Source organism: Nuphar pumila, chromosome 17 (genome assembly GCF_984573655.1).
Source record: "Nuphar pumila chromosome 17, dmNupPumi1.hap1.1, whole genome shotgun sequence".
Lineage (NCBI taxonomy): Eukaryota > Viridiplantae > Streptophyta > Magnoliopsida > Nymphaeales > Nymphaeaceae > Nuphar > Nuphar pumila.
In genome coordinates, this window is record NC_143265.1 from 14,762,977 (window position 1) to 14,886,647 (window position 123,671).

The 123,671-nt window shown below is 35.2% G+C and overlaps 1 protein-coding gene and 2 non-coding genes across 3 annotated transcripts; 2 read left to right on the forward strand and 1 right to left on the reverse strand.

The window, feature by feature from the left end:
- Positions 1 to 6,686: 6,686 nt before the first annotated feature.
- On the reverse strand, positions 6,687 to 6,772 carry TRNAM-CAU (transfer RNA methionine (anticodon CAU)). Its single transcript is given in 2 exon segments — positions 6,687 to 6,722; positions 6,735 to 6,772. It is a non-coding gene; the product is annotated as a tRNA-Met (tRNA).
- Positions 6,773 to 44,281: 37,509 nt separating this feature from the next.
- Positions 44,282 to 101,999, forward strand: LOC149811696 (uncharacterized). Its single transcript, XM_089992899.1, has 12 exons — positions 44,282 to 44,317; positions 44,469 to 44,554; positions 44,651 to 44,831; positions 44,912 to 45,105; positions 70,302 to 70,495; positions 70,587 to 70,682; positions 71,390 to 71,511; positions 72,463 to 72,564; positions 99,371 to 99,480; positions 99,758 to 99,845; positions 100,050 to 100,240; positions 101,522 to 101,999. The coding sequence occupies exons 1-12, from the start codon at positions 44,282 to 44,284 to the stop codon at positions 101,721 to 101,723; spliced, it is 1,602 nt and encodes a 533-aa protein (XP_089849025.1). The 3' UTR covers positions 101,724 to 101,999.
- On the forward strand, positions 97,509 to 97,582 carry TRNAP-UGG (transfer RNA proline (anticodon UGG)). Its single transcript has one exon. It is a non-coding gene; the product is annotated as a tRNA-Pro (tRNA).
- Positions 102,000 to 123,671: the final 21,672 nt, after the last annotated feature.

Below are 123,671 nucleotides of genomic sequence, written 5' to 3' on the forward strand. Positions count from 1 at the left end.
CCAATTGGTGAATTTTATAAATTCATAGTATTTCGAGATCCAACCCAAATTTGAGATCTGTTAGAAAATTCATATGTATATAAATAAATTAATGTAGGCATAATTGCAATGAAAAATAAAGTGGTATTGTAGAGAGGTTCCTTGCCTCTTTGAAAAATGATGTGAGTTCAAATCCCACCACACACATGGTTTTGGTAAGAAAATGCTACATTTCTTTTCCGACAAAAAGACTATATCTTCTATATACATGCAAATAAATTAATGGAAACTCTAATTCCAACAAAAAGAGCAATAGTGTTGTGGATAGGTTTGTTGCCTCTTTGGAGAGTGACCTGAGTTTAAATCCCATCACACACACAGTTTTTGTTATGGTGTATTATATTTCTTTTTTATAAAACCTTGACTAAAATTTTATAATATATGTTTTTTTTATGAAGATAAAGCCAATCAAGAATTCCAAATTGAGAAACACAATTAGGGTTTTGGTATTCAAATTTGTTTTTTAAAGACATGAAGAAATTTCTTCATATAGCACACGTTTTCTATAGTTATTGGTGAAGATAGAATTTAAAAGGGAAATAGAAGTTTGAAAACTCATTTTTTGTAAGCTAGTAATGCTCTCTTTCATTTCATGATTTTCTTTGGATTGGTTCAAGGTGGCTGCCATATAGGTAGGATGAAAGAAAGAGGTAAGTATGGAGAAAAGAGGGGGCAGTTTTTAAAGAGATTTGATTTTGGCAATTAACCAAAAGAAATAAAAAGGAAACAATTATGGAGATTTGCCAAAATATACTTTTATCAATTTTTTTTAGTGAACTCTCTCTCTCTCTCTCTCTCTCTCTCTCTCTCTCACACACACACACACACACACACACACATTTCTCTCAACTTTCCTCTCTCTCAAACCCTTCTCTTTTTCTCCTCTCAAAACACCTCCTTTTCACACGGTTTTGGGTGTGGAGGCAGTAGTGGAAGAGATATGTTTTGGTGAAAAAGCATTTTTGAAGTGGGGAGAACCAGTTGATAGATGCGAAGAGGAAGCGGTCTGGGCAATCTTTTGTTCGAGCTCGAAAGGTAGGTACCACAATCTGTATGCCTATGCTACATGTTGGTTGTTCTCGGATACCATTTGTTGTATAACTATATGTATTTGATGCATATACTTGGTCACCGATATTGATCGGGACTTGTTGCAGGTTTGTCCAACCCCAACAGAATGAAAAAAAAAAGAGAAAGAGAAAACCCGATTCACGTTGGTGGGATTAATTTCATGAAAACTATTCATATATGTTTTAGTGATTATTCAATCCATGAAACTGAACTAACGCATGGTGTAGTATTGTATTGATTGTTCATAGCTGAAAAAAAACATTATCTTGATTGACCATATGATTGATCGTATATCATCTTTTCATATAGTTAATTTCATTGTGTTCTTTTTTTGAAACAAATCAGATTTCACGCATATGGTTATTCTATATTTATTGCATTTAGCTGAGAAAAAAATTATATATTCTAGATTGATCATATGATTATTCATACATAATTGGTTCATGTAGTTAATTTCCTTGTGTTCTTTTTATGAAGCAAATCTGATTTCACACATATGGCTATTCTGTATTTATTGCATACAGTTGAGAAAAAAATATATATTCTTGTTTGATCATATGATTATTCATACATAATCAGTTCATGTAGTTAATTTTGCTTTGTTCTTTTTATTAAACAAATCAGATTTCACGCATATGGCTATTTTGTATTTATTGCATATAGCTGAAAATATATATATATATATATATATATATATATATATATATATTCTTGATTGATCATATGATTATTCATACATAACTGGTTCATATAATTAATCTCGCTTTGTTCTTTTTATGAATCAAATCAGATTTCACAGATATGGCTAACCTGTATTTATCACATATAGCTGAGAAAAAAAATAGTCTTGATTTGAGCATGTTGAAAGTTTCCAAATGGTTACTATAAATTCTAGCCATTGTATAAATAGTCATTTTGATCCGTTAGTTGTATAATATGACGTGGTCTTGTGATAGCATATTGATTTTTGGTTATAAGCACACAACACAATCTTGAGACTGCATATTAAATTTTGGTTTGAAAGACAATGGGATCTTACGTAAGTACATCATTTTCTGTTATAAAAATTACTACTTGATCTTAGTAGATAGCATGAGTATGATCTGAATATTGTAGTTGTGTTACCATGCATGAGTTTGGTTTAACTGTTTGAACATATGACGTCGGTTATGCAATATTGGACATGGTGGTATAGATCCAAAAATAAAAAATAAATCATATTGTTGGTCGGCTGGGCATGTTTGGTACGACTGATTGGGGTTCGTAGCAGCCGGCTAAGTGCAGCTGCTGTGCACTGTAGCAGGCCAACAAGCTGGGCCTGGCTGGGTGCAGTTATTGTACACTGCAGCTTGGTAACGGGCTGGGGGACAAGGTTCATCCCCAGACCGCAGCAGAGGTCGTCACCTGTGCACACAGCAGTTTGGCCTGTTGTGTTGAACAGGGAGGACCGTGGCTGCTGCACCTACTTAGGTGCAGCAGGTGGATTCACATGGAACCCTCCGACTGTAGTGTAATAAGAAAAAAATGATTGGGAAGGCATGATTCAAAACAAACAGTATATATATATATATATATATATATATATATATATATATATATATATATATATATATATATATATATATATATATATATATATATATATATATATATATAAAATAAAGAACATGAGCAAAAGACCAAATAAGGTATTTGGATATGATGTCCAAAGAAGTAGAATATACTTAGGATTTTGGTGGATGTCAGAAATGGTTTGGCACCCTAATAAAAGATGTGGTGTTGGGCATTGTATACGCCATGGTGACACAACTTGAATCTTGTGTGACCGTTCACCAAGACATGCTTGCTTGTGAATCATATGCTTGCACAGATGCTTGGCTCATGATGGAGCTTATGTGTTAAAAAGAAAAAAAATAGTGGTGTCTTATGTACACTGGGACAACTTATGTGACATGTCAAACAAGAGTGTTATAAAATATTGAACAAAAATGATACACTCGTTTTACCTAGGTATGGGTTTGGGGGTTCAAAAATCTCTCAGGGTACTATGATTTGCACCAAGAAAATAACCAGAATAATACATGATCGCATAACTTAAGATGTTTGGGATATGGGTATATCTAAAAGATGGTATATGTTACCAGTTTTTCCTTGAGTTATCGGTACTTGAAAGATGGTATATGTTATCAGACTCATGGTCTACCTTGTACATGGTAGATGATATAAACTCTATGGGACATCTTTGGTTTTTTTGTGAGAGTTAGGTGGCTCACTCGGTCCCTAGTCCTCGGAGTTAGGAATATCAATGTATCCTAGATGGCATATCCAAGTCTTCTGCAAAAATTGCGGGATGCATCATATTTTTTTGTTGTGCCTTTGGAGAGTACTCTCTCGGTCACGGGCCATCCCCTTAGGGTATCTATATAGCTAATCACACGGGATAGAAAAGATAAATGATATTGCATAATAAACTCTCGTGTGGTCTCGGTCAACTACGATGTCTTATCTTGTGCATACCCACAAGAATGGTTAATAAAGATAACAAAATAGTTCTTAGTGAAATTAAATATCCTGGATGTTAACAATTATTTCTCAAATGCAAACAGGAGAAATGCATAGTTAAAAGAAAGAATGATTCTACTCGTATGTCTTATAGAATAACTTTTGATTCAGATAAGAATTTTATACGCCATGAATTAGAATGTTATTTATTTCATATCTGAATAATGATTGTGTTGATTATACGTAACATGATGGATATGCATATTGTTGTGTGCTGCTTACTCAGACCGGTTGTAGTCTAACCCCTTTATCTTTCTTATTTTTTTCAAAGAGCCAGTGATTTTCACAAAGCGTATTGCGGGCACCGTTGTGAGCAGAACCATGTGATCAAACTTTTTTTTAGTCCTATGGATCTCTGAGAAACTTATGGCACATGATTTGTTTTACTATTCATGTAATAATGTTAGACTATCGTTTTTAATGGAATAATATAGAATGATGTTGAAATGGCATGAAATTCTCTGTTATTACCTATAACTCGTCCAACTATTTGACCGAAGGGTTAATCAAATATTCTGTCGTGATTTAAAAAAAAATATTCCAAAATTTTTGAGTTAAATAATTAGGGTGTAATAGCTTCATTAATGATTTGAAGCATAACATAACCAATGGGCCAATACAACATTATTGTGATAATCAGATTGCCATCTTTCTTATGAAAAGTGAAGTGGATAGTTCTAAAAGTAAACATATAATGTTAAAATATTATTATATTCATGACACGATTGAAAATAATGAAATTATAGTTACTTACCTACATCTGATATGATTGTTGATCCCTTAACAAAAGGCATATCAGAAAAGATGTTCTCAAAACATGTATCATGTATGGAATTAAGATATGTCTAATGAGATATATAGCTGGAACCTTGATGCAAGTAAAACACTCTAATAGTGGGAGGTAAAATTCTGCATCGTGATGCTATTAACATGTCCAAGTGGGAGATGTTGGACACACAAGTTTTTACCGACACCAAACTGGTTTGATCAAACTCAGTCCCTAACTCAGCCCGAGTATGTCTAATAAAAAAATGGTAAATTTTTAAAAACTTAGTTAAATCATGGATGATAACAAAAAACATATGTAAGTTCTAAATATTGTTAAAAATACTTATAAATTTTTCATGGTTAATAAAAAAACCAAGGTTTTTACTTCTGTCAATGTTGTCATTATATGTGTGCTGTAATTACAAAAAGTTAGATTGCTTTATATTAATTTCAAAATTGTTGGTGTATTTTTGAAAAATTCCACTGCTTAAACACCCTCCCCCTCAAAAAAAAGCAAAGAATTGTTTTTAGGGTAAATCGATGTTGGGGAACAATACAACATACTATCCATAGATCACACTATTGATAGATCTACAAGCAAGAAAAAGAGGAGAAAAAAAAACAATCGCACACATTTTACGTGGTTCGGTAAGAGTTGTCTATGTCCACAATTGTACTGAGATTCTTTATTCATATTGAAAAAAAACCACACATTACAAAAGACGGATTGTCTCCTTTAAATAGGAGTTTAGAGAGACTTATTTAAAGTAAAACTCTTTTGGATAATTTTTAGGATAAAATTATAAAACCACCCTTCAAAATTTTTACCTTGAGAGCTAATACCCCAAACCCTTCAACCCTCCGCCAACTACCATGAACTTGGATCGACGAAAATTAGGGATTTATATTAGGCTCCACCTTCCTCCAATAATTGATAACTTTATCCTATCTCGAGTTATTCACTTGTCACCAAGTTGACAAGTTTGAAACCCATGGGTGACATCCCTTGCTGCAAGGCCGAAGCTAGGTGTATTCCCCGGTAGGTAGGGGGACTTCAAGGGTTTTACCAACTGGAGGCTAGCCAATGTACGATCGGTGATGGAGCGGTTTTTTCCTTGGATTATCCAAAAAAAAAACTCAATAGGCATTTGGATCGTACTTGGATTGGCTTCATCCAATTATTTTTGTATTCAGATTCGATTCCGATCAGCATTTTAGGTCTGATCTCATTCAGATCAATCAAAATCCAATCCAATTACATTTTTTTACATGCAGTATTATTACATATGGTTCGGATCTGGATTCAATCTTACGTCATTGGCTCTCTTTTTTAGTTCAGATCAAGTTCACAAAATTTGGATCAGGCATGAAACAGCCGGTATTTAACCATTTTGCAGCCCTAGTCTAGTTGCCCTTTTACAAGCCATGGCAAAGTACTGTCCCTTGGTCCATTGATCCAAGCTAAATCATATAAGAAATTCAGATATCATAGAGTGCAGGTGGATGAAGTGTTTGGCATGTAAGCGATAAGTTTAGTGTTCAAATCATATTGCTTATAACTTTGAAACAATGTATTTATTTTGTAATGAGACAGTTTGAGCTTCGCTCAATAAGTTTAGAGTTCAATTTTTATTGCTTGCAATTTTAAAATTTATATTTTTTAATTAACAAGCCAGGTTAAACTCGGCTCAGTAGTTTTGACATGTGCTCGAGCTCACCTCGGCCTTGCCATAAGTATGAGCCAAACCTAAAAGCCCTCTGTTTGTTTAGTTCGGCTTGTTTACTACCCAAAATTGATCGGTCACCATCTGCTGAAACAATGGTGAGTCCAATAAAGATGTTATATGCACATAAAAGGTGCAGATTAAAAATTATCACAAGTTTCCTTTTTTTTTTTGAAAGGCAATCTGGGGTTAGGCAGACCCTCACCAGTTATTCAACTGTACCACTGGGTTTTGAACCTGGAACGTCTCACCATAAGGATACTTACACTGACAGCTCCTACCAACCACACGGAGCCCCCGTTGGTAATTATCACATGTTTCTTATCATTAGACATTTAATCATTGACCAAAGCTCAACAAAAAAATGTTAGCTGTGGGTGATTTTATGTAAATAGGTGGCAGGTCAGGCCTTTTTGTAATTTATTCAAATAATAAATAAACAAGTAACAAGGGCTTTATCATGTAGGGTAGTACTTTAGGGTTCCACTGACTCGAACCATTAAAAAAAAAGTAAAAGGAATCTGGGGTGAGAGAGGCTCGAACTCTCGACCTCAGGATCACTCGTATAGCTATGAGACCTACGCGCTAACCAACTGCGCCACCACCCCATGTTGATAAGGACTTGAAATTTAAATATTCTACTTGCTGGGGCATGATGCCAACTTGGCCCTTTCGTAGAGCTCCAAAAGTCCAAATTTCACTCTTGAGTTCCAAATATCGCATCCATTCTTTCTGAAAACTGCAAATATTTCCATGACCACTTTAAATGTTGAATATATCGTGATATTATTAATTTTTAGATAAAATTTGATATATTTTTAAAAAACTCACGTATTCCAGCATTTTTTTTAAACTAAGGTTTTCTCATAAGTTATTTTATTTTGTTTTGTTATTTATTTTCTTCCCAATCCAAGAACAAAAATATAAACTATTCTGACACGTTGCTGAATTATGAATATATGTTTTTCTTTTTCCTTAATTTTATTGATAGCCAACCCCGTGGGTTCAAAACCATATGTACGCACAAATCTTGTTTTGCGAAAATCACGTGATATTTTAGAAAAGGTGACTTTCATGGAAATATCTTAAGAAAATATTGGTACATCAATATAAATAAATAAATAATAAATATATATATATATATATTACTCACTCATGGGTTCCAAACCCGAACGTTGAAAACAATAAAAATTTTTATTTTTTTATTGGTTTAGTAGAACCAGGATCTTGAATCATATTTTTTCAATGTGTGTTGGATTTTTTAGTAGTTAAAAATTCAACGGCTTACAACGTATCAAATTTTTACTCCTAAAAAACTCACATTTTTATATCCAAATAATATTCTCCAAGAGTCGATTTGCTGCTTTGACCATGCTAAACACATTGCCCTTCATGATTTTGAACGGGGGAGTCCAAAAACAATATTTTTTCATATATATATATATATATATATATATATATATATATATATATATATAACGATCTTTTAAGGGTTGAAAATCATCGCTTTAGAATTTTCATAAATATTCAAGCATAAAATATTTTATTTCTTGATCCGATTACGATGATCCAACAATCAATTCCTAGCAAATGGACCACGCTGAATGCAACTGCAGGGTTAGATTTGCAAAAAAAAAACTATGAAAATCTTGATTCATACCAGCAAACATATTTGGTTGGTAAACATATTTCAGTTTTCCTATATATATATATATATATATATGTGTGTGTGTGTGTGTGTGTGTGTGTGTGAAAAAAAAGAAGAGAACACTCTAGAAAAACAAAAGGTGTTGGAGCCATATGCAGTGTCATGGTCGATATTGCATCCAGCCAATTCTATAGCACCGTTGCATAATCACAATCGTTGTTGCAATACTGTTGCAGTATCACCTTGATACTGCAGCGGCGTTGCAGTATTGCACCAAATACTGCAGCATTCTTTGACGACTAGTTTTTGGAAAATTTATCTGATGCTACATGCTTGCTCTCCGTCACATGGCGGCACTTCATCGATGACTTTTTTAGCGTTCATTACATCAATTATTTTTTTAACAAGATATTATGGTAAGCACATCTTTAATGGCTGAATAAGTTATTTTTTGAAATTTTTGGCATGAATTAGTTATTTTAATTGAACATTGGCATGAATCAGTTAATTTGTAAAAGAATTGCATGGTTCTCAAGTTATCTTTGCATGTTCAATAACATTTTTTTTGTTCAATTCACTTTTATGTGTATGTTTCTTGCTTTGTTTTCTTAATTTGGTATGCCTTCATTTTTATGTGGTTGTTTATATGATATAATCATGAGCTTTACACTAAAAAAAATCTATATTTAGTGCATTGTTTACCCTTGAATATTAAATTTGCTAAATATAGTTGTTTTTTATAAGTGATTGATGGATTCAGAACATCTTCATGCTTATGAACCTGTACTTTTTCATAGAGCCCCTTATGAAAAAATTTACATGAGGAAGAGTTTTTTTAAGTTGGCAAAAGTTTCTTGGTTCTATCTTGTTTACATAATTGAAACCATAGTAAACCAATCAATGCTATGGTCTTTTTTGTTTTTCATTATTTTTTTGTTTAGTATAAATTATTTTTTTATCCCTATTGTTTCATGATCATCAAATGTTACACATATTGCTATTAACGCATATCGCCTGTTTAGATAATTGTATTATATCCTAAAAGAAAATGCAAAAATATATATATATAAGTGAACATTTTGTTTTCATTTTAATGAATATTTGTTGTCTACCTCATCTTTCTTATGAGATTTTGTTTTCAGGCATTTTCATCTTGCAAACAAAAGAGAAAAAATAAATTAAAAAGACATCTTCTTGTAATGCATATGATTAGGCATCTATAATATTTGATCTTATTTTTAATGTAAAGAGATGATGCTTACTTTTGTTAGTTGCTATGAAAATAAATTTTCAATCACTAGTTTGTCCATCTTTTTGCATAGAAATTTCTTCATTCATTGATTATAAAATGACAATTGAAGATACTATCATGGAGGCAACAATACTTGCATCAACACCTATTGATAGAACAGAGCAAACAGAGGAATAGAGAAATTACCCACTGGTTGATATTTTCTAATATGGAGTATGACGGAGGCTTGACACATGGATAGAGAAGAAACTTGATTCATGGCCAAAAGTATGGGTGTTCAACATATAACACAATAAATGCAGCATGAGTATGACAAAGCTCAGAAATATACGCTCAAATAAGAAGCAACCAACACCTTAAATGACAACAAAAGAAAAGGTTGAAAAGCTTGTGGTCAAAATCATGTCTCTCATCCCAAAAGCATCTAAGGAGAGAGATTCATATGTGCATTCAGTAGTGAAGAAGTTAAATGAGCTATTGATTGAGTTTGAGGTTGTTGCTAATATCAATACCATGTTAGAGGAAGAGAGAGATGTGGCCACCTGCAATGGCAGTTGTAAGATAAAGAGGGAGAGTTGGATACAGTGAGGGTGGAAAGAGGGCAGGAGGTACCTCTACAATGGAAAGATGTCATAGTTGAGGTGGAGAAGATAGAAGGTAGAGATGCTGAAGTGGAGAATGATGTTGATGGTTATCAGTCAAAATAGAAGAATATTGAGGGTCCTTTTGTAGAAAAGGTACCTCAACAAAAAGAAAAGGTTGGGGTAGAGAGGGCGTAGGAAGATGCTCAGAAGTCTAAGGAGGTGGAAGATCAGTCCCTAGATAAGCAAGTGCATGCTCCGAGAAAGAAGTCACAACGACAAAAAAAATCCAGTGCTTGTAAACATATACTTTCTTTATTAGTTATTGTGTGCAATATGTTTATAAGATGTTTGCAATCAATTTCAATATTACATTCAGTCATTCAGTCATTCATTAAATTATCATATATATATATATATATGTTTGTATTGATTCTTGTAATTCAATCTTTAAAATGTTATATATGTGTGTGTAAAGCATGTATGTAAGATCATTATTTTGAATAAGAAAATCATTGATTAATTTGTCATATATGTGAAACATATTTTTAAGATAACTAGTCTTAGTATAGACATATATTCATTAAATTGTTATATGTGTGTGAAGCATCTTTATAAGATAACTAGTTTGATTCTTGCAATTCAATATTTAAAATATTATATATGTATGTGTGAAACATATTTGTAAGATAACCAGTTTGAATATTGCAATTCATTGATTAATTTGGGTATGAATTTGGGTTTGAACTTGAATTTTAAATGAATTTTACATTGTGAATATTAAGAATATTTTAATTATGAGTTTAGATTTTCATATAAAACTTGAATTTAAAGTTTTATTTTAATTTTAATTTTTAATTTTAATTTTGAAACTAAGTCTAAATTTCAAATTAAATTTTTTGCTTAGATTATAATTTGAATTGTAAGTTTTGATTTTAATTTTAAATTTGTATTTAAAATTGAATTATGACTTTAAATTTGAATTTTCTTTTTGCTTTTAAATTAAGAATTTGAGTTTGAACTTAAGTTTCAATTGGGATTATGAGTTTGAATTTAAATTTTAATTATGAGTTTTGATTTAAATTTGAATACTAAATTTTAAAATATAAATTTAAATTTAAGTTGAGTGGGTTTATGTTTGATTTCTTAATTTTAATTTTTATATCAAAATTTTACTTTTAAGATGTATGTTATCCTATGAATTTGAATGTATTTATAATTTGAATTAAGAGTTTGGATTGAAATTGAATTCTAACTTTAGATTTTTAATTTCAATCATAAATTTAAGTTTGAATTTGATTTTTAAGGTTTGTAATATTAGAATTGATTTTGGGTTTTTCTATGAATTTAAGTTTGAATTATTTTTTAACTTAATTGTAAAGCATGTTTGTAATATTGAAATTCAATGGTTAATTTATTATATATGTGTGTGAATTGAATTTGAATATTATATTCAATAATTAAATTATAATATTTCATTGATTCCATGTAAATTTTATTATGATTACAGGATTCATAGGCTAAAGAGTTGGATGATCCAACAGACCTTATGCACCTATTCTACTGGTTTCAAGCACATGAGTGATTCTTAACACTATTAGAGGAAGTGAATGATTGGTTTGATCAAATGCTTTTTCAAAAATTCTTAGAGCTTATACCATGACAAATTGGTCATAGTCTCATAGATTTCATGGTATAGTTTTGAAATCTAGCAACCAACACATTTAAGTTCTCTTATTTTAAGATAACCATTACCTTGAAAAACATGGCATGCATCACCAGCTTAAAGTGTCATGGACAGCCAGTAAATGTACCTCAGTTTGAAAATTTCAAGCACTAATGTCAAGTTTTATTGGAAGCACTTGCTAATGCATTCAAAAGCAAAAAACTAAAGTTGTCATGGTTAATAAACAAATATGACAACAACAAGATGAGAAGAATGAAGAATAAGTTAGCTTGTGTTGGAGAAATCTGGTTATAGTGTAGACAAGTAGTTAAGGGCATTCTTGCTCTACTTCATGGACACTCTCTAACCTAAAGTCAAAAAAAAACTATAAAAGAGGACCCATAGGAGGGTCGACCCTCATGCTTTTTCATTCTCTCTCTGTCCCTAAAGCTCTCAAATCCAGCAGGCTCCATTGAAGCAGCCCAAGGTGAGTTCCCTCTTCTTCTTCCTCTTTTGTTTATTTTATTATTATTTCCACCATTGTCGCCCCCTCCTATGCATGTTTTTCTTTATTTTTCATCCAAGAACCATATTCATGATTCAAGAAGATGATCAGCTAAGTGATTAATGTGTTTTACATATTTTTGATCCATGAATAATGTTTGCAATTCGTTTATTTTGTTAATGCCCTAAAAAAAGATGAGATTTGATCCCTCTATGGATTGAATCGCGCTTTTAATGGCTAAATCAAATTCATGACCATGCTTCCCTGATTTTTCATTTTTGTTTCATCATTGTTTATGTTTATTTTCAGTTTTTATGCATTTAATCATGATCCATAGCATTAGTTATACGGTTTTAGTGTTTTTAGCATGCTTAATTAGTCTTATTTTGTTCTAGGGTTTTAGATTCCATATTTTGAATTTTAACTGTCTGTTAATGTTATTATTTGACTAGTTTATATTCGTTAATTAAATCTAAAAATTTTATTGTAGAATTATGCATGTGCCCACGGTTTTCAATAAAAAATTTATATTTTTTTGAGTTCTGTAACCCTATTTTCAAAAATCAAAGTCGAAACCTATTTTTTGAATCAATAAAACGTTGTGAAAATCCAAGAGCATCTTTCTGAGGTCATATCTCTCTCATCAAAGATTGTATTGACAATTCATAAAAAGCAATGTGTTCGTCAGAGTGTCTACTTCAATCTGTAAATTGTTTATAAATTTCTATGGTTGATTATTATTTTTATTTAACCCAACATCAGAACCTGTATTTCTTAAACCAACATGCACGGTTCAGAGCCAGGCCCATCATGCCAGAGCGATTTCTCTCTAACCGGAGATTGTATAGACAATTCGTAAAAAGTTACTAATTTGTCTGTATGTCTATTTTCTGTGGTGTGATTTTTATAAATTTTCACCATTGATTTCTATTTTTCTTAAAGCCCAAAATCAGAATTTGTATTTCTTGATTGTCAGTCTTGATTCAAACCTTAGTTTATATTGCCAGAACGATTTCTCCCTCACCAGAGATTGTATTTTCAATCTGTAAACAGTGTTGTTCTCATCATTATATTTAGTTTGTCTCTGAAAATTTTTATGAATTTTGATGGTTGTTTGCTATATTTCCTTGAACCTAAAACTGGATCTTTCTTTCTTACATCGTTATACATAGGCCAGAATCAGGTACGTGTTGCCAGGATGATTTCTCCCTAACCGAAGATTGTATTTCTGATCTATAGAAAGGGTTATCTTCATTAATCTATCTGATTCTGGTCTGATACCATGATAGGTTATCTTTCATGAATTTTAATTGCTATTTGATATCCGATTCTGGTCTAATACCATGATAGGTACGAAACCATAGGTAAAATAGCATAGTTTTTTCCTTTTTATTCAATATTTATATTTAAAATAATCATAAAATATATATTTTTTTATTGTGTTTTATTTATAGGGTTATTATCAGTGTTCATGTTGATTTTTATGATTTTTGAAATTTATTTTATATGTTATTTAGTTATTTCACAAAAACAGGATGCTCGTGGAGTCCTGATTCAACTGAAATACGGGCAAAAATTATTATTTTTCTATTATTTCATCTTTTTCATGATAAGTTTTATATTTTTTAGGGTTTGATCATGTTCATAATCATATCAGAGTGCTCTTCACCCGATTTGACATTGTTTTGAATCCGTTTGATCTTTGGATTAAATATATTATCAAAATCTTTTCTGAAAAAATCTTGTTTTTAACCCTATTTTACAAATAATATCAATTTTCAAGGATATTTTTGTCATTTTTCTCTCAATTTTGATTTTTTTATTTATTTACTTTTATTATTTATTTAGTTAGACATCATCTATTATGTTGTTTAATGATTTTTATTTCAGGAAAGCATGAAAAAGGCTTATATCCAGATAAATCCCTCAATTTTAAGATATTGTTGGATAAATCTTGAAAAACAGACATTTTTGCTATTAACATGTTTGTTAATTTTGCAGGAAAGCTCAAGATTAGATTTTCTTTTATTTCTCTTTTTCTTTTTTCTTATTTTATTTCAATTATTGATGTAAATTATAAATTGTAATATTGAAATAAGAGTTTTCCTTTCGGCATAGATTAGAATGCATTTGCATATAGTTTATTTTCAATATTAATTGTGATGGATAATGATTTATGCATATTTCAAATTTATAATGGTCAACATGAATGACACATGCACCTGCTTCTAGGAAGTTGATAAACTCAGTGAAATTCGTATTTGTGGTCATAGTCAGAATATGAATGAAACTCAGATTTATCATCTTTTTTTAAGTTACAAACAACCTACACTCTTAGGCTATCTTCAGAAATCATTGCATATTTTCAAAAGTTTTTTCAAGTACTTTCCCCTTTTATAACCAAATGAAGTACATTTAAAATATATTTATGGCCATAGTCATGGATATATGATGAATTTATTTCATCTAAATTTTATGAGGCACAAAAAGTCCTTTTACCAATGATTTTATCAAAATCTTTAGAAAATATATTTTATAAATTGCATCCATACATCATCTAGGCTTAGATTGCATCATAAAATGAGTTCACAGGGCCACATGCCCATCCCTTTTGATCTATTTTAGAATTCCATCTCAGAAAAAACGATTTTCTCAAAGTTACCCGAGTTTTCTTCAAAAATAGATCTTCAAGGTTTTCCCTTTTCCAAATATTTTTCTAAAGTCCAATTCACGATTTTTCAAGTTTCCGTTTCTTCAAAGTTGTTTTCCCAAGTGTAAAAATGATTTTCAAAGCATCTCTTTTTCCAGATATTTTCAAACATTTGAAGCATACATCATGTTTTCAGTCTACATTTTTCATAGTTCATAGAACATGCCTGCTTCTTTATGCATTTAGAAATAGAATAACGATTTAGACAGTTGAGTAAAGTGAAGCATTAGATTGATTCTTGGTTTGATTACCCCTGGTTATGGCGCTAGGAACGGTTGAACCTCGTACCGACAGGCGAGTCCCATTCTACAAAATTTTCCCATATTTTAAAATGGAGGCGAGTTATTTTAAAAAAAAATCAATTTTTTTTCAAAAGGTCAGTTTGACTTGCAAAAGTAAAATTTTGCAATGATAACAGAGAGAAACTTTACTTGCACACTTATATATAAGTTTGAGTCATGTAAAACATGAAAAAAAACTTTGTCAGCACATTGGTGTTGTTGGAGGTATAAATATTGATTTGATTTGTTTAATATGAAAACATGATTTTGTTGTCTTTATGTACTAATTTGTGTATTGATCCTTGCAAGTTTGGATATGAGTGTATATATTCATTGAAAGACTCTTAAACGTGATCTAGTTCATCAATTTACATGTATTGTTATGTGGAGTAGGTCATGCGCTGGAGGCAACCTAGACTTCAAGGAAGAAGAGGGGAATGATGGAAGATGGATGGGTCCTCAGTTGGGAAGGGCCCAATGCACTGTAAAGTTGTGTGTGTTGACCAAAACATATATAAGAATACATGAAAGAAGTGATTATATTCTTATAACTAATGTAATATAGGACTCTGGCCATGAATAAAGCTTCATTATGTTGATAACATGGTACCCCTATGAAGACTCTCATATAAAGGAGGATGTGGTTCTCCAAGCAATGTGTCTTACTAGGAAGGACATTTGTTTGCACAACATGAATGAAGTTGAATGCCAAATGGGCAGCTGAGTGGCTCAGTAGTTTGGATATGCTCAGTAACAACCTCGTCACCCTCCCGTAGTTAGCAGAAGCATGTCAGCCAATTTGAAGGATTGGTAGAAAGATTACTCAATATTGTTTTCCTTCAAACGAAAAGTGGCACGATGGCAACAATGACATCAGCTTGTATTTCATGATAGAAGCTAATTAGGAGAACATAGCTATTAACAACCAGAAGTTGCCAAGCAATTCCAACGCAAAGAGGGGCATTGAGATCGTAATGAATTTATACATATATTAACTATGTTTACTGTAATACTCATAAAATTTTTATGATTTATTTAAATCAATAAAGATAAATTTTTATGATTTATTTAAATCAATAAAGATAAATTTTTATGTGTATTTATGGCTTGAATTTAGTTCTTGATTAATTTATATTTAATGCTAAAGTTAATCCAATAATATTGTTTAATTTAATATTCAATTTGAGGTTGAATTTATACCTAAGTCAAATTTAAAGTGAAAGTGAAGTTCGATTTGATTGTGAATGTGTACTCTAATTTTAATTTTAAAATGAATTTAACTTGAGTTAGAATTTAATTAGTACCCAATTTAGTTGGGTTTAGATCTAAATTGGATATTGAATGGATTCAATTGAGATTTGGAGTCCATAGGGTGGGACGCCCCTCTATTGGGCCCCACTTGGATCAAATGCCTACGTGGCATTAAGTAAATTAAATAATATTAATTTCAGAAGGATGGGACATCCCCCACTCTCTCTCATGTGTGGTAATTAGTTTTAACTCGGGTAATTAGGTGGTTAGTTGCTTAATTACCAAGCAAGGTGGTTAGAAAGTTTTTATATTGGTTAGCTTATTGGTTAAATAAATTAAAACTAACCTAATGTGATTAAGAATCCAAGTTGAGAAGTTTGTTTGGACTCTCTTTCCCTTCTACATGATTTTGGAGAAGAGGAGTCTCAACCACTTGGCAAAACAATGTGGGGATGCCAAGTGGAATTCCCTTTATTTTGAAAATGTTACATTTGAAAAATAGTTAGGTAGTTGGGTTGTTGTGGACTTATCAAAAGGAGTTTGGATAGACTCTAAACCCTCCACACAGTTTTGGAGAAGGGACTCACATTTGGGCGTAGGACTCAATGTGGCACCTCCCTAAAATTATTTATTTTATTTATTAGTTAATATACCTAATTATGAGGTGGCGTTAGATTAAAGATCATCTCAGAGATGGACGGTAGAGATTGAAGTTGTAACACCCCCAAAATCTAACCTTTTAAAACTTTTACATTTTGAGAATTTTGAGAGAATATTTTTTATAGTGATTGGTTAAAACTTCTCAAAAGTAATTAATCAACGAGTTTAATAACGGATATGTTCCAACTGTACCAAATGCTAGAGGCATTGCATGAGTACCAACACGGGCGTATTATTATGCTACTAGCACCTGGTCCAGTGCAGAACCACCCGTAATTCAACCTGGTTGGATTTTATTACACAAGGAAAGTCATAACAAAAACAGAGTCCTAAATATAATGCAAAAATGAGTTTTTCTCAAAATGATTAAAAACTTTGGGCAGGGTCAGACAAGAAACAAATAAGGAAACATAACCATATGGGATATTTTTAAACCACATACATAAACAAGGTTTAATGTTCACAATATACTCTCATTCCAAAATATAAAGACAAGTTTATCGGTCTTTACAAGTCCTTGAAATAAAATATGTCTCAAAATAACACAATAACTGATCTCCCCATAAGATTGAAGAAGGTAACAATGTAGCCCCCATGATTCAGCTCGATCCACTCTTCACATCAATCGTCAAAGATGATATTTGTAATATTTTTAGGCATCAATACAACTTACCCAGTATTATACACCAATACCCAACTTGAAGAAAACAGACCGGGTATTTAAAAGCATAAACAAAATGTTTCATTCATCATTAATCAAGTGATGGACAAGAACAAATGTTTATCAAATCATTCATCCAAGCAAACATACATAATACTCACAAGCAATATTTAATCACAAGCATGTCATTCAACATCTCAATTACTCACCATAGGCTAATTCAACAATCTTCATAAAGCATATCTCATATGCATTCAAAATATAAGCATAATTCTTACGCATTCATAACACAAGCATAACTCATATGCATTGAAAACATAAGCATAATCATTTCTCAATACAACATATGACATGTAGTTATCTTGTATGCACCTACACATCCCACATTATGTCATCATGTGACATTCCACTGGCATTTTCTCTTATGCAGTTGCCCACATATAGATAACATTTATCAATAGTGTTGTGCTCATATACACTTTCATTCTTTGAGTTATGATTTAACATACATGTATGCATTAGCATTCATCAACAACATTATGCTCACACACACTAGCATACATCAATTACATCATGCTTATATGCACTAGCATGTATTCTAACTAAACTACATGCTTCAATAATGCTATCAATGCATATGAGATATAAAAAGAATAAGATATATGTTTCTAAGTGGTTAACACATTGTTTCTCTTGAAATTGTTAAACCCATTCGGTACAAAAGAAGGTATAGTCATACAAAAACAATCATCGGGGTGTTCATTATGCTATGCATTTTAGTATTTTCCCTGAAGGCTTAATTGGGTCTATCTCGAGCGATCAACCTTGCAGTGTAGTGGTTGTGGAATGGACTTGTGGTCCTCTTATCGGCCTTAACCTGATACATCGTCAGGCTAAGATCAAGCATGCATCCCTAACTCTGAAAAGTTGTGGTATTATCGCCTAGGACTCGTAGGTAGACTTGTTCTTTGACCTTCGTAGGATGGGAACAAGAGGCGTCTCTAACCCTCTATAAAATTTTAATGTCTCACGAGGCTTGTACCACCTATCTTCTTCTAGGTAAAACTCGAGACACTAATGTCTCATGAGATTGAGACAAACCCAGCCATCTCAAGAGCCAGGATCATCGATGCCTCATAATGGACCAATTGTTCAGTGCTATCTTTCATTAAGGTCATAGGTCACATTTTTAGTTTCATTAATTCTTTTGATGACCATTTATTTTTTGCATTCATAGATAGCTTAAGCTCACATACTTTTCACACACAACATGCTCTTATGCATGATTCATTTCACAATTTATCTAAGATCGTATGCATGATATATGACACAACTTATTCATGCTCTTATTCATGATTCATTATACAATATATTCATGCTTTTATGCATGATACATGATACAATTTATCCATGCTCTTATGCATGATTCATGTTATCATTTATTCATACTCTTATGCGGTTCATTCATACCATGCTCACTTTATATGTCATGCTCTAATGCATGATATACTCGTTTCATACAAAAATTATATGGTATGCATATCATGTTTTCACTCATAACCTGCTTCAACATTCACTTATTTCATTCGAGCATCATAAAATCATGAGTTTATCCCAAGCACAAACATAACCCATGACTTATGCATAATTTTAAATGTACCTGCAAAAACACTTCATATTTTCACTACACTATATCATGACCCCAAGCTTCAACACGCAAAACACTTCTATTCTCATTCATTCATGAAGTGTCATAACTCCAAACTTCACAATTATAAATATGAAATCAAAGCACTTCATATGGCCATACATTCCATTTATGCATTGCATAGCTCCAAACTCTATTCATATTGCATGATTCTTTTATCATGCTACTTACCCTTGCACCACATTCATTTTGACATCCTTTCAATGTTATGCATATTTTTCCTAAGCATTGCATTTTTCAATGCCCTATAGCTTATATGATCAATCGTACATCAATGAATTCATTTGTGTCAATCAATAACACGTCTAAGCATACATAATCAATATCATTTCATAAATTTTAATCTTATTCTCAAATCTTATTTTCAGTTGTGAGCCCTCATGCACTCAAATATGAATTTCAGAGTTACATCAGCACATACTAAAATCTGATTTTATGTAGTGCAGAATAATACATTCGAATCTGGAATTTAAATGTGCATCTTAACATATTAGAAACTAATATTTAGATGTGCATATTAACATACACAAATCTAAATTTCAAATATGCCAATTTGCATATTCAAAACTGAAATTTAGTTGTGCACTTTAATATATTCAAAAATGAAAATTAAATGTGTACATTAACACATTTCAAAACTGAATTTTATAGATGCACATGAACACATTCTAAACCAAATTCTTGATGTGCATAATTATATTTAAAACTGAAAATAAACACATACATATATCCTAGTAAAAACATTTTTCCAATGTATGCATGTGTTCCAAAATCACTATTTCATAACATGGTTTACCAAGCTAGAAACCACTATTGCATATGCATTCAAACTTCTTCAAAGTATTGTATAACATATTCATAAACATAATTAAAATTTCAATTTACATGCATGAAAATATCCAAAAACATTTTTCAAAGATCACATTTAAAATCTGAAATTATTTTCTTGTAGACATATCATCAAGGGCTTCATGTGTAGGCACAAATCCAATGCAAGCAACTAATTTCCAACACCACTTACCATAACAGAATTTTAAATCAATAATTAAACATCCTATAATATTAAATTAAACATCTAATTAGGCAAATAACAATTTACCTAATCATATAGCATGTAAATAATCTAATTAGGCTAAAAAATCCAAATCAAAACCATAAAAAACCTAATTAGAATAAAACTAAGTATATTTATACTCAAAGAATCCTTAAAAATGAATTCTACAAGTATGATAGAGGGTTCCTACCTCGAGAACACCAAAATCAATAAAAATTTGGATGAAATTGGTAGAAAATCCACCCAAATCATGGTTTGAGGATGCAAACCACCAAAAATGAACTCCAAGGGTGCTAGTTTATCCACCAAGATCGTCCAAGAGGGAAGGGGTGAACAGTTTCCCCAAAAAATGATGAGAGATATAAGAGAAAAGAGTGTTAAAGGGTTCAGTTCCTCCTCAAAACTGCCCAAGAGGGAGGGTTTAAGCTCCCACAAATGGTGAGAGAGGAAAGGGAGATGTGAAAGAGGGAAGATGGAGGAAAATAATGGGTGAGAGAGAGGTGAGCTAGTAGGGATGAGAGAGATGCAAGGTTAAGGTTTTCTCTCAAAAACTCAAAAAAAGAATAGGAGGAGGGGTTGTCGGTTGTGGAGAATGATAAAGAAAGGGAAGAGAGGGGGTCAGATACCCTAGTGGGACCCACCCAACTCCTCTTTTTTCCTTCTCATGTGCGTCCAAGCCATTGGGTTCAGATCGGGCCTTGACCCAAGTGGATAGGTTCCCATTCAACTCTCACCATACAAGGGAAAAGAATGAAAAATGTTTAAAATAAAAATAAAAATAAAAATGAAAGAAATAAATCAAATAAAATAATTTCCTAAAGCAATTAAAATTAATTAAAATAGTGAGCATTCACTCGATTGGGTCAATCAATTGGGTCCAAACCCATTCAGACTTCAAGTCCACTACAAGATCCATTTGTATTTAAAATCCTCTAAAATGTGCTTAAAACTCTAAAATTCCCTATTTTATTCATAAAAATTCATAAAATTAAATATTTGGCTCGTGCCAATGCTTGCATAGGTAAAATGCACCATTGTATAAAGTTTTAAACCGCATCAATTTTCGTGGGTCTTACAGAAGTAGAGGTAGGGTTTAGGGTTTTGAAACTCTATAAAATAGAGCTTGAGAATTCCTTACATGGTTTTCAAGACCCTCGTTATCTCTCCTCTTGGCCGACTCTCTCTCTATTCTCTTCTTTCTCACATGCCCTAGGTAGTGATCCGTTGCTGATTGTTTGTAGTTGAAGCTAAACTTTTGTTCGTTGTGCAGTGAGGACAATTTGTACCCTTTGAAGATGAAGGATACATAGACCCGACTTGATGTAGTAGGGTTTCACTATCCTTTGATACGTGTAAGAACTAGGGTACACGATCCATGCATGAGGACGAGTTTCCTACATATTCTCTGGACAATATTTTGGTCTAGATCTGAATATGACTGTTCTTGATGTATTTTTATTGTTTCAAAACCAGAAATAGGTTTTCGGGAGATCGCTTTTGAAAAAACCTATGTTCTTTATGGTTTCTTGATGTGTTTTATGTATGAAAGCATGATTCAATTTGTAGATCTGTATGTATATCATAGCATATTTAGATGATATTTTAATGGATCAAATTCATTTTTAGAGGATTTCTATGGTGGATCTTTATATATACTTTAATTTTTGATGTGATTCTTGAATAACATGTTGTTTATGTAAATTTTGTTTTAACCAGTGTTGGTGTAAATTTGATCTCTCTAAATCTAACCGTTAGAAAAAATTGAATTTTTGTGGATACCTTCTACTCACATAGTTGAAAACAATCGTCTAAACCTTGCATTCATCTGACTTTGGATGAGGAAGTTATGACTTTAGCAAGGTGAAACAAAAAATCTGTCCAGGAGGACAATGACCCTATTTTGATAGATTTTTATTAAAAAAATTATAGCCCTCCAATTCAGTATTATTTTGATTCAATCTTTTTATGGTTGATTCTTGATACATATATGAACCTGCAATAAAAACCTTGTATTATAGTTCAATGTATTTTTAGAATTAAAAATCTGGCAAGATAACCTAGATTTTGTGTTTGTCTATGCTCTGTCATGTCCAAAAACATAAATCACAGATTGTATAGAATTTCTAATTAAATTTTGGTAATGTATTTGACCTAAATTTTGGTGAGATCATTGTAGACATGACAACAACACATAAAAAAAATCAAAATTTATTTTGCTATTTTTGGTACCTCGATTGAGCTTGCACGGGCGAACATGACCAGACAGACATGTCTTGTAAAAAAAAAATAGACCTCCATTCAAGAATTTTAATTCATTCAAAATGGTTTTGATGTCAAGTTTTTGCATATATTCAGGTGAATCATATGTGAATACACTAATTTAATTTGAGGGTCAAATATGCATGTATGAATTGTTGACAGATTTTACAAGTTAGGTAAAATTCTATCCACATCATTTCGAGTGTGGAACATGTGTTTATTAGTTGTTCTTGTTCCAAAAGTGGACCCTATTGACATGTAGTAGTTCCAAAGTTGAACCTTATTCGAAATTGACTTGTTTATGCATTGTATATAGATCTAGTATGGTGTTTAATTGTACTTTGGCTTTTGTGCATGACTTGTATACTTTTATGCATGTATGGCTAGTGATTAGTTTTCATAGCATGGAAATGAACTTGTGCATGATGCTTTAATATATTGCATGATATGATTATGTGCAACATTCTATGTAGTATGAATCATGACATGCTCAAATGATATGTTTGTGCTGCAAGTCTTGAAAAAATGCATGCACATTGGAAGGCTTGAAAAGTAGACTGTAGTTTGTTGATAACCAATATTTAGCCCTAATAGAGGCAATGCTCGAGCCCAAGTGGGAGGCTCTTAACCCTGTGTGTTGTTATATATGTTGAATGGCATAAATGAACAAGAAAATTAATAATAAAATGTGAATATAAATTAATTCTCTTGTACTTACAAGGAGAGTGTAAGTGGTATAAGGTTGCTCTTGGGGTTACTTTAAGTTCAAAAAGTGGCTCTCTCCAGCCCCAGAGTTGAGAGCAAATGCCTCACTTAGTATCACAGAGTGTTGGCAAACTAACTTCAACTGAATGAGTATTGATATATCAAGGATTTGCATTTTGGGATTCTCTATCAACATTGGATAGCCAACTTTTGTGGTCAAACAATATGCAATGTCAAGTTAATAAAACACAAATTGTTTAATGTACACCCAGGCCTCTTGCCACTGTACGGTGTTCGAGTTGTACCCACAACCTATTCAAGAAGAAAACAAAACTTGTGTTGTGCATATAAGTTAGAACATTGCATGCATCATTTAAAGAAAGAAAAGTTAATTAAAGATAAGAAGCTACCCATGCATACAAGGGTGGTTTGGTTTATTGAGTAAATTTAGACATTGATTAACTGTTTATGCATTGATTAATTTCTTATGTACAACTAATTGTGTATATTTGATTTTGTATGTATCTGCATGTGGATTGCAAACATATCCTAAATAATTGAATGTTAAGCACAAGTATATTTTGATTTGATATTCTATGCAGAAATGCGTTTATAATATCTCTATGCTTAAGCTTTAACATGATTATTGTTTTAAATGCATGTTTCTAGTATGCTTAGTTCTGTATGTGATCCATTGGTAGTGTTATCCTACTCAAAACTCAGTTAAAGTTTGACCTCTATGTTATATAACTACACAAGTGAAGAGTAGACATGTTGGAGCGATGGCGGGATGTTGCGGGAAGAGCCAAGGGGCCAACTATTTTAGTTCTTGATTTGTTTGGACACCTATTATTATTTGAGTTGTGTAAATTGTTTAAACTCTAATTTATAAACTTGTGGATGATAATTTTAAATTAATAGATACATGTTATGGTTTAGTTTTTGTTGCATACGTGTAACCCGCTCGAGATTGTTAGCCAAATGAGATTTGTGTTGTATTTTCATTTTTTACAGCAAAGGATTGATTTTGAAAAAAAATCTATGTTTTTGGGTTGGAATTTTGGGGTGTTACATTTACAAATTTATTACCTTGTACACTTATATATATATATAAACTTTGATTACAAATGAAAGGAGGAGGAGCAAATTGGAGTGAGAAGATAGAAGCAACCTGAACCTTTTGTTTAGCCCGTGCCTTTGCTTTCTTTTGTTTGTAGTTGTTTGCCTTTTGTTTAGCCTCTGGAATTTTTGTGGTAGTTGGCTTCACTTTCCTTTTCTTTCTTTTGTGTTGCAATCATTTTTGCTTTGCTGCCTCCATTGCCTTCTTTTGGGTTTCTTTCTTTTGCTTATTTTTCTTCTTCCTCAATTTTTCATAGTATTTGACTATATGCTGCATACACTTTGTTGTATCAGCCTGAAAAAAGTTATTAGCAAACAACTAATTAGTTTACATCTAAAAAACATAATAAAACATAACATTTAAATATGTACCTATATGAAGTCGAGTTTCATGTTTTTGCTCAAGCATTGTATGTATATTAGGACAAATATACCATAATCTTTCCTATAACAATCATATACAAAGTCAACAACATGTAGATGTATGTATTGAGTTTAAACAAATATGCAAAGTAATTATATTTCTCTTGTTAAGGAATACCATCCGCGAGATATAAAATCCAATCAGAGTAAGTATTGTACTCAAAGCACTCTACAAAAAAACAAACCTAGAACCTAACATGAGACTAAGCCTCTCAAGAAGATACACTAGGGGCTTGTCACGTACGATGAGAATCCAAAAATTAAAGCACTCTGCTATATTAGATGTCAAGCAAAACTGCGGTTTCATGTTGGTAAAAATATAATCATATGCAGTTGTAGTTTGCCCCCAGATTTTATCAAGAAAATATGTGATTGAAATCAATTGATGGTGTCTCAGATAGATGCACATTCTCCATAGGACTCCCATCGTTTTCATCATCAACTGCTTCTTGTATATCACTTTCAACAACTTATTGTTTGATTACTCCTTGTTTAACTTTATGAGCATTTATGAGCATCCAAGTAAATATCATCACTAAATAAACATCAATTCTACATCATCATTGTCCAAAATATCTATTCATATTTGTTGACTATTTATATTTAAAGAATAATTATACCAGAGGCTGAATAACTTTTTCGTATATCTAATTTTATAAGAGATCAAAGCTATACATTCCTTAAAGCTACTATTTTTAGAGACCACTATAGATATCCAATTAGGGTAATCAGATCTACGATAATGTACTTTAGTCATTTTAAATGTCATCATTAACCACCTATACTAACACATATTATATCATCAATCTAATGAAAATAAAATGTGACAAAAATGTCATTAATATATCCTTCATACATTAAATTAACAAAGCTACCTACAACAACCACTCTAAACATCAGCTAGCTACAAAAATCCTAACCCTTATTGAATGCTTGTGAAGAGTCAACCCCAATACCATCATACTAATTAAATACTTGTGCACAGTCAACTCTAACCCCAAGACAAAACCACCAAATATTAAAAAAGATAAAAAAACAAATATAAATCATCTATAATACCAATATATATATATATATATATATATATATATATATAAACATAAAAATAGTAAACCTTAAAAAAAAATCCGATGTCAAATATTAAATAAAACAATGCAAACATACATAAATCTTTCACGGCAACAACCAAGTATAAATACTATAAGTACACATTAAATAAATAAATACATATACTTAAAAAAAATAGAACTTACTTAAAGACCTAACTAAAAAATAAATAAGTTGACCAAAAGGATGACACAACCTCATTGAATTGCTGCAAGATGATTTTATAGGAATCACCACAATAGGGAGAGTGCGATAAAGAAAAGGGTTAGGGTTCTAAAAAAGAAAGGGTTAGAGTTTTAACGAGAAAAAAAAACAGAATAACTTTATATATGAATCAACAAGCATGCAAAGGTACAAATATTCACATCTGGTATTTGTGAATGTCTGACCATATTTGCAGACCTCCTTGAGGAGTATTTAGTTAAAGGTGGTTCACAAGTTATATTCATGAAGGTTATACTATATTTGTGAAGGCCGTATCGTATTTGCGTAGGTCTCATCAGAGTATGAAATTTAGGGACATTCACATGTATTTGTGAATATCACACACATTTGCGAAGCTCCTTGAGGAATATTTTCTTAAGTGATGTTCGTAAGTTATATTTGCAAAGGCTATATTTACAAAGATCGTATTGTATTTGTGAATGTTCGCATAATCTCCTTTTTATTAAAAGGTTGTGAACTTGATATAGCATAGGTTCACATGTGCGAAAGGCAAAAATGTTTTAAAAAAGTAAGAAATCTACAATTTTGGATATGCAAAGAATTTTGTCAAATATGATGCAATTTAATCTTTTCACACTCCTTACATGATCCAGACAAAGTGCGTTTGACCTAATGCAAACAGGTCTGACACATGCTCAATCATGTAGATTTGAATCCAAACACTAGACAGGATCATGGGAAGATTGTTGCTAGACACACGAATTGTGCATATGTTCAATACAATTCTACCAAAAAGAGGGAGGTGCCTTCTGAATTGGGGATAAGTTGGCATTTGATCCCGCCAACAGGTCTGTTTGTGGGGTGTGGAGCCCATGCACCCTTGCAAACACGGGACGCATGGGACATGAAGGACACCACGTCCTGCCTGGGCACAAGTAGACACCAAAAAATGAGCTTCAGGCGCTCTGGCAACAGTGGAGAAATGACTGGCCGTCACTTTAGCTGCCGGCTTGGAGACGTGCTTGAGGGTTTTGTAAAAGATGGCAATAGAGAAGGGAGGGGCAAAATAGTAATTCATCAGTTATAGGTAAACCCACTCAAGCTAGAGTATGCGAGAGTTACTTTCTTAACTCAGGCGCCCATTTGTAATAATTGAAGTGTTTAGAGGTATTCGTAATTAGTTTAAAAATTAGGTGTATTTTTGTAAATGTTTCAAAAAAGAGAAAAGGGGAGCCCGACGCCTCCCAGAGTCCCACCTCCCACTCCCACTCCCACTCCCACTCCCACTCCCACGACCCGATCTCTTTCTTCACTCCACCACACTCCCTCTCCCCCACTTCGCTCCTCTCTCCCCCAGCGTCTGCTACCTCTCTCCGGCGACTGCGCCGGTTGCCGTTTTCTGGCCACCGGAGGTCCCCTTTTCCGGTCTCTCTCTCTCTCGGCTGGTTTAGGTCTCCCAAAAGAGAAGACTCCAACGAATGTGAGGTAGGTCTCCGAGTTATCTCTTGCATTTTTTCCTATTCTTCAATTTCCTTAATCTTATCATTCATCCAAATTTTGAGTTTCTTTCCTCTTAATCTCCTCCATTCTTTGCTTTCTCTACTTTTTGGAGTTATCATTACTCTTGGTTTCAAAGAATTTGGGTTTTTCTTAGATTGCACTTAAATTGTTTGAGGAAAAAACTCGACCAACTTCTATGAGTGTTTTGCAGGTTTTCTCAACGGTTTTTACTTCTCCCCTTGAATATTTTGTTACCCAAATGACAGTTCTCATTCTTCTCAAAGATTTTCTAAGAAACATATTTCATTCTTTATCATTCATTTTGTGCATTTACTCGAAGATTTTCTAAAATAAAAAAATCAATCTTTATCATTCATTTTATCCATTTACGGTTATACATAGTGATCAAACACCTATCGTCACTCTTGTTTATTTCTTCAACAACAACAACAACAACAACAACTACACCTTCATCCCAAAACAATTGGGGTTGGCGATATGAACCAAAAAAGAAAATCATTCCGGGTCTTCCACATGAATCCTTCTCCTCCAATCATTTCTATCCAATGCCATGTCCTCGGTGAGGTTCAAAGCATTCATATCCTTTCCTATCATCTCCATCCAAGTCTTCCTAGGCCTACCCCGACCTCTTTTAACTAATATATTTTCCCATTTCTCCATCCTTCTAATTGGAGCATCATTAGGCCTTCGCCGAATATGTCCAAACCACCGTAAACGATTCTCTTTCATCTTATTTTCAATGGGTGCAACGCCTACCTTCTTACGTATCTCCTCGTTCCGAATCTTATCTTTTATTGTATTTCCACACATCCATCTAAGCATACGCATCTCAGTTACACTCATTTTTTGAATATGATGTCTCTTGGCAGCCCAACATTCCGTACCCTATAGTACAACGGGCCTAATAGTTGTCCTATAAAACTTTCCCTTCAACCGCAATGGCATTCTACGATCGCATAACACTCCAGTTGCACTTTTCTATTTCATCCACCCAACCTTTATCCTATGATTTACATCTCTATCAATTTCTCCATACTTTTGAATGATAGATCCTAAATATTTGAAACAATCATCCACCGGTATTTCTTGCTCACCATGCTTCACTACACTCTCATCATTACTTCGTTGCTTACTAAACCGACATTCCATATATTCTGTCTTACTCTTACTCAACTTAAAACATCTTGCTTCCAATGTCTGTCTCCATAATTCTAACTTAGCATTAACCCCAGCTCTAGACTCATCAATCAAAACAATATCATCAGCAAACAACATGCACCACAACACATTTTCTTGAATTGATCTCGTAAGCTCATCCATCACTATAGCAAATAGGAAAGGGCTTAAAGCAGATCCTTGATGTAACCCAACCGTTATAGGAAAATTGGTTGTAACCCCTCCACAAGTGCGGACATTGGTTACTACTCCTTCATACATATCTTTAATTATACTAATGTACTTGAGAGAAACACCTTTCTTCATCATTGTCCACCAGAGAACGTCTCTAGGTACTCTATTATATGCCTTCTCCAAATCAATAAAAACCATATGCAAATCTTTGTTCTTCTTTCTATATCTCTCAATAAGTTGTCTAAGAAGATATATAGCTTCCATAGTTGATCTTTCAGGCATAAAACCAAATTGATTCTCCGATATCATGACAACCTTCCTCAACCTAGACTCAATCACCCTTTCCCAAAGTTTCATAGTATGACTCATGAGTTTTATATCACGATAGTTTGTGCAATCTTGTATATCACCCTTATTCTTATATAGAGGCACCAAAGTACTCTTCCTCCACTCATTAGGCATCTTATTTGCCCGCCAAATCTTGTTAAAAAGATTTGTCAACCATTCTAAACCTTTCTTTCCCAAGCATTTCCAAGCCTCGATAGGTATGCTATCTGGGCCAACTGCCCTTCTTCATTTCATTTTCTTTAAAGCCTTTGCAATTTCTTTCTTTTGAATCTTGCGCATGAAGTCATGATTCATCTCATGAAAAGGAATGGAGAAGTCTCCAAGATCCTGAGCATGACTTTAATTAAATAGCTTATCAAAATAATTTTTCCATCTCTCTTTAATCTCCTCATCTTTAACTAAAACCCTTTGCATTTCATCTTTGATACATCTAACCATACCCAGATCCCTCGATTTTCTATCTCTCATCTTTGCAAGCTTATAAATATCCTTCTCGCCCTCTTTGATATCCAACTTGTCATAAACCTCCCTATATACCTTATCCCTCGCGTTTCGAACTACTTTTTTAGCTTCCTTCTTGGTATCATATACTTCTCCAAATTCTCATTATCACGACTCTTACTTAGATTTCTATAACACTCTCTTTTAACCTTAATAGCTAATTTGACATCCTCGTTCCACCATGATGTATTCTTACCTAGCGGTGCACCGCCTTTAGACTCACCCAATACCTCCTTAGCCACCTTTCTCATGCCACCCGCTATCTTATTCCACATTGATTCTGAATCCTCCTCGAGACACCAATCAACTTCCTTAACTACCTTCTCTACAAACATTCATTGTTTAGCTCCTTTCAGTCACCACCACTTAATTCTAGGATCTATCCTATGTCTATCCCTTTTGCGGCATTGTCTAATTCTAAGATCTAAAATTAAGACTCTATGTTGTGTAGCTACACTTTCTCTCGGTATAACCTTACAATCGATGCAACAACCCCTATCTCTCTTTCTAAGTAAGAAAAAATCTATCTAACTCGTATTAACCCCACTTTTAAATGTTACTAGGTGAGACTCCCTTTTCCTAAACCAAGTGTTTGCTAAGATCATATCATAGGACAAACCAAAATCTAAAATCCTTTCTCCACTTTCATTTCTTTCTCCTATACCATAGCCTCCATGGATACTCTCAAATCCATCCCTATTAATGCCTACATGTCCATTAAGGTCACCGCTGATGAAAAGCTTTTCTCCATAAGATATCCTTTGTACTACTCCATCTAAATCTTCCCAAAATTGACGCTTAATGGAATTATCTAAATCTACTTGAGGTGCATAAATACTAATAATATTAATAATATCCATACCTAATACTAATTTAATAAGTAAAATCCTATCACCCTTCCTACGGACCTCAACTACATTATCTATAAACTCACGATTCATAACAATCCTTACTCCATTCCTATTCTTATTTATTCCTGTATACCAAATCTTATATCCCCAAGGTTCTATCACTTCTGCTTTCTCACCTACCCATTTGGTCTCTTGTAGACATAAAATATCAAACTTTCTCCTACACATAACATCTACTAACTCTACCAACTTACCAGTTAAAGACCCTATGTTCCAAGTGGCTAACCTAATTTTATGGTCTTGGACTAACTTCTTTACCCCCACCCGTCCAACAAAGTGAGGGAACCCTTGCCTATTTGACACCACACCCGGGCGTCGGTGTGACGCGTCGCTTCTGGGCGACGACCTAGCAACCCTTGCCCATTTATCACTGCCTCCGGGCCTATAGAGTACATCGCGTCGCTTAGTAGGGAACGCCCCAACGAAATTCTCATATTGGTTCATATTCATAGGGTATGACTAAGTTTTTATGCTAGCTGTCACTGGCCTACCGCAACCCTCCTCCTTTATTCGGGCTTGGGACCGGCAGTGTATAACTAAACAGTTATACACAGGCGGAGTTACGCTTGTTTATTTCTGATTTTTCAAAATCATCCTTAACATCCTTTGCTTGTTTCTTCTAAATATCACAGAGATTTACTTCCAGATTTGTTTTTAAGCTCATTTCGAATGTTTTCCCATCTCTTTTCTCAAGAAAATTCAGTTTGCCCTACTATGCACCACTTTGCATTTGTTTATTTATGATTTTCAAGAATCATTAATGGCGTCCTTTACTTACATCTTCACAACCTCATATGAATTTATTACCAGAAAAATCTTTAGGGCTTCATTCAAATGAATTCCTTCTGCTTTCGCTCCTTATTTTTCAAGAAAATTCAGTCTTGCACTTCTATGTGTAGTGCTATAGACTTTGATTGATTGAACCAAACCACTAGGGATGCTTCTACCAATTTCTCAAAACTTGCACCCTGACTTTGCCTCCTCATTCGTCACTTCACTTTACACAAAAACATCTTTTCCTTGTCTCTTTTTATCTCTATTTAATGAATGTATGTGCAGCTATATTTTGAATGAATTTATATTTTTTTGGGTCAAAATACATAATCTTCAAACCTTTTTTAGTATTTGGATCCAGTACAATACCTATATTTGCAGCTAAAATACACAATTTTTAAACATATTTTCATAATTCGATCCAATAAGATACCCTTTTGCATGTGTAAATCCAACGAATATGATTTTCTATTTTTTGTCAAAATGCATATTTTTTAAACCTTTTTTAGTATTTGGAATCTTGGATCCGGTATGATGCCTATATTCGAGGTTAAAATGCACAATTTTTAAATAAAATTTTCATAATTGGATCCAATATGATACCCTTTTTGCATGTGTATATTCAAAGAATATGAATTTTTCTTTTGTCAAAATACACAAATTTTAATCGTTTTTTGGTATTTGGATCTATTACAAGATCCATATACTGTGTTAAAATCCAATTCAAGCTTGTCCAAACACTAATTTGGTGGAGCGGATTGGGTCGTATGATCCAAAGTGAAGCTATCAGATCCATATTATATGTGTCCAAGTTGTCCACGATGATGAATCTGTTAGGTTTTAATCCACTCGTGAGAGCTGAGAGACAGAGAAAGAGAGAGAGAGAGAGAGATAGCAGAGAATGAAAAGAAGCCAATAGCCCCAATACACAGGGTCGGCTGCTGTATGATCTCATTTATAATAACATACAAAGTATGAGACTAGGGTACAAAAGTACCCTTTTTATAAGAGTATAAATTACACACAGTGCTATTAATGACACGTTAATGATCACGGGTCTGGAGAGTCTGGATCTCCAGACCCGTGACCCGTAACAGGAGAATACACTTCTTTTCACCCTCCCTCAAGTTGTGCATGATCTTGGACCATGAACAACTTGCCTTTTAACATCCAAAATCTGTCTTTCGTCAATCCTTTTGTAAATATATCTGCCACCTGATCTGTGGTTCGTATAAATTCAGGCTCAATCTCTTTCTCTTCTACCTTTTGTCTCACAAAATGCTGATCTATTTCAATATGTTTGGCACGACTGTGATGGATTGGATTAAAAGACATTCTAATGGCACTCTGGTTGTCACACAAAAGAAGTGATCGAGAGATCGATTCCCCTACTTCTGTCAGTAAATGTCTAATCCAAGTAGCTTTAGCAGTGGCAGCTGCCATTGACCTGTATTCAGCCTCTGTACTGGATCTGACAACAACCTTTTGTTTCTTACTACTCCAAGAAACTAAATTCATCCCAACAAACACACAATAGCCGGATACCGATATGCGTTCATCTGGATCTCCTGCCCAGTCCGCATCAGAATAAACAGTGATCTCATGTGCATTTTGCCCATTTGTCTTTCTCTGATATATGAGGCCATCCCCAACAGTTCCCTTTAGGTATCAAAGTATCCGTTTAACTGCTTCCATATGCCCTTCACATGGTGCATGCATAAACTGAGAGACTTGATTCACCGAGTAGACTATATCTGGACGAGTAAAGGTGAGATATTGTAACATACCTACTATGCTACGATACTGTGTGGGATTATCAAATGGATCCCCATTTTGAGACCTAAGCTTTTGATGAAGGACACTAGGAGTGCCCAAGGGCTTGCAGTCTTTCATACCCGCTTTATTTAGAACATCAATGGTATACTTATGTTGGGTGAGAGTCATCTCTTCAGAAGTACTGTCGACTTCAACTCCAAGAAAGTATCGTAGCTTGCCAAGATCCTTCATTTTGAACCTTTGATTCAAGAGATGTTTCACTTCTTTAATGTGCTCATTGGAATTACCAGTGATGATGATATCATCTACATATATCAACAACAGAGTAATTGTGTCTTGGTTCTTAAAGATAAATAAGGAGTGGTCAAGAAGAGATTTCTTAAAACCATATTTTTGAATTTCAACAGAGAAACTGTCGAACCAAGATCGAGATGCCTACTTCAATCCATATATCGCCCTTTTTAGTCTGCATACATATTTTGTAGGCTCACCTTCTGCATAGCTAGTGGGTTGTTCCATGTATACTTCTCTCAAATTTCCATGAAGCAAGACATTCTTCACATCAAGTTGGCTAATAGTCCATTGATGTTCAATAGCTAAAGAAAGTATAATCCGGATTGTTCCCATCTTCACCACTGGACTAAAGGTTTCATCATAGTCCTATCCTTGCTCCTGTGTAAAACCTTTGGCTACAAGTCTCGCCTTGTATCGCTCTATAAACCCATCTGGTTTATGCTTTATTTTGTACACCCATTTCGAACCAACAACATTCTGTCAGGTGGTCTTGATACGACATCCCACGTACCACATTCATGTAGAGCTTCCATCTCCTCATTAATTGCTTCAATCTATCTTCTGGAATTTGATGCTTGAGAGAACGTTGTGGGTTCATCTTCTTTATTCAAGGCTGTTAAAAAGAGTTGAAAATCCAATGAGAAATTTTCATAACTGACCCATCTTTCAATTGGATGACGAGTACGGGTGGATCTTCTATTATCAACAATGTTGGATGTAGAGGATGTGTCCATGTCTGAATTAACTATGGTGGGCGGCTCTCTTTCTCGTCGAGCATAGACAAGACCTTTATACCTTTGTGGATTTGAAGTTAGGTCTGTATTTTCATGAGCAACCACTTCATCAACAGACATAGATTCCTTATTCTTTTGAGTACAGTTCGAGCAAACCTCACTAGTTCCGGGGAGAAGTTCATAATTCAACCAAGGATGATAAGCCTCAACTTCAGGTTTTGATTCTAAAGAACTAGTATATCGACAATCAAAATTCAATTCATCGAATATGACATTTCTTGATATTTTGATGCGCTTGCTCACTGGATCATAGCACCTGTACCCTTTATAGTCATCGGCATAACCCACAAACCTGCACTTAAGAGCCTTGTCCTGAAACTTATGTCTCATTGAACTATCAACATGAACATAGCATAAACAACCAAACACATGCAAATCATGATAGTTGGGATGTACACCAAAAAGACACAAGTGAGGAGACTTGTTTTCCAAAATAGTCATGGGCAAACGATTTATCACTTGAACTGCAGAATGAAAAGCCTCTGTCCATAAGGTGATCGGGAGACTGCTGTCATACATCATGCTCATCGCACTCTCAACAATATGGCGATGCTTTCTTTCAGCAATCCCATTCTGCTGAGGTGTGTGTGGGCAAGACACCTTTTTCCTTATCCCGTTACTTTGGAGAAAGTAAAGTCAATGAAAGAAAATTCACCTCCTCCGTCACATTGGAAACTAAGGATGTTTTCAGAAAATTGGTTTTTGACAAAGGAATGGAAGTTTCGGAACAACTTGAAAGTCTCAAATTTGTGTTTCATGAAAAATATCCAAGAATAACGAGAATAACTGTCAACAAACAAAAGGTAATATCTTGTTCCAGATATGGAAGCAACTGGAGCAGGCCCCCAAACATCAGAACAAATAGTCTCAAAAGGTCTTGAAGCTCTTTTATTAATAGAATGAAACGGTAAGACATGACTCTTACATAAGAGACAACTGGAACATTTGTTGTCATCGACATTTATTCTTAAACTTGACTTGGGAATGAGGTTATTTGAAACAAGTTTTTCAATGAAACTACTACTGCAATGACCTAGACGACCATGCCAAAGATTTGGCTTATTGATTTCAGAGACACTGAAGACACAAGTAGAATTTTCAGAAGGCAAAGATGATTGGAGCTTCAAGTTTGGATCTGCAGAGCAAATATGTGCTGAAGGATCTTCTTGAAAGACATACATATTGCCTTGTCGTTTTTCTCTAGCGAACGTCTCCTTCGTGCAGAGATCCTTGACAAGAACAAAAGAGGGAGTAAATTCAACTGTGGCTTTGATATCATCAACAAGTTTAGAAACTGAAACAATGTTTTTCTTGATTTCAGGAATGTTGAGAATAGGTGGTTCTTTGTTTTAAGTTCTTTTATATTAGAGGTTTTCTGAAATTTTGTCCTCATAAGGACTTAGATGTAATTTCTCTTTTTGCCTCTCTTTATTTAATATAGAGAGAAGCCCTAATCAATTGAGTTAACGAGTTCTATTGTGCAACCGTCTTTCTCTCTCTCTCTCTACGCACACAGGTGGCTGTACATCCCATCTTATTCTACATGGTATCAGAGCCCTCGATCGTGGGAGCGTGATCAACAAGGACTGATTTTCATCAACGAGGAGCAATAACCCTACGACTTCTTAAAATCAGGTTTGGTGGTGGTTGATTGGGGAAGATCTGATAACAGATCTGGGATGTTACCCAGATCTGTCGTCAGATCTAAGGAGAAGATCTAGATCTGTTCTCCTCATCTGGATCTCCTGCTGCGACCTAGTGTTGCCGAGTCCTGTTTCTGCTATGACGTGATTTTTTTTTGGGTTCGTGAGTTGTCGAGGTGTGTTCCTGATGTTTGGGAGCAGCAAAAATCTTCTTTTTTTTCTGTGTTGCCGTCATTGCTGAGTTCTTGACGAGGTGTGTTCCTGCTGTTTGGGAGCAGCAGAATTTTTTTTTCTGTGTTGCCGTGATTGCTGAGTTCTCTCCTGTGCTGATTGCGTGTGATCAGAATTTTGCTGAGTTCTTTCCTGTGCTGATTGCGTGTGATCAGAATTCTGCCGTGAATGCAGATTTCTTTTCTGTGCTGATTGCTTGTGATCGAAATATAATTGATCTGTCTAACTGTGCCCTGAAGACTTACTGGATGTCGTGCCTTATATGTTGGAGAACAGCAGGTGTAGTGAATATTTTGTTTTGCGACTGCATTCTATCATTGGTCGTGATGTGTTTGGGTGCAGCAATGTTCGTGATTTCTGTGGTATCAACAGCAACTGAACTTTAGTTGTTTTTAGTGGGTTGGTTTATTTCAGAATGTGGTTTTCAGCAGTTGTGACTCCCTGCTGTGTCGAGTTTTTTTTAAGGAAGCATGGTAGCTTAAGTTACTCTTCTGTCGTGGAAAATAGCAGGTGTGATTTCCTGCTGTGTTGATTTTTGTTTTGTGTGTGGGCTGCTGTTTGTTGTGGAAACAACATGTGTGATTTCCTGTTAAGTTGAAAATTCCTCTTGAACACTTGCTGTTCAAGTGAGGTAATTTCTTTTATTTTTTGGATCACATCTTCAGTATGGCTGAAACTTCAAAATGTGATTCCAAAATGGAACATATTGGGGAGTATAAGGCTTTTGCCAACCCCTTCTCGTATGGCTCTTCCGTAAGGTTGAATGGAACCAACTATGTTAGGTGGTCCAGAACTTTTATGATGTCGGTATCTGGACATCGTCGAAAACATATTTTGTTGGAAGGCGAACCCACTGAGAAATTGAGAAAATATGTTACTTGGGATGAAGATAATGACATAGTTATGTCATGGATCATGAATAGTGTCGAACCCCATATTGCAGATGGATTGATCTACTATAATACAGCCAAACTAATGTGGGACAATTTTCGTGATACATACTCACAAGAAACGAATGTGAGTCGTATCCTGCAAGTCGAACAAGAAATATATAACTTGCAACAGGGAGATCAGACCTTGGCCCAGTACTATGCCTCTGTCAAAGCTGCGTTTGAAAGACTTAATGCTCACAGGCCTCTTTGTTGCTCGAAGCAAAAGGATCATCAAGAACAAACCATGGTTGCTCGTTTTCTTACAGGTCTTTCTTCAGATTTTTCTGTTGCAAAAGTTCAAATGTTGACTGGATCAGATGTTCCCACTCTTGCTGATGCTTACAATCGTCTGAATAGACTTGCGATCTCTCTGTTACAATCTCAGCCTGTGACTCAGTCATCTGCTCTTGTTGTCCTATCTAGTTATGGGCGTGAAAATATTCAGAATATCAGAGGACGAGGATGTGGACGTGGACGTGGTATGGGAGGCAGAGGAAAGCTTCAATGTACATTCTGTGGAAAATCTGGACATTTAGAAGATCGTTGCTGGGATAAGCATGGTCGGCCAACCTCTTCTTCATCAAAGTCATATACTCCTAAGGCAAATGTTACTACTATTGAGGCAACAAATGCACAAGAGAATATCACTGCAAATGAAAGTAGTATCACCCTTAGTCGTGCGGAATATGATGAGTTGATCGCTCTTCGACCTTTGAGTTCCACCCCTCCTGTAGCTGGTGTTGCCTATTCAACCGGAAATCATCTCCATCCGATTAATAGTAAGTGGGTTATTGACTCTGGTGCATCCAGACATTTGTGTGAAAATTCACGTGTTTTTTCAGATCTAAAGGATATTAAGGCTCAACTTGGAGTCTCATTAGCCGATGGGAGTTCCTCTCCGGTTGTTGGTTAGGGAAATATTTCTATATCCTCCTCATTACAGTTGAAAAATGCTCTTCATGCTCCAAACTTTCCTCAAAGTTTACTTTCCGTTAGTTGCCTTATAAAAGAACAAAACTGTAGAGTAATATTTGATCCAATGGGTTGTCATTTTCAGGATTTGCTGACGGGGAAGAAGATTGGTGGAGGCTATGAAGAAAATGGAACTTACTACCTACATCATCCAATGGGTTCTGTTCATGCTGCAGTGGAACATTCATTCAGTCCTGTTCAGTGGCATCGTCGTCTTGGTCATCCTTCATTGTCAAAGCTTCGGTCGGTCTTTCCTCAGATTCCTTCCACCACATCATTTCAGTGTGAAGCATGTCAGTTGGGCAAGCATCATCGAAGTTCGTTCCCTTTGAGTCAGAGTCAGTTTAGTAATAAAGTTTTTGAACTTCTTCATGCAGATGTATGGGGTCCTAGTAAGATTCCTACTAGGACTCAGTGTCGTTATTATCTTGTTATTGTTGATGATTTCTCTAAGTTATCATGGGTATTTTTAATAAAAGAACGATTTGAAGTTCCAAGTCTTATCAAATCCCTAATTCTTGAAATAAAAACTCAGTTTGAATCTATTGTCAAGATTGTTCGCACTGATAATGCTCTCGAGTTGAAATCAAAAGGTCTGTTACAATTTTACCAAGATCATGGCATCCAACCCCAAACTTCCTATGCCTATTCATCTCAACAAAATGGGGTGGCTGAGCGAAAACATCGACACCTCCTTGATGTTGCCAGGACCATTATGATTCAATCCAATGTTCCTGCGTTATACTGGGGTGATGCGATTACCACTGCTTGCTATCTGATCAACCGCATGCCTTCGTCTTCTGTGGGTGATCAAATTCCATTACATATCGTAAAACCTAATGCCCCACTTTTTTCTTTCTCACCAAAAATATTTGGATGTGTTTGTTTTGTACACAAACTTGGCCCTGACCGTGATAAATTAACCGCTCAAGCTACAAAATGCATATTTATCAGTTATCCAAAAAATCAAAAGGGCTATCGATGTTATGATCCTATTTCTCGTCGAGAGTATGTCAGTGCAGATGTATCTTTCCTGGAATCCTCTCCATATTACTCTAGTTCCGGTTCCCCGCTGCAGGTTGATCCAGCTGAGTCTTTTCCATTACCTATACCTCCTTTTCCTTTGGAATCTGTGCCCTCATTACCGAACCAAACTTCATCCTCTTCCAGATTTAATAATCCTCCATTGGTATATGTGCGTAGAGCTCCACTTCCGCAAGAGCCTTCATCTTCTTCTTCTCCTTAGGTAAGTTCTACTGACAATAGTGATCTTCAGGATGATGATAACAGGCCTATTGCTCTACGAAAGGGGACAAGACAATGTACCTTATATCCCATATCTCATTTTGTCTCCCATGCCAGAATTGGAAATCAGATGAAGTCTTTTATTTAAGCCTTATCTGCTGAAACTATTCCTTTGAACTATCAACAGGCAGAACTTGATAATCGTTGGAAGCTGGCTATGCAAGAAGAAATGAATGCTTTAGTATCTCAGCATACATGGGATCTAGTTGATTCCCCAGCAGATGCTGACATTGTTGGATGTAAATGGGTATATACAATAAAGTACAAATCTGATGGTTCTATTGAAAGGTACAAGGCCCGATTAGTAGCGAAAGGGTATACTCAAACATATGGTATTGACTTTGAAACTTTTTCTCCTGTTGCACGGATGGGTACCATCCGTCTTGTTCTCTCAGTTGCTGTTCAGCATGGTTGGAGCTTGTGCCAATTAGATGTGAAAAATGCATTTCTATATGGGGATCTATCTGAGACCGTTTACATGCAACAACCTCCAGGATTCGAGGTTGAGGGGGAGTGTCAGAAGGTGTGTAGATTGAGAAAGGCGATTTATGGCTTGAAACAAAGTCCTCGTGCATGGTTTCAAAAGTTGTTTGAAGTGATGTCAAGCTTTGGCTTTAATAGATCAGCAGCAGATCATACACTATTTATAAAGAAAACTAGCTCTGGCATAGTTGTTATGGTGGTATATGTGGATGACATCATTCTTACAGGAGATGATGTGAAAGCTATTGAAGCCACAAAGGCTCATCTTCAAAAACACTTTGTTACAAAAGACCTTGGTTCACTCAGGTATTTTCTGGGTATAGAAGTTGCTAGGAGCCGTGAAGGGATGGTTTTGTCTCAACGGAAGTATGTTCTTGACTTATTAAAGGAAACAGGCATGTTGGGAGCTAAACCAACAAATATTCCCATGGACCATAAAGTTCAGTTGTTTGAAGAAGGGTCAAAACCAGTTGATAGCAAAAGCTATCGCTCCCTAGTAGGGAAGTTATTATATGTAACTGTGACCAAGTCGGATATTGCTTTAGCAGTAAGCAAAGTTAGCCCGTTTATGGACAAACCAACTGAGGTACACTGGAATGCAGCCATAATGATTCTCAGATATCTAAAATCATCTCCTGGAAAAGGGTTATTGTTCAGGAAAGGTGGAACTCTGGAGATAGTAGCCTATTCTGATGCTGACTATGCTGGATCTGTAGTAGATAGAAAATCTACCACAGGATTCTGTGTGTTTTTGGGAGACAACTTGATTTCATGGAGAAGTAAGAAACAAAATGTGGTTTCCAGGTCGAGTGCAGAATCAGAATATCGGGCTATGGCCCAAACAGCTGCTGAATTGATATAGGTTTGCACTGTTCTTCATGATCTCCAGGTGAAGGTTCCCTCTCCAATGACCATGATGTGCGATAACAAAGTGACAACATATATAGCAAACAATCCTGTCTTTCATGAGAGAACAAAGCACATTGAGGTTGATTGCCACTATGTAAGAGATATGATTCAAGCTGGTCATATCACTACCAAATACCTAAAGTCGGAAGACCAAGTTGCAGATATGTTTACAAAGCCTCTTGCTAGGCCAAATTTTTCAAAATGTTGTGACAAGCTGAGCATGATTGATATCTATGCTCCAGCTTGAGGGGGAGTGTTGAGAATAGGTGGTTCTTTGTTTTAAGTTCTTTTATATTAGAGGTTTTCTGAAATTTTGTCCTCATAAGGACTTAGATGTAATTTCTCTTTTTGCCTCTCTCTATTTAATATAGAGAGAAGCCCAAATCAATTGAGTTAACGAGTTCTATTGTGCAACCGTCTCTCTCTCTCTCTCTCTTCCTCTCTCTCTCTCTCTCTACCCACACAGGTGGCTGTACATCCATCTTATTCTACAAGGAACATAAAGGACTTTTGAAAGATTGATAGAAGATTCAGATAGGGGTATAATGGAGTTTCCAATATGAGAGACAGAGTGGTGTGATCCATCTCCAGTAACTATACTGCTTTTACCAATGTAAGGAACAAGTTTTAGGAGCTTACCTGCATCACCAGTAACGTGAGTCGCCGCGCCAGAGTCCACGTACCAAGTACCTTGCTCATTTTGTTTTAGATTCAATTCTGCTAAAGCTGACAACAATAACTCCTTTACTTCTCCGTTGGTCCTTGTACTGTCTGTGCCTCTTTTCGCTTCAGTTTGTGTTGATTTTCCTTTATTTAGGGGATTGAACCAACAATTAGCTTTGATATGCCCCTTTTTATTACACAGAAAGCAGGTAGGAATTGACCTCTGTCTTTGTGGATTGGTATATGTGTTGGGTGTAGGCAATAATCCACGACCTCCTTGACCACTTCTCCCTTGTGCTCCCTTTCCCTTGATATCATAGCTTCCTCGTCCTCGTGCATAAGTAACCCCTGTAGCAAGAACTTCTTGTGCCCCAGTATGCATAGATGATTCTTCAGAAAACCCCTTTAGGTTCATCTCATATTGTAACAATTTTGCACACAGATTTTCAAAGTTGGGGAGCTCAGGTAAACATAACAATGAAGTAACAATCATATGATAGTCATGTCCCAATCCACTGAGAGTTTGCTCTATCAAATCCTTATCAGTTACTGTACTTCCAACAACTGCAAGTTGATCTGTGATAACCTTCATTTTGTTCAAGTATTCCATGATGGTCATAGAATCCTTTCTTAACATTTGAAATTCTTTTTTAAGAAACATAATCCTGGCCTGAGAAACCTGTGAGTATGTCTGAACAAGTCTGTTCCAAAGTTGCATGGCAGTACAGTCATCTGGAATTGCTACAAGTACCTCTTGTGACAGTGTAGATGTGATATAAGCAACAAGCGCTTGGTCTCTTTTCATCCAAGCCACAAATTCAGGATTTCTAACATATACTGTAGTAGGTTCCCCTTTATTGTCCCTTTCTTCTTGTGATATGAATTCAGGAGGAATTGAAATAGATCCATCCAGATGTCCAGAAAGATCCTGACTCCTAATAAAAGGTATGATTTGTCTCTTCGAAGTCGAGAAGTTACCATTGTTTAATTTTTCAGATACGAGTTGACTGAGGAAACTTGAAGAAAGAACCGACTGACTAGGAAATGAATCCATGGTTTACAATGTTAAGAATGTGTTTAGCACAGTCTGTTTACAGTTTCTGTAACCTTTTTTTTTTTTCAGAAACTAATTCAGATCAATGGCCGACGACAGTGGCTGAATTTGAAGCAGAAATTAAAAATCTGTCAGATTTCTGATTTTCATAAGTGATTGAATATTGGATTGTGAAACGAAAAGCAGAAATTAAAAAATCGTGAATATGAATTCACACTGTGAAACGAAAGGCAGGTGGCTGAATACAACTAGCAAAATATAAAAGCCCGATTGTGTGACCTATATTTAGCCGCTGTGATCAAAGACAACTAGCAAAATATATGAAAGGCAGAATGAAGAGATATTCAACTGGGTAACTCAAACAAGAGGAGAAGAAATGAAGTTTATTCTGTGGCACAACAAGCAATATCCAGTCAACCTTGTACTCTTGCACAAATAGAGGCAACAAAAGTGATATAAGGGTACTAACTGAACTAACACGTGCTCAGGATAAAAAAAAATTGGGGAAACCTGGAGATGGAACAGGTGCAGATGATATTGGGCAAATGGACAAACCACGAGATTGGGAAAGAGGGGAAAACACGAGATTGGGGAAACCAGAAAAGAAAAGAGGTGATCAAAACCACGAGATCGGGAAAGACGAGATGCAGACGAGATTGGGGAAAACAAAGGTATTTTTCTTGACTTAAGAAGAAAAAAAAAATATCGAGGAGAAAGGGATCTTTCAAACGTACCTTTTTGGATCGATTTCAGCTTCAGCTGTAGCGATGCTCTAATACCATGTTAGGTTTTAATCCACTCGTGAGAGCTGAGAGACAAGGAAAGAGAGAGAGAGAGAGAGATAGCAGATAATGAAAAGAAGCCAATAACCCCAATACACAGGGTCGGCTGCTGTATGATCTCATTTATAATAACATACAAAGTATAAGACTAGGGTACAAAAGTACCCTTTTTACAAGAGTATAAATTACACACAGTGCCATTAATGACACGTTAATGATCACGGGTCTGGATCTCCAGACCCGTGACCCGTAACAGGAGAATACACTTCTTTTCAGAATCAAACGCTGGATACAAGGACATAGCATTCTAAAGTGGTCAATGCAAATGCTGGACAAGGAGACCTTGTAACTGTCCTGGACAGGACAGAACACAATGTCCTTCTCCAGGGTTGTCCGCGACACCTTGTAACTCGCTTCATGTTCTTTTTTTCGCCCTTTTTCTTTTTCATGGCTGCACCGAGTTTCTAAATGATGCGCCTTTGTGCGGAAATGTTTGTTCCTTAAACACTGTGATTAGGTTGTTCTTGAGCAAATAATCTTCTCTTGTGTAAATTCTGATCATTTGTCATAAACCTTTTTTGCGAGATTGTGAGTGAAATATTTATGTAATTTGAAAAATTGTATTTTTTTTATCATGGTTGGTAGCATGGTAGCACACATTGGAAGTGTGGGTGACAGAACTAGTTCTGAAAGATTGTTAAATATCTGTTTTTTCTTTTGTTTCCTTTGAGTATTTACTTTCCCAAACTGTAGGGAAATTTTGTTTACTGGTTATTTTCTGTAAGTGTACAAGTATATTTGGTCATTTTTCACCTAGTCTCCTTTGTGCCTTTTTCTTTCCTGTGTGTGTGTGAAGGGGAGAAACTGAAAAAGAATCAGGGCAGTAGGTGCACGAGGAATCAATAGCTTCTTTACCTACGTTGGGTAGGCCGCAATTTGCTAAGATTCATCAGTGATCTGTTTTCTCTGATCCTATTTTAAGGTATCACTTCCTTTATTCTGCATGGCAGCGCTACTGCACGAATGACCCGTGGACTGAAGAAAATTGAGGTTACGAAAACACCAAAGTACATTAACACTAGGGTTGATGATGTATATCCGGTGAAGAAACTGAGTGACATGCTTAAGTTGCTGCCTAGAAAGCAGAATGCTAAGGTTAGTAAGGTTAGAATGTTATATGTTGTGTGTACATATGAATTGTTACTCACTGATGGGTGATATCATCCTCCAATAGGTTATAGTAGGTCTTTAGACGCAATGCAATCTCTTTTCAATTCCAACTGGCTATGGATCTTGATTTGGACAGGATGAATTAGACCAAAATGCATCAGACACTGGTTTTCCATCATCTGCTTGTAATATGAAACACAGGGTTCAATCTCAGTCTCCATGGTAAGAATCTTGTCCTTGTTGTTATGGGTTTATATTGCATAATCTCATGTCGTCAGCTTATGGTTACCATCTTGTTTCTTTTGCTTTAATTTTCAGGGATCACAGTGTTATTGATGATAATTCTAATATTAATATGGCTTCAAGCTCTCCTGCAAGTGGCAATGTAGCACAAGGGTTTCAAACAAAGCTTAGTAGTTGTTCCCAGAACAAATTCCGCAATGTTGCTGAACTATCTTTGGGTGGTGATGGTTTATCTGGTTCTAGTCATATTGACATGGTACTCTGGTATTTCACAAATTTCTTTTCATGTATGATCAAACCTTCAGTTCAAGTTTAATTTTTTGGCTGCCTCCCTAGGATATGGCGCTGAAAGGATTTGCTGCAACTAAGCTTCCCAACCCTGCTCTTTCTGTTTCTGATTCTGATGGGAGATCTTTAGACCAAACTCCCAGTAATTTCTGTCATGAAGTCCATATTCTTTGTGATAAAGCTCCTCTCGACTTTACTTTAAAATCTGGTATGCGGTTGGTCTCTTCATCTTCAGTGAGTTGGTGAGTTTTTTTGTTGTTTATTTTATTTTTGTCTGCTTCCATGGTGTATGACTGATGTTAAACATAATCTAATCTATGTACTTCAATGTATATTGTTTATTTGGGTAATGAAAGGGACGATTACAAAAATGAATCATTTGAAGCAGCTGTTTCTTTTTTTTGTGTGTTTTAGGTTGGAATTTATTTGATGTTTGGTTGTGCAATGTGAAACTGTCATTGATTTGCTATAGAGTTAAATGAATCCTCTGAAGCAGCTTCACTTTTAGGTATTTGGAATTTAACATTTGGTTGCGCAATGTAGAGCTGTCATTGATTTTCTATATATTTAAACTTAAACCTGCTCCTGGAAGTATTCTTAATTGCATTACAGTATGTGTCACATTGAAAGTTCTAGTCTTTTATGCATGGACTTGAAGTTGAAGTGCCAAACTGCTAGCCTTAGATGTGCTCATGCATGGCTTTTTACCTTTTCCATGAGCATGCTTGATTTGTTTTTTAAATAAATCTTTGACATACACCTGTAAAGAAGCTGAAGAACTTTCCATTTCTGTTTTTCCATCTGAATTCCATCATCTGAATTCCATCTTCAACCATCTTGTTCTTCTGACATGCATAATCTTAATAGTCATCAAAGTTACTCTTAAATTGACACTATTTTTTCAATTATTGCTCTCAAGATCTTGGTTCAGAGCTAATATTTGTTGGCATTTGTAAGAATTCAAGAACCTTCACTTACGACCAAATATCCACCAAAAATCAAGTGGACACTTACATAAAAGTGGCTACAAAGAGCACACTCACAAAAACCACAATGGGCACACACAAGGAGGCTCACAAAGTATAAAAAAAAATACATCTTTATTAAGGCTTTTAATATGCAAGAAAGCATACATAAAGAGATAGTTTACTCCCTTTTATATACACAACAAGAAGGCCCATAGAGCCGTTGAAGCTAGTCCAATAACTACATTTGTAGTCACTGGACTAGCCTCAACGGACAAAAAAAAGAAATAAAAAAAATTGTACAATGCTTAACAAATATCTATCTATCTATATATATACACACACAATTTAACACTCCCCCTTAAACTTATAGTAGAATAACCAAAAGTTTGCTTAAGAGAAACTGAAATCTAGGAGTGGCGAGAGGTTTGGTGAAGAAATCAGCCAACTAGTACTTTGATGTGACGTAGGGCAAATCAATAGCTTCTTGTACATACTCATCTCGTATATAGTGACAGTCCATCTTAATATGTTTTGTGTGCTTGTGAAAGGTCCACTTGCTGGCAATGTAAATGAAAATTTTGTTGTCACAATACATTCGTGAGGCTTATATTACTTTCACTCTCATATAAGCTAACAATCTTTTGAGCTAGACTACTTTCATCGTTGTTGTGGTTATGGCTCGGTATTCAGCTTTAGTCGAAGAAAGTGAGACCTTTTATTGCTTCTTGCATCGCCATGAAATCAGAGATTCACTTGAAGGTCTGTTATTGAGATCATCTCCCCAGTCAGCATCAATATAAAGAGTTAAATCTAAAGTAGATGAAGCAAACAAGAAAATACCTTGATAAGTGGAAGACTTAATATATCTAATAATATGTAAAACAACTTTTATGTGAACAAAAGCAGGAGCACGCTGAAATAGTTGTGTGTACAACATGTGCTATATTAGTCTTGAAAGGTAAGAAAGAGCTCTGATAAGCTGTCTGTAAAGGGTAGGATCTTCAAGTGGTTCCCTATCATCCATTCTCATCTTAACATTCGCAACCACATGAATATCAACTTTCTTATCATCTGTGATTCCGGACCTTAAATCAACATCAAGAGCAAATTTAGGTTGAGACAATAGATAACCTCTAGGAGAGTAAGCAACTTGAATCCCTAAGAAATATTAAAAAAAACCAAAATTAGTTATTTTAAAATGATTTTTGAAGAGTTTTTTAATATTTTCAACTCCTTGTTTGTCTTATTCAGTGCTGATCATGTTATCCACATAAAGGAGAAGAATAACAATACCTGCATTAGAAGTCTTAACAAACAACACTGTATCAATCAAATAATATTGAAATCCAATATCAAGCATAACTCGATTAAACCTATTATACCAAGCTTTTGATACTTGTTTAAGACCATAGAAAGCTTTATCCAAATGAAGAACTTTTTCCTTAGGAATGGTTACACTAGTTGGAGCTTTCATATAAAAATTTTCAACTAGGTTTCCATTAAGAAATGCATTTTCGACATCCATTTGGTATATAAGCCATTTTCTAACAGAGGTTAAGGCTACTAAGGCCCTAACAGTGATCATTCTAGCAACTGATGCAAACGTTTTTTTTAAAGTCTATGCCATATTTCTAGGAATATTCCTTGGTAACTAATCTGACTTTGTATCTTTTAAGAGTTCTATCACTCTTGGTTTTCACCGTATATACCCATCTATAACCTATATGTTTCTTTCCATGTGAGATGTCTTGAATAGTCTAGGTCTTGGCATTTTCTAAGGTTTCTAACTCAATCCTCGCTTCTACCTACTCAGAATATTTTTTGGCTTGAGCCTGAATATGAATGAATTAAAATAATGTATGCTTTGTGTTTAGGTGAAAAGGAATCATAAGACACATTTTTTCAGTGCTTTTGAAGTTCTCTATGACATTCTGGTTTGGACTTCAGACTCAGTTTTAATATCAGAATATTTTTCTAATGCACATGGAGGTTTAAGATCCTTGCGCCTAGATAGTTTTTATCCTTATGGGATTGTTCTTCACTATCATTATGGGGTTGTTCTTCATTCACCATATCATTTCTAAACTCATGATATTCATCAAGATCACATTCATAATCACAATCATTGTCATATTTTATAATTAAATCCAACAAAAAAGAATACTCAGTTATTTTCTTAGAATTTTCAAAATTATTATTATTTTCTTTTCTAAGGACACATTTCTTGAAACATAAAGTTTTCTATTTTTGAAATCAAAGCACCTATAGCCTTTTTGGTTATCTGCATAACTTAAAAAGACAAGCTACTTCACAGGGAGAAAGTTTGTCATTTTTGTTGGTAAAAACAAAATATTTGCACCAAAAGACTCTTTGTGTAAAACTCAAGATTTTTTCTTCATAATTGAAACAAATAAATGATGAATTATTGGTGCATTTATAATTATAATTGTGAATGCTTGATTTTCTTGAATTTCTTGATGTCTCAAGTTATGAAGAATATTTCAAGAATAATTGAAAAAGCTAAATTATGAAGACTAAATGAGTTGTGGTGTGGTTTTGGATCTTAGACTTTGGTTTTGAATCTAAAATCGCCGTTTAGATCTAATATGGATCTAAGGTGTTGTTTGGATTTGATCCACTTTAAAATATCAATTGGATCCAATGGTTATGGATTGGACCTTCATAAGGGACGTCCTATGTGGCCCCCCATTTGGATCTAGGAGTCCATATGAATTAAAATATTATCTAGTTTTAATTCAGATAAATAATTAAATAAATATATAAAAGTAATAATTAAGATTTTTAATTAAAAAATTTATTTAAATCCCTAATTGAGAGATTTAAGTGGGTGGGACGTCTCGTACCTTTTGAAGAGTTAGTAATTGTTAGAATTGTTAATGATTAGTTGTTGAATAGTCAAACCTAATAATCTTAATTAAATAAAATTGGAAAAAATCAAATAACTAGAGAGATAGGAGTCTAGAAGGAGATTTTTATCATGGTTGCCAGTCGAGGAAGCGGGAGCGGAAGCGGGAAGCGGGAAGCGGGAAGCGGGAAGCGAGGCACTTTCAAAATTTTAGGAAGCAGGAAGCGTGTGACGACTTAGAAGCGAATCACGAACCGTCTCGGAAGCGACCTAGGAAGCGAATCGAAAGCGACCTAGGAAGCGAAAAAAGAAATAAATAAATAAATAAAAAATAAAAAAAAGAATAAAAAAAGAGGGAAGCAAGGGGGAAGCGTGGGGAAACGTGTTTCCCATAAAAGGGAAGCGCGCTTCCCCACGTATTTCAGAAGCGCGACGTTTCGCACTTCCTAAACGCGTATCGGGGAAGTGCGCTTCCCCTATTACATAGGCGCTTCCGGTAACTCTGGTTTTTATTTTAGAAATGACTCCTCTCCCCTTCCACATGATTGTGGAGAGGGAGAGTCCTTTCTTAACTAGGTTAGGGATTGTGGAGAGGCTATATATATTCCCTCTCACATGCCCCTCTCATTTTTTAGAAAATCTCTCTGTCTTTCTCTTCTTTTTTTTTTTGCTTTTCTTTTTCCTCTTCTCCTAAAAACGTCTAGGAGGTCTGGAGTAGGGTGTGCAACCATTAAACCTGCACAAACTTCGGTGGTTGTGGTGGTGTAGAGATCGGACTACCCGATTTCTTCTTTATCTTAAAGATCTATCGATTTTTTCAGGTAAGATTTACTTAGTAGATGCTTTTTACGTACATTAAGATGCATATTTGAGTTATATTTATTTTCAGCAGCATATTTACATGTCTTGATCATAAATGTTTTCTTTTATGAAGAAATCGTTATTTGAATTCGCAAAAGATGAATAATGAGTTTTTCATAGAAATGATTTTGAAAAACATGCCTAAATAGGGTTTCTTTGTTGGTTCGTATTAGATTCAGTCATAACTTGATTATTATTGGGGATATTCATAAGTTAATCCATATTGTATCTGATTAAATGTAATGTCGTGTATTTTTATACTGTATAAAACTCTAGATTTCTAAAAATTTGGCTAAGTGTTGTAGAAACATCGGTAAAATACCCGATGCTAGGTTATGATATTTAAGTCTGGGCTTGGCCCAGGTCTCATCGGCAAGACCTAAACGAGGCAATTGAAATGTGATAAAAACTTTTATTTTTTAACTTTAAAATCAAGCGAAATTCGAGTAAAATTCGGGTTAAATTCAGGCCAAATTCGGAGGCAAAATTCAAGATATATATCGTAGTTGTGCCTCGAAATTCTAAATTCAATGATATTTTATTTTTCTGAATTCGGGCTATGGTTGGCTTGAAAATTACATTTTTTCAAAAAAGGCCCTTCTCAATGAGGCCGGGTCTGGATTGGATCGGACTGGATCCGATCCATATGATCTAGATTGATATGGATCTGAACTTAGTCCTAGACCCATATTAATTAGGATCTGTTCGAGTTTAAGATCTATATGGTTTTTGGATATGAATTTGGATCTTGGATCCGAATCCAAATTCAATGAAATTAAAGCTTTAAATTCAAAATACAGGTTTAATTTAAGAAAATTTAAGGTTAAAAAGTCTCTCGGAGGGATAAGGTACCCTCTGAATTTTTTGATATTAATTAATTAATAAATAATTAATAATTAATTAAATTAATATTAAAATTTATTAAATTCCTAAATTTTCAGATAAGCTAGTTAAAAAGTAATTAGAGTTTTCTAGAAGAGTCCTCTAGTTACTATAAGAAAAAGAAAAGAAAAGAAAAGAGGTAAGTATTTGAAAGAGGAAAGAGTTGGAAAAGTCAACAAAAGAAAAAAAATCTAGAAAAATTAGGAAAGTGGGCTGGAGATAGAATTCCATATGAAAATTCTATCTCCAGCCCTCATATGAGAAACCCTAGAGGGGGGCGTCACCCTCTAGAGGCCCTCTTTAGTATATAAACTACAATATGTATGTATATATATATGTATGTATATATATATGTATATATATATAACAATAATAAAGTCTATTAATGAATTGAAGACTATAGTATGACAGAAAAAGATGATATCATGATAGTGAGTTCATGAGGCTGATTGCAACAATCAGCCATACCCATTAAGCATTGATGGGCTGGGCATATAGGTTGCTCGATTTTCTTGCACTATCGGCCTAGCAGGTTGGCCACGAAGAAACATATAAGTTGATAAGATTCATGTATTTTGTTGAGTGTTCAGATTTTGAATTTATACATGTCACATATTCAGATTTTTACAAGTCAAATATTCAGATTTATACCAGTTAAATGTTCAGATTTTTACATTTAAATGCTCAGATTTAAACATGTTGAATATTTAGATTGGATGTCCAGATTTAGGCATGTTGAATGTGCAGATTTATGCATATTGGATAGTCAGATTTGTGTGTTGATTATGTATTTTTTATGATTGGACTGTTATGCATGTTTTCATGTGAATGTGATGCATGCTTTCACGTAACTATTAGGCATGTTTTTTTTTTTGACTACCATGCTAATGCTGTCCCCAGGAGAGGTTGAAAAACTACCACTAGTTGTGCCATAGACATGCTTTCAATAGTTGAATCTTGAGAGGTAGTAATATCATTTGACTCTTGTGGATGGCCGACCAAAGCAACTTTCTTCTCATACGTCCTTAGTTTGAGACATTAGGGGTTGATATGTCCCGGTTCATGGCAATAATGACAAATAATTTTCTTCTTATCATATTCATTGTCTTGGCTTTTATAATAAGGTGGCTTGGAGGAACATATGTCATTTTCCGGTTTAGAGATGGCTAAGAACAAGTCTTCATTTTTCGTAGTACGCTTCTTAAACTTATTCTTCATACTTAATTCTTGAATAGTGTCAATTATAGAGGAAACTTTTCCTCTACGAAGGATTGCCGATTTGGTTGTCTCAAATTCGGGTCTCAAGCTATTAATAAATTGATAGAAGTGCTCCACATCTATTTGTTTTTAGCGAAGCTTAATATCTTCGAGATCATGCTACTTAGGCTCTAGAAGAGCCAACTCTTCTCATAATTCAGACAAATCATTGTAATATTCCCTAATGCTTGTCCCCTTAAGTAATGATACAAACCTTGTCTTGCAAATTGCACACTAGTGCAATATCCTTAATAGAATACATATTTTTAAGGTATTCCCATGCCTTATTAGCGTGCTCGAATTTGGCAAGACTAGAACATTTTTAATGTCCACACTATTGAGAAGCCAAAACATAATCTTGGCATGTCCAATTCTCTACTCTTTTCACTTTTTGTCCTAAATAGTAATTGCCTTAGTCTTTTCTCCATCCGAAAGAGGTACTTTTTCATTCTCCACTTTAGTGAGAATTAGTTTTGGCTTTGGTTCAGATCCATCCACTAATCCCCACAACCTTTTTTCCTAAATATGGTGTCACAAACTGAATAATATGCTTTAGTGTGCCACTTATGGACAAGAGAACACTTAGAGAATATGACCCCTTATGGGTCAATACATGAAAACACAAGAATGAGCCACTAATTGTAATATCGTGCATTTTTACACTTAGTTAAATTTTGAGATTTTTGAAATTTGGCTAAGTGTTGTAGAAACATAAGAAAACCCTCGATATTAGGAATATGTTATTTGAGTTTGGGCTTGGCCCATGTCTTATCAACAAGCCAATTAAAAGGTGATAAAGACTTTTATTTTTAACCTTTAAATTCAAGCGAAATTCAGGTTAAATTCAGGCGAATTTCAGAGGCAAAATTCGAAGTATATATCGTTAGATGGGTCTAAAAAATCTGAGCTCAATGGTATTTTACTTTTTCTAATTCGGGCTATAGTTGTTACGAAAATCACTTTTTTTCAAAAAAAGACCGCCTCAACGGGTCGGGTCCAGATTTGGATTGGACTGGATCCAATGCATATGATCCAAATTAATATGGATCTGGACTCTGTCCAGGACCCATATTAATTATGAGTTGATCCAGCTTAGGATCCAAATGGGCTTTGGATATGGATTTGGATTTGGATCTTCGATCTAGTTCTAGATCCAAAATCTATACCCAACGAAAATATAACTTTAAATTCAATATATGGGTTTAAATTAAAGTCATTTAAAGTTAAAAAGACTCCAAAGGGATAAGGTACCCTCTGGAAGTTTTTGGATATTTAATTAAATAATTAATTATTAAAATATAATTAATTTCGAAATTCATAATTTGCTAATTAATTGGACTCTCTAGAAGAGTCCTTAATGGTTTGAGGAAAGGTTTAGAGTAAAGAAATCTAGAAAGAAGGAAATAATTCATGAATTAGAAAAGTGGGAAAAAGTCAATATAAAAGAATTTCAAAAAAATTGGAAAGAGGGTGGAGAAGGACTCCGAAATGGGAAGTCCTCTCTCCAGCCCACATTAGAAGGGGATGGAAGGATAAGGGCCTATTTTTCTACAACAACAACAACAACTACGCCTTCATCCCAAAATAATTGGGGTCAGCGATATGAACCAAAAAAGAAAATCATTATGGGTCTTCCACATGAATCCTTCTCCTCCAATCATTTCTATCCAATGCCATGTCCTGGGTGAGGTTCAAAGCATTCATATCCTTTCCTATCATCTCCATCCATGTCTTCCTAGGCCTACCCCGACCTCTTTTAACTAATATATTTTCCCATTTCTCCATCCTTCTAACTGGAGCATCATTAGGCCTTCGCCGAATATGTCCAAACCACCGTAAACGATTCTCTCTCATCTTATTTTCAATGGGTGCAGCGCCTATCTTCTTACGTATCTCCTCGTTCCGAATCTTATCTTTTATTGTATTTTCACACATCCATCTCAGCATACGCATCTCAGTTACACTCATTTTTTGAATATGATGTCTCTTGGCAGCCCAACATTCCGTACCATATAGTAAAGCAGGCGTAATAGTCGTCCTATAAAACTTTCCCTTTAACCGCAATGGCATTCTACGATCGCACAACACTCCAGTGGCCTATTTTTCTATATAAGCTAAAAAAAAAAGAAAAGAAAAGAAAAGAAAGAGAGAAAAAGGAGAGGAAAAGAGAGAGAAGGAAAAAGGAAAAGGAAAAGGAAAAGGAAAAAGAAGAAGAGGAGATCCTCTTTCTCTCCAACCATCTGTTGTTTTTTTGTCCTTTGAAAGATTCAAAAAAAGGTACGAGTGTTCTCTCTTGTCTCAAATGAGAAAAAGAGCCTAAATAGGCTTTAGGCTATATTTTTGTAAGGAACCATGGATTCCATCTTGATTTTTCACTATTTAATCCATAGAAATTGACGTAGGTAGGGCTTGAATTTGTTAGATTTGATTTTCTATGCTATTTATGCATGTTTTTGTATTTTCCCAATATATATATATATATATATATATAAATATACGTAAAAAAATGTGTATATATATATCGGTGTTGTGAAAAGCGTTGAGGCGTAGCGAGGTGCTCCACCAAAATCTGAGGCGAGGCGTAATGTGTAAGCCTCAAATTTTTTTTAAACTTTAAAAAATTATAAAAAATATCTAAAATTACAAATAAATAAAAAATGCTTTATTGATGAAGCAACAACCAACAAGAAATAAAAAATCTCAAATAAATACTGAAAAATATGAGATTAACATGTAAAAATAACATTAATGCAACAACTTGATCTACATAAGTATCTAAGAAATAAAATATGAGCATTTATTCAATAAAAAAATAACATTAACAACGAAATGCATATTAACATTAACAACATCATGTCATAATTAGAAAATGCATGTTAGCATTAACAACCAAATGTTAATATATTTGTCCAAAACTTTTCAAAATGAGAGTGTTAACATTAACAATTGCAAATGAAAGATAAAAAAAAACATATAAATGGTCATAACCCTATGATAGGAATTAAGGCCTAGGCTTTTCTTGTGTCTCGTCATCATCAATATCTAAGTCTTCAATGTTATTATCTAAGGAATCCATATAAATAGGTTATCCTTCATCTTCATTCTCCTATTCTTCATCACCTGCACTTTCTTCCTCCACATCCTCGGTCACTTCTTTTGCTTTTATTTTTTTTTCAATAAAAAATCATGTATTAAATACTTATTTTATGTAATTAAAAAAATACATTTATATTCATAGAAAAGTAAAATGAATATTGCTTTACCTCGATCTCTTGAAGACCTGTCTTGCCTAGAACCACTTTGTGAATCATGAGGTGAAATAACTTTTTCAATAGGTACATGCTCAATGACATTTATGTCGAAGTTCAGATCCAACCATGAATCCTCTAACTAATTAAGATCACTAGGAAACACTGAATCTTCCTTCTCCAGTATCCACTCATCGTCTGAGTCTATATGATCTACACATATAAGGTCTTTGGTAGTCCTCCTCCTCATATTTCTCTCTCTTAATTTCATATTGCACATTACAAAAACCAATGCATTCATCTTCTCTTGTTCAAGTCTATTCCTCTGTTTTGAATGCACTTGTAATTACAAATCATTGGTAATCAATTATAAGATAATTACAATTATAAAAATGTGTTTCAAAAATAAAATACAAAGTTACAAACTAATGAGAAAGTACTCCAATTCCTCTCACAACCCGATACAATGCACGTTAAACTTAAAATTCAAATTGCAAAATTCATCAATTCAGAATTTTCTGGTCCAAATGAACTCCACCAATGCATTCAAATAAAACAATAAGGAATTGATAAAAACCAAGGTTTTAAAACCCGTGACTCGGGACTCAACTCGTTCTTTATTGACTCGTGACTCGGCAGGTCAACTCGGTGACTCGGATCAGGTTTTGTTAACTTTTGATTTTAAAAGAAAGACAATATATAAATTGTCATTTAAACATATAAAGGTTTGTAGAATGACTTAATTACTAGTTTAATTGATTAATAAGTAAAATAACATCAAGTAAAACTGCCCTTAATTCAAATCTCACATTTACTAAAGAAACTACACAAGCAAGAACAAGTCTTTCAAGACAATATATAAAGAATGACTTAATTACTAGCTTCAAGAACTTTAATAGCCATGCTCGATCATGGTTTATATCCTGAATATATGGACATAGCTGTTGTGTTGCAGGGCCTCAGAAAGTCCTTGCAAAATTTTGGGAACATTGAACTTTATCTTGATATTTGTAAGCGTCTGTCTGATGTAGAGTTGATTGGACCATGCCTTATATATCTGCACATAAATGCATATAAGCTTTGGATAATGAGAATGCTGTGATGTATATATATTATAATGATAAATGTGGGCATTTTATGCTGTTGTTTTGAACAGGCTGGCAGGCTGCCAACTATTGTGTAGGTCTCACAACAACAAAGTTTCCTTATGGACATTTGCTCTATGTACCTATGTACTTATATAGTTCTTTGTAAGTAGTGGCGTGGTGAACTTTTAATGAAAGAAATAAACTCAAACCCTTTAGGAGGAGGATTTGGAGTTTTGACAGGAGCCACTTCAAGTGGGATCTGATGGAGGATATAGAAGAATAACGATGACTTTCATCTTGTGTTTCAAGTTTCAACCACCTGGTATGCAGTATCAATATGCAAACAAAGTCAGTGTTGCAGAGATGGTTGCATGAGGGATCAGTTATGTTAGCTGGATTAGTGGATTCACTCTATGTTCATTGAGGGGTACTGGGTTTGATTCCTTACATGGAGCTACCAAAAGGAATGAATGATGGACATGTGAAATTTGATAGACTTTTACTAATTTTGTGATTTTATATTAAATTGGTAAGCCTATTGTTATTATGCTATTTGTTCTTTGAAAAATGAAAACTTACATATGAAAAAATTGCCCATAGCCTTTGAAAAATGAAAAAAGAAAAAAGTGCCAAAAACTCGCCCGAGTCATGCCGAGTCAGGCCAAGTTTTTGCAAAACGAGTTTACCTTGCCGGGTTGACTCGTTGGAGGGCCGAGCCGAGCCGAGTCACCGAGTTGACTCGGCGAGTTTTAAAACCCTAATAAAAACATTAAGAATGTTACAATTAACAAAAACATAAAGAAAATATTAATAAATAACAACATAATTGCAAACTTACTAGGACTTTTTAATTTTCTTGTTGTAACGGTTGCCTCTTTACCAAACAACCCCTTTGCCTTTTTAAATGCATCGATTTGTGTTGTAATTTTCAACCGAACATTTGCATCAGAAACCAAATTTTCAACACAATCATAAAAGCCACTCATAACTTCTCCATCCGTGATGAAGTTGTCAGCATAATGAAAATGAAGATTTAAATAATAGGCAGCTACATGCAAAGGCTTATGAAGTTGCAAGTCCCATCGTTTATCAATGATATCCCAAATAGGTTTATATTTTTTTTCAACCTTGTCAAGGTTTGAAGCAATTTCCTCTTTTACTCTATCCATTGCCTCGTACAAAAATCTCATAGCAGGGTCATATGCATCCACTAATTGCAATACTTTCACGAGAGACAATGTAGCTTTAATTGCATATGATATGACAACCCAAAACTTATGATCATTAAGAATAATATAAGAAATGTTCTTAATATCAGATTTCTTATAGTAATTAGATATAAAATTTGAAGACAAGAACATCAACTTCAATTTTTTCGTATAACATTCAATACTATGAAGTGTGAGATATGTTGTGGTAAAACGAGTGATGGCTGAACGTAGAAGTTCTTTATTTTTTGTAAACTTTTTCATCAAATTTAATACCCATGCATGATTAGGTGTGGCAAAATCTGACACGACCCGCCAACCCGCTTCTTAGCTGGGTTCGGGTTTGACTTAAACGGGTTCGTGTTGTAAACGAGTCGACCCGCCTAACCCGTTTATTAAACAGGTCGGGTTAGTGTTAGGGGTATGCCAACCCGGCTGACCCGTTTAATAAACGGGTTAGGCGGGCAGGTCAACCCGTTTACTCGAACCCGACCGGCCCGCCAATCCGTTTACCCGAACCCGACCCGCCAACCCGTTTACCTGACCCGACCCGTTTATTAAACGGGTTAATCATGTCGTGTCGGTTTACCCGTTTAATAAATGGGTCGGGTTCGTGTTTGTGTTTGCCACAGCCGATCCGTTTAATAAACGGGTCGGGTTCTTGTTGAGGTATGCTGATCCGCCAACCCGACCCGATTGCCACCCCTATGCATGACTATATATATCTTGTAATTTTTTTTGCCTCTACTGTATCTTTAAAAATCAATATCTTTTCAATATCTTCTAACATCATATCTAAGCAATGCGCCCGCACATGGTGTCCAAAAACATGTTTTTCTTACCATTAACATATTCACAACTGCCACATAATTTGGTGCATTATTTGTAATAAATTGCACCGCATTGCTTTCACCAACTTCTTTAAACAACTTACACAAATTTGCACCAGTTTTTTTCATGTCGCTGATGTCAATGAACTTTAAAAATACTGTCCTAGATGAACTGTTCACAAGAAAATTAATTAAGTTTCTTTCTTTTCTATCTGTCCAACCATCTGCCATAATGCTGTAACTAACTTTTGGCCATTCATTTTTTAACTCTTTTAAAATTTCACGAGTACAATTTACCTCGTCCTTCAAAATCAACGTTCCGAACTCGTGATAAGAAGGCGATTTGAACCCTCGCCCATAATTTGCAATAGCTTCTACCATTGCACCAAAATATGGACATTTGCAAAGATTAAATGATAGGGCATTTGAATAAAAAGATCTACCAATGACACGACATACGTTTTTTCTTTCATTTATTTTGAAAGCAGTGTTTATTGTGGTTTGTCGTGCTTCTTTGTTCACAAAGAGGTCCATGAGACCACCTGTGCTTGTTTTTGCATCACTACATGATCCATTGATTTCTTTGTTCACATTATCGACTCTTGATGATTCAAAATAAACACTCATTCCGATTTCGAACTTGTTTTATTTCTCTTGTTTCTTTTTTTTTCTGATTCTTTAGATGATTTTGAAAAAACTTTTTCAGATCAGGTGGAACCGTTTCGCATATGCTTAGACTATGTTTTGTGCCCGCTAAGTGATGCTTTAACCTATAGATGTCTTCTGTAGTCTCTTTATGACAATAATTGCAAATTACATGTCGTACGAGTTTGAGATCTTTAGTGGGATTTGAAACTTTAGCTCCATGATCTCATCCTACATCTTTTCTCATTGTCTGCAAAAATGCATATAAGAAAATATATATTAATACAAAAATTTACAAAAGCTCAAAGAGTTAAAAAAAAACTAAGACAATGCTTTATATAATCCAATGAATTAAGATTCATATTCAATCAGAATCAGCATATATAACTTAGAAACTAAGAGTATACAACTTCTTTTCTCCTTCTAATCTCTACTACAAAAATAATAAATTTTCCAAGCCATACAAGATTTATACAATCTCAATATTGTACTTGCCAAACAATTCAAAGAGCATCAGGTGAAGCTGGTTCCTCCTCCTGGAATTTGGTGTTTTAACATAGACCTCTTGCCATTCATTTTCTAAGCAAATGATACCTTTCAAGGACATGCATGAAAGAGTAGGCATCTGACAGCCTTAGTTTCATGCAAAAAGGATGGCCTTAAGTGGGTGTATTCATTTCTTTGTTTTCCTCTTCGAAACAACAGTAAATATTAAATCATATTAGAAGTGATTCAATGATCATGGAAAAGTATCTATTCAAAGGCATAATTTGGTTACTAAGTGGTGCCTACTCAATCAGCCAGGCAGACAAGTTAAAAAGCTACTAAAGACATGACAGGCCTTAGTTGTTTGACCAAGTGAATATTGCCACCAGCCAAACATGCTTAACAAGCTCCAGATATCTATAAAATCTGCAAAGATTTATGATTTTATTGGTTAATATGGTTTGTCTTTTCAAATTGTCAAAAATGAATGTGCTTTCTAATAGGGAAAACCAATTTGGGGCAGCAAGGTGACAGAGTTATTCAAGACAAAAAAAAGTTATTTCAGACAATACAGACAGGCAAATGTTTGCATGTTTGCCAATACAGACATGCATGCATGCACACACACGTGCACACTCACACAGACACATACATATACATGTATCTACAATGCATGTTATACAACATAAATTCTATCTATTTCATGCTGTATACCAACCCAAAATTTAACGCTAAAGGAGATTAGAACTCAACCGAACTGCAGACTGCCATTTCGCACTGAAAAATAACAGAAAAGAAAAATATATACAAATATATAAAACATGTACCTCTCTTCTTCTTCTTTCGAAACCCAAGCTCGGGTTAGGTTGACAGACGAGACAAAGAGAGGTGGGAGAGACCGAGACAAGTGAGAGACGAGTGAGGGACTGCAAGAGAGATGAGAGAGATGAGTGAGGGACTGCGATAGAGAGATGAGAGAGAAACTGCGAGAGACGAGTGAGGGATTGCGAGAGAGAGACTGTGAGAGATGAGAGAGAGAGAGACTGCAAGAGACGAGAGAGAGATGAGTGAATAAAAATGAAAAATTAGGGCCCCCTACCCTCACATTGAGGTGCATTTAGCCCTGAGGCATACATCTCAAGGCATATGAGGCATACGCCTCAAGGCTTTTACGCTTTATACCTGTGCCTCAGGGCACAAAGGCCCTCGCCTTGAGGCGAGTTATGTTTTTTGCGCCTTGAGGCGCATTTTTAATAACACTGATATATATATATATATATATGTGTGTGTGTGTGTGTGTGTCCGTAGACACTTTGGACAAATCTAGACAGATCTGTCTCATGCGTTTAGCGGACAGATTTGGACATCGTGTTGATAGGCAGATCTGGCCAGATCTGAGTCCCTGTCCATTCTGGACAGGCGTGTACATCCGGACAGATAGACACGAGACTGTGGTTCCTGAAAAACAAACCTAATCCATGGGGAAATATATATATATATATATATATACTCAGTTAAATATGAAAATTTGGATTGTTGTGTTTTTAGTCCGGGACAGGATGGACAGCTGTCCAGTCCCAGCCTGGACAATCGGCTGGGACAAGACAATCTGCTGTCCACTCTCAGACGACTGTCAAGATTGGGGCTGAGCCTCTGTTAAAAAGAAAATACTTATATATATAGCGAACTCCAGCCAATTCAGTCGGCTGAACTAAACCTGGAGCAGTCCAATCCCAGCTGACTGGTTGGCTGGGGCTGGCACACTGTCAAAAAAGGAGAAGACAGAAGACAGAAGACAGAAGACAGAAGACAGAAGACAGAAATTTTTAAAAAAAAACTAGATAGTAAATAAATGTTTTTTTTAGTTGCTGTCAGTGGGCGCAACCGAGCCACTTGTTCGGCTGGGCAGATGGATCAGTTTTTAGCCCAGTCGACTGGGTTCGACTGGGCCAGGTGCCTGCAGTTTAAAAAAAAATGGACATATTAACTCTTTTTTTTTTAATGTACTGGGCCCAGCCGATTTCCTGGATTGGCTGGGCAGCTGTTCAGCCCAGGCCCAGCTGATTGAGCCGGCTGGGCAGGGCCTGGGCCCCAACCGACTGGGTCGAGTTGGCCAGTTTGCTACAAAAAAGAAAAGAAAAAACAGAACTTTTCTACATATGCTGGACACAGTATTCATGTTGATATATGCTTGTTATGCATTCAGATCTTTTATGTGATTCATGCATTGAATTCGTTATACATGCCCAGATTATGTATAGTTGATGCCCAGACTTATATATGGCAAATATTCAGAATATTTATGTTAAATACACAGATTTGGGCATGATTAAAATTCTGTTTTGGGTACCTCTATCCAATTTTGTAAATGCTACATTATATATGCATTGTGTGTTAGCTGCATATGTGAGTAATATATTATTTGCGTGATGCTAAATGGAACTCACATGCATGCATACATGGCTTAGTTTCATACAAAATCTTTTCATAGTATAAACATGTATAATTCGGATGGTTGAAATCTTGGAAGTAGCTTATGAAGCATTAACATAGTCATGCGCAGATTTGAATGAAATGCATGAGACAATCCTGTGAAACAAGATGTATGTTTCCAAGCTTATGTTCATAAGCATATGAGTTTGTTAAACATGTGCATTCTTAATGTCTATAAAAGTATATGCATTTGTGAGCATGCTGAATGGTTGCATAAATTACATCTTCACTATGGTTTTTACATTGGATGCATCGGTGATCAAAAGTGGGTTATCGCAGGTTGTGTGGGTCTTGAGCCCTTGTTTAGTTTTTCTTATGCATCACAAAAATCAACTTAATATTTATTGAACTAATTGCACTGTTCCATGTTGCCACGAGCTGTGACCCCGTGAAGAGTTTCGTATGTTGATTTGCGAAATATGTGTTGTTGGTTTTGCATGTTGATTTGCAAAATAAAAAAATTAAAATAATAAAAAGATAAAAGAAGAGAACAATGTAATTCACGTTTCTTGGATGTCCTTTTTTTAGTGTGGAAATTCTGGACTTGCGGTTTTGGGGGACCGTGAGGATACTAAAACTTCGTGTGCATGTTGTGTTCTTGAACCCAATTAGGTGGTTCACCTCTCGGCCACGATTTTAGGGAGTTTTCGCCACTTTTCTTGGCGGTGGTGTATAGATACAACTGTTGTTTTTGGTATACCAAGAAAGTGGCATTAATGGATGTTGATTCCCATAATGTCTCGACATTAGATGTTGATTTCTAATGTTTTGATGGATTGTGTTGATTCTTGATATCGATCGAGGGCTAAGTGTAAAACCCAATAATAAAATACAAGTTGTGTGTTAAGCTACAAATGATGACCTAACTTAAGCTAAAAAATCTTTACCTATTTTGAGTATCCGCTAGCAACAGTAATAAAAAGAGGAACTAAAGTTTGTGTGCATTTAATAGGGACATGCATATAAAAGCAAACTCTGATAAAAGCTAATAATTTATTTATGCATGTGCACCGAAATCATGCATATTCCTGTTATGCATTAGATCATACATATTTACTTGTTCTCTTACTTGTGCTAAATTAGCGATTGCATGATAAATGTTCCCTATTGCTTAACAATTGTTCTCTCTTGTTTAATAAAAGTTTCCTAATGCTTGAATGATTAATTGAATTATGAATTTGTTATAATTGTATCCTTCTAAAATATTGAATAAATCTTATTTATGTTCTTTTTACTTATTTGATTCATTAGAAAGACTTGTACACATGATCCTTCATTCTGACACCCTTACTTTTGTGTTTTTCACACCCTTTGAGGCCTAGTGAGGGGACCTGCTATTACGAAGTGCTACATGACTGCTTGACAGATTCCTTTAGGGACAAAGTGGCCCCACATTTTGATTTGTTTATATTTACTTGCATATGTTCTCAGACTTTATTTTTTAATTAATAAAGTTGGTTTGGTTTGGATGATGGTATTGTAAATTCCCTTGTGGTTGTAGATTGGTTATGACTGTAAGGCCCTGGTTTTGGGAATGTTTCCGCAAATGTTTAATTTTTTTGCCACTTTTTAACGGTTTTGAGTTGGGGTCGTTACACTAATGGCTGAGAACACACATGAAAATAACAGATATTAATGGGGAATAATCCCCTTGAGAATACATACATAGAGAGAGGGGTCTCACCCCTTTATATACAAGAGAGAGGCTCTAGAGAGCCGTTGGGACCTACCCAACAATTAGAAATCTAGCTGTTGGGTAGGGTCCCAATGACTCTATCCTAATTCCCAAAAAGCCTATATGGTTGAGAATATTTACATTATTTGAAATAAAAAGAACAGAAATAAATAAAGTAAAAAATACATTATTTTCAGATTTATATATAAAAAGATTAAAATACCCCTAACTAACATATGTACAGAAAAACATGTGTAAACATGTATGTTTACTTTGACACTCCCCCTCAAACTTATGGTAGGATCACCGAAAGTTTGTTCAACAAGAAATGAAACCGCGGGGTTTCTGAAGTCACATATGGCAGTGAAATGGTCTTTTTCAAAAACTCTTCTTAAACATAATGACAATCCATCTCAATATGTTTAGTGCGCTCATGAAAACTGTGATTTTCAGCAATATAGAGGGCACTTTTGTTATCACAACATAGTCTTATTTCTCTGTCACAATTACTCCCATATCCTTGAGAAGATGCCTTAGCCATACAATTTCAGTCGTAGTAGATGCTGTGGCTCGATATTCAATTTTTATAGAGGATAAAGATACTTTTTGTTGCTTTTTACATTTCCACGATATCAGGGAATATCTTACAAAAACACAGAAACCAATAGTTGAGCATGTCATTTGGGTCTCTCCCTCAATCAGATTTAGAATAAGCAATTAAATTAAGAGAAGTTGAAGATAAAAATAATCTTTTAGAAGCATAATTTTTCAAATATATAATAATACACATCACAACACTCATGTGCACAGAGATAGGAGAGTGCTGAAATTGACTGTCCGTGCGAACTACCTGCACTATGTCTGGTCTAGTAATAGTCATGTATATCAATGCTCCAATCATCTGTCGATATGGAGTAGGATCTTTCAACGATTCTTCATCATCAAATATCATCTTTTCCTTTATCAATTTTCATTTTTGCATTTATCACTTCAGGAGTATCTACTCTTTTGTCATCATTAATTCCAGACCTGTCAATAATTTCAGCTGCATACTGTGCAACCTCAATCCCTAAGAAAAATCCGAAAAAATCAAGGTTAGTCATTTCAAAACTTTGCTTGAGAATAAATTTAACTTGATCTCCTCCCTATTTATCTGCTCCAGTTATGATCATATCATAAACATAAAGTAATAAAATGACAATACCTCCAGCGAAATTCTTAACAAACAAAACAATGTCAATATAACAAGTATATCCAAGCTTAAGCATAACATAACTAAAGCGAACATATCAAGCTTTTGGAGCTTGTTTAAAACCATACAAAGCCTTTCTAAGGCGTAAAACTTTTCCCTTAGGAACATTATATTCAGGTGGTGGATTCATGTATACTTCTTTTAAATCTCTATTTAAAAATGCATTTTTAACATCCATTTGATAAATTGGCCACTTCCTAATAGAGGTTATGACTCATACATGCTACGAGAGCAAATGTTTCATCATAGTCAATACCATATTCTTGAGCATATCCTTTAGTGACTAACCTAGCTTTATGTCTTTCTAAAGATTCAGCACTTTTAGTTTTGACTTTAAAAACCCACATACATCCTATTGATTTATTGTTGGTTGGTAAATCAAACAATTCTCAAGTTAGAGATTTTTCTAAGGCTCTAATTTCTTCACTCATTGCATTTTGCTACTCAGGATAGTCCTTTGCTTGATTATATGTGGAAGGTTCAAAGTATGAATAAATTTTTGCTAAACAAGCTCTATAGTGAGGTTCGAAAGATTCATATAGCACAAATCTATCTGGAACTCTACGTGGTCTCTCTGAATGCCTAATTCTTTTGTTTTCTTGTTCTTCTATGGTTGAATATTTTTCAAAAGCACTTAATTGTTTATTATATTGTCTTTGATATTAAATGACATTTGGATGATCGTGAGGCTTAGTAGTTTGCGATTCGTTGCAAGTTATCTCATTAATGTCTTCATTTAGTGAGGATATTTCTAAAAATTTGTATTCATTTTCATCTTTGGATAAGACAATGTCAAAACCATTTTCTTGTTTTAGAAATGTGACATTCCTAGAAATATAAAGTTTGTTATTTTTAGTATATAACACCTAAATCTTTTTTGGCTTTCTCCATATCCTAGGAATATATATGAAATCGCTTTAGGAGATAATTTATCATTTTTATGGGTGAGAATAAAACATCTACACCCAAAGACCCTTAGTCTAGGATAATCAGTTGAGACATTGTAAATTTTTTCATATGGTGAAAGACTTTGAATTTTTGAAAAAGATAAGCCTATTTATAAGATATACGAAGGTGAGTTTCTTCCGCCCAAAACTATTTGGGAACACTTTTAGATATAAGAAGAGTTCTAGTTGTCTCTATTATATGCCAATGTTTTCTTTCGGCCAAACCATTTTAGTGTGGCATATTAGCACGTGACCTTTGATGAAGTATTTCATTTTCTCTTAGATATTGTTGAAAGTCATTAGACATGTATTCACCCCTTGAGTCAGAACGAAAAGTAAATATATTGGACTTAAAGATTTGTCACTAATGAAATTTTTTAAGATTCTCAAATACTTCATGTTTATTTTTGAGAAAATATATCCAAGTATAGCAGGAGTAATCATCCACAAAAATAACATAATAAGTGTATCCTCCCTTGGAAGCAGCAGGGGCAGGACCCCAAACATCAGAATAATTAATTCAAGCAGTTTGGTAGCAGAGAAAGACCTTTCTTGATATGAAATTTTTATTTTTGCAAGAATACAATCGATGTAAGAGATTTGTTCATTACAAAGGATCCTTAGATAAGAAATATTGGATAATTATATTAGGGTGTCCTAGTCTTTGATGCTATAAAACTTTATCCAATTTTTGAACATTAAGGCAAAAAGTCTTGACCAAAATTTTCAACTGATCCATATAATATAAGTCTCCTTCTCTATGCCCTTCCTTAATCTGCCTCCCGGAGTGAAGATCCTGTATTAAGCATTGGTTAGAAATGAATGAGACTCTACATCCATGATAAGTGATTTGAGAAACAGAAAGTAAATTTAAATTTAGTTTTGTAACAAATCTTATTTGAGGAATATTAAACCTAGGACATTTTTTAAAATTTTCAATTCCATTAATATCAAGAGAGGTTCCATCAATAGTGCAAACATTTCTTTTACTAGTAGAGCCTTTACAATTGAAACATATAGATTTATCATGTCATATGATGGACCCGAGTCTAAAAGCCAAGAAATCATATCTGTAGGAGAAGAAAAGGAGACGGCGGCACCGGTCACAACTTGTCCTTTGAGTAGAGGTTGCAAAGCCTCCACTAGTTGAGAAAGAGACATGTTTGAAATTGATTTACTTGAAGAATCTTGTTCAACTTATGAAGTACCAACCGAAGCAACCTTATTTTCGTCTTTGTTCTTGAATTTCAGACAAAAAGGTTTAATATGTTCCGGTTCTCCACAATTATGGCAAAAAATACCTCCTCTTTTCCTTCTATCTCCTTTTGTTTCATACACACGTTTCTTCCCATAGTTATTGTTCTTTTAAAAGTGTAGGGGTTTGTATGTATGAGTGTTGGCACCCGGTTTTGAAACAGCCAACACATTGTCCTTAGCTTCTTTTGCTTTTTTTTGAGGCCTGTATTTAGTCTCTTCCATGCAAACTTGAGCTAAAACCTTTTGAATATGAGGAAACTCATCTTGTCTTCTATGTATGATGTTGCTTCTCATTTGTTCAAACTCGGGTCACAACCCTCTCATAAATTGAAAGAATTGCTTAATGTTTATTTGCTTCTTTCTAGTTTGAGCATCATTCGGAGTTTCCTAAACATGCTCTAACTTAGCCATTTGATCGTACAACTTCTTTAAAGAGCCAGAGTACTCTTTAATACTCTTGTTTACAATTGTGTATCTTGTCTTGAAGCTCCCATCGAAATGCAATGTCGCATTGAGTATATGTTTGTTTAATGAAGAACCATGCTTCATTGGCTCTTTCAAACTCCAAAATGGTTTAACATGTATCTTAGTTCATATTCCCATAAATAAGAAAAGTACCTTGGCATGGGAAAATTTTCATTTCTTCAATGCTTTCTTATGACCTATAAGAGCTTTTTCATTTTCTTCTCCTTTAAGAACCTCCTTTTTAATGGTTCCGTCCATTTTCTTTAATGAATTTTGTGAGAGTGAGTTGTGGTTCTATTGGGAACCATCAATATACTCCCACAATCCTTTACCAATAAGGATTATTTTGATGGCGGTAGCCCATAAATTGTAGTTCTTTTCATCAAATTTTATTGGGACTATCGTCACCACTTCTTTTTCGGCTATAGAACCAAAGAATACAAAGCAAGAGAGAAGAAAGAGGAAGAAAAATAAATACTTGAGCAAACTTTCAACTCTTTTTGAAGCACCAATGTCTCTATGCATTCACAAGATACCAATCTTAAAGAAGGCTGGTAGGCATGTTTTCCGAGGCAAGGCCCGATTTTCTTGCCACCTCAAAATACGCTTGAGAAAGAGTTGAATAATACTAAGGAGTCGATAGGCTTTGATACCATGTCACGAACTGAAGAATATGCCTTGGTGTGCCACTTATGGGCATGAGAACACTTGGAGAATATGACCTCTTATGAGTCAATACATGAAAACACAAGAATGGGCTACTAAGGGCTGCAAACACACATGAAAATAATGGATATTATTTGGAAATAATCTCTTTGAGAATACATGCATAGAGAGAGGGGTCTCACCCTTTTATATACAAGAGAGAGGCTCTAGAGAGCTATAGGGACCTACCCAACAACTAGAAATCTAGCCGTTGGGTAGGGTCCCAACGACTCTATCCTAATTCCCCAAACGCCTATATGGCTGGGAATATTTACATTATTTGAAATAAAAATAATAAAAATAAATAAAGTAAAAAATACATTATTTCCATTTTTACATGTAAAAAGACTAAATTACCCCTAACTAACATATGTACAGAAAAACATGTAAACATATATGTTTACGTTAACATATGGTGCTTTATAATAGAATCCCACATAACATAGTATGATTAAGCTTAATGGGTATGATGAAAATATTATCTTTGTCATCCATTCTTACAAGGGATGAGAGAGAGAGAGAGAGAGAGAGAGAGAGAGAGAGAGAGAGAGAGAGAGAGAGAGAGAGAGAGAGAGAGAGAGAGAAAAGAAGAACACGAGTACTCCACCACAAGATGAAGAAGAAACACCACCAAGCAAGCACCACAATGGATCACGCAAGCACTTGAGTGTGTATCTTCAAATGCATGACCACGATCATGAACACTTGGATGTGAATCGCCAACGAGCTTTAGCACCACCAAGCTCCGATACCATGTAAGAATTAAAGAGCCTTCACTTACATCCAAATATCCACAAAAAATCAAGTGGCCACATACATAAAAGTGGCCACAAAGAGCACACTCACAAAAACCACAATGGACACACACAAGAAGGCTCACAAAATATAAAAAAAATATCTTTATTAAGGTTCATAATATGCAAGAAAGCATACATAAAGAGAGGGGGTTTACCGCCTTTTATATACAAACAAAAAGGCCCATAGAGCCATTGAAGCTAGTCCAACAGCTACATTTGTAGCCGTTGGACTAGCCCCAATGGCTAATCAACACAGTCAACAATGTGTTGACTGGACAAAAAAATAAAGAAATAAAAAAAAATTATTCTACAATGCTTTACAAATATATATATATATATATAATATATATATACATATATATGTATAAAATACACACACATACACACACACATATCTATCTATATATATATATATACAATTTAACAGCATTTAGTGATGTGCACTACTCTGTCCTTTTGTGTCTCACTCCACCGACTGAAATCCTACTTCAACTATGATGGATAATAGTTTGCTAAGTGGGTTCAGAGGCAAAAGCATAACCAGCAATGTGATGGCCAACATCTGAACTTGTAAGCTACAAATGCTTGTAAACCTGGGACACTGACTGCTTAGTGATTTCTTGTTCTGACCCAATGTTTGAGTTGTGACTGATTTTGAACCACTATTGAAGATCTACCAAGGATATGATTCGCTCTGGAAGTTTGTTTATTTTGGTCAAATTTTGGATTCAATGATTCTAATTACATGATTTTTTTTCGATCTCTTGATGTTGGAAAATAAGTGTTCAATGACATATTTGTTTGCTATAACCTTCACCATTCAGAAAAGTCTTGGTTACTTGCCATTTTTCTTATACGTACCTTCTGTTTTATATGTAATGATTTTAATCAAAGTATAATGTTGATGGATTGATTTTAATCAAAGTACACGTAGAATATGTTTGAGTTTGAACTTTGTGAAAAGAAAAAAAAGTGCTCAAGTACCCATTATATGCATTGGTTGAAGAATGTCCGCATTCTGAGTTTCATTAGTTGCTTTACATGATGTTTATCTAATCAGCACCATTGACTAGCACCAGCTTTATAATTCATGGAATCTGTGCTTCATGATGCCCTTATGGTTGGTGGTTCTGTGCAGGTTCAACATAACATGTATGCACTTCTGTTTTTCTTTTTTGCTGAGTATCATTTCTGTTAATCTACATTGCTGAAAAGCAATTGAAATGACAATGTAGTTAGTAGTTTAGAAAGGTTGATTAACTGCACTTCTCTTTAGTTATAACAAATTTTTGTGAAGTCCTGATCACTGTAAAATGCACAAACATGCAAAAAGGAAAAAGAATGTCTTATCAAGCTGCTTAATGAATACATGTTTAAGGGTTATGGAGATATTTTTGAAATGTTTTTTAATCCAGCTTATAGGAAGTGTTCCAAATGTAAAATGAACTAAAATTTCTGAGCAGATGTTTTGACTTTTTCTCTTTTCTCTTTTTTAATGCAACTTGTAGGTGCCATAGATTAAGCACTAGTGGAAGTTGGAAGACTAAAATTTCTTCTGAAACTCCCAAATATATGGAATTCTCTCAAAAGGAAGAGGCCTTGTACTCTGAAGCTTTATGTTCATGGTTGTATCCACAGTCTTCTTTACCATCTTCTGTTATATCTGCATTGACAATATCAGCTTCCCGTGGAGGTTTAGCTGGTAACAATTCAGTACTTCAGTATATAAGCTTGTCTGAAATCTCTTGCACCTTTGAATTACATGTAACCATATGCCTTTGTTAATTTCCCAGAAATGGATTTTTTATCAAAAAGACAACTTGATTGGGAAGATTCATTTCGAAGTCTTTACTACATGCTCAGAAGGAACGCCTGCAACATCTTTTATGGTAATTATCTTTGGCATGCTTTTTCTTGTATATCTAACCATGAATATGATGCCAACTTAATTTTGTTTTTAAGAAAATATCTTGCATCATGGAGTTTATCTTCTATCAACTTCAGACATAAAACTTGATTCTGTTGCATTACATCTACAAATTCAAGTAGTCACAGATATTGGTGATGAATTGAATATATTGTGATGAAGTTACCAAAAGTTGCATTCACTAAAAGAGTGTGATAAATTGAATTTATTGCCCTGTTCCAATTTATATTGCAATTTGCATTTTAAGTTGATCTGTTTTTATTTCAATTTTCCTTTTTTTTGATAATTTTGTATTTTTTAATTCACAGTGGTTTTCCTTGAAAGACAAATAAAAAAATCTGGGAATATTCCTTTGTTGAGTATATCTTGATAGCCATATTTGTGTCACAGCAGGGTATCCACAATAATAGTTTAAGGTGCATAAGAGTTATGTCAAGTGAAACTTTGGGTCCTTTTTGTTTCATCTAATACTTATTATGCACATTTTATGTAAGTACAGATTTATTTGTGTATTATGCTTTCTTTTCTGTAGAATTATGTTATTGTTCTTTTTAGCTGGACTCATGCAAATCAGGCTTTTCGTGTTTATATACTAGGGACCACACCTTTTTTTATCCAGCATGCTATGTGAAGTTGTTAAGCTTTTAGTTCTGTTTGTGAATTTTGCAGTTTATACTTCACAATTTGTTGTCATGTTCACTGGTGGAGACTTTTTGGGGCAACCAAGGCACTCATGTAATGCTTACCTTTCTCAGTCCACCCGGGGTTTACGTGCCTTGCTAAAAGAGAATGTATGATTCAACCTATCTCTTTTGTTTCTACAGTGAGAATATACTTCACCTTTGTTTATAGTTTTCCACTTTAAGATTTGCTCTACTTAGTTTCCGCTGTTGTGTAAACCCTTTTAGAGGTTTATTATTTTCATAGCAATTTAATATGAAATTCTTTATCTATAAGAATTTTTTGAGCACTTGATTGTTTATTTTTTAGATGTTCAATATTTCTCTTCTCTATTTAAAGTAATAAGACATTATATGTGGCTGGATTTGCAAGTTTGCACATCTTGGGCTGGTTAATAAGGTTAGCCTGACACAAAGGTGACAAAGCTCTGGCTGGTATTTCTATCCATGTTTACTTGGAAGGGAAGTGGAATTTAGAATTTGCATGGGAAACAAAATCAGGAAAAGAAGCAGAAAATGAAGTGTATTAGAGATTTCAGACTATCTGATTATACTCTCATCAGGAAGAAATTAACTTTTCTTGCCATTCCTTCAATTATTATCTATGAAACTGTTGTTTCTAATTGTGGGCAACCGGAGGATCTTTTCAACACAATGTTTTCTGCATGCAGTACATAACATGTAAATCATAGTTCAGTGCAATATTATACCAATATTAGTTGTACAAGAGAAAATCTAGTAAAGAATCTAAAGATATGGAATATACCTTCAAGAGAAAAAGGGCCATGGATTGCATGTGCTTCTCATGGTATAGGCCCATTCTAGCCACTGAAGTTATTTCCTTTCATGGCTTTTTATGATGCAGCTTTTGTGCATGGCCTGATGGGTTTGTTTGTATTAGGTAGGTGCATACATGTATTTCTTAATTTGCAATGGTGGAACTGACAGATTGAAGCTTTCTTTGTTTATAGATTTGTCAATTTATATTTGCGTGCAATGTTTTATAATCTAAACCATCTATTTTCTTTGTCTATTGACTCCTTTTATTAAATAAACAACTAGGACGTTGGATTCACCATGCCTCTTTGCCGCTCAGAAATCGAAAATCCTACTGCAGAAGATCTGCATGAATTATCAGAATTCGAGAGAAGAAATCCCGGGCAGGTCATTCTACTTTCCTAACAACAAATTCACAATGTATCACTTTGCTTCCTAACAGCAATTTCACGTATTAGCACTTGTGGTTGTAGAAGTGGCTATTTAAAAGATACCGTTTCAGCTATGCTTTTGTGATGCCACTCCTATTTGGTGTCAAATTTTGTCGCATGCCAGTCAGGTGCAGCTATGTGACATAGATGCCGATGTGGGTATGGGACATGACACGGACTTGCATGGTATGCCATGAGAGTTGTGTAAAACATGATCATATATATCTATATATATATATATTTATATATATATGGGTAATACATCTGTGCTAAATGAAACATGTTATTACATTTCCGGTGTTTTTTTTAGCAATTTCAATACCATAGATTATTAAGTGTCGTGAAATAGGTTGGACCAGTTTGGGTCTGATCCAGACCCAAACTGGGTTTTGCGTGTTTGACGTCCTTGCAGTGTTATTCTTGTAATATTGTGTTTACTACCAAATTGTTTTGTAACCTGTGCTGTGTATAAATATCAACTATTAGGTCACGTATGATTATTAAAAATACGTGAACCTATTGCAGCTCATAACACCCTATCGTCTTCCTCTTCTTCCATCTTCTTTTCTTCTTTTTGCTCCTATTGCAGATCGACTCTGGTGGAAACTCAAGATCTAACATGGTATCAGAGCAAGGTTGGATCTAGGGCTTGGTATTGTTTTCAAAACGTATGAACACAAAGATTAATGTCTGCTTTTAATCAGGAAATATCCTTCATCGTTTCTTTGTTTTTCTTTTCTGGTGAAATCTGTGTTATCGTATTATTTTCCCTAAATACGATCTCTATTTCTCATCCCCATCTCTTTTTGAAAGTGCTGCTGTGTTCTCATCTGAAACACGCCCCCTTTATTAAAAATCTATTGGTCGTGTTCTCATCTGAAACACACCCTCTTTTTTATTAAAAATCTATTCTTCCTTCAAATCGTCTTCTTCCCATCTTCACCCAAATCGTGACTTTCCCTTCTCTTTTGGAAGTTGTTCACGTGTCTCTAAGACGACCCATCGTATACAGATTTTGAAACTCGTGTTTTCTTGAATCGTCAGTTTGGAAACCATTCGCTGTGATCCTTCATCTTAGAATCACGATTTCTTTGATTATGTTTTCTTATTCTCTCATCTGAAAAATTGATTCTTGATAAGTCTGAAAACACAATTTTATCGTGATCCTCGTGTAACGATCTTTTCTTAAAGGTCTATTAATGCTAATCGAACACGACGTGTTCAAATGGTCCAGTTCATGAACATTGAAGTTCATCGCAATATTCACGTGATCTGATCCTTGTTTCAAAAAAAAAATGAAAAAAAGGAACAGATTCATTGCAGTTGCAGATTTGAATTCGGTTGTAACAGGTTCACTTGCTTCTTTCTTTGAGTATTTTCCCTTCATATTTACGTATCCCGTAATCATGGATTCTTCTTCAACTCAGTCTGGTCTGTCCTCAAACTTCCTTAGCCAGCTTGTCTCTGAAAAATTAAACAATTCAAATTTCCTGACTTAGAAGAGACAAATAGTTCCTTTTATCAAGAGCCAAGATCTCTTTAGTCATCTGGATGAATCAATTCTAGCCCCACCAGAGTTCATCACAGAGGAGGAAACAGACACACAAGGAGTTGCATCTACTAAACTTGTTCGAAACCTGGATTATGTCACTTGGATGAAGAAAGATCAGGCATTAATCGCATACATCACATCTACCTTGTCTCAGGAAGTGCTAGTTGCTATTCCCGATGACTGCATTGCGATGAAATTGTAGAACAGGTTGACGTAGACATATTCTCAGATATCTGAAGCCAGAGTTCTGTTTCTCAAGCGTGAATTCCAGCTTCTCAAAAAGGGCAGCCTATCCATCATGGAATATTTGAACAAGATAAAGACCATTACAGATCAACTTGCCATCATTGGATGTGAAGTGCCAGACAAGGATAAAGTACAACAGACGTTGAATGGTTTGGGCCCAGATTATCACGTCTTGGTGACATCATTGTTATGCTTGTCTATTCTTTCCACATTTGAGGACCTCCGGGCAAAACTTTTACAGTATGAAATGTCGTTGAAAGGTATTGCTGAAGATTCTGACGCTCAATATGATTCCTAAGATGTTTTAGCTACTGGATTCTCTTTTGATCGTGGTCGTAGAGGAAATAGCTTCAGAGGAGGAAGAGGTCGTGGCAGATTTGCCGGTCCAGGTTTGCTTCCCACACCCAATATGCCGTTCAATTCCAATACGAGGAACCAAAATCAAAGAGTTGTTCAAACATGTTACCTGTGTAATAAAAATGGACATATTAAAGCAAATTGCTGGTTTAATCCTCAAAATAAAGGAAAGTTGCAAAACACTGAGAGCAAGAAGATAATGTTACCAAAACCGATGGGGAGGTAAAACAACTTTTGCTGACAGCATTGTCTGGGCTGCACTTGAAGCAGAATGATCAAGGATTGTGGTATGTTGATTCAGGAGCAGCAACCCATGTCACAGGAGATGTTGGTAAGCTCTCAAGCTCGATTTCTTTGGTAAAAATAGTATTGTCACTGGAGATGGATCTCACCATTATATTTCTCACATTGGAGATGCAATCATTCCCTTGTCAAAATCATTTCTCAATTTGTCAAATGTTGTTCATGCTCCTAACATAAAAAAGAATATTATTTCTGTGTCTAAACTTGTTGATGATACACATGCTTACGTTGAATTTACTCCCTCTTCTGTGCGTGTCAAGGATCTTCGAACGAGAGAGACATTCGCTGAAGGAGAGCGACAAGGAAATATGTACATCTTCAAGGAAGATCCATTTGCGCATACCAGTTCTGTCTTGAAGCCACCATTGAAGTCTAAGTCTTTTCAGTCTGAGTTATCTGTGTCAGGTCCTGAGTCTGTTTTTAGTCTTTCCAAATGTAATAAGCCAAGTCTTTGGCATGACCGTCTTGGTCACTGCAGTCATTCCTTTCTTGAGAAACTTGTTTCAAGAAAATTAATTCCTAAATCAAGTTTAACTCTTGATGAAAATAATAAAAAATGCTCCACTTGTCAAATGCATAAGAGTCATGTACTTCCTTTTGATTCTATAAATAAAAGAGCTTCAAGACCTTTTGAAATTGTTTATTTTGATGTTTGGGGTCCTACACCCGTTTGTTCTCCTTCTGGCAGCAGATATCATCTCATCTTTATTAACAGTTACTCTCGTTATACTTGGATATTCTTTATGAAGCATAAGTCTGAAACTTTTCACATATTTCGCAACTTTCATGCTTTTGTTCAAAACCACTTCTCTACCAATATTCTGCATCTTCATTGTGATGGAGGTGGTGAGTATACATCGAAGGATTTTATTGATTTTCTCCAAAGTAATGAAATAAAGCGTAGAGTGTCTTGCCCACATACACCACAACAGAGTGAGATCGCTGAGAGAAAGCATAGGCATATTGTTGAAACAGCCATGAGCATGATGCATGATGCATGACAGTAATCTCCTCATTAGTATGTGGACAAAAACATTCCATTCAGCAGTCTATATTATAAATCGTTTGCCCATGACAGTTTTATAGAATAGTTCACCATATCTTTCTCTTTTTGGCATTCAACCTGATTATAATGCTCAGCGTGTTTTTGGATGCACTTGCTATATTCATATTGATGATTCTCTCAGAAATAAATTTCAACCGAAGGCTTCCAAGTGTAGGTTCGTGGGATACACAAATGATTACAAAGGGTATCAGTGCTATGACCCTACGACTAGGCGTGTTAAAATTTCCAGGAATGTTGTGTTCGATGAGAATGATTTTGGAGATATATTGTTTAATACCTGCCAAATAATTCTCAGAGAAGAAGTTTATCATCCATGGCTGAATGCAAAATTATTTGCAAGTGTTTATGGTGACTGCTCACCTCAGTGTACTTAGGAGACATAGTCGGCCGACCAGGATGATATCGACTCAGGCCAAGCGTGCTTACCTCAATTAGGTGATCAGGCAGATGGGGCTTCATATGCTGAAGAATGTGTAGACTCACAATCTCACCCTATTGATAAATTTAAAGGTAATGTCTACGTGCGAAGAGAAAAAGGTACTCCTCCTGTTCCTCACATAGAACCAAATACCTATGTGCATGTTGGAAACACGAGGAGTTCAAATAGAATCAGACATCCTATTGACAGGTGGGCCAGCTACAATAATTTTTCTATGGATCTTCAACTCTTTTTATCTCAGGTTGGTAAGCATGATGAACCCGTGGGATTTCATCAAGCTGTGAAATCAAACAAATGGATTGAGGCTATGAATGAAGAAGTGAAAGCGCTTCATGAATGTCAGACATGGGAAATTGTTCCCAGACCTCCTAACAAAAATGTTGTTGATTCCAAGTGGGTTTACAAAATTAAGTATAAACCCGATTGCACCATAGAACGATATAAAGCCGGGCTTGTTGCGAAGGGGTTTACACAGGAATATGGCCAAGATTATGATGAAACTTTCAGTTTCGTAGTCAAAATGGGAACAATAGGAATTATATTGTCTTTAGCGGTCCAGCATAAATAGACATTGAGTCAGTTGGATGTCAAAAACGCATTCCTTCATGGAGACTTGAAGGAAGAAGTTTACATGGAGCAACCTCCTGGATATGCTGAGGGAGACCCAAGCACACATGTATGCAGGTTAACCAGAGCCATCTATGGCTTGAAGCAAGCCTCACGCTCGTGGTTTGAAAGTTTCTCCCTAAAAATACAGAAACATGGGTTCTCTCGATCCTTCTTGGACCACTCATTGTTAATCTTCAAGGACAAAGGTATCACCACCCTGTTGTCTATGTCATAGGGATTCGGCTAGCAGGGTGCCGCATCCGCGTCGACGCGACTCGACGCGGGAGCGGGTGCGGCACCGGGTGCGGTCAACCTGATCCTGGGTGCGTTGACCGCACCCAGGATCATTTAGGTCTATTTTTTTTTGGATTTTTTTTTTAAAAAAAAATTGCCCTATGAAATGGGCCGCGGAATTTAAAAAAAAAAATATGCTGACAGCTACTGACAACTGCTGCTGCTCCTGCCTTTTCAAAATCCTTCTTTTTCGTAAAGGATTTTCTCTCTCCATAATAAATGATAATGATGGTGGTAGCCTTGCTCTCTCTCCATAATAAATGATAATGATGGTGGTAGCCTTGCTAATCCTTCTTTTTCGTAAAGGATTTTCTCTCTCCATAATAAATGATAATATGATGGTGGTAGCCTTGCTGGCTATTAGCATTCACTGTTCTCCTGACGAACTGTTCTCCTGACAAGATGGGTGCGCTATCGTGCAGCTGTATATAAAATGAAATTTGAAAAAACCCGCATCGGGGGAACCCCCTGACGAGATGGGTGCGCTATCTTCAACGTCGACGCGAGTGCTAGTTGGTTATGTTTTTATGGGGACAGAGTGTATAACGTAATCAAAGGTCCAAAATCTGGCGTACAAAATGCACCAGTAAGAGCCCTCAAAAAGGTCCCAACTAATCATGGCCATTTACTAAAGGCCCTGAACATGCCCAAAGCAAGATGATAGAAGTCAGAACCAGTGAACTGATGGGCCGGTAGTTGGGATACTCCATTTGGTTGTCCCACTGTTTTAGAGTCTAATCCCTCCAAACAAACGCTTACATATTTTTACATTTCCTACGTCTTCAACGATATATATATATATATATATATATATATATATATATATATATATATAATATATATATACACATTTTTGCCCCTGCCGCACCCCCGCACCCGGGTTTTTTGGAAGTGCCGAATCCCCGCACCCGCGCCCGCACCCGCACCCGCACCCGCACCCGCACCCGCACCCGCACCCATGTGACATAGCCTGTTGTTGATATATGTTGATATCATTGTTACAGGGAACTCAATGAGCCACATTGAGAAAATAAAATGACTTTTAAGTCAAAGATTTAAGATGAAAGACTTAGGAGATTTACGATATTTCCTTGGAGTTGAGGTAGACAGGAAGCATGATTGTTTGACATTGACACAACATAAATACACATTGGATTTGTTGAAGAAGTTTGGCATGCAAGATTGTAAGCCTTTGCCTACACCAAGTGTCTTGCATCAAAAGCTCAGCTCCCAGGATGGAGACTTGTACCCAGATCCTACAAGATATCGAAGTGTAGTCGGTATGCTCCAATATCTTACTTTTACTCGCCCTGATATTGTTTACTCAGTCAATCAAGTGTCGCAATTTATGCATGAGCCGCAAATGGGACATATGGATGCAGTCAAGAGAGTGTTGGGGTATTTAAAAGGTACGGTTGGAGATGGGCTGATATATAAGAAAAGTTGGAAAAGAGAAGACATGCATGACGTCATGGTCTATAGTGATGCTAACTGGGCAGGAGATCCTGATGAAAGAAGGTCAGTTTCAGGGTATTGCATCTTTCTTGGGGAAAACTTAGTATCCTGGAGCAGTAGAAGACAAAAAGCAATAGCTAGATCAAGTATTGAAGCTGAATACCGATCAATGGCTGCTGCAACTGCTGAAGCTACTTGGACAAGGCATTTGTTGAATGAATTGAAAGAACGGATCTCGAAGTCTATCCTATTGTGTGATAACCAGAGTGCCATCAAAATATCCTTTAATCCTATTTATCACAGTAAGACAAAACATATTGAGATAGATAAGCATTTCATTCGACAAAAGGTTGAAGACAAAGAGATTGAGCCTCACTTCATCTCTACGGAGGACCAGGTGGCAGATTTATTTACAAAGGGATTAACAAAATATAGATTCCGGTTCTTGAAGAACAACAAGTTGTCCATGGTACAAGACCACACACAACTTGAGGGAGGCTATTAAGTGTTGTGAAATAGGTTGGACCAGTTTGGGTCTGATCCAGACCCAAACTGAGTTTTGCGTGTTTGACGTCCTTGCAGTGTTATTCTTGTAATATTGTGTTTACTACCAAATTGTTTTGTAACCTGTGCTGTGTATAAATATCAACTATTAGGTCACGTGTGATTATGAAAAATACGTGAACCTATTGCAGCTCATAACGCCCTATCGTCTTCCTCTTCTTCCATCTTCTTTTCTTCTTTTTGCTCCTATTGCATATCGGCTCTGGTGGAAACTCAAGATCTAACATAGATGTGTTCAGCATGATTGATTTATTAGAAATCGACACTTGGATCATGCATTTTGGATGGAAAAAATGGTATTTGGAGCCTCAAAAATTTATGAAAATTGTAGGCCATTGTTTTTTGAAACCTTATAAAAACCTATCCATGCATTGGAATCAAATGATCCAAGAACTGATTCCTATAAAAACAAGCATATAGATCACATCTGTACGGTCAGAATTTAGAAAAAAACCCGAAAATCTAATAGCATGTTTCATTTAGCACAGATGTATTACCCATATATATATATATATATATATATATATATATATATATATATATATATATATATATATATATATATATATATGAGAAGTGTTACAATGCACAACCATTTGTGCATTTTAATAACATGCACAATAATATTTAAGACAGAAATTTGCCCCTCAAAATGGCTGTTTTGTAATTACTGTTTTGGTTTTCTTATCATTTACCAAAAAAATATTGTTTAATTTGAAAACATAATGTCCCATCTACCCTTTAAAACTCCCTACCTTTCCCATACCTCTTGTCCCCCTCATTCACCAGCTGGCCACCATTACTGGAAAGCCATCTGGCTTGGGTACCTCCAGTCTCCCTATCTCTAAGTCCCTAGACAATCTCAGACTAGGGTATTTGATTTGGGTTTTAGGGTTTTGCTGAACATTTTGTATTGGTTATTTCCAGCTTGAGAATTTGGTTGTTTGTTTGGTGGTTAGTTTTTGTAGATTGGTTGTTGAAAGGATTAAGTCTTCTGCTTCATTTATCACCTTGTTTTTTGCTTTCCCATCTACTCACCCTTCATTGTGAATATTTTTTTATAACATCTTCTCATTCTCATTTATTAGTTTTTTCCCAACCAACTGTATGCTCAGAATGCTTTCTGCCAATTGGGTGGATTGTGATCCTCAGATTATCCATTACAATTTCCAAAAATGGTTTCTCTGTGAATTTCTGTTAAATCTTCAAATTACAGACAGTTTCTTGTTTTTGAAATCTTCAAATCCGTTTTTTTGTCCATTTTACTTTCAGTATTGTGTCAATTTTGTAGTTTTTTTTTCAGTTTAAATTCAATTTTCAACATCCAAAATAAAAAGAATATAAGTTGAGTGGTTATGGGATAAAAATTCAAAATTTTTGGGATTCTAGTGGAGTGAAATGATGGCATTCTTTTGGGTGATTTTGGTATTCTTGAGTGGTAGGCTTAAGGTTGAAACAAGATGGCTGCTGAGAAAGCAAATACATAAAAAAAATAAGAATTTTCTTGACATTTGATGGTTCGTTAACTTTAAAAACACAAATCCATAAATTATCTGTGTTTGAAATCTGGGGCGTGTCCCTTCACAAGGTAACTATATCCTTTGGGGATTCTCTGATTCTAGCATAAAGGAGTGCTCTCAAGTACATGGTCAAGCTGTAATGAAGTGCCAAGGAAGAGATGTGACATCTCTACGAGCCACGCAACCGCATACACACATACAAAGTAGCCACTAATGGGCGAAAATACAATGAACCACAAAAGTGGAAAACACACAAAGTGAGAAGGAATAAAAGTATTTCACTTCAAGAAAGGCTTCAAAGAAGCTTACATTACAAGGGGAAAACCCCCTTTATCTATAGACAAAGAGGCACCTTTGGAAGGGCTCCATATGGGACGTTGGAGCCCTTCCAACGGTCATAAATATGACCGTTGGAAGCTCCAACGGCCCATATGGTGGGCCCATTTAATAAGAAAAAGAAAAGAAAGAAAAAGAAGAAAAGAAAAAGAAGGAAAAAAGGAAAAGTAAAAAAGAAGGGAAAAAAGTACATATGTGCGTGAATAAGTAAAAAGACAAATTTACCCCTAATGGGTATTACAAAAGGAAATATATATATATATATATATATTTATTTATTTATAAATATATATATATATATTTATTTATAAATATATATATATATATATTTATAAATATATAGATAGACACATAGACATATATATATATGTAATATATATATATATATATATATATATGGATATGTGTCATGATCTCTCTCTCTCTATATATATTGTTAAAAAGTAATATTTATAAGTTTGGGTAGTCATACGTAATTAAGTTAAATTATGTGTGACTCTTTTTGTGAACCTTTCTTTGACTAATCCCTATTTAAAGGGATTAGGGATCAATGAATGAAACTCTCTCTCTCTCTTGTTCGCTCTCTCCCTTTTGGGTTTATCGATTGGATGTTGCTGGCCTCAAAATTGGGTGTCTGCTTCAACATGGTATCAGAGCAGCGTTCCCTCCTGGGATACTCTTGCTGATCGTGGGTCGTGGGATGCTGCTGTGGCTGACTGTGGGAAGTTGCAGCAAGTGTCGTGAAACGTGGATGAAAGCAATCAGATCAGGTGGATATCTGATTCGCTGGTTGATGTCGGCGCAGATCTGAAATCAGATCTGATAGAAGTCGCAGGGATCTGTCAAGCGTTGAAGATCCAGATCTGAAATCAGATTTTACATGATAAAATCTGATCGCTGTCGATGATCAAATCTGGTGGAAATCTGATCAGTGTAGTTCAAAAACAAAAAGAGGAAAACTTCAATGGTCGTGGATAGAGATTTGATGGTCATCGTCGATCAGATCTGGAAACACTGATTAGATCTGAGATGAATATTTGTTTTTGGATCGTGTAGATTGCCTGTGATAAAAAATATATATAAATAAAGAACAGAACCAGATTTCAGCGTGGTCCTGGGCGTATTGTTGATGGAGTCCTGAACCACACAACAACATATATCGGTTGAGGGAGATGATCAGAATATTGAGGTCTGATCAGACATTGTCTACATTTTTTTTGTCCCTGGTGAATGGTTTTAGATGAGTGGAATATCCTTTTTTAAATAAAGAGTTGGCTGTGTTTTGGTGTTGGTCCTGTTTAGATCCTATCTCTGCTGGGCACTTTTTTTTTGTTCTTTGTTCCTGTAGTTGAGTATGGCAGATTTAAGTGCTCAAGACAATAATAAAAAGGGGAAAGTTCTTGGTGAATATAAGGCTTTTGCCAACCCATTTTCATACGGGTCTTCGGTTAAGTTAGACAATTCTAACTATGCAAGATGGTCTCGCACCTTCATGATGTCAGTTTCTGGTTATCGAAAGAAACATATCCTGTTAGAACAGGAACCCGTTGAAAAGATTGGAAAATGTCATATGGAAAGAAGACAATGATATTGTCATGTCATGAATAATGAATAGTGTTCTGCCTCATATTGATGATGGTCTTATTTATTATACCACAACCAAACAAATGTGGGATAATCTCCGAGATACATACTCGCATGAGACCAATGTTAGTCGTATACTACAGGTTGAGCAGGAGATTTACCAGTTGCAACAAGGAGAACAGACTTTGGCCCAATATTATGCGTCTGTCAAATCTGCCTTTGAGAGGCTTAATGCACACAGGCCCCTATGTTGCACCAAACAGAAGACCCATCAAGAGCAGACCATGGTTGCCAGATTCCTTACTGGGTTATCATCTGAATATTCTGTTGCAAAAGTTCAGATGTTAACTGGTTCTGACGTTCCTACTCTTGCAGAGGCCTACAATCGTGTGAGTAGACTCGCCATTACTCTTCCTCAAACTCAATCTGAATCACATGCATCTGCCCTAGCTGTCACCGCAGGACATGGAAGAGGTGTTGTCTTGAACTCTCGAGGAAGAGGTCGTGGTCGAGGTGCAGGAGGAAGAGGCAGGCTTCAATGCACTTACTGTGGTAAATTGGGTCTTCTTGAAGACAGGTGTTGGGATAAAACTGGTCGACTCCCCACTTTCTCCTTGAAACCAGATGCAACTAAGGCTCAAGTTGCAAAACTTGAGACAAAGACTCCTACTGGCTCTTCCAGCGATTCAGTTACCCTCTGTCGTGCAGAGTATGATGAGCTGGTGTCTCACTGACCTTCTAGTTCGAGTGTTGATACTCCAATTGCTGATGTTGCTTGTTCTGCAGGTGATCAATTGAATTACCAAGGTAGTAGATGGATTATTAATTCAGGTGCTTCCACACACCTTTGTGGGATCTCTCAAATTTTTTCTAAGTTAAATCCTGTTGCTGAACATTGCAATGTTGTACTGGCCGATGGAAGTTCATCTCCCATAGTAGGCCAAGGAAATGTTTCCATTTCCCCCACACTTCAGTTGACTAATGTGCTACATGCTCCATCCTTTCCTCAAAACTTATTGTCAGTTAGTCGTATTGCTAAAGAGTACAACTGTAGGGTGATATTTGATCCTCTGTGTTGTATTTTCCAGGATTTGCTGACGGGGAAGAGGATTGGTGGAGGCCATGAGGAGGGAGGTGTCTACTATTTACATCAACCAGTTGGAGTCACGTACTTAGTGTCAGAGCCGTCGCCCAGTCCGTATCAGTGGCATCTCCGTCTTGGTCATGTCCCTTTGAAAAAGCTTCGTAGACTTCTTCCTCAGATTCCTCCAGCTTCGTTCCAGTGTGAAGCCTGTCAGTTGGGTAAACACCACAGGAGTTCATTTCCTTCCAATCAGAGTCCATCAAGTCAAAGATTGTTTAAAATTCTTCATGCAGATGTCTGGGGACCTAGTAAAGTTCCTAGTAGGTCTCAGAGTCGTTATTACTGAGTGATTGTTGATGATTTTTCTAGATTGTCATGGGTGTTCTTAATAAAAGAGAGGTCGGAGGTTCCCTCCATTCTTATGTCTCTTGTTATTGAAATAAAGACTCAATTTAATTCTCTTGTCAAGATTATCCGCACTGATAATGCTCTTGAGTTCAAATCTAATGAATTACTACAATTTTATCGAAATAATGGCATCCGCCCTCAAACTACTTGTGCCCATACATCTCAGCAAAATGGGGTCGCTGAAAGGAAGCATAAACATCTTCTAGATGTAGCTCACACCCTTATGCTGCAATTCAGTATGCCCCCTTCATATTGGAGGGATGCTATTCTCACTGCCTGCCACCTTATTAACCGTATGTCCTCATCATTGTTGGGAGAACAAATTCCTTTGCAAATTCTATACCCCAATGCTCCTCTTTTCCCAATTTCTCCCAAAGTGTTTGAATGTGTCTGCTTCGTTCATAAACTGGGACCCAATCGTGATAAACTTTCTGCACAAGCCACCAAGTGTGTTTTCATTGGATATCCTAAAAACCAAAAGGGATACCAGTGTTATGATCTCATTGCCCGTCGAGAGTATATTAGTGCGGATGTATCTTTCTTTGAATCTGTCCCTTATTTCTCAAGCACTGCATCCATACTACATGTTAATCAAGGAGATGTCATGCCTCTACCTATACCTCCTTTTCCCTTAGAGTCTATTTCTAAGAGTATTCTTGCTTCTCAGTCTTCCACAACGGCTCGGTATCGTGATCCTCCTTTGGTGTACACTCATAGATTACCTCCTGAAACAGAACCTACACCACCTCCTTCCTCTGAGGTAAGATCTTCTAAAAATACTGAGCTTTCTACTGTGGATGATGACAAGCCGATTGCTATCAGGAAAGGTAAAAGACAATGCACATTACACCCTATTTCTAAGTTTGTTACAGAGGCAAGGTTTGGGGGGCACATGAGAAATTTCATCTAAGCTCTATCTGCCACATCTATACCACTTAATCATAACCAGGCGTTGTTGGACCACAAGTGGAAGCACGCTATGCAAGATGAGATGGATGCCTTGCTCTCACGCAACACATGGGAGTTGGTTACCCCTCCAGTGGATGCAGATATTGTCGGATGTAAGTGGGTCTACACCATTAAGTACAACTTAGATGACTCTATTGAAAGATTTAAAGCTAGGTTGGTGTCCAAGGGGTACACACAAACTTATGGGGTTGACTTTTTTGAAACATTTTCTCCAGTGGCTCGCCTTGGGACTATTCGGCTTGTCATATCTGTGGCTGTCCATAGTGGGTGAAGTGTGTGCCAATTAGATTTGAAGAATGCCTTCTTGTATGGCGATTTGTCTGAGACAGTGTACATGCAGCAACCTCCAAGGTTTGAGGTTCAGGGGGAGTGTGAAAAGGTGTGCCAATTAAAGAAAGCTATATATGGTCTAAAACAAAGTCCATGTGCATCGTTTCAGAAGTTATTTGAAATTATGTTTGCATTTGGCTTTCACAGGTCAGCATCAGATCACTCAATGTTTATTAAAAAGACCTCTACTGGTATTGTGGTTATGGTTGTGTATGTGGACGACATTATACTCATAGGAAACAATGCCAGGGATATCTCAGATACCAAAGTTCATCTTCAGAAGCACTTTGTAACAAAAGATCTTGGTCCTCTTAGATATTTCTTGGGCATAGAGGTGGCTCGAAGCAGTGAGGGGATAGTTCTATCACAGAGAAAGTATGTGCTTAACTTATTGCAAGAAACAGGAATGTTAGGGGCCAAACCAGCGAACATCTCAATGGATCCGAAACTTCATATGTATGATGAACAAGCAGAACCGGTTGACAGTAGAAGTTTTAGATCCTTGGTTGGTAAACTTCTATATGTTATTGTGACAAGACCAAATATTTCCTTGGCTGTGAGTAAGATAAGTCAATTCATGGACAAGCCAACTCAATTGCATTGGCAGGCTGCGATGATGATTTTTAGGTATTTGAAATCCTCTCCTGGAAAGGGACTCCTGTATAAACAAAGCTCCTCACTTGATATAGTTGCGTATTCAGATGCTGAGGCCATTGATGACAGAAAGTCCACCACTGATTTTTGTGTGTTTGTAGGAGAAAACTTAATTACTTGGAGAAGTAAAAAGCAAACAGTATTTGCCAGATCGAGTGTTGAATCAAAGTATAGAGCTATTGCTCAAACTGTTGCTGAAATGATGTGGGTTAGATCCATTCTCAGAGATTTACATGTAACGATTCCTGCCTCAATGTTGATGATGTGTGATAATAGAGCAACCACCTATATAGCTAACAATCCTGTGTTTCACGAGAGAACAAAACATATTGAAGTTGATTGCCACTATATACGCGACTTAGTGCAGACGGGACATATCACTACTAGTCATGTAACCTCAGAGGAACAAGTCGCAGATGTGTTTACAAAACCTCTTGCAAGTGCCAGTTTTTTCAGATGTTGTGACAAGTTGAGCATGATAGATATATATGCTCCAGCTTGAGGGGGAGTGTTAAAAAGTAATATTTATAAGTTTGGGTAGTCATACGTAATTAAGTTAAATTATGTGTGACTCTTTTTGTGAACCTTTCTTTGACTAATCCCTATTTAAAGGGATTAGGGATCAATGAATGAAACTCTCTCTCTCTCTCTCTCTCTCTCTCTCTCTCGTTCGCTCTCTCCCTTTTGGGTTTATCGATTGGATGCTGCTAGCCTCAAAACTGGGCGTCTGCTTCAACATATATAATTTAACACCCCCCCTCAAACACACGGTGAGATCACCGAAAGTTTGCTAAGGAGGAAGTAAAATCGAGGTGATGGCAGAGCTTTGGTGAAGAAGTCCGCTAGCTGGTACTCGGTGGGAACATATAGAAGTTGAATGATACCCCATAAGAACTCATCACGAACATAATGGTAGTCCATTTCTATGTGCTTTGTTCGTTCGTGGAAGATGTGATTGTTGGCAATGTAAATGACACTCTTGTTGTCGCAACACAACTTCGAAGGAGTGGAGAATGAAATGCCCATGTCTTTAAGCAAGCTTCTTAACCAAATAAGTTCAGTAGTGGTTGTAGCCATCTCCCGATATTCTGCCTTTGTAGAAGAAAGAGATACTTTATGTTGTTTCTTACATCTCCAAGATATGAGTGACTCTCCAAGGAATACACAATAACCTGTGGTGGAAATACGATCATCGGGGTTGCCCCCCCCCCCAATCAGAGTCAGTATAAGCAAGTAAATTGAGAAATGAGAAAGAGGATAAGAATAAGCCTTTTGTTATGGTGTTCTTTAAGTATCTGATGATCCTCATGACTGCGACCATGTGAATGGTAGTAGGAGCAGTCTGAAATTGGCTTGCACTATGAACAACATGAGAGATATCGGGCCTGGTGATAGATAAATATGTTAGTGACCCAATTAACTGACGATAAGGAGTGGGATCTGCTAATGGAGTACCATCATTGACTCTCATCTTGGCATTGATCATTTCTGGAGTTTTCACTTTTTTGTCATCTGTTACTGTTAGCCCAAATCGATCAATGATGTCGGATGCAAGCTTTATCTGAGAGAGGACATACCCCCTTGGAGAGTATGCAACTTCAATTCCTAAAAAATACCTGAGAAAACCGAGGTCAGACATATCAAAGTTTTCTTTTAAAATATTTTTAATAAGTTCAATACCCTTTTTATCGTTACCGGTGATGATCATATCATCCACATATGGTAACAAGATAGTTATATGTTCTCCTGAAGACTTAAAACAAAGCAATATCAGTCTAACAAGAAGAAAAACCATTATCAACAACTACTTTGCTAAATAAATCATATCAAGCTTTTGGTGCTTGTTTAAGACCATAAAGAACTTTGTTTAATTTAAGAATATTTCCTTTTCCAATTTCAAGACCTGGCAGAGGATCTTTAAAGACTTCTTCACATAGATTTCCATTCAAGAATGCATTTTTAACATCAAGTTGAAAGATATGCCATTATTTAATGGATGCTAAGGCAATTAAGGTTCACACACTAGTCATCCTAGCTACTGGAGCAAAAGTTTCTTCATAATCAATCCTGTATTCTTGGGCATAACCCTTGGCAACCAACCGAACTTTGTATCTTTTGAGAGTTTCATCACATTTGGTTTTAACTTTATATACCCATTTACACCCAATTGACTTTTTTCCTAAGGGTTGTCCTATAATGCTCCAAGTTTTGGCTTTGTTGAGTGCTTCTAATTCAACTCTCATAGCTTCAATCCAATGTGGATGGTCCTTAGCTTCTTTAAATGTGAAGGGTTTATGATACAAGTGTATCATCATGAGACATGTTCTATAGTTAGGAGAGAAGGATTCATAAGACACAAATTTTTGTGGTGGTCTACTATTGCGAGAGGATCTCCTAAGTTGGTTATCTTCAACATGTTCTTCTAAGGAGGAGTCTTGAGAATATCTTTTAAACGCAGTTTGATGTTCATTTCCTAACCGCCGGGTATACACATTAATCTCATTAGGATTCTCATTTTGAGAATCATCAATATGTTGAGAAATGTTGTTGTCATGATGTAAAGTACCATCACAAGAATTATCACAACTAATTTTACTTTGGGATTTATTTTTAGGTGCTAAGTCAAATAAGAACGAGTAATCAATGTCTTCTTTAGATGTTTGAATATCAAAACCATTTTGTTCCTCAATAAAGTTTACATTTCGAGAAACATAAAGTTTATTATTTCGAATGTCATAGCATCTATAACTTTTTTTATTTTCACCATAGCCAATGAATACACATTCAAGAGCTTTTGGTGATAATTTGTCTTGTCCTTGAATAAGAACAAAACATTTACATCCAAAGATCCTTAGTCTATTAAAATTGAGAGTAATTTTAAACAATTTTTCAAAAGGAGAAACATTTTTTAACGAAGAAGAGGGCATACGGTTTATAAGATATGTTGTGGTGAGAATGGCTTCGGCCCAAAAAATTTTGGGAACCTTTTTAGAGACAAGAAGAGTTCTTGTAGTCTCAATTAAATGCCTATGTTTCCTTACTGCAAGACCATTTTGTTGTGGAGTTTTTGGGCAAGATCTTTGGTGTATAATTCCGTTTAGTTTGAGGTAATTTTGAAAATCTTTTGACATGTATTCACCTCCGGAATCGGATCTAAAAATAGTTATGTTATTTTGAAATTGGTTTTGAATAAGAATATGAAATTCTTTAAAATTAGAGAAGACATCAGATTTATTTTTAATAATATACACCCATGTGTATCTAGTAAAGTCATCAATAAAGACAACATAGTAAGAATAATCTCCTTTGGACATAACGGGTGCCAGTCTCCATACATCGGAATGCACAAGTTCGAAGGGTCTTTTTGACACAAAACTACTATGCGAATACGGAAGCGAATGAATTTTTTCAAGTATACAATCATTGCAAGTAAATGTATTTGCATTACAAAACTTTTTCAAAAAAGGAAAAAGATACAACTTGGAGATACTAGGATGTCCAAGTCTCAATATCTTTACATTGAACATGGTTACAAAAAGATTTGGATGGCAAAGACAAAAAATCCATATAGTATAGCTCTCCTCTTCTATGGCCTTGCCCAATCAGCTTCTCGGATCGGAGATCCTGCACATAGCAATGGGTTGGTGAAAAGGAGACACTACATTCAAAATCGGTGATTTGAGAAACGGAAAAAAGGTTGAAACTAAGTTTTGGAATAATTCTTATTTTTGGAACAAAAAAATCTTTATTTTGGCCATAAACTTTTTCAAGGTTTCCAATTTCTTCAACATCTAAAGGTGTTCCAATGGCCGTGGAAACATATGATTTAAAGGAATTAAGACTTGGTTTTGATAAAAGCGATGCATTTGGAGTCATATGGAAAGAGGCACCCGAGTCAGGTATCCAAGAAGTCATACCAGGAATGGAGGAAATGGCTGCACCTGAAGTGGAAGGTGTAGATGAGTTCATTCTCATGAATTGTTGGAGAGTTTTGGTAAGATGTGCGATAGAATCCTTAATGTCTCCATCTTTCTTTGAATCTTCATTTGAGATTGGAGAAGTCTCTCCAACGAAAGTCACTTTCTTCTTAAGCTTGGGGCAATCCGGTCGAATATGACCCGGTTCATTACAATGATGACAAACAATCTTTCTTCCTCCACCATTATTTTTCCAAAAGTGAGGTGGTTTATTGTTAGAAAGTGACTTTGAATACATTAGGTTCAATAATGAACCCATACACATGCACATGAAGTGCGAATAAACCCATTAAAGGGAACAACACAAGCACATAATGTGCTAACACATAAACCCACACAAGGGGCAAAAATATGACATAAAGTCATAAGCTGAATATTATTGAAGAAGAGGGTAAAAACCCCTTACGATGGAGCAAGAGCTCCTCCAAATCTTAGGAAATACAAAGGGGGAGACCCCTATTTATAACACAAGAGAGGAGCCACCTAGGGGGCTCCCAAAGGAGTCGTTGGGAGCCCCCAACAGTCGCATTTGTGACCGTTGGGGGCTTCCCAACGACTCTTTGGGGAGCCTCCCTAGGTGGCGCAAACCACAAAAAAGAGAAAAATAAAAAAGGAAAATTAAAAATAAAATTACAAACATATTCCAAATGGAATATGCGTAAAACTATGAAATGTCTAAACTACCCCTATGCCTATAAATAGTGAAATATATATTTTATATATATAATTAGGATAATACATATGCATATATACCATATATGAATATGTATTATCCTTTATATATATAAAATATATATAATATTACAAATGTTGAATGATACATTTTAACACCCCCCCTCAAGCTTTGCGTGGGGGAACGAAAAGATTGAAAAAAGCAAGAGGAAGAATCTCAAGGCTTCAAGAGCCTTCAGTACGAATGCCATTGCAAATGTTTTCCTCCAACGTCTTTAACGATGAGCACCTTCCATGATCTATCCAAGGTAGTTCTTTTTCTCTTATCTTCAAGATCCTGAGGAACAACAACAAAGAACAAGTAAAAAATATCTTTGCACTTTACCCAAAAAGGAACATTCCTAACAAGGTGCAAAATTTATGCATAATAGGATAATTACTTTAGCATGAAAAGAAAATTTAGAAAACCAAAGTTTTCAAAAATCAATTATCTTGTTAAAGAGTGAGCGGAAACGAATTTGCAAGAATGCATAATGCATTCATAAGGTCCAATATTGGACAAACACAACCCCACAATGGAAAATAACAAAATGGTCCACTAAGGGACACCACAATAAGCCTACGAAGAGGCATATGCTTTATTGAATGAGGGCCTAAAAGGCCATAATGAGCATATGCATATATTATCATGAAATGAATTAACACTTAAATAAAATCATTAATGAACATGCTCCAAACATACTTTAGTCAAAATGAACACGGATACAAATATTCAAAAACATGATGAATATGAACTTCAAGGGGCTTTATAATTGTTGTTGTATAGATCAACAATAGAGTTTTTCACATCTTTAGGGAGAAGATCTATGTCAAACAAATGTCATATATAAGAAGCATGATTTGACTAAATATATTAAAGCATCCACCCAAGATTAAAAAATGAATATCATTTGAGACAAAAGACTCATTTTGCATATCAAATACAAAAGATGCTGAAAAACTGTAAGCACTTAATATATGCTAAAATATCAATTTGATTTTAAAACATATCATATATATGATTCACTTGTATCTAAAAACACAAGAAATTTTTCCATTTTTAAAAGTAGTTCATCCACTACAAGCAACTACCTCATTAGTCCTCCAAAACCCGTAAATCAAGTGTATAAGCTACTAGATCAAGAATATAAATATAATGCCATTAAAGGCCAAATGACACACACTAAGGTGTGTAAAAATATCTCTTGTCTACATATAATAATACTTGAAATGAGTGCATCTACGACAAGAACAAAAGAAAACTCGCCAACATGGACCAAAAGCATCTCTTGTCTACGTAAAAATACATGCAAAACCAAGTATGTTCAGCTACTAGAACAAGAGTAACAAGCCAAACATGGGCAAAAACACAATACATCTCTTGTCTACATAAGATGGCACTTGAAATGAGTGAAATAAGCCAACCATGGGCATACATCTCAGCGACTAGAACAAGGACACAAATGCCAACATAGGCTAAAATCACACACCATGGTGTGAATCAACGTGCCTTGTCTACATATAATAACACTCAAGACAAGTGTGTTCAACTACTAGACCAAGAGAGCAAAGGCCAACAAAGGGCTACCAACACACGAAGGTGTAATAAAATTCTTGTCTACATATAATGACACTTAGATAAGAGCTATAAAAGGAGAAGACTTTTGAGGTAATAAAACTTGTGATGACAAACATATATATATATAAATCAAACCTTGAATCAATAGAACAATATTCTTAAAAAAAAATACCCATAAAAATAACATTTTGGAATAAACTATGTAAAAGTATCTTCAACAAGATACAACAACCGATAGAACAATATTCTTGAAAATAAATGTGTGAACATACGCACACCAAGAACATATGGAACACTTGTTCACAAAAGCACGAAATCACAAATGTGCAAATGCACTCATAATTTTCATAAACAATAAAAGGTTGGGCAATAATCCCTAAAACCTTGATTTTAATATACCTTAAAACATTTTAAGGTTTCAAACATCATATATCCATCACATTTATATATAAATAAGAGCATCCATAAGATCAATGGCCAACATCAAACTAGTGACACACTCATATACCAAATCATTCTAGAGTCCCAAGGTGCCCATAACTCACCTCAACCACCATCTATATGGTAAGTGGACAATCTAAAATAACATAACAACGAGTGACACACTCATAATTAGAGATCATATACCAAATCATTCTAGAGTCCCAAGGTGCCCATAACTCACCTCAACCACCATCTATAATATGGTAAGTGGACAATCTAGAATGACATAACACAAGGTGGCCATAACTCACCTCAAAAATCTCTAATATAACAATGGGGCCATAAAAGAATTGATGCATCATATAACAACATGTGATGGATAAAATAAGTGTCATTAAAAGTCAAAAGAATACCTTGGCAACAAACATAATGACATAAAGAATTCATCTTGGGATAATCAAGCTTTTAATCAAAGGAATCACAAGAACCGTAACGATTCATAAAGAGAGCTTTAACTCAATAATCAAAGAAAGAATATTCAATAGTACTTGAAAATTTATAGATTTGGGATAAAAATCCCATACAACAAGTTTTAAATATCCTTTGATGGTGATGAGATATGCGGAAACGTACAAAGTGCTTGTTCGTACTTACCATGTTTTATAATGATTTAAACAAAAAGAGTCAATTCATTATATTTTTCACAAAAAGAAATGTGCATAAAAGCTCCACAATGTAAGAAATGTCTACGAAGAGACAATATACATGCAAGCACAAAAGGCTTTACAAAAGATGTGCACGAAGGCACTCATACAATACTTGAACAAAATACACACCAAGGTGTAAACAAACATGTACTAAGGCATGCATTTCATAGAAAAGAGGAAATGCATACAATCACAAATATTTGAGAACCAAATGTATACAAAATACAAAAAATACACAAAAGGAAGCAAGTATGCATTTTATAAAAAGAGCAATCCTTGAGATTCTCAAACTTTAATTATGTAATTATATGCTTGACAAATGAAATTTAGGAGAATACCATATTATGGCCAATGTAGGCATCCTTAGAGATACAATCAAGAGGTTTTGAAATCTTATGTGAAAAATACAAACCAACAAGTTTGTAAAGTTGCATCAATAAATTTAATGAAATCTTTTATACCAAAAAGATGCAATAGATACACTATGCATTCTATATAGTGTGAGAAATTCTTTTAAAAGATCTTTTACAACGGTTCGAACAACCTATTTATTACAAACAATTTTTCAAAAAACCTTTAAATAAACCAAAATCATTGAAACATCTTTAGGAGTTCTCATAAATAGTTATCATTAACGAGAACTACTTAGGATTCATAACAAGGATTTAGATGTGAGAGATTCTTATACAAGAATTATATCAAGATTTTCCAAAAAATGCACTAAAATCCATAAACAAGAGAGAAACTCAAAATAAATTAGACTTTATATGAGATTAAAGAGTTTTTAAACAAAGATCATTAATCTAGCAAGAAATCGTATTTAAAAAGTTAACTTATAGGTTAATCACGAAATTCTTATGAAAAATCATAAATCTCACATAATTGAAAAACAATTTTGCAAAACATAAATTACTATTATATGTGATGAGAAATCGATAACTATATAACAAAGAATTATATATTTAAACAATAAACAAATTTACCAAATTTAAAAGTAGATATTTTAAAATATACGAACACGCGAAATGTGAAAGGAAATGATTCAACTATCAAAAACACTAAATGTGCAAGAAAAATAGTTTCATAATGCATAATATGTTAAGAAAAGAGATACATACCGAAAGCTTCTAAAAAAAGAGAGGAACAACGAATACTTCACCATTTCTTGAGCACCACGCTTTCCGTTGTGCCAAGAGACAACCCCATCATAACCGGACTCTGATACCATGTTAGAAAGTGGCTTTGAATACATTAGGTTCAATAATGAACCCATACACATGCACATGAAGTGCGAATAAACCCATTAAAGGGAACAACACAAGCACATAATGTGCTAACACATAAACCCACACAAGGGGCAAAAATATGACATAAAGTCATAAGCTGAATATTATTGAAGAAGAGGAAGAAGAGGGTAAAAACCCCTTACGATGGAGCAAGAGCTCCTCCAAATCTTAGGAAATACAAAGGGGGAGACCCCTATTTATAACACAAGAGAGGAGCCACCTAGGGGGCTCCCAAAGGAGTCGTTGGGAGCCCCCAACGGTCGCATTTGTGACCGTTGGGGGCTCCCCAACGACTCTTTGGGGAGCCTCCCTAGGTGGCGCTAACCACAAAAAAAGAGAAAAATAAAAAAGGAAAATTAAAAATAAAATTACAAACATATTCCAAATGGAATATGCGTAAAACTGTGAAATGTCTAAACTACCCCTATGCCTATAAATAGTGAAATATATATTTTATATATATAATTAGGATAATACATATGCATATATACCATATATGAATATGTATTATCCTTTATATATATAAAATATATATAATATTACAAATGTTGAATGATACATTTTAACATTTATATGGTCTAACATTGTTACCGGGTCTAGACACGGCATGAACTTCATCACCTTCCTTTTTTAAGGCCAAACGAGTCTCCTCTTGACATAAGTCGGATAAGATATCACTAAGGGGAGTGGAAGCCCTATGAAGGAGGGATCCTCTTAGTTGCTCAAATTCGGGACGAAGCCCATGAATAAATTGAAAAAATCTATCTTTTTCCATTTGCTCTTGCCTCATGGCAATAACACTACCTTCCCATTGAGGTTCAAGAAGGATGAGTTCATCCCATGGTTGCTAGTTGAGGAAGCGGGAGCGGGAAGCGATACGGGAAGCGAGGCACTTTCAAAATTTTAGGAAGCGGGGAAGCGTGGGACCACTTAGGACCGATTCGGGAAGTGTCTCGGAAGCGACCTAGGAAGCGTCTCAGAAGCGAGGGGGAAGCGAAAAAAAAAAAATAAAAAATAAAAATTACAAAAAATTGAAAAAAACAGGGGAAGCATGGGGGAAGCGAGGGGGAAGCGTGATGGGAAGTGCACTTCCCATTAAAGGGAAGCGCGTCCCCCATTAAAGGGAAACCCGTCCCCCATTAAAGGGAAGCGCGCTTCCCAAAAAAGGGGGACGCTTCCCCCCACGCTTCGGAAGCGCGACGTTTCGCGCTTCCGAAGCGCGCTTCCCCTTTTAGCTAGGCACTTCTGGTAACCCTGGTTCATCCCATAAAGAGGATAGGGCACTAAAATAGTCCCTAATACTCATATCACCTTGCTTTGTTTTTCTAACTTTTTCTTGCAAAAAGAAGTGTCTAGCAAGATCACGTTGCGTGTACATCCCTTTCATAAAAAACCAAGCTTTATTGGCTTTCTTGAATTTGGCAAGATTGGCACAAATTTTTAGCTCAACATTATTCATGAACCATGCTAATATTTTAGCATGCTCACTTTCCCAATCTTCCATTTTAGAAGAAAATTCAAGAATGGCCTTTTCTTTTTCTTCTTCATTCAAAGCTCTCTTCTCATTACCTTCAAATTTAGTGAGTTTCAATTGTGGTTCCGGAATGGTTTCACACACATAACCCCAAAGTTTTTTACCTTGGAGATTATTTTCCATGGCGGCCGCCCACATAAGATAATTGGTCCCATTTAATTTAAATGAGAGATCAATTTTTGAATCCTTGTCTGCTATCCTTATCATACGAAAATTGAAAGCAAAAGAGAGGAGATACATTGCTTGTCAAAAAGAGTCCAATGAAACTTTTTACAACCTTGCTCTGATACCATGTAATGAAGTGCCAAGGAAGAGATGTGACATCTCTACGAGCCATGCAACCGCATACACACATACAAAGTAGCCACTAATGGGCGAAAATACAATGAACTACAAAAGTGGAAAACACACAAAGTGAGAAGGAATAAAAGTATTTCACTTCAAGAAAGGCTTCAAAGAAGCTTACATTACAAGGGGAAACCCCCCTTTATTTATAGACAAAGAGGCACCTTTGGAAGGACTCCATATGGGATGTTGGAGCCCTTCCAACGGTCATAAATATGACCGTTGGAAGCTCCAACGTCCCATATGGTGGGCCCATTTAATAAGAAAAAGAAAAGAAAGAAAAAGAAGGAAAAAAAGAAAAGTAAAAAAGGAGAAAAGTACATATGTGCGTGAATAGGTAAAAAGACAGATTTACCCCTAATGGGTATTACAAAAGAAAATATATATATTTATAAATATATAGATAGACACATAGACATATATACATAATTCGAACTCTTTTATTTTATTTATATTTATGTTATGAGACCAAAAAAAAAATGGCAAGAGAAATGTATATAGATAGAAGAAATAACGGTGTGGAAAAGAAGACAGGGATTCTCTACAATGACACTGTACAACAATTGAAAGGGATGTAGTGCAGTTTGGTAGCGCGTTTGTTTTGGGTACAAAATGTCACGGGTTCAAATCCTGTCATCCCTACCTATTACTTATCTTATGGGCAGTAACATGGGATCAATTAAAATTGGGGATGGCATAATCATTAGTATCATTTAATGATACTATATGCATATATATATATATATATATATATATATATATATATATATATATATATATATATATATATATATATATATATATATATATATATATATATGTAATATATATGGATATGTGTCATGATCTATATATATATAGTACATATAATTTAACACAAGCCTGTGCAGTTCAGTTGACCTTGCTGGTAGAGTAGCTCGTGGTGGTGGTTCTTGTTATTTTGGAGATCATTTTTTTTTGAGAGAGAGACCAAACTGGTACCCATGCGGAATTGGATGCCGGCGATTTTGGTGGATAACCAGTGAGTGAGGAGGATGGGAGGTTAGCAAAGAGTCAAGTGGTTTTAAAGGGAGGGCAGGTTGGACATTGGGTGTTCAAATTAAATAAAGTATACTTTTCAAATGACAACAAAACCAATATAAAAATTTAACAAAAATCTATGTTACATGGGTACGGGTGCGGGTGCAGGTATGAAGGGTATGACACGGCAAGTTCTAAAAATGTGGGTACGGGGACACAACTATATATATATATATATTTGTGTGTGTGTGTGTGTGGTGGGGTAACATTTTTAAATCAAAGAAATGAAACATTTTAAATGTTAAAAAGAAACAAGGGGGTAAGTAAAATGATTTTTTTTAAATAGAGGGGTGTTTAAAAATTTTCTTTTATTTTTAAGGGAAGGGGGTACTTTGTAACCCCATTCCCATTCCCACCGCCTCTCTCTCTCTCTCTCGATGTGAAGAAGAAGAACGAGAAGGAGGACTGCTGCTCTCTCTCTTTCTCTCGGTCTCGATGTGAAGGAGGATCACTGTTGCTACTGCTCTCTCTCTTTCTCTCGATCTCGATGTGAAGAAGAAGAACGAGGAGGACCGTTGCTACTGCTGCTCTCTGTCAATGCGAAGAAGAAGAATGAAGAGGACCCCATACCCACTGCCTCTTTTCTTATTTGCGATAGCTTTTCGTTGGGCACAACGAGGTAGGTACATGTCTCTCTCTTTTCTTTCCTTCTCTTTTCATGCTCCTCTTTTTATTCCTCCTTCTCCTCCCCTTGTTCTTCTTCTTCTCCCGCTGGCTAGGGTGGAGAAAAGGGAGACAAACTAGAGAGAGAGAGAGAGAGAGAGAGAGAGAGAGAGAGAGAGAGAGAGAGAGAGAGAGAGAGAGAGAGAGAGAGAGAGTTGGGGTCCGGGTTGGGTCCCAGTGGACCCAACCCAGGCTCATCATGTACCCATGTCAGGCAGTGTCGACACGGGTATGTGGACACGGGCCCGACACGGGTACGTGGGGCCTTTTGCTGTGTCTATGTGACATAGACAAAAAGATTTTGAAGGGCAAATTATGTCTTAAAATTATTTGTGCATTGGTTCTGCATTGTAACACTTCCCTATATATATAATACACATTCAAAAGAAAAATAAAGTAAAATACAAAATGAAGAACTGAGATCATAAAAAGAAATAGATAAAGTTAGGGACATGGTTTTGACCATGTCCAATACAAATTTGATTGTGTCCATGAAGTCCCGTGGTGTGTCATGTCTTTTTTGGTGTCATATCATGTTGACATGGGACACATGGTAAGTAAAGTGTCCATGTGATGTGGGATGACAGCAATGGGTTATGATAACTCAAAAGTTTCTTTTTTAGCTTATGGAAATATCCCCACTGGTGCCATATTGGCAGCTTATGTTTTCTTTTTGTATTTGTGCAGACTTGTCATCGAGATTTTATGTATGATGTAGGCAACAGCTCTCAGTCATTGCTTGCATTTGTTGGAAATGAAAATGTCCATGGGTTGTATGACTTTTTGTTGAATTACAGGTATATCAAAATCTCCATGAGATATTTTGCCATTTCATTTTTTTTCTGGGTTAGTTTTTGTTATTTTGTTTAGTTATACTCGTTCAGTTTCAACTTTCTAGTATTATAATTCAACTATCTCACTGTATTCATTCATCTAAATTATTACAAGTATTTGTAGATTCACAATTGCTTTTATTTTCTTGTAAGCATTGAATTATGCTTCTGTTTTGCTTAACACATTCTTGAGTGCTTCACCGCTTTTCTTATTTGGCTTATGTAACTACTGCTTTACCAGGTCATTTTTGATCTCCCTGACCTCCATTGATGTGCCGGTGCTTTATTCACCTGTGCCATTCCTGAATGCGTCTTCTCATTCTCCACAGGTTGGCATTTTTTTACCAAGGATATGAGAAACTCATCACGAGGAGTGAATCCTCAAATTCTCTTTGTTTTAATTTATTTTTTTGCCCCATGTAAGACACTGATTTACAAGTTGCATTGTTCTATTCAAGGTTTGTGGTTAGCAGCGATCTGTTGCATGTCTAGTTTGCAAATATGAACCCCAGAACCTTTGCTGTGTTTTGCAGGTAAGGTGCAAGCAGATGAAGAGAGCTGATGCAGTTCTTTGTACAGAAGGATCTATGCATGCAGGGAGTGCGGGAGATCCTTCATGTAGCATTTGTTACAGTATTGAGATCAGAGATGCAATTCTTCCACCATGGGTTATTTGTCGGGTTTGCAAGGTGATGGGCTCCGAAAGTCAAACATTTGAGGCAAGGTGCGTTAGTTCTGGCATCATTTGCTTGGTCAATTAATTCTTCATCTTTTTTCCTAACCCTTCTTGTTGAGGAGAAATGAACATATTGCATGAGAAAATTCTGTTTGTTTGAATCCTAGCAGGAGGGTTCTCCTAATACCTACCACCTATGATCTTGATCCTCAAATTCTAAATTTGGGATAGTCCATGCTTTCATTATTTGGTGGAAGTGTGCTACCTAGGGTAGACACTAGACAGCAATGTGTTCCTTAGGGTGTTTGATAGCCAGGGATCTCTGATTTGCCAGTTTGAGTATCTGAGATCCTCGCTTTGGTGAGAGTAACAAGGTAGAGGGTGGGATATGAGAACTGACACCCCTCCCTTCCTCCTAAGATCCTTGGATTTGATCTCTGAGCAAATCCCTTGGATCTGAAATCTGGAACTATTAGATGCCCCTTTAAGAAACCATGATCTAAATCTTTTTTAATGCATGCTTTTAATGTAACATGATGCATATTAGATCTTGCTCGAAATGAATGTTTGAATTTTAATAAAAGAACTTTCCATTCACTGAATGAACATTTCTAAAGAGAAACTTTCACACACTGAAATAGGCTTCTCAGTCCATTAGCATCTTTGATGCATGAGTATTTCTTAAATTCCATTTCTAATCTACAAATCAATTTGTATTTAAGAATAATGAATACTGTAGTTAACTAAATCTTCAGAACCAAATATAGACATACAATGCACACGCACCTTGTATGCATACACATAATCTCTCTCTCTCTCTCTCTCTCTCTCTCTCACACACACACACACACACACACACACACACTAGATTATATTATCGTGGCTTGGGTCTGGCCATTAGGATGCCCAACACGATTCATTTGCATCTTGGTATTCTGAGCAGGATAGATGGTTATGGGTGTGTTATGCTAGTGCAATTTGCACTTGACATTTTCATCTTTGAAAATTTAAGATCTTTATTTGATTAAATCTACTAAAATTAGTAAGTAGATCAAATCGAGTCCAACTAAAGTCCAAACTTGAGTACATGTAAATATCAGATTTTAAGCAAGTTTTGATGCGAATTAAGTTTTGGCTGATCCCCATCTGAATCCAGATCCGATTGTGCTAGATCTGATTAAGTTGGACTCGGTAATGCCTAGACCCGACCCAAGTCCGACCTGTTTACATCCCTGGTTTCTTACAAAAAGTCTCATAGGTTCTCCATGGGATAATGATGACTCAGTTTGTTGGTTGGTTGGTTTGAAGTAATAAATGCTTTTGTTGCAGCTTTATTGTGGATCCTCTTTCAAGTGGGTTAAATGTAGCCCTTGATGATATTTGTGGAAATACTCATGGCAAAAGTTCATCGGAAGATTCCGGTACTTTCAATTTCATGAATGCTGTGGTGAACATGTCGTTGAGATCAGCTTGTATTCAAGGACTGAGATATAAAGATGGTGCTTATGTTGCTTCCTTGTTGCCTGCTTAACTTTTATGCTTCTGTGGGGACAAACAGCATTTGAGGGAAGAGATGACTCAATCCAAAACCTAATTAAGTTTAAGAACCACCAAGCTAAAGTTCTAGATGGATGGGAACTGTGTTCCCGTGTTACTTTTGTCCATAATATTCCTGTAAGGAACAAATTGTTGCCTCAAAAGTCATAAGCCTATGACATTTTCTGTTCTGATGGCGCTTCCAAGTTGCAACCCTGTTTTCAGTGGAGAAGCTACCCTGGAACTTGGTTGGTGTAACTCGACTTTTGTTGTAAACTTTCATAATTTAACATATTCTTATTCAAAGCAATTAAGCACACGATATTCCTCGTGCTTTTATTTGTGTGATATATTCATTTTTTTCGATGAGAACCATTTTTCTGGTTGGCGTGTTATGATTTGAAGACTGATTGAGCTGCTGTTTGCCTGAAGAATTAAACAAAATTACCAGTAAATAAACTTTATAAGCCAGTCCACTAAAATTTTGATTTCTCATATGTGCGCTATTTTATCCTTTATTTTTAATTTGTTAACGATGACGAAGAAACCTGACAAGTGTCAAACCGTTCCAGTTGGGTTTGAAACCACTTGGGCTGGCCTTTTTTTTGTTGAAAGGAAAGCTGGGGTTAGGCAGACCCCTACCAGTTATTATTAACATACCACAGGTTTGAACCTGCACCGTCCCACAAGGAGACGTGCACTAACAGCTCCTACCAAACACGCTGAGACCCCGTTAGTCAGTAAAGAACTCGTTAGGAAGATTCTCCCAGCGCTTTAACAATTACCTGTACACATGGAGAATTGAGTGTGGGATGTTTAGATGAGAACAAAAGATAGGGACTTAAACGGTTTGGATTCAGATAGGATGAGGCCGATACCATGTTCAACTAATCGAACAGATTCAAATTTGGATTTGGATTTAGATGGTGGAAAACTCATACCAGATCTGTTTTGTTACATTTATACGGATTTACATATCCATCAAATTCAGATATTTGTCGGATTCAGTAGCAAAAAATCAACAGTATACGGCTAATTTGATAAGTTTTCCTAAAAACCTTATAATTTTTTATATTTTTTTCATATCCAAGATCACAATTAACCAGTTTTGGAATGACCTTGTTACCCTTTGCATGCGCAAAACTTTCAAAGTTCGCACGAAATATTGTTTCATTTGTTGAGGTGCTGCAAACTCTTAAAATGAGGTTTGTGCATTTTTTTATGTGGACTTTCTTAAATCTAATCATATTTTATGTGGACTTGAGGAAGTTTGCATAAAATATATCTGGGAGAAGTTTACATTAAAATATATGTGGACTTCCTCAAGTTCACATATTTTATGAAAAATGATCGTACTGTACAGCAAAAATGATACGTTTCCTGAAACTTATCATAATTTTCACTATTCTTTCCATGTTCAAAATCACAAATATCTTATTTTTAAAATTCCTTTTTACCCTTCACACACATAGATTTCTTAAATATATGTGAATTTTCTTTCAAATATGTGGCTGTTTTCTGCAGAACAATCTATTTTCTCATATCTATATCTCTCTGATTCGATATCAAAAACCTGTGTTTTTATAGTCATTGAAAAGCTAAGAAAAATGCTTGTAACTTTCTTGTTTTGAGTCAGAACCGAAAACCCCTTTAGGGTTCCCTTTTCTGACTTCAAAACCAAAATAAAATCATACTCTGTAGACTGGAACAACTGAATAATTTATTTTTTAGAGGATGTTTTGACTCAAAAAATGAAGGATTAAAAAAATAAACAAAAAAACTAGACATAAATACCTTTCCAATGACATTTGAATCGTTGAAAAATGATGAATGAGTGTTGAGATACATCCTCAACAATGTTCTGAAAAAAGATAAATAAGCATAGTTGTGTTAAGCTTAGTTATTTTATGTTATTTTTTGAAAACCTACTCCAAAAAATTTAAAAAAACAATAAAAAGGGCAGACAAATCAACAATTTAGCTTTCCAACGCCACCGAGATCACCTTGATCTGATGAGCAGTTTGAGAGAATCTTCATCTGAAAGATAGACTTTTCGACTGTATCACATCCTTTAACTAAAAGGTAGATTCATACGATTTTTTTTGTAGATTTCGTGAAGTCTACATAAAATATAAACAAAAAATAATCAATATTTGAGAAGATGAAGAAATTTGCATATACTTTATCTGAGGATGAGGAAGTTCACATATATTTTATGCGAATTTTGTGTGGTCTTTCTCATAAAATATATGCGAACATCCTCGTCCATGCATAAAATATATGCAGACCCCCTCATCCATGTATACAATATATGCAAACTTCCTTATCCATGCATAAAATATATAAAAAATGATCGTACTGTACAACTAATTTGATGTGTTTTTTTTAAAAATCTATAATTTTTAATATTTTCCTCATGTCCAAAATCGTAAGTATTTGGATTTAAAACGACCTTTTTGCCTTTCGCACATGCAGACTTTCTCCTATATATACAAATTTTCTTTCAAATATGTGACTATTTTTTGTATAATAATCTTTGCTCTCAGATCAGTATCTCTATGATTCGACGTCAAAAACTTATGTTTTTACAGACGTTGGAAAGTTGAGACATAACTCTATAACTTTTATATTTTTACTCAAAACCAAAAGCCCATCTAGGGTTCCTATTTTTGAGTTTCAAAACTAGAATAGTAACATGCTTTGCAGACTGAAATAACCAAATAATGGGTAGCTTCAGAGGATGTTTCAACATAAAATGAAGGATTTCAAAAAAATATAAAAAAATAAAAAAATAAAAAAAATAAAAAAAACAAGACAAAAATACATTTTCAATGACACTTGATTTGCTAGAAAATAAAGGATCACTGAGATACAACCTCGACAACCTCGACAACGTTCCTAAAACTTGAGAAAGTTTACATAAAATATGTACAGACTTTTTAAAGTATGCATAAAATCTCCAGTCCATCTAAAGCTCTATAAATAAGTCAAAAAAAAAGGAAGAAAGAGAAAGAGAAGAAAAAAGAGAGAAAGAGAGAAAAGGAGAGGAAGAGGAAGAAGAATGTAGCTTCTTCTTTGACCATCCATTGTTTTCACCATCAAATCCATATTTCTTTTCGATCTTTGCGTAAGGTACGGGTTTCTCTTTTATTTTGAATGAGAAAAAGAGCATGAATTTGAATTTCATGCAAAATTATAGTGAAACCCATAAGAAAAAAAAGTAGATCTGAATATCTACTCTAAGATTCATGGCTGAAATTAATGTATTTTATTCTTTTTCAACTATATTTTGGAACAAAAATATATGTGAAAGTTTATATATATATATATATATATATATATATATATATCATGTATCGAAGATCTAGGGTTCTAATGTTTTGAAAAAGAGAAGTGTGTTGCGATCTACATATAGTTGTATCTTTTTATGCATATTTTCTATTTATGACTATCCTTATGTTAAAACAGAAATTTTCCATGTAGAATTGTATGTTTGATTTCATATGTCATGGCTAATGGTTGTGTAATGGGGTTATGTGGAAGTTAATTGTAAAATCAATATATGCATGCATAATTGCAAGATTGTTTGTTTACCTATACTCACCAAAATGAAAATCTGTGTATGCATGACTTTGAATGGGTATTCATATGCATATATTTACATAAAGTCTGACTTGCATGAACAATGACCATATGAATTTGTTATGCATGCATATCCGAAACTAAACGTGATTGGTTTGGTGCACATTTGAACTTTTATATATATTTTTCCTTTTTGCAACGTTGCTGGGCTGACCGGCAGCCCAGCCAAATCATACTCGGTTGACTTGTCAAGCCCTGGCAGACCTGCACACGTTTAGCATGTGTAGGGTGGTTGGAGTAATTTTAAAACCCCAGCTGACTGCCAGTCGGCTGGGTATGTATATATATATGTTTATGGGCCAGCTAGTAGCCCAGCCGAACTAGGTTCGGCTGGCCTGTCAGGCCTTGGCATTTCATTTCAGGCCCAACCATTTGTTGGTTGGGCATGGTATTTAAAAAGTAAACTGAAAAAATATATTATATAAATATATTTAAACTTTGTTTTTTTTTCAGTGGGCTAGTTGGCATCCCAGCCGAACCAGTTTCGATTGGGCTAATAAAGGGTCCGTCTCAGACCCAACCGAACCAGTTGCCTGTACAAAAAAAAAGGAAACACTGTTAAACAAAAATTTCATTTTTTGTTTGTTGCTTTATGTTAACCAATTGGGGCCCCAACCGACCTACTGTCGGCTAGGTTATTTTGGCCAGGTCAGCCCTAACTGACTGGGTCGGTTGGGCAGGGGGCTTGACTCAGCCAACTGAGTCGGTTGGGTGGGTCTGACAGTGTACCCGACCTAGCCGGCTGGGTCGGCTGAGTCATTTGTTCACAAAAAATTTGTTTTAAAGAAAATAGCAATGAATGTCATTATTTTTGTGATTGATTGCCTAGACTTTTGACTAAATAACATGCAGGTTGTTACATGATCGAATCTTTTAGTTCATGCTTATTGCTTATACCTGTGAAGCTTGAATAGAATTCATGCACGCCTGCAAATTTCCAGAATTGTTTCTTGTATTATACTATTCTTATACATGCTAAAGAATAAAACATTTTCACATTTTTAGACTTGATATATTATGTTGAATCAAAATAATATTGCTAGGTTGTATCTTATATATGGGCATACATTAAAGTGGTGTGTTTGGCACATGCATCACTGCATGATTGTTCACTTGTTTACTTTGAGAAAGCTTATGAATAAAAGTATGCAATTGGCATGGTTATGTGAACACATGCATATGAACATAATTGCTCATACATAGCTCTAAATTAGCATATGTGAATGAGCATTGTTGGCCTTAGCCCCAGTCGACTACACGTTGGCTAGACACATATAATGGGCTCGATGTGGCTCTATTCAGACAGAGTTTGAAAATATCATATAAGTAATATAGGGAAAAGATTTTAATGCATGTTATGCTTGTTTGAAAAATGTCAAGACTTTCGAGCTGATTGGTTCATGCATCAGATCCCCTTTGCATGCTCAGTTTAGGCATAAATGTGGTCCAGAGTGTACATGTAAATGTTCAACTAATGCTCATTCTACCTGCCTATTTGAATCTGGAATAAAAATTCAGTTTTGGTATGTTAAATTTCAGATTTGTTCAATATAATAGATTTGGCTTTGTGCATGCTAAGAAAAAGATTTTCACATGCCTAGAATTGGTATATTATACATCATCAAGATATTAATGCAAAGTTTCATTTCTTATGCATGTGCAAACTTGAAAATTTATGTGTTTCGGCATATGCATACTTGCATGAGTGTTCACATGTTTGATTTAAAATGACTCATGAATGAAAGCATGCATTTGACATGAATATGTGTATTGGATGAAAGCATGCAATTAACATGATTATGTGAACACATGCACATGCATATGAATATTATTATTTCGTGCATATCTCTAAATTGGCATTCATGAGTGTGCATCGAAAGACATGTGATATGAAAAAAATGTATTGACATGTTCCTTGTGATTTTTGCATATGAATGCATAGGTGATTCAAATGGATCATCATAAGCTGTGAAAGCCTTGAGTGAGTGCGTTCTTTAATTTACTTGTTTATGCATTGCAAAAATCTTTTTTGATATTGTGATTCTAATTGCATTGTTCTATTGATGTCACGTGTGAACCGTAAAGAGCTACACATGTGGATATGCAAGCTTATGTTATTAATTTTGCATGATAAATTGCAAGTAATGGAAATTGACATTAATAACAAGATAAAGAAAAAAAACAGTGCAACTTACGATCCCTTGATGTTTCTTCTGCGGAAAGGTAATTTTGGGCTTAGCAATTTTGGGAAACCGTGAAGATACTAAAACTTTGTGTACATTATTGTTGTCCTTGAACCCGATATTAAGGTTCTTCTCCTAACCACGATTTTAGAAAGAATCTGTCACTTTACTTGAGAGGTGTGTAGACACAACTGTTGTTTTTGTATACCAAGAAAGTGCACTTGTGGATTTGAATATCTCTAGTGTTCTCAACATTAGATTTCAATGTCTAATGTTCTGAAGGCCGTTTCGGTCGAAGGCTAAATTTGGATAGCGTGACTCTTCTTTTTATTTTATTTATATTTTATTTTTTTATGTCTTAGACTACATGCATTTTAATAAATAAAGTTTGGGTTTGGTTTGAAAGATGAATATAAGATCCATTGTGGTGGTAGTTGTATCTAACTGTAAGGGTCTCGGGTTTCTGAGAATGTTTTCATAATAGAAAAAAATTGTCACTTTTTCATGGGTATGAGTTGGGGTCGTTAGAGAATCTAAACAAAATATATAAAACAAAAATAACAAAAAATATAAAACACAAACAAAAAAATAGATGTTTAGAAATGGAATCTCAAAAAAACATAAAACAAAAAACAACAAAAATATAAAACAAAAAACAAAAAAATAAGTTTTTTAGAAATAAAATCTCAAAATACCATAAAATAGAAAAACAACAATAAATATAACATAAAAAATAGGAAAAATTAGATTTTAAAAATGACTAAAAAAAACATAATAGTGAAAAACAAAAAATATAAAACAAAAACAAAAAAAAAAAGATTTTCAGAAATAGAATCTCAAAAAATGTAAAACAGAAAAACAACAAAGACATAAAGTAGAAAAACAACAAAAGATATGAAACATAAAATAAAAATAATTAGACTTTTAGAAATGGAATCTCAAAAAAATATAAAATAAAAAAACAATAATAAATATAAAACAAAAAATAGAAAAAAATAGATTTTTAGAAATAAAAATTTAAAAAAATAAAACATAAAAAAATAGAAAACAAAAAAGAAAAAAATTAGATTTTCAAAAATGAAAATCTCAAAAAACATAGAGGGTCAAGGTCCATGGAATCTAAAAAATTTGGGAGGGTGTTGTGTGTTTTCCCCATAACACAAATTCACGTGTTCTGGTGTGTACGAAGGAATATCTTGGGACCTGCGATAATTTATATGTCAATGTTTCCCATGATGACTTTATAATAAAATAACATATAAAAAAGGTAGATATGCTTTTGATGAAAATGTCCTAGTGTAAGATAGATATGCATTGGACAAAAATGTCCTCCCGCTCCTCGTTAATAGATTTGCATGTTCTGCCTTTGTTTTTAGCTTGTGTTACAACACATGACTACCTTCTCGTTCCTGCCTGATGAGTTGTGGAGCCTGATTCATAGTTTTTTCTCTTACAGAGGGGATGGGGGGTCCAGGGGTTCTCCCCGACGCGGGTCCAACTGACCAAGTTTTTCTTGGACCTGACTTGTTTAGGTTTAGGGTTGTCGCCCTTGCCTTGTATAAATTCTTTCTTTTCTTTCTCTCTTGTAACTGTTGAAAAGAGCAATAAGATTTCTCTCTGAGCGGTCGTGGTTTTTTTACTCTCTCTAGTTTGTGGGAAGGTTTTTTTCATATAAAACTGTATGTCCTTCTTTGTGGTTTGATTGTTCTTGTTTTTTCATTTTCTTTCTTGAGCGTTTTCTAACACTGCCTTGTGTAGAAATCAGATCAGAGAATAGCGATTTACAATAGAAATCAGATCAAAGAGTAACAATTTATAGTAGAAATCAGATAAGAGAGTAGCGATTTATAGTAAAAATTAAACCAGAGAGTAGCGATTTATAGTATAAATCAGATCAGAGAATAGCGATTTACAGTACAAATCAGATCAGCGAGTAGCGATTTACAGTACAAATTAGATCAAAGAGTAACAATTTATAGTAGAAATCAGATAAGAGAGTAGCAATTTACAGTATAAATTTGATTTGTAATGTAAATCACTACTCTCTGATTTGATTTCTACTGTAAATCGTTACTCTATGATCTGATTTCTACTATAAATCGCTACTCTCTGATTTGATTTCTTCTGTAAATCGCTACTTTCTTATCTAATTTCTACTATAAATCGCTACTCTCTGATCTAATTTATATTGTAAATCGCTACTCTCTAATTTGATTTATATTGTAAATCACTACTCTTATATGATTTCTACTATAAATCACTACTCTCTGATCTGATTTCTACTATAAATTGCTACTCTCTGATCCGATTTCTACTGTAAAATGCTACTCTCTCGTCTGATTTCTACTGTAAATTACTACTCTCTGATTTGATTTCTACTGTAAATCGCTACTCTCTAATCTGATTTCTACTTTAAATCGTTACTCTCTCATCTGATTTCTATTATAAATCGCTACTTTCTGATTTGATTTCTATTGTAAATCACTACTCTTTTATTTGATTTCTACTGTAAATCGCTACTCACTAATCTGATTTCTACTGTAAATCGCTACTCTCTGATTTGATTTCTATTGTAAATCACTACTCTCTTATCTGATTTTTACTGTAAATCACTACTTTTTGATCTGATTTCTACTGTAAATCGCTACTCTTTTATCTGATTTATACTGTAAATCGTTACTCTAATCAGTTCGACGTTGCCACCATTATCTATGTTGTAAACCGTTCTTCTCTGTCTACTCAGTTCGACGCTTGCACCCTGGTATCATGATGAACAATAGACAGAATGTTGATTCCTCTAGTAGTTCAACTATTTCTCATGAACAAATGATGACAAAAGGTGTTCCGACGATAATAAACAACATCGATCACTACAACAAAGCAGTAGATTAGCAACGACCACATTCCGTCGCTAATCCGTCGCAAATCCGTCGCTACGCATGTTAGCGACGGATTAGCGACAACGAGGCGACGGTATGCTTACGTCGCAAATATTTCGACGCTAACTGGCGACAGATTTATTTCGTCGCCAGGTCCGTCGCTAATTGCGACGAACTAACGAGCGCTATATTCCGTCGCCAATCCGCCGGTACTAAACGGTGCCCACGGCTTGCGGACGGATTTACTTCCGTCGCTATGCCGTCGCTAGATTTATATGAATAGCGACGGATGGTTCCGTCGCTAATCCGTCGCAAACACGAAAAAAAATTAAAAAAAATTATTTGAAAATTAAATACCGAGAACGGTACAATTTATATTTCCTGTACAATTTATATTTTCTGTAAATAAAAAACAAACCACACAAAAAATTCCATATAACAAGAATCTACAACAATTAATCATTCCACCTTAAAATTAACAAGTTTAATTATTTACAATTCAACAATTACAATTAGGAAACATAAAAAAATAGAACTTCTTCAACATAGTTCTCTAATCATCGCCAAGATTTTGTGCGTCTTCTTGTCCATTGTCTTTATCTGTCCCTTCAGCTCCACTACGCTGATTATCGCTAGCAGCCTACACAAGAAAAGAACAGTCAGTATTGATAAACAAAATATAATGAAATAAATTACACACTATATGTGATTCTATCATGTGCTCATGTGTGATCTAAGGCAATAAAAAAACTCTATATGTGATTCTATCATGCTCATATGTGCTCTAAGGCAGACAAAAAGTTATATATATATGTGATTCTATCATGCACATATGTGTGCTAAGGCAGTCAAAAAATTGAACATGTGATTATAGCATGTTCATATGTGTTCTAAGGCAGTTAGAAAAACTCTATATGTGATTCTACCATGCTCAGATGTGCTTTAAGGCAGGCAAAAAACTATATATGTGATTCGATCATGCTCGTATGTGTGCTAAGGCAGTCAAAAAATTGAATATGTGATTATAGCATGCTCATATGTGCTCTAAGGCAGGCAAAGCAAAAAAATTTATATGTGATTCTATCATAAATGATATATGTTTTAAGGCAGTAAAAAAACTCTATATGTGATTTGTGCATGCTCATATGTGTTTTAAGGTAGTCAAAAAACTGAATATGTGATTATAACATGCTCATATGTGTTCTTAGGCAGTCAAAAAACTGAATATGTGATTATAACATGCTCATATGTGCTCTAAGGCAGACAAAAAAACTTTATATGTGATTATAGCATGCTCATATGTGCTCGAAGGCAATAAAAAAACTCTATATGTGATTCTATCATGCTCATATGTGTGCTAAGGCAGTCAAAAAACTGAATATGTGTTCTTAGGCAGTCAAAAAACTGAATATGTGATTATAGCATGCTCATATGTGTTCTTAGGCAGTCAAAAAAACTTTATATGTGATTCTATCATGCTCATATGTGTTCTAAGGCAGTCAAAAAAACTTTATATGTGATTCTATCATGCTCATATGTGTTCTTAGGCAGTCAAAAAATTGAATATGTGATTATAGCATGCTCATATGTGCTCTAAGGCAGTAAAAAAAACTCTATATGTGATTATAGCATACTCATATGTGCTCTAAGGCAATAAAAAAACTCTATATGTTATTATAGCATGCTCATATGTGCTCTAAGGCAGGCAAAAAACTCTATGTGATTCTATCATGCTCATATGTGCTCTAAGGCAGGCAAAAAGTTATATATTGATTCGATTATGCTCATATGTGTTCTAAGGTAGACAAAAAACTGAATATGTGATTATACCTGAGAGGGACCTGGAATCGAAGATCCCCTGTTCAGAATAAGATTGTTGATCTCATTTCGAAGAAAGGGGGCGACGGTGTATTGGAAGTAGTTATTCAGTGATTCATTAACAATCTGACGTACATCATCACCTGAAAGAATAGTCGGCTGCTTGGAGCTTATGTCGGCGCAAGAAGTCGGTGAGCCGTAACTAGAAGAACCAATAACTGGTGAAGTGTTCATATTACTCCCAAACCCGAACACGCGACCTTTTTTGGGTTCACCTGCTGCAGTCACCCATGCTGTAGGATCAAATGATGGATGCTGAGTAGCGTCATCGCCATATCGCTCTACCATCTGTTGCTCATATGCCTCCTACAAAATAATGTTTAAAGTATTCATTAATAATTAATGATAACATTATGATAACTTGCATATATATTGCAATGATTATTAATAGAATTAATACATACCGTTGTCGTTCTCGCCTTCTCTGATACGAAGACTCCCGTGGTCTTCCGTTTATGTGTTTCAACAAACACATCCTTATATGGTACACTGCCTCCTTTTTCTGCTTCCTGCGAAGTTAAATAACAAAAGATTTAGTACACAAGTTTGCAACAATACTTATAAAATTAATATTATATATTAATGAGTTACCATTTTCTTCAGGTGGCTCCCAAATGTCCTATATCCACCTGTGTGTAGATGGGCTTCGGACATCTTCGATCGATTTTGTGCAGCCTTCGCAAAGCGATTTCTAAATGCATCTCCCGCCCACTTATCGCACATTTCATCCCAGTAATCTCTCCTGATAGTAATAGGACCATGGCCCTTCCACAGTAATGGATCATCTACTACGTCAGATGCTTTTTTGCTGCAGTCTTCATAGTGTGCAGCATGTCTGTAAATCGATTGGCAGCCACCTTCTGCCACACCTTCCTTGCATCATTTTCTTCCACCGTAGTTGCGAAGCGATTCGAAGCCTACAAATATTTTTAGAAAGTTAGTAGATATTACTTAAATAAATTAAATATGAAACACATTAACTATGAGAAACAACTGTATACCATGAATGAGGACCACAATCTATCTAACACCTCCTTTGGGTACTCTTTCCATTGAGCAACTGGTCATGGTAGATGTTGAAGAAGTGAATTCCTAATCTCCCGTACTACTTCTTGTGGCTCAAACCTCGTGCTGCACATGAATTGTTACACAGTAAATATTAATATAAAATATTTAAAAGATATGCAATAATTGAAAACAAAATACTTACGGTCGATTATCAATATACACTATTCGAATGAGTCTTCCTGTGCCAGCCTGAGAAGACCCTGTTTCCTGTGTTGGCTCTTGACTTGTGTGATCAACTGGTGTAGGTGGGTCGTGTACAGACGCAACATCATCTGTAAAAAAATACATTAGAAATTCTCAGAATGCGCATTTGAACTAATCAAGCATCCAATTAGTTATATGATATACCTATCACAGGAGCCCGTGAAGATGAAGGTTGAGCCTGGCTACTACTGGATGAGCGACCACTATAACCTCCACGAACCATATTCTAACAAATAACATATGTCATACAATACATTCAAATAATTCACATCAAGTATTACAATGCATTCAAGTCATTCACATCAAGCATTGCAATGCATTCAAATCATTCACATCAAGTATTACAATGCATTCAAATAATTCAAATCATTCACATCAAGTATTGCAATAATTCAAATCATTCGTTGCATAAATTATAATACATTCAAATAATTGAAATCATTCACATCAAGTATTGCAATGCATTCGAATCATTCGTATCAAGTATTACAATACATTCAAATAATTCAAATCATTCACATCAAATATTACAATGCATTCGAATCATTCGTATCTAGTATTATAATACATTCAAATAAAATTTTTAATCATTCACACCAAGTATTGCAATACAACTCACATTAAGTACTGCAATGCATTTAAATAGAGGTTTGTAGTATAAGATTTTGCTCACTAGCTTGAGAATTCTTCTTCGTCATTAGTTTGACTTTCTTCTTCTTCTTCTTCTTCTTCTTCTTCTTCTTCATTGTTTGCCCATCCACTTGGTACATCATTTGGATCACATTCCTCTATGAATGTTTCATCGGCCAATAGAGATATGACATGCATATCATGCAATATATGATGTCATACAATCACAAGAATTATGATGCATGCATTGATAACTTAATATTTTCATGTGCAAACTATTCATGACACGATACATCCATTTGAAGCATGCTTTCAATATACAATTTTACATGGAAGACATAATCAAATTGAAAGTAACTACATGTAAGCATGGATACAATCACATCAAACATTGCAATACATCGAAATAATTCATATCAAACAAATGTCAAACATGTACCTGCAGCAAATACACTTCAACATCCCACTAACTACTACCATGCCTAGCATGGACTCCGTACTCCAAAAATAAGAACACTTCCATATTCATACATTAAAATCATGCTCAGCATGATCTCCGAACTCCAACAAAGCAATCCTAGATATCAACAACTAAGTGAGTGTGTGAACAATAAAGTGTTACATTCAATAAATTAAATAACATGTGATGCGCTTGCATCACTTACTCACCACGGGTATTTACTCGATTTGCATTGTTTTTGTCACTTACCATGGGTGGCGGGGCACAAGCGAGTTCCGTTGAGAAATCTGCAAAAAACACTGTGTTAAAATGAATATTTAAGCTAATTAGGGAAACACAAACACTTATGCAATGCAAAAAACAACTAAACTGATGATGATATATCTAATTATGAAATGCGATGAAATAAAGTGTGCAAGTAATGTACTGCAATGAATATTGAAGCTAATTAGGGAAACACAAACACTTATGCAAAGGAAGCAAAAAGACTAAACAGAACTTTTACAAGAATGTAAAACTAAAAGATTAACAAAAATTAGCATAACAAGAAATGCAGACAAGGAATTATCTAAACATGAAATGCAATGATGAAAAGCAAACACAGAAAAATGAAACAAGAAAATAACGAGAAAAACACAATTAGAAATTGAAATACAGGAAAACAGAAAAATGAACTTGTAAAAAAATTCAGGAAAATAAAATTTGAATGAAATAGACATAAAAAAATCAGATAAAAGCATGAAACATAAAACTGGACAAACAGAATTTTGAATGAAAGAAAAGAAAATAGGTAAAAATTAAAAACAGGAAATTAGAACCAGAAATTAAAAACAGGAACAATTAGCAACAGAGAAAAAAAACTAAAAACTATACCTAATGTAAACAGTAAAGCAAACAGAAAATTACTGAAAATTCAGAAAAGAAAAACAGGTAATGCAATGCTGAAAAAGAAAGCAAACATGAACCGACTCAATTGGAAAGCAGGAAATTCAACAATGATAAAAAAATAAAAAATTGACATCAAACAAGACATAAAATGAAAATCAGATTTATGCTAAAGATGAAAACAGGAATTGGAATAGTTCGAGAATTAGGAAACACAAATCTATTACGATGACTGAATCATAATACAGAAACACTGAATTAAAAACAAATAGAGACAATTGAATGTAAATTGAAAGTGTAATGCAGAAAAAAAACACAAGAAATAAAAAAAAACATGAAATTGACGTCTGTAAAACAAGAAAAATTAACAATGAACAACAACAATCGACAAACAATGAAAATAAAAACTCAGATCTATGAACCGATTAAAAAATTTTGCACATGCTTAAGACGGGAAACAGAGAAACAAATGCTAATTCGATCTATTGTTTTTTTTTCTCTTGTTTTTGTTTTTTATTTATTCTGTTTTATACATAATTAATGGAAGAAGAAGAAAATGTAGATGAGGAATCAGAAGAAGAAGAAGAAGAAGAAGAAGAAGAAGAATGAAGATGACTTACCGTACCGGAAATGATTACCTGCGCGTCGTCAGGCGGTGGCGGGAGGCTGACGGGGAGCGGCGGCTGGCGAGCGGTGGACGGCTGGCGAGCGACGGCTAGCGAGCGGTGGACGGGGAGCGGCGGTTGGCGAGCGACGGCGGCCGAGCGGTGGCGAGAGCCGACGGGCGGCGGGCGGGAGCAAGAGGGATGGGATTAGGGATTTACGCGACATTTAGCGACGGCTTAGCTACGGAATTATTCCGTCGCTAAGCCGTCGTAAATCAAAATACCAAAACAGCGACGGAATATAGTCTGTTGCTACGCCGTCGCTAATTAGCGACGGATTAGCGACGACAGAGTTCCCTCTCTAAATCCATCGCTAAAATGGTGTTCTTGTAATAAGAATTAGCGACAAAAAATTGCAGTCGCTAATCCGTCGCTAAGTAGCGACGGATTAGCGATAAAAGTTGTTTCCTCGCTAATCCGTCGCGAATTAGCGACAAATTGTTTCTCTAGCTAATCTGTCGCTAATTCGCGACGGAAAAAATCCGTCGCAAATTTCCGTTGCTAATTAACAATTTTCTTGTTGTGGATGACAAAGGGTGCTCCAACGACAACAGACGATGATAAAGGGTGCTCCAACAATAGCAGACGACGACAAAGGGTGCTTCGGCGACAGAAGACGATGGCAAATAGTGTGTCGTCAAAGGGAGGTCCTGTTACAGCAGATGGTGCATCATTAAAGAGTGATCCAAAACGTTTAGGGCGGCATATTGCGATGAGCTCCTGTTAAAGCAGAGGAGTTTACTCTTTAGGGCGAAAATGATGATGATTTTAACCCTTTCTTGCGGGAAGATATTTTTGTCTTTTACTTAAAATATTGTTTTATGACGCTAATGGCAAAAAAATGTACTTAAGTCTTTGCAAACACACCGGACTCCGATGCTAAGTGATGTCGAGAATCCGGGAGAACATATAACCTGCTTTGCAAAAATTTAGATTTTCTATATGAAACCCCACTTCCTCCATAGTTGAACATGTGGTTGGTGATTGACTATTGGTGATTGACTACCGATGTGCACCATGGAGGTGGGAGGGTGTGTGGAAATAGGAAAGGAAGTAGGGAGTTAATACGGGAGATGGGGAGGGTGTCAGAGGCAGCCAAACACACCATCGGGAGTGGCATCAACATGGGATTTTTAAAAAAATAATAAGGAGAAGTTACGGTGGTCCTCATGGCAAACTGGCAGAAGGAGGTTCTCTGGCGATCAAGAGGAGGCAGCTGGTGGTCGTGTACAGAGGGAAACTGAGGAGGTTGCCGGAAAGGAGGTGGTGTCTGGCGGTGGCCGACAAACAAATCAGAAGGGGGATTCCGACCTTTTTGGGAAATGGAAGACGAGAAAGATGGGAGGAGAAAGAATCGGCTGGGTGGTCATCCAACCACCATTCAGGCGACGGTTGTGGTGGGGCTCCGTCGTTGTGCCCTGCCGCCGGAGAAGAGAGGGAAGGAGAAAAGCGTGAAGAGGGTTTTCAGCTGAGTGAAATTAGCAAAAAAAAGATGGGTTAAAGGGGTTTTCTCTCCCTTGCACGAACAAACCAAACCGGGTCCCGAATCGGGTCAGGTTTGGTCCCAATCCAAATGACATATAAAAAAATAATAATAAATAAAAATTAAAAACCTAAACCTAATTAACTAATGAAAATTTATTTTTAAACAACATAATAAAAAATAGAATATAATATTTGTTTTATTGCACAAAATCCTTAAAATTTTATGTTTGGACATTGGGGTCCAACTCGTATAGAATTCGGGTTCATAATAAAATCCTCAATTTTTTCCAAAATGGTTTCTTATATTTTATTCACATTAATTAATCATACTAATTTTAAATAGTTCATAGTTTTGGTACTTTCTAAAATCATAATTTATAGACTAAAATATTTGCCAAAATTTGTTTTATGACCAAAATATCCTTTTTAATTTTTTTTTTGAAAACTATTGAAATGTATCTAGTTAAATTCAAAACACTTCAAAAATACCTAGATGAGTTTGTGACTCACTAAAACCATTATTTTGCATGATAATTTAAATATTTAACAATATTTTGTCTGAAATAATTATAAAAACACCAAATTTACCCTTGTTAGCCAGAATTGAATAATTGAGTGTGTATAATACCAGTACTTGAAAATAAAAAAATAGAAATACATTTCTAATTCATCGATAAAGCTAAATTCTTTATTTATTTAAAATCTCAAAAAATTACAGGTTTTACAATTCCTGACCCAACTATTTTTGTATAACAAAATGAGTACTTTTGTTCTGACATCGTTGAGGATGAAATAAAAAAAGGTAGTATTTGACCTATACCCTGAGAGTGCCCCAAGCTCAGATGGTTTTTTTGAAATCCTTTTTCAACAATATTGGCATATAATCCAAGTGGATTTTTGCAAGGCTATCAAGGATTTCTTTCGCGAAGGCCACCTCCTGCGTCAGGTAAATTATACCAATATAATTTTACTTCCTAAAGATGACAGTGCTTACATATTTAATCAATTTAGACTGACTAGTCTGACCAACTTTGCGTATAAAATCATTACTATGATCATAATCAATAGAATGACAATGACTTGTATTATGCAAAGGATTTTTAGTCAAAATCAGCGCGCTTTCCTCAAAGACAAAATATTCATGACAACATCCTCCTTGCACACAAGAAGGTTGACTCATTAATGATTAATAAGAGAAAATGAATCATTTTAAAATTGATCTTGCTAAAGCGTATGATTGCGTAAGTTGGGATTTTTTGGAAGATACTCTTTATTTTTTGGGGTTTGCTAATAAATGGTGTGATACAATTATGGAATGTGTCCAATCCTCTTCCTTCTTAGTCATTATCAATGAAGAAGTGCCTAAACAAGTATGCAGCAGTCACGAAATAAAGCAAGGTGATCCTATGTCTCCATACTTATTTCTGTTAGTTATGAAATGAATATCCAAATGATTGTTTTAGGCTGAAAGGAATAATGTTATTATTCATGTTGATATTTATGGGAGAAAATAACACCATTCTTTTTTTGAAAATGACACTATTTTTTATCCTTTATTGGGGTGGTTCCATAAGTAATTCTATTAGAATTATCCACACTTTTGAAACTTCATTTGGAATCCTTGTTAATAATCATAAAACTATGATGATTCTCTTTAACATGCACCTTCTGAGGGTACAGAACATCCAAAGGTAGGGTGGATGGTCTCCATCTCAACTTCCAGTGACATCTTGGAGTTTCATTGTTCAAAGGATGTATGCACAAGTCAATGTGACAACCTCTTATCATGAAATTCAGATTTTAGTCATGAAAAGCTAAATTTATATCCATGGCGGGTCGGGTCACTCTTATTACATATGTCCTTGCATCTTTTCCTCTTTATTAGATGCAATATTTTCATCTTTTGATTGTTGTTTTAAAAGAATTGGAATCTATAATAAGGAAGTTCCTTTGGTATGCCACATATCAGAAGATGAATTGTCATTTGTTGGATTGGCAGCAAGTTTGTAAGTTGGTATATGAAAGCGGTTTGGGAATTAAAGCCTTCAATGAGGTGAATAGTGCAGACATGGTTAAACTTGCATGGATAGTGGCAACTAAACTTGATAATCCCTAGGTGAACTTGGTATCTTATGCTTGAAAAGGTGTTAGAGCAAGAGTTGCTAACCTATTAACTATAGTCAAATGGCACATAGGATCAAGTGACAGGATTGAGTTCTGATTTGATCCTTAGTGTTCAACTAGTTCAATCATTCGTCCTCTTCCACAAAATACCTAGGATGTAATGTATGATACCTTGCATCAGATTACACTTCAGCAAATGTTGAATTCGTATATATTCTCATAATGTTAGGCTCATGCTTTAATTTTAGGAGTGCCAGGACATATCTTTTCTATGCCCAAGAAACCTGGAACAAGGGAGCATAAGATGTGTTTAAATGAGATCAATCCAATGATTTCTAGTTCAATCAAGCATGAAATTTGGTTTGTCATCCAGGTAACCTAAACTTTATTTTTCGTATGATATGCTGTAAAGGTTTCTTTCCTAGAGTTGCTTTAATCCTTTTGTTTTATGGTTCAAAGAAAAGTCCTCACTCAGGACACGTATAATCAACTCAAAATTTCTATGCTGACTAGATGTATTTTTTTTTAGTCAAGAGGAGACAGTGGATCATCTTTTCCTCTATTGCAATTTTGTTAAGCCTATTTGGGCTTGGGTAGTTGCTCTCTTTAGAAGGAAATGAAAATCGTCTAGTGGTATCGATGAAGCTCTAGTGTCATGGTACTCGACTAAGTTTGAGACTAACAAGAAGTAAACTAGTTGGCATTTGGCTACCTTTCAAATTCTGGTATGAAAATTTTGGTGGGCAAGAAACACTCTTTTCTTTGGCAACTCTAATAGACATTTCTCCAATCAAATACAAGTCTTACATGTTGTAAGGGGTCATGTTTTAAGAATACTTGGTAGGGATGAGGGTTCTGTTGCTTGGAGATGGACAAGTCTTAGTCCATGGACTCCACCTATGCCAGAATGGATAAAGGTTAATATTTTTGGCTTATTCTCTCATCAATGGCATATGGACTTTGTGAAGGAAGACCTAGACCTCGATCCAGAACATGTTGAACTGGGTCCTCATATAGGTCTACAAGTTAAGATGGATCTAGGCTCACCTCAGAACTCTTATCTGGATGACTACACCAAACAACGACTCCTCTTGTATAAGGCAACTGAAGGGAAGAATGACTCTTCATCCAAGAATAAGTCCTGAAAAGAGTCTAATTGTAATCACAATGAGTCCAATTGTAACTGGGTCTCCTTGAGTGTAAAAGAACCCAAAAACTCTATAACTTGGATTCAATTGTAAAAAGAGGAGAGACCCTCACTAAAAAATATGAATTTGGAGAGAGAGAGGGAGACCCTATAGTGGACGTAGGTCAAACCTTGGCTGAACCACTTTAAAATTAGGTTTTTTTGTGCATGTGCATGTGAGATTATGTGTGATTTTCTTGGAGTTCACATTTTACATGGTATCAGAGCATGCTGACTTCAATGTGCTAGTGTGTTAGTTGTGCATCTCTCCTTGCTGACATTGATGACATCAAGCTTGTCCTCTCTCGTTCCCAATTTAGTCATTCAATGAAACACGTTCTCCTTATTGGTATCCATCAAATTGAATTAGACCAACAACTTGTTATGATATTTTCATATAGAGTCTGTTATGTATAACCAAGATCTCATCAAGTATGTGAATGGATTACACCCAACATATTGTCAATATGTTAAAGAAGGTGAGCAACTTAAAATAAATTTTAATTATGTTTCTTGGAAATGGGTAGACTAATTTGTGTTGAATTGGATTAAAGCCACTATCACTGAAGCAATATTGGGATAGATTATGTGTATTTCTTCTGCGTGAGATGCATGAATTGCATTAGAACAATCCTATGCATCTCACTTAAGCCTGAAAATTCTTCTGTTAAAACATGACTTCCAAAATGTTAAAAAGGACAAAAACATGTTAGAATATCTGAATCATGTCAAGTTCCTTACAAACTTTCTTTGTGCTATTGATGAACTAGTTTTTTATGGAGATTTGATTCAATTCACTCTAAATGGTTTAACTCGAGAGTATAAGAATTTTATCACAACTGTTGCCATCTCTACTCTCAACAAGATCCCAAAGTTTAGTGAAAATTTTGATCTTTTACTAAATCAAGAAAAGAGACTTCAATTATTGAATCTCAAGTTTCCTCAACGAAAAACTTCTATGACCGCCTTCTTATCTCAAAGAAGTCATGGTGGCCATGATAGCTAAGGAAGATGGGCTGGCTGGTTTAACTCATATTTCCAAAACTACCAAAACACTGACACTCACGAGAATCAAGGGCAACAAAAGATCGCCCATCGTGATGGTAGAGATAGTCAAGTGGTGTGCTAGTTCTGTGGATATAGGAAATACACGACACACACGTCTTATGACATTCTGAAAGCTTTTGCGGTTATGGCTCTAAGCAACATGCAAGACAGCTCATGGTACCCAAATATAGGAGTCACTCACCATATGGTCACAAATGATCAGGACATGATAAACAAGACTAAATATCATGGGGCATAATGGAGTTACAATTAGTAATGGTGCAAATTTACCAAATGTAAACATATGTAATGTTTCCTTAAATCAATTTGCACTCTTAGATGTTCTTCATATTCTTGCTATAAATAAAAATCTCTTATCAACTGCCAAGTTTTCTCGAGATAATAATTATGCTTTCAAATTCAATGGTGACAAATTTTATATTAAGAATCGAAAGAACGAGACTATTCTCTTAAGATGAACGAGTAGAGGTGGACTATACCCCTGGTTAGGTCAACCTCAAGGTAAGAGAAATCGTGGAGTTATCGTAGGATAAGCTAATTTTGCTCATGTCTCTCACAAGTTTTTTAAGGCTGTAGCAATGCCATTTGAGACATGTTAATTGTAGAACTTTAAATTTTCTTGAAAAGAATAAGTTGATATCATGTGACAAAAAAAACATTGTATGGTGATGGTGATTATTTATGCTCTACCTGCATTGTAAACAAGATTCATAAACTCTCATTTGAAAATGTTGAATTTTTTACTAGTTTAGTTCTTGAAGTTGTGCACGCTAACCTATGAGGGCTCACTTCTCCTTCGCGAGAAGGATCGATATTCTTGCTACTTGCTTTTGGTTGACAATTATTCATGTTTTTCATGGATTTTTTCTTTGATCATAAAATCCCATGCTTTTGTCATGTTTTGAAACATTCAAAATCATAGTTAAAAATCAACTTGAAAGGAAAATAAAAAAATTTCATAGTGATGAAGGTGGTGAATTTATATGTAGTGCTTTCTTTGAATTTTTTAACAAACATGCAATAAAAACATAACTCACTTGTCTATACATGTCTCAACAAAACGACATTATTGAGTGTAAACATAGACATGTTCATGAGATAGGGATGAGTCTTGTGGTTCAAGCATATTTAGATGTTAAATTCTGAGTTGATGCTTTCAGGATTGTTGTCTATTTGATTAATAGGCTCCCAAGCTCAAATTTGGGTGACAAATCACCATATAAGTTTCTATTAAAATGTGTTCCAAGGTATGAGCATCTTAAGTTTTCGGGTGCACATGCTACCCATACTTGAAGCCTTATTTCAACTCAAAACTGTCACCTAAGTCCAAAGCATGTGTTTATTGGATATGATACAAATTATAAAGATTATATATGTTATGATCCTGTTGCAAGAAGAGTTTTTATTTCTAGGCATGTTTTCGATGAATCCAATTTTTTGTATGCTGAAAAAAATAATGAGTTATGTGGTTCATAAGGAAACCGTCTCTTGGATACAGATTCTAGATCATACCCAACCACCTAAAAAGTCCTCTCCTATCCTGCTTGCTCCTATGATAGTCGGTCACAGTCATGTTCTGCCATAAG

What these genes read in the sequence shown, in the direction of transcription:
- LOC149811696 (XM_089992899.1), top strand. Translation starts at nt 44,282, where the DNA reads ATGCTTAAGTTGCTGCCTAGAAAGCAGAATGCTAAG. An exon ending in GTTCTAGTCATATTGACATG is followed by an intron (nt 44,832 to 44,911) that starts GTACTCTGGTAT and finishes CTGCCTCCCTAG; the next exon opens with GATATGGCGCTGAAAGGATT. An exon ending in CGTCTTCTCATTCTCCACAG is followed by an intron (nt 99,846 to 100,049) that starts GTTGGCATTTTT and finishes TGTGTTTTGCAG; the next exon opens with GTAAGGTGCAAGCAGATGAA.